Source organism: Pyrgilauda ruficollis, unplaced genomic scaffold, assembly GCF_017590135.1.
Source record: "Pyrgilauda ruficollis isolate IOZ18807 unplaced genomic scaffold, ASM1759013v1 scaffold127, whole genome shotgun sequence".
In the NCBI taxonomy this organism is placed as follows: Eukaryota; Metazoa; Chordata; class Aves; order Passeriformes; family Passeridae; genus Pyrgilauda; species Pyrgilauda ruficollis.
In genome coordinates this window covers 314318-454332 of record NW_024511099.1, presented here as the reverse complement: position 1 = coordinate 454332, position 140015 = coordinate 314318, and the positions used below count along the sequence as shown (strand labels likewise).

General features: G+C 47.5%; 5 protein-coding genes and 1 non-coding gene across 15 annotated transcripts in view; 4 read left to right on the top strand and 2 right to left on the bottom strand.

Annotated features, from left to right (window-relative positions):
* SLC2A4RG (SLC2A4 regulator) overlaps positions 1-5070 on the top strand; it is a 5374-nt gene extending 304 nt beyond the window's left edge. Inside the window, exons 2-9 of the mRNA XM_041458289.1 lie at positions 106-159; positions 1372-1517; positions 2222-2331; positions 2415-2659; positions 3037-3137; positions 3245-3491; positions 3727-3806; positions 3889-5070. Of these exons, the coding sequence (XP_041314223.1) occupies positions 106-159; positions 1372-1517; positions 2222-2331; positions 2415-2659; positions 3037-3137; positions 3245-3491; positions 3727-3806; positions 3889-4000 (1095 nt within the window). The 3' untranslated portion in view covers positions 4001-5070. The remainder of the gene's footprint in view (positions 1-105; positions 160-1371; positions 1518-2221; positions 2332-2414; positions 2660-3036; positions 3138-3244; positions 3492-3726; positions 3807-3888) is intronic.
* Positions 5071-5474: 404 nt separating this feature from the next.
* Positions 5475-57545, bottom strand: ZBTB46 (zinc finger and BTB domain containing 46). Of its 7 annotated transcripts, none has more exons than XM_041458228.1 (11): positions 57471-57545; positions 56875-57084; positions 50495-50622; positions 48635-48773; positions 41114-42083; positions 26064-26345; positions 20047-20219; positions 18824-18875; positions 18442-18732; positions 13609-13784; positions 5475-10347 (listed from the first exon to the last, which is right to left on the bottom strand). In XM_041458228.1, exons 4-11 carry the CDS (start codon positions 48686-48688, stop codon positions 9961-9963), a joined length of 2385 nt encoding a protein of 794 aa, XP_041314162.1. In that variant the 5' UTR covers positions 48689-48773; positions 50495-50622; positions 56875-57084; positions 57471-57545; the 3' UTR covers positions 5475-9960. The 7 variants fall into 7 exon arrangements, with proteins under 7 accessions (XP_041314162.1, XP_041314161.1, XP_041314160.1 ...); XM_041458227.1 differs by having other exon boundaries at positions 56875-57055; XM_041458226.1 differs by lacking the exon at positions 57471-57545 and adding an exon at positions 57166-57463.
* A 23083-nt stretch (positions 57546-80628) lies between these two features.
* On the top strand, positions 80629-96533 carry TPD52L2 (TPD52 like 2). Of its 4 annotated transcripts, none has more exons than XM_041458284.1 (8): positions 80629-80783; positions 81218-81330; positions 82409-82557; positions 83375-83434; positions 84879-84938; positions 88935-89036; positions 94544-94592; positions 94806-96533. In XM_041458284.1, the coding sequence occupies exons 1-8, from the start codon at positions 80765-80767 to the stop codon at positions 94899-94901; spliced, it is 648 nt and encodes a 215-aa protein (XP_041314218.1). In that variant the 5' UTR covers positions 80629-80764; the 3' UTR covers positions 94902-96533. The 4 variants fall into 4 exon arrangements, with proteins under 4 accessions (XP_041314218.1, XP_041314220.1, XP_041314217.1 ...); XM_041458286.1 differs by lacking the exon at positions 94806-96533 and adding an exon at positions 94674-94774 and having other exon boundaries at positions 80648-80783; positions 81191-81330; XM_041458283.1 differs by having other exon boundaries at positions 80655-80783; positions 81191-81330.
* A 2143-nt stretch (positions 96534-98676) lies between these two features.
* TRNAE-CUC lies at positions 98677-98748 on the top strand. The gene has a single exon. It is a non-coding gene; the product is annotated as a tRNA-Glu (tRNA).
* Positions 98749-106673: 7925 nt separating this feature from the next.
* On the top strand, positions 106674-130100 carry DNAJC5 (DnaJ heat shock protein family (Hsp40) member C5). Its single transcript, XM_041458318.1, has 7 exons — positions 106674-106708; positions 107766-107875; positions 113940-114007; positions 118800-118939; positions 121132-121345; positions 122392-122563; positions 123271-130100. Exons 4-7 carry the CDS (start codon positions 118833-118835, stop codon positions 123372-123374), a joined length of 597 nt encoding a protein of 198 aa, XP_041314252.1. The 5' UTR covers positions 106674-106708; positions 107766-107875; positions 113940-114007; positions 118800-118832; the 3' UTR covers positions 123375-130100.
* A 1642-nt stretch (positions 130101-131742) lies between these two features.
* LOC121348625 (corticoliberin-like) lies at positions 131743-132818 on the bottom strand. Its single transcript, XM_041458361.1, has 2 exons — positions 132795-132818; positions 131743-132319 (listed from the first exon to the last, which is right to left on the bottom strand). Exon 2 carries the CDS (start codon positions 132293-132295, stop codon positions 131903-131905), a length of 393 nt encoding a protein of 130 aa, XP_041314295.1. The 5' UTR covers positions 132296-132319; positions 132795-132818; the 3' UTR covers positions 131743-131902.
* Between the last annotated feature and the right edge of the window lie 7197 nt (positions 132819-140015).

Here is a 140015-nt window from a genome sequence, read left to right as displayed (position 1 = left end):
ACTTTGGGGGGGAGCCTACAAGTTTTGGGGAGTCTAACTTTGTGAGGAGCTCTGCAACTTTTGAAGAACCCCTGTAACTTATCGGCAGCCCTATAATTTGGCGAGGGACCTCACTTTTGCGCGAATCCCCCAAATTTTAACGCTGCGTGTTTCACCCCGGTAAGTCCTCAGGAGCCGTCGGGACTTTTGCGGGATGCTCCGCGGTGACGGCATCCCCGCGTTTATTTGGTGGGCGCCCAGAATCCCGCGCCGTAACAACAAAAACCGGAACTTTCGGGGCTCCTCCGCAACTTTTGGGGAGCCCCGCGAGTTTGGCGGGAAAAGGGGGGGGTGACTTCACGCTGGCCCCAGGGGTGCGGCGTGGACGCGGCGGTGAGCGGGGGTGACGCGGGCGGCCCGGTGGGGGTGCGGTGGGGTTTTTTTTTGGGGGGGTGTCGGGGGGGGGCGGCGGCGGAGACCGGGGTGGGATCCGGGGGAGGCGGCGGGGGGGCGGTGACAGCTGACAGCGGCCCGCCCGAAACTTTCCCCGCCGGTAAAATGGCGCCGCGATGGGATAAACTTTGTGGGGCGGGAAGGGGGGGGTTGTGGCGGCGGGGCGCGGCGGGCGGTGGTGGGTCACAGCAGCCGCGCCCGCGCGGGGATCGCCTCTCCGGGATCGCTGCCCTTCGGGATCTTGCAGGGATCCCCCGCCGCCGGGATCCGCCCAGCCCCGCCCCACGGCGATCAGCCGGGATCCGCTTGCAGCGGGATCCGCTCGGTGCGGATCCCGTGGGGTCTCCCCGGAGCGGGATCCGCTCGGTGCCGGAGCTCGGGCGGTGGGTGCCGGTGTCCGGGCTTGGCCTGGCAGGCACGAGGGCGCTCCCAGCTCTGGGATACCCGCTGGATCCCCGGTGATCCGCTCGGAGCGGGATAAACTTGGGATGTGGATTCATAAGGTGTGGATCTACACCGCGGTGTGGGGTGGGGGTGCTGCCGCCTTCGAGCTGCGTTGCCAGGAGGGTGTCAGGTCGTCTCCTGGCTCTGGATCCCAGCTGGATCCCTGCTGGATCCCTGCTGATGCTCAGCCAGTGAGTGGTGGTGCTGGCAGCAGCATCACAGGGAGACCTGGAGAGTGCTAAGGAACTCCTGGCTGGATCCCACTGCGACCTGGCGGGATCCACTTGGAATTTACCTCACGGAGTGGCTGGCAGGGTCCCCCCACAGCCCACCCTGGCGGCGCTGATTGATCCAGCTCTCCAAACCCAGCTCCCTGATCCAGCTCTCCAAAGCCAGCTCCCTGATCCAGCTCCCCGAACCCACTCCCCGAACCCATCTCCCCATCCCACCGAGGCCGTGGGGATCCCTGCTGCCCGCTGCCTCTCTCTCCCGCAGGCTCCGCTGGGACCCGAGGGCTGGCCGGGGGAGCGGCGCCGGGAGCCGGGCAGCCAGGAGGCCGTGCTGCGGGCGCTGGACGCGGGGCTGGAGCGCTGCCTGGCGCTGCACTCGGCCGTGCAGTGCATCCCCGTGCCCCGGCACAGGTAGGGACACCGGCACGGCCGCCACCCTCCCGGCGGCACCGGCCGCGCTGCGGGAGCCGGGTTCTTCTGCAGGAGGACTTTGGCCGCTGTTGGCCACGCCGGGGTCCCTGGCGGTGAGCGGCTGTCCCGCTGTGGCAGCTCCGGGGAATCCCAGCTGGGAGCATCACCAGGTTGTCCTTTTGCAAAATGCTTTTGGGTGCTCTTGACCTCTTGCTTTTTTTTTAGCCTAAAATTTTTATAGTTTTTTTCTACCCCAGGGAACTGTTTGGCCTTAGGCAAGCCATCCCTGTGTCCGTGGGCAGGATGCAGGTGCCAGTATCCTCCAGCACGGTGCTGCCCACGGTCATGGAGGGTTGCCCCTGGCATGGCACAGGCAGTGGCATTCTGGCAGCCTGCCTGCACCTCTGCCTGCTCTGCTGCCTGTGCCATGCCCAGGGGAGTTCCAGCCAGGTGCTGGGATGATCCCTGGAGGGATCAGCAGCATCTCGGGATGCTGCAGGGTGTGGGACACCTGTGGGTGCCTTTCCATCTGGTGATGCCACCAGCACGGTGGGACCACTGAGACCTTGTGCCACCCCTGTACCCCCACACAAACCACCCTGGGGTGGGTGCAGGCCACTATATCCCAGTGGGGGAGGGAAAGTGATAGAGGGTCCCAGGGGGCCTGTCCATGCTGACATGGCCCCCTCTGCTCTCGCTGGCAGGAAGCTCTCGGGCAAGGCGGGCATTGATGAGGTGATGGCAGCTGCGGTGCTCACCAGCCTCTCTGCCAGCCCGCTGGTGCTCGGGCACCCACCGGCCACTCATGCCCCAGGTAAGAGCATCTCCCTGGCCCCCCCATCCCTGGACATGTGTCCCACGGCAGGACCTGACCTTCCTCTTCCTCCTTCTCACCAGAGCCTGGCAGCGAGGTCTGGAAGGAGGCTCCTGCCATGTCCTCCAGCTGCAGCAGCAGCAGCAACACCAGCGGGGACTGGAGCTGGGACCCCTCCAGCGACCGATCCACCCCCTCCACCCCCTCACCCCCCCTCTCCAGCCATGTCCCCAGCACCTTCCTGCCTGGCCCGCTGCCGGATGAGGGCCCTGATGAGCCCGATGGCACCCACTTTGTCTTTGGAGAGCCCACCCCAAGGAAGAGGAAGGTGGGATGAAGCTGGGGATGATGATGGGGGTGAAGTTGGGTTTTGGGAATAGTAAGGATGGGGATGAAGAGGAGGATGAGGTTAAGGATGGGGATGAGAGTTGGGATGATGTTAGGTACGTGAGTGAGTTTGGGAATGGGGGTAGTGAGGATGGAGATGAGGAGGAGGATGACATTTGGGGTGGGAATGATGAGGATGAGGTTGGACATAGGGATGAGAGCTGAGATGGGTTTGGGAATGTGGGTGATGATGGGGGTAAGTTTGGGATGACAATGAGGATGATATTTGGGCTGGGATGACAGTGGGGCTGGAGATGAGGCTGGGCATGAGGATGAGGATGGGGATGGGGCTGCCAGCCTGACACCTCTGTCCTGCAGAACTCCACCAAGGTGATGTTCAAGTGCTTGTGGAAGAGCTGCGGCAAAGTCCTCAGCAGCTCCTCAGGGATGCAGAAGCACATCCGAACCATGCACCTTGGGTAAGCACAGGGGCTACCCCTGGACACCCCCAGACCTCCTGGTACCCCCTGCAGGGTCCTGCAGTGCTGGGGGAGAGTGTCCCAGCCAGCCTCTGCTCTCTCTGCAGCCGGAAAGCCGACCTGGAGCAGAGCGATGGCGAGGAGGATTTCTACTACACGGAGCTGGACGTGGACATGGAGGCGCTGACCGACGGGCTCTCCAGCCTCACCCCGGTCTCTCCCACCTCCTCGGTGCCTCCCGCCTTCCCTGGCCCCGAGGCTCCTCTGCCCCTCCTCGACCTGGCCCTGGCCTCCCCCTGCAGCCCCCCGGGCCCCCCCGGCCGCTGCCACGTCCACACTGACCACGCATACCAGGTGGGGGGACGGGGATGGAGGGTGACAGGGATGGAGGGGAGAGGGATGGAGTGGGAGAGGGATGGAGGGGACAGGGATGGGGTGGGACAGGGATGGGGTGGGGTACAGGGATGGAATGGGACAGGGATGGAGTGGGAGAGGGATGGAGTGGGACAGGGATGGAGGGTGACAGGAGGTGGAGCTGCTGCACTCCCTCATCACCCTGTCTGATGAGGGTTGTGTCCTCTCTCTCCAGGGCTGCCGGACCCCCCCACGGCCACCGGTGTCCCCCACTGTCCCCACCCCGCCACCACCCAAGCCACCGGCCGTGCCCAGGTGAGCCATTGCTATCGTGCTCCACCCTGTCCCCTGTCACCGGCGTGTGTCCCCCGGTTGTGACTTGTTCCTGTGCCCGCAGGCGGCCGCGGGGGGAGGCCAAGAAGTGCCGCAAGGTGTACGGCATGGAGCACCGGGAGATGTGGTGCACGGCGTGCCGCTGGAAGAAGGCCTGCCAGCGCTTCCTCGACTGACTGACGGAGCCCCGCCGCTCCCTCCTTCTTGCACATTTTGCACTCGAGGTGCCTTCGCGCCCCCCCGGCCGCCCCCCGGACTCAGGGAACGGCCCCCCGAAAGCTTTATGCACACACACAGCCCCCCTGCCACGGAGCTTGTCCCCCCCGCCTTGTTTTCCCTTTGAAAATAAGCTAAATCCATCAATCCAACCCCGCTCCTTGCCGGGGGGGGGGCTGGCAGGGGGTGTCTGGCTGCTCCCGGCCCCCTCCCCGCTCCGGTTTGGGGACCCCCATGGCTGAAATAAGCTGTGCCTGTGGCCGGCAGGGGCTCGCAAAAGGGGGTGTCTGTTCCTGCCCCCCGCCTGCTCCCGGGGGGCAGCCCCAGTGCCCAGGGCAGAGGTGGGCGCCTGCCCCCCCCTCGCCCCCCCCAGGGGGGTTTTTACTCTTTGTAATGTCATTTCTCTCTCTCGTTTTGGGGAGCCCCTGCCGGGGCGATGCCCCGGGAAGTGCCTGCAGGAATGCGCCCATTTGCACTAAGCCAAACTGCACAAAGAGGGGTCTTTTTGTTTTCCTTTACTTTTTTTTTTTTTTCCCTTCGTGTGGTTTTTATTTTTTAAATAAAATATATGAAAATTGGTATTTTTACCTACTCCCTCCCACAGCACGAGAGCGCGCGGGCCGCGGCGCTGCGGCAGCGGGGTGCCTCCAGCCCTGGGCGGCTTTCAAGGGGTTTCATTCACTTTAAACCCCCTTTTTACCCAAAAAAAACCCCCAATTTTCCCCTCAAAACCCTTTCTCCCCTGTTGTCCTGTCATTCTCCAGCCCAGGCAGCAGCTCGGGTTTGGCCAGGCCGTGGCAGCCTGCTCCTCTCCCCACGCAGGGAGGGGACAGGGGGTGGTGGCCCTGCCACCCTCCTGCCCTGTGGGAAGGTTCCCTTTGCATCAGGGACCCCCCATTGCAGGGTCCCCCCTTGCAGGGTGGGACACTGCTTCGGCCCCGTGGGTCAGGCTGGTGCTGTGCCCCCACTTGTCCCCTCCAGGGATGTGATGTATCAGATCCAAAAGAAAAAAAAAAAATAAATACTTGGATTTTTTTAAATGAATCCTGTTCTTTAGTTACTGTTAAAACAGGCAGGGTGGGCACTTCGGGCCTCTTGGCACCCCCAGACCCACTGTTGTCACCCCCCTCCTGCATCCCACATCCCCCAGGGGTGGCATCAGCCTGTGCATCCTCCTGGGAGTTACTTTAATTTCAGATAATGCCCAAAAAAGAAGGAAACTGCCACCAACAGGCAGCAGGGAGGAAGGGAATGAGCTACAGGTGCCTGTTTGGGATGGGGAAGGGAAGGTGGAGGGAGCAGCACCCCCAGACTGGGGGTGAGCAGGGCTCCCTGCTGGTCCCCATGTTGCCCCATCCTTCCACACAGGGCAAGAAGGAAAATAATAATATTTACGTAATTAAAAAAAAAAAAAAAAGAAAAAGCAGACAAAACTGTAGCAGCAATTTCCCAATTTATTGAACTGATTGATTTTTGCAGGTATGTCTAAGCTAAATCCCATCACAAAGGTTCTATCCGAGGGGCAGCCCCCGGCAGGTGAGGAACTGGGCAGCAACTAGAAAATAAAATCAGATTTACCTGAACTACATTGACAGAAAATCAGTACAACACAGCATGTTCTCCCACTGACTTCTGGTTACGAAATCTCCTCAACCTCCCCAAAATATTAAACACATCTTCAATACAAACACAGGTTTATAATAATTAATATAAAGTCAGTATAATATAGAATATTCCCAGCAAAAAAAAAAAATCAACAATCTTCAAACACCATCCTTTTTGTGTTTGTTCAGCTTTATTTTTGTAGACAGGTTTAAAGCACGTTGAAAAATAAATATATATGAAAGCATACACACAGCACTCTGACTAGGGGGACTAAAAAAAAAGGTTGAAATTCAAAACACGACTCAGGATCTACAAAATCAAAGGAACCATTAATTATGGCTTTTGTAGGAGTCACAGGTGTCACAGAATGAGCGAAAATTAGATTATCATTTAGAATATTGCAAAAAATTCCAGTTTTTGCATTGTTTTCATGGAGTGTCTTTCTTCAAGGGTGATGTGCAAAAGGGGGAGCTTTGAGGGGAGGTGCTCAGGGACAGCCCCAAAACGCAGCCACCCACCCCAAAGCCACGGCTTTGCTTGGGGGAAATGGAGTGTTTAAAGGCAGGAGTGGGGAGAGGAAACAAAAGGGGAAGTAATGCTGGAGTGGGTTTCCTTCCGGACAAAAATTACTCATTTTTTTGTCCAAAAAACTGATTTTTGATTAAAGGGGAAAAAAAAATAAAGAAAAGGGAAAGGACAAACACTTTGCAAACCTTCATTAGAGAAGTCCCCCCTCTGCTCCCCCACAAAGCTGCTCTGCAGCTGTGAGGCTTTGGGGTGACCTCAAAAACCACAAAACTGGGGAATTCATGATTTCAAGAATATTTCTGGAAATCCCAAATCAACACAAGGACCTTGTTTGTCTCCGTCCTTTAAGATGTTCTCCAAGTCCATGGATCCCTGGGATGTTTTCCAGAGGGCTCAGACAGGACGATGCCCTCTGCCCCATTCTCTCTACTCCTGGCACTCAGATTTAAAATAAAAAATGAGGGTAATCAAGGAATTCAAGGAGGAACATTTACATGTACAAATGCTTTAAAAAATGAATTGCAACTTCTCAAGAAGGAGTATATCCATGTTTTACCTCTAAGGGAGTTATTGTTGTGGAACTAAGTCTGTATATATATACACACACATATATATATATTTAGAAAAAAATTAAAAAAAGGGAACCTCAGTGAAGTATACAAAGCCCTGAAGGGAATACAAAGACGAGATGCAGAACAGGCAGAATTAGTGGGGTTTTGTTTAAATCTCCAAGAGCAGAAGTTTGCATAGGCAGTATATCCGAGAGACCCCGGAGAGAAGCTGGAGGGATGCGACCACCTGGAGTGACTGATGAAGTTTATAAAGTTTCAGCATAAAAAACATGCCCAAAATTCCTGTTTTTCAAACCCAAGTCGGAGCGTGGAAGGTTAAAGATGAATCCCTGTGTTTCCAACTCTGCACACCTCCCTCAGAACAAAGCACTTCAGTAGACATCAGGTGTTAGAAGGGTTTTATTTGGTACATGGTGTGTGTTAGTGGGACAGAAGCACGTGCGAGGTTATGACATGGGGAAAGTTAGATTTTATGTGGATTTTCCATTTTTCCCTCCCTTTTTTTTTTTTTTTTTTTTTTGCTATTTTATTTTTGCATCCTCAGTTCAAAAAGCCTCAAAGTGACACAATTTGGAAACACTCCTGAGCGCTACCTGGCTCTCTGCCCACCTTCAATAAAAGCAAGGAAAGAAAAGAATAAAATATTTCCAAGGGGATTGTGAAGAAAGCTCAGCACTCCATAATTCTGATAATAAAACTGAGTCACCCAAGGGCAGGGAGGAAGAGGAGGGCTTGGCCCACACCTGCTCCTCCTCCTCAGGTGGATGCACACACCAGCATTAGAGGGGATGGGCCAAGGGAATGTGACACAAATCCAGGGGTTTGAACTGTTTGGGCTTTAAAATTCTCTTTAAAATAGATTTTTACATATAAAAAGCAAAGCTAAAGATAAATCTTTAAGTACTGTATGTATTTGTCTACATGCAACAGGTGAGGCTGCACATTCAGGACTTCAGGCACCCCCTAACCCCTCTGTATTTACAGGGTAAGTGACAATAAATAGCCCACACCCTGGGGGGGGCCAAAATCAGGATAAGGGAACAGCCTCCTCACTCTCTGGGACCCCCCCAAAACCATTGGAAAAGGGTATATAGAGGTCCAATTGTGACATACTGGGTGGGTTTTTACAGCTTCTTAAATAGGGGAGGAGAAGGAAAAGAAGCTAAAATGCAAAATGAGATTTTTACAAGTTAAGAAAAATGTTCTTACATGACCTGCTCTGCTCTTCCCGTATTTAAGGAAGAGGGTTATCCATGCTCACTGCCCAAAGCAACAAGTGCCACTAACTCCTCCAGCCCAAGGGGCAGCAGCAGCAGTGCTGGTGGGGCCCCGCTGAGCCACCCGAGGATTTTAGGAAAGACCCGTATTCCTACAGCACTGAACACCCCCAAATCCACGGGGCAGGAGCCTGGAGGCTCCCAATGGAAGCAATGGTGAACTGGGGTGATGGATGCAGAGAGAAGGTAGTGACTGTGTGCAAGGAACTGAGGACAGAGAAAGGGAGTGAATGCCATAAACCCAGGATGCGACTGGAAGAGGGAAGGGAGAGAGCCCAGCTCCTGCAGGTGCCAGGATCCAGGCTTCCACCACGCTCCACAAAATCCTGGCACCAAGTGGCTTAAATCCTTTCAGTTTATTTGCTTTACGGGGGTTTATTGTACAATGTACTTTTAATTCCTTTGCTGGGTGGAACCACGCTTTTCCTCACCAGGCCTGCAGGAAGGAAAATAGCACCTTGAGTCATTTGGCTTCTGGCAATGGGTTGTCTTTCATGGCAGGTTTCAAGGTACCACAGTCACAGACATTGTAAAAAATTGCTCGATGGCAAGGATGGAGTGAGGTCTTCAGCTTTTTTTAAAAATTTATTTTAAAAAGCACCAGAAGCAAAGAGGTGAAGGTAGAACAAGCTGTTTCTCAGGTATAAGACAATTCCAACACATGCTGTTGCTGTTGTTATTTAGGTGTAGCTGAAAGAAGGCAACAGTGGCCGATATGAACAGGGAGAATCCAACTATCTGGAACAGCCCCACAGAGTCTGAGGAGATGCTGGGAGAGAAACCTGGTTCTTATTTAAAGAAAAATGGTTTATCGGAAATTTTACATGGAACCAGTGCAACTAAAGCTGAAGGTTTTTGTCATGAATTAAGTAGGTGTTACACCTACCCATGATCAATGAGAATGTTGAGATTGGCAAGGAAGAACAAGGTACCCAGGTGAAATCCTGGCCCCACAAAAGTCCATGGGATGGGAGCAGGAAGATTCCACCCTGCTGGGATCTCCTCACCTGGGCTTCTCGCCATTCCCAGCTCATCCTGCACTTGGCTGAACGCCTTGGTTTTGCTACAGTTTGCATATATTTGTGAAAAAGGCAGCTGAGCAAAGGGAGAAAAGTGAAGATATTTGTGGAGAAGGATGACAGGTACAGAATTGTGTCCTCTAGAGCAAAAGGTGCTTCCAGAAGCACAAATGTGTTTCAGTGCCTGAGGATGACCAAGGCTGGAAGACAGGATGTGGGTAAGATGCCAGTAGGTCCAAGAAAAGTCACAATTCTTTTTTGATGGTGATTCTTCTGGAAGCTAAGAATCCAAGAGAAGTATTTGTAAGGCTGTAGTCTGACTTGCCTTTTGATCTATTTGGCTCCATAAAAAATAATTAAAACTCTTTAAACAACTTTGCAAAAGGCCTGTATCATCAGGGGAAGCCCTCCAACACATCCATCCATCTGCTTTCACAACCTTAGCTTGAAATTCCACTGCTGCTGGGATTTTAGCACAGACAAGGTGTTCAAAAAAACCCAACCAACCAACAAACCTGCTTTGGACACAAAGACCCGCCCGGTGCTCAGTTTGGAGTGGGAAGGGGAGGAGGATTCATGCTTCACCAGCCTCCCCACACCTGCAGAGACTCCACCTCCCTCTTGGGCAGCCTGGCTGACTTGGCTGAAGGGGTGGCCATGGGCAGGGGGTCACAGGGGGAAAAGGGAAAGGGAAAAGGGGGAAGGCGAAGTCAGTCGTGCCGCTGGAAGCGACCCTGCTAAGACAGTGTCTGAGTGGAACAGAGAAGGACTTGTTTAGAAAACACAAGAGTTATTTCGCACACATGGACGACAACAAGGCTACTTAGTTTTTCCAACATACTCCTTCCTCCCCACCCTCCCTCCCCCTACAAACAACAGAGCGAAACAAAAAAAAAAAACCCCAAACAAAAAATAATCCCTAAGAAATCCAGGTAAAATCCTTGTCGTTCTCCCCAGAGTTGTCCTGCTCCTGCGGGGAGTCGACGTCTTTGTCATCATCTAAAATCACATCATCCTGTGACATCCCCACATCATCCTTCCACTTGATGTCGTCGTCGTCTCCCATCTCCTCGTCTCCTTCCACTTTGATGTCATCTGGATCTTCCATGTACTGCCCTTCCCCAGGGTAACACTCCTCTGGGGAGCCCTCTCCCCCGTTGTGGTCCAGGTGCCCGGCCATGCCGCGGCCGGAGCAGTCGGCGCAGACGCCGTGGCGGCGCGAGCCGTGCTTGATCCCCACGCTGGCTGCTGACATGAACACCCGGTTGCAAACCTTGCAGACGTATTTTTTATCTTTGCTGTGGACCTGGAGAAGAAGAAAGACCACAGAGGTGAGTGCCAACGGAGATGGAATGAGTGCTGCTCCCATGTCCTTGCAAAGGCAAATCCACAATGGCTACCTGAGATCACAACTGGCTTCCACCACGAACTCAAACCCACCACCATTAATTCAACCCTGCAATGATGACACACAATGAAAAGTCCTTTGGGACTGCCTGCTCATCGTCACACTCATAAGTAAGAGACAAACTTCTACCATAATTTTTTTTTCTTCCTTTTTCCTTCTGTTTTTCTGGGGTGCAATAATTGTGTCACAACCACCATCAAGAGGAAAACGTTAAAAAGAAATAAAGAAACAATCCACAAGCACCAGTTCTGTTCAGAGAAGAACAACCCTGATCAAACCAGTGTTAATGTCATGGTGATTTAGTGGTCTCCCTCCTGATCCCACTGCTGCCCAGAGCCAAAGAACAGGAGCACATGGAATATCTCCTGTATCTCCCAAAAAATGCATCTGAATGCTCTTCTCACCTTATTTCTGACTACTTTGGTTTGACAAAAATGTTTCTCTTCCATAACTCATGCTGCAAGAATCCTGGGCATATGAAGCTATCACAGAATATGTGGCCAGTAAAGGAAGCAAGGAAAATGCTCTACAGGATAAAAGAATTCATTTCCAGAGCCAAACTGCACTATTTAATGAGCAAAATTGCATACTTTGAGAAGCACAAAACACCTGTTTAAAGGTGAAATCTGTCCCTGGCCAATTTTGCCCTGCATGGAAGGCAAGGAGCTTGCCAAACCATCCACCTGCTCCTCTGCCAAAGGAAAGCAGAGCAGAGAGAACTCCCAAACTTCACCACAAAGAGCCTCATCAGGTACTTTCACTTACACATACATATCTACATGTAAAATACACATTGGTTTTATTTATATATAGAAAATTTTTGTTGGAAGGGACCCATCACAATCTTCTAGTCCAACTGCCTGACTGCTTCAGGGCTGTCCAGTAGGTATTACAAATATGTATTTTTGTTTTATATATTTTTTTCTTTATTCTTTTATAGATTAACACCACATGGGGACAGCACAGGCACTCGATGCACTGATCCTCAGGAGAGACTTTAGGAAGTGGTGTAGAAGCACACAAGGATCCAGTGCCAGTTCTGAGCAGCCCAGCAGCCACCAGAGCCTCAGGTACATATCACCAGCCCCTAATCCTTTTAAACTCATTTCTTCCTTTCATGCTCACAAAAGCCTGTGGGAAAGCTTTTGCTGATTAAAGTCCTTCCTTTTCTTTTAAAGCAGCTGCCTGGATGCCTGCTCCCTGCTCCTGCCTCAGCATGGGATCACCAGCTCCCACCACCTGACTCCACAGCCCTGCACTCTGGAATACCCAGCTGAGCTAAAGCTCTTTGGGAAGAGGACAAATTGACCCACTGCAGCCCCTCAGCCCTCACTACTGCAGGACACTGGCTCAGGCTCTGTGCTGCACCAGTCCCAGCCGTGTTCAAAGCCTGTGAGTGCCTCTGATGTGCTCTGGCTGCAGGTTCCCCTGCCCCAAACCAGTCCCCATGACATTCTTCTACTGCATCAAGCAAAGGCATTAAATTTGATTACTTTTTTAAAAGCAGTTGGACAGGGCTGCTCACAGTCATCCAGCAGGATCTATAGGTATCACTCACTTTCAACTCTTACAAGAATGATTTTCAGGCATCAAAAGCTGAATAGGAGAACAGAAGGTGGTCAGAGGTGCAGAATAAGGGCTAAAAGAGCCATATAAAAAAGAAATTATAGAACAGGTACTAAACCAATTTGTAATTATCACAGAATGGTTTGGGTTGGAAAGGACCTAAAAGCTGATCTAGTTCTGACCCTCTGCCATGGGCAGGGATATCTTCCACTAGAGCAGGCTGCATTTCTCTAAAAACTCTAAAAAACTAAAATCACCTCTCTCCCTCTTTTTCACTGCTGACAGTTCAGTCAGCAGATTCAAAGTGAGCCATATTCCTGGATGTAACTGAATAGAAATTAATTTTATTCCCTTTACAGCCAAATTAGTATTAAACACAGAAACAGCATTTGGCCCCCAGAACTGGAGAGTGCCATTAGAAAGATGATCATCTGACTGATTAAATGCCAATATTTCAAGGAAGAAAAGGGGAAATATGCTGACAACATCCTAAACTTATGAAAAAAAAAATTAAAAAGAGAAAATTCTCAGAAATAAAATTCTGGAGGCAACCAGCTGGCAGGACAAGGTGTTCCCTGCTGCAAAACTAGTACCAGATCTCCAAACCTGCGTGCTTGCAGCAGGACTGAGCTCACGCTGGGATCTGCCTCCTGACCTCCAGCACCCCAAGGGAAGAAGGAAGGAACATCTCAGGGAGCAGGCAGTGCCCAAGCAGATGGCTGGGCACTCATCCAAACACACATGGGAGCAGTGAAGGAAGGGAAGGAGATGAGGGGGCACTGTGGAAAATTGCTCCAGGATCCTGGGCATCGTCAGTGGTGAGCCAGGCCTGCTGCTGGCACTGCTGCTGGAATTACTGCCTAGAAACTACCTGCTCTGCCATAACACCACCTCTACACCAAGCTTTGAGAACCTCTTCAGGATGCCCATCATTTCTACTCTGAAAAGAAAAATAATCAAAGTTCAGCTTAAAATGCTGTTTCTGAAGAAGCTGTGAAGAGCCAGACACCAGCCCCAGCCTTGCAGTCAGAGCTGAGGAACCTCTTAACAAGGGGTAACAGCATTTTGGACAACAAAGCATGGCCAGACAGAGTAGCTTTGCCTCTTTTTTTTTTTTTGCCTCAGTTCTTGCTGAGCAATGTGTTTTAAAGCTTTCTGCACCAAGTCATAGAATTGCAGAATTGTTAAGATTGGGAAAGGCCTCTAAGATCAAGTCCAATTATTCCTTCAGCACTGCCAAGTCCACCACTAAATCATGTCCCCAAAAGCCACATTTACAGGTTTGTTAAATCCTTCCAAGGATGGCGTCTCCCCTATTGTCCTGGGCAGCCTGTGCCAGGGTTGAACAACCCTTTCAGTGAAGAATTTTTTGCTAACATCCACCCAAAACCTTGGAAAGCTTCTAGCTGAGCTTGGAGAACGAGAGGAGGATGAACAGGCAGCCAGCCACGAGGCCTTGGAAAGGCAGGGGAAAAAGATAGAGGAGAAGCCTTCAGATGAGCCCTGAGTGGCAAACAAAATCCAGACTTTAAGAGGTGAGCTCCTGCTCTCTTTACCCTGAGCAGCAGGGCTGCTGCCCAGCACTGCCCTTACCAAGGTGTGGCGCTTCATGTGCTCCCGGCGGGTGAACTTCTTCCCACAGATCTCGCAGGGATAGGGCCTCTCTCCCGTGTGGGACCGCATGTGTCTCTTCAGGATGCACTGGTGCATGGCAGAAAAGCTGCAGTAGGGGCACTTGAACTTCTTCCTGATGACTGTGAACTCGTTGACTGCAAGAGAGAAAGCACAACACGCAGATTAATCTCAGAACACCTCAGAACAGTCTTCTCGTAGACTATTTCACTATTAAATTAGTTCACTGTGAAATCACTCTTACCCCTTAACCATCTATATATTTTTAATACTTATATTGTATTACTGCCCATTTATTATTAAAGCTAAGAGATTGAGTACCTCCATCAGAGCAGCTTTTGAACAAGCTGACACACAAACATTTAGCAACAGCCTGTTACAGACATTGCTTGCTAAAGGGAAAATGAAGAGGGCTGTCAACCTGCTAGAGTTCTGATTTATTATAAAGGGTTAACCTAAATATCAAGATCTAAAATGCTAACAGTATTACTTCTGGAAGAAGCAGGGAGCCAGGAACAGAAGTCCACAAAGGTGGCACCAAACAGTGCCAGTGTTATTTATGGGGTGATGCAAGAACAGCATGACACACCCCAGGAGCAATTTGGTGAAGGAGAAGAGAGTGAGGATGGCCCAGAGGAAACAGGACAATTCCAACCACCATGCTCTACATTGTCCAGTGACACAGTGACAGTGCCACACACAAAATACAGCAGGTGAAAATGGAGTATTTGCTGCTCCCCGAGGACACCACACACCCACTACAAGTTTGGACGTGATTGACCACTAGGATGCTTTCTCCTGTTTCTCCTTCATGATATTGCTTCCTGTTAATGTGTTAATTTTCACATACTTTTCTCCTAATTATTGTTATTTCTCAAAGAAATATATTTACATAACAAGGAGGGGGGAAAAAAGAAAGAAAGTTCTGGTTAATCACTGTAACTTAGGTATTTGTAAATGGCTCCTGGTAAAGGAAACAGTCTATGGAGGAGACTTTGCTACTTTTTTTTTTTAACAACCAGAATATGAAAATTCTTTGTCTTTTATTACAGGAAGATAATTTTTTAAATTTTCTCCTAGGGTTTAACACTCCCTCATCTATACATTCAGAGGCAAGGAGCCCACGTTTTCCTACAGCAGTAGCAATTTTATCACGCAAAGCTATTTATTATAAATTCATTTCCAGTCTGATTTTGTAACCACTTGATTTTGGTGACAGGCCACACACACACACTTGTAACAACCCTGTCACTATGTGTAGAAAAGGTGAGCAAGCTGTAAACTGAGCATGAGGAGTCAAGAGGGGACACAAACCCTCCTTCTCCAGTCCTGCTCTGCACCACACACACTGCAGAGACACAGGGAAATGCTGACTGGAGATCCTGACAGCAACCAGATCCTGGGAGCATGAAGAAAAAGTGCTTTAAGGAGAGAAACCCACAAAATCCCCTATTCCTGCATCACTGGGTTGTAGCTGATCCTGCTGTTCCCTCAGTGACCAGTGCCTGCTCCCCTTTCCTGCTCACCTCTCCCTTCCCTTCAGGGCTGAGCTGCTGCAAAGCTGAAAAGGCAACAGGAGCATCAGCTGCACCCCAGCAGGCTCCTCCCCAGCCACCTGCTTCCAACACATCCATGGATTCTCAACAGCCTATTCCTCACTCTGTCCAAAATCCCTCATGCCTGCATTCAGCTTAAATCACTCAAAACCAATATTTTCAGCCTCTGTACTTAAAAATACTCACAGAACACTGTTTGCAGCTATAGTTTTATTGAAAACTATTTTTGCACCAAATAGCCACATATTTAGTTCTGGTATCTACAAAAGGAAACACCTCAAAACCAGCAGCATGGTCAGAAAAAGAACTGCACATTGCAGCGTTAACATTTTCACAGTCCTGTAAAATATATGCACCCACAGTACATCTATTTAATGCACAAATACCAGCTTTGGTATGAGAATCATCTTTGTCTAAATGACAATATTTTATAGCAGCATTAAGGTCCTAAGAAATCATCTTTAACATGATCATCAAGGTGATAAACAGCAGCACCACGGGTAAAGAGTCCTGGATACAGCACCAAGAAATGGAGAAAGAAATAAAAACAGTGACACAGTAAAAATCTGTGTACTTAATGCCACTAAAATATTTATGGAAATGTGTGTTTTTAAAACCAACACAATAATGATTGGGAAAAAATCTTTGGTATTGTCATTTCAAGTAACTTATTTCACTGAGGCTGTTAAAGGACACAGGCTCCTACATCCCTGAGAGTAAAGGAAAAGCACTAGTGATGCCTGATGGAGCTGCTCTGGAGTAACTCTGTAAACTGTCATCTACTTAATAATCACTGAAATACTACATTCTTTGGGCTATTGGAAAGACTTCACAAACTTCAGGAGAATTCTTTTCTGCTAAATCCTCTTTATATTTAAGGTTATAAATAGGAAGGTGCAATTTCACTGTCAGACTCACACCTCCCATCAGCTTCCCATCCCATTTCCCAACAGTAAAATCCTACTCCTAACACCTGTCATACAAAAACCCAATAAAGGTCTGCCCTATTATACCCTTCAGTTCTAACAATTTAAAAAACCTAGTCCTGATCCTGAAGGGAAGCACTGGAAATTCCCAGTGCTGAAGTCAGGAAGCACTCTGATGCAGACCAGGGAAAATACTAAAACCTCTATTGGAGACAGCAGAAAAAGAATTCCTTGTTGAATTAAATTTTAAAATACAAGAAAAATCAGCAAACATGAAACCTCATTAACTATTATTATGTAATGAAACCTTTTAAAGTCTGCTGAAATTGCTTTTGCTGGCATCTTACTTTCCCAAGTCAGACAAATACTTCCCTGCTGCTCCCAAATTTCCAGATAAGATTCATTGGGCTACAACTTTGTTTTCTGGTTCAGCTTTCCCCTTTCTCACTAGCTGATTATTTAAGAGCAAAATAAATCATGAGGCAATTACTCTGACACCTGTCACAAGGGAAACTGACACTAAAAGCTGCACACATTCACAGGCAGCCGAGATCTCCCATGCCAAAAATGTCAACGGGAACGAGGGAGGAAAAAATGAACCTGACTTGGCAAAAAGCACAACATCTAAACCCAAATGGTTAAAGTGTACTACAGTGATTACATAGGAACTTATCCTCAGTTCTGACTGCAGCCTGCTCAAATGGAGGGTAAGAGCTAAGCCAAGCAGGGAAACTCCAGCTTCCCAGCACGGACCTTGTCCCTGAAGCTCTGACTCCCAGCAGGACCAGGTGGAGCAGAGCTCCTGCTCCTTCTCCACAAGCCCAAGGGCAGCAGGACCTGGTGGGCTCTCATTCACCTTTCCACAGGAAAGCGCTGAGGAAGAAGGTCCTCACTAAGTCCACATTGTGAACAACTAAGTATTGCTCATTTTTTGTCTCCCTGAGATGCAACAGTATAATGAGAAAGAACTTCCCTGAAGAACTCCAGAGAACATTTGTAGAAGTTGGTTTTTTTTCCTCCTCAGCTGTCTCTCACACTGAGGAAAGAAACCCCACATGCTGACAAGCTGTGCTGCACACAGAGCAGCTGGGAAGCACTGCTCTTAATTATGCTACTTTCATTTCACAGTTACCATAATCTGGTTTTGTATGTAAATATATAGCAATAGACACAGAAGTATTTAATTTTTTAAAAAAATAAGTGAATTTCATAGAACAAAACAGGAGTTACAGATTTCTACCCACCAGGAGCAGCCATTACTGATTCTGTATGCACACCCCAAGTTACAATTAAATTTATGTAAAGCCTCCTTCCTCTGTTTCAACACCACCACACTCAGCCTGGCTAACTTAATTACAGTGTATAAATCAAAAGAGTCACAAAAATGTACAGAATCCCTGAAAACCACAGCCAAACTCCAGCATGTTATTTAAAAAAAGCCCTGATAGTACTGAAATAAAGTATCAGTAAAAGATGCAAGTGTTGCAACAACTGTCAAGCCCAAGTAACACACCCTACTGGACATATGAACAAGCAGTATATTTTGCTCCTTTGAAAGATACAGAAAACCACTTTACAAACAGCAACCCTGTGCTTCCACGACTCCTAAGTTCCCAGTGAAAACCCCTGGAATGCCCAAATGGCCTAATGGACAGAGCACTAGAGCAGAACTCAGAATTGAATTCTATTATTAATTCTATTGCTAACACTTTCAACAACCTGAGGGATGGTATTTTCCAGGGGAATTGGAGGAAAACATCCCCATTTCTTTTATAAAGCACTTTGAGATCAACTGATAAAGCAGTTCAAGGTAGTGTCAGAACACAGAACGAGCACTCCAATCAAACAGCCGAAGTGCCTGTTTTATGGACCCAAAAAAGTTATCTTTGCACAAAAATTGCCACAAGACTGCAGTGACACAGCATCTGGAACCAGCACAGCACCAACTGATCAGCTTTGGGGAGTCACTCTATGAAATTACACCTGTGGAACATTTATTTGCAGCATGAGAACCACGGCACAATTTGCTTTTCCTAGTTCAAGGAAGCGTCTCGCATACAACAACAGCAGCTACACATCCTCAGGATCCTCGCTTGGCCCTACACTGTCCAAAAGCTGCAGCCCAGCCAGGTGGGCAGAGCCCAGGTAACACATTTTCACGTGGCTACTGAGGTTCTTCTGCGTGCCGAAGCCCTTCCCACAGCAGAGACACACAAAGGCGCGCTCGCTCGAGTGCACGGACAGAAGGTGCCGCTTTAAGTCTGTCTTGTCACGAAACAGCTTGGCACAGTTAGGACACTGCATCTTCTTACAGTGGAAGTGGATGGTCTTCTCGTGCCGATCCATGTTGGATTTCAGAGTGAAGCTGGCGGGGCACTTGGAGCACTGGAAGCGGCCGAGCTGGCCGGCAGCGAGGCCGGGCCGGGAGCAGTCGAGCGGGAGCAGCATGGAGAAGGCGTGCTCGTGGATGTGCTCCTTCAGCTCCTCAGCACGCTGGAACACCCTCCTGCAGAAGCCACAGGTCAGCCTCTTGGCCAGGGCTGAATCCAGGAAAGTCCCACTGGAGGTGATGTCCATGTCCTCAGATCTCAGGAAACTGGAATCTGAAACAGGACCACGGGTACACATGCACGGATCAGCCTCTTCTGGTATAAAATAATGACAGTTTAAAGATGGATTTTTCTCTCTGCTTACCTGAGTCAGAGTTATCAAACTGCCAAAGTGCCAGCAATCCATCAAAGGCGGCCTGGAAAGGAAAAGCACAGGGAAGTTAGGGCAGGCATTTACAAGAAGCTGTCCTGCAGGCAGAGCTCTGACTCCCATCGCTGCCACTGCCTTCATCCCTGCTCTAAGGGAGGCTCAATCGTTTGACCTGACACTCAAAGTGCCTTTACAAAGCTTTCACTGCCAGAGCAGTGAACTAGTGAACTGGGCCTTTATCTTGCCTCAAAACACCTTATCATTTGGTGTTTTGAAGACAGTAATCAACATCCCTGTTTAAGTCTTGGATAACTACTCAATTTCCAGTCTCACGAAGCATCCGTAGCTCCCACTCAGGCCAGTGGGAAATGCTGGAATGGATATTTTTAATTGATACAACAGAACTGGAAAATTCTCCCTTAGCCCTCTACAGGTACTTTTCCTTTCCACACAGAAGAGCCTGTAGAACACAAACACCTTCTGCATAGCTCCCCTTCTGCAATGCCCTCTGGCACTGCTGATCCAAATTCTAAATAAAAGCTGATTTTATCTTTTTTTCCTTATAAATCCTTTGCAGTATGCCAGCCTGTGGCAGATGGCAGCCCTGTATGAGGCAGAGGCGTGCTGCAGCCCCGGCAGGTCTGTGCAGACCAGCTCACTTTGCCCTATGGGGACGGCAAAGCAAAATCTGTTTTCCACCCATTTGTTTAATAGAGTATCATTCAAAAATATTAAGAACAAGAAATGCTGCAGAAAGCTATGGCTTTTAGGTCAAACTTCTGACTTCTGTAATGAGAGAGCCAGCCCACTTCTATCTGAACTTAGACAGTTACAAGAAACCCAAATGCCCAACACCAGAAGTGAGCAATGGGTAGCTGAGGTCTCATGCCATTACTACATGCTAGTGTGCAATGTTGTGCAAATGAAGGGATTCACAATAAAAAGGGCATTCATATTTTAAAAACCCCAGAGGTTTTTGAACAGAAATTCTGTTGAGGTAACACAGAAAGACTAAAACTGGGACAGCACCAGTCCTAACCCTCAACAGACTTCTAGTTTTAAAACAACCTGTATTTTTTTAAAAAAAAAAGCTCACAGATTAAAGTGTAAGGTATTAGATCTTTCAAAATACTCCTAACTGGGGAGGATTTGATCTAACAGACACCTTTGCATTTCAAATTCTTTGTATTTCCCCCTTTCCCCCCCCTCAATCTTACCTGGGTTGAGGAAGGCACCTCTCCTTTTATCCCAGTTTCTGGTGACATTTCACCAGAAGAGCAGATCCTGGTGGGGCTCTGAGTGGCAAGGTGTGCTGAAGGCAGCAGGGGAGATGGTGCTTCCACTTTGCCATCACTTTCACCCCTTGAAGGATTCGAGCTGGTGCCAGGCCCTGGGGAACACAGGAAACGAATCTCACCCACGTGAACGAGCACCAGCTGGTGGCTTTAAAAACGGCCTCGCAAAGGCAGCGCCCCAGCACTCGCAGCTCATCTTCTGTCAGTGGGAGGGAATGCAGCAGCACAGGGATGCCAGGCTTTTGGTCTTTCTGGTTGATGGGTTGGTGTTTTGTTTTTAAAACCAGCCTCCCCACCCAAATGTCTGTGTGTACTGGAGTGACGTCGCAGGGCTCGGTCACTAGAGTCCGTCGGGAGAAAGAAGCACAGTGCAGCACAAATATCCACATTTCTCTTGGAGAAGCACCATTCTGAACACATACACTTCCACCTTTAAGGAAACTTCAAACTTCATTCCACTAATTTTCTTGAAAGTTTATGTCACAGGTTCAGATCTCGAGATCTGTCCGTGGTGGTTTATTTAATATTGGACTGTCAGTACTTGATCTCAAAGTGCTTTACAAAAGATGGAAAAAAGGATTCCTGTCACTCTCTATTTAGCAAGAATGGAGGTTCAAATATTTGTACAAATCTGTTCAATTACACCTGACAGTCATTACAGTCTAAAAATCTCCCATAATTCAAAAGGAAAACATGCTGTGTCCAGCCCTCGCCTACACTGCAGCAACAGCCAAATGGAAAACAATATTCCAGACACTGCCCTGAGGATCAATGACAAAGCTAAATACAAATAAAGACTGTCATCAATATCACTGTACATTATAAATTATTGTACAAACTTTAGCACGTGCCTTGACTGAATATTGGAACGACAAACTGAGCAGGTTGTTCTTTTTGAAATGCAAGGCGGCAAAACCAGAAGCAAATATGGCATAAAATAAACAAATTCATATTCAAAGCACTCTATGCCCTAAAGGCTTTTTCATTTCCAGCAGAAAAGAGTCTGATGGAAACCTCCAGGGATATTAAAAAACCCCACTTTTTTAATGCAGCTACAAATAACAAGTCACAGTTTACACTGTGTCCGAATACAATGCGCTGTGATCCGGGTGACAACAACAAAGCACTCAAGTAAAACCACACCAAGGTTTCAAAATGTGAACAATCCCAAGCCTTACTTTTTTATCAGCTATCAAAGGAAATTCTGCTCTTGTGCCACAAGCTGGATCTTTGATTTGCTTTCCTCTGCTTTGATGGCAGACTGATATCTTTCCCAAGTGAGTTAACGCTGTTCAGCTGGGATAACAATGCTCCCAGGTTTCCTTCAGGTGCTGCTCATCTGTTGCTGTTGTCATTTTAATGCAGGACAACAAAATGCCAGAAATTCAAGATAGGAAAAATTCAGAGGAAAAAATGCATTTATCAGTATTTCCTGTTAGAAACTGTTACCAGGAATCCAGCCCTACAGGTCCATAGCAGAATTCCTGCCTACACAGACACAGGTTCTTTTTTTTTTTACCCCTGAACATCCCAAACCGATTCAGACTGCCCCAAAGGCATCCCTGGGTTACAATTCTTTGAACTAATGGTATTTTAGCACACAGTAAAAATAAACCAGTGGGGCCTGGCTTGATGAATTCTTTATTAGCACCTTCCCAGAGTTTCACAGGCTCAAAAAAACCCTCTGCATTTAAAGCAAAAACTAAGGCTAATGAACAAGTAACGAAATAAAGCACAGAGAAGCAATAAACTATCATCCAAGGTATACAAACACACAAAGATGTACAACACAACAAAGGTGAGTTTTCAAACAACAATCAGTATTTATTTGGTTTCAACAACTGCAAGTAACACAAGAAGAGAGAAACCCACATCAATGAGCCACACTTGGTACACAAGAACACAGATTTATGTCCATTCTGACTTGTACTGTGAGAAACATTTTTCCCTCCTAAACTTGTACTAAAATGAATTTTAAGCAAAAGTATTTTAACTTCTAAATCAGAAATCAAAAACACTTTCCTTCAGTCAGCTCTGCACACAGAAAATGAAGCAGGGATTTAGCAATATTTGTGTGAATACAGAAGTCTTGTGACAGCTGGACAGTAAGCGATTGTGGAAAAGAGAAAGGCAAAGTTATTATATCTCATTTAACATTGCATCCATTCTCCCCTATATCTTCTTTTACCATGTATGAAAATTCCACACCAAACTGAATACCTTTAACTTCTTCCTGGGAAAGTTGACCACTGGGTAAAATGTATTTCTTAACATTCAGTGCAAGGATAAATTATTGGCTCCAATGAACCACTAACTAAAAATAACCTATTAGCTGGTTTGCCCGAAAGAAAAGGGCTCTGTGTACCACGTAATCACTTGGACTGGAAGCTTCATAGGAATTGCTTCTATAAACAGTTTCAGATGCCACAGGGTAAACAGGAAAAGCCAAACTTAGACATATAAAAAAGCCTTCAAATGTGCTATTCTGAAATGTGGAAGTCACCCTTTAAGGGAGTCAATCTGAAAGTTTTCCTTTTTTTTTTTTTAATGAGAAAACAAGGATGCAAACTAACTGCCTCATTTTCTGATGAAAATTAAAATTCTCTTTCTCTTGATTATACTTGGCAAAACCATCTCAAAACATTCAACTGAAGCCTTTGAGACTTCTGGCCCTGTGATGTAACCATGTGGAACAATGCTACCAAAGTTCAGGCTCATAAATGAAATAAGACAAGTTATTAAACCAAGGAGCTCTGCAGAGCAGCTCTGCTGGATTGGAGTGGAAATCACAGAGCAACCACCTGCTTTTGGAGACAAACCAGGAAAACATGGCAAAATCAGGAAAACTCTCATGATGTCTTATCTGCAAGGCACCTCCAGCAACAACCCAGGCAGGTTCAGTAACCAACAGTTCCCCAGACAGCCTCGGCGTTACCCATGAGTAACTCACACATTTTTTCTGCATGTTCCAGGTTTCTGAGCAGCATATGAACAACGTCAATCTTGATCACACATCATGAACATCAAACTCTCAGAGCCCTTCAGCTGCAGGTTATCTGGCAACTGTGCTACCCAAATGGCAAGATATTTAAGTTTTCCCTTCTGATTTTAAATGAGTTTGAACTGGTTAACTTCAGAAATTCACCATAGTGATACAACACCCCCACACACATTCCAGGCTTCATTTTCCACCAGCAGAATGTCAGGTTCATACCTCATATGATCATATAATGAATTAGTTAAAAAGAACACATGGTAAAATGAAAACCTTGGGACATCCTCTAATTTCTAAAACAGGAAGAATTATGTGGAAGAGCAAGTAAAAACTTTTAATGTGTGCAGCAACTTGGAGAGTAATATCCCCTTTAGAAATAGCTCATCCAAATTTTAAACACATTTAACATCCTCTCTGCATCTGTCCACCTCCATTAAGTCTTTTTTCCTCCAGAAAAAAAAATCAAAACAAAACCAGAGTACTGCTCCTTGAGGCAGTTATGTATTCCAGTGCTTTGTAAGAGAAGATAATCCAGTGATAGCAGCCAAGATTAAAAAACACTTCACTTCTTTACAGTCAGAGAGACTGATCACTTATAATCCCTGAAATTAGTGCATTTCTTTACAAACCAGGACAGATGAAAACTGCTGGGTTTGGTTGTCTTGTTAAAATTCATTCTTTTTCACTGTGCTCCTGCCTACTCCCTCCTCCTTTTTTTTTTTTTTTTTTTTTTTTAATATAACCCAGGACTTAAAATGACTCAACATCCTCAAATTGTTTTTGAAGAAAAACGTCAAAAACACCTACAAAGCCAGCACCAACCTAGACTGTGCTTTTACATCTCCCCAATCTTCCTACCACTTGCTTCACTGTCATTTTATACACTGAAAATTCTCATCAAACTTGATGTCCTGTTGTATTCAGTAATGACCACTTAAAAGAGAATCTTATATCACAAGATCTTTTTCAAGTGATTAAAATAAATTGATACCTGTGAATCTGAATAAGATGAAAGAAAAATATGCCTCTTAACTCCTGGTTTCTATAAAAATCCTCTTACCAGGCCACAGCCACATCCCCAACTGCTGTGAGAGCTACAGACCAAGCAGGAAATGTTCTTTTTGACTTGGGCATTTCACTTTGCTTCCATAAAGATGAGATAATTGAAGCTCAGCGGAATAAAATCCAAGTAATAGTGAGAAGACTGGAAAATAAGGACCTCAAATACAGACTGGACAGGATCTCCAGGCCATGGCACCCCTCAGTGAGATACCAACTACCCCCTTTTCTAAATGTATCAAGCTTTATTTTAAACCCAGCTGTCTCCTGCCTGCACCATGCCCATCCTCAAGCTCCGCTTCTCAGGTTGGACAATCTCTAATTTTTAACTTGGATTTATGACTGCTTCATACACATTTATCTTTACGTCAAGTGGCACTTCAGTTCTTAAGTATAACCTAAAATCCTCCAACAAGGAGAAGGATGATGGATAGAGGGCAGCCCCATCATTATTCCAGTGTATCAAGACAGAAGATGAAATTGCTGATTTCACCTGTCAGGAGCCACAGGCCTGAAGCCGTGGTGCATCCGTCACCCGCGGTCACGCACCGAGCCAGGCTCCCACCCTCCCTGTGCCAGCTCAGGGCACCCTGCCACTGAACTGAGCCACAGCTGTGCTGCTCCACTGCAACTGAGGGATTTTCAACCCTGGAGCTCAATCTGAACCGTCTAAATCTGATTTAACTGGAATCCTTCGGGAAGTGAGTTACTGCGAAAGAAACCAGAACACTGCACCAGTCATTCCCCACAAATATTTAAGCTACAGAATAAGGTACAGAAACTTCAAGGTTTTTGGATTTTTAAAAAAAAGAATCCCATTGTTCAGACACAAGAAGTGAAAAGAGACACTAAGTCTGACATTGCATTGTGCAATTATTTCCCTTTGTCACACAGCTCCAGGGATCAGTTGGCCACTTGGATGGGGCTTGGAGCACCCTGGTCTAGTGGAAAGTGGCCCTGCCCATGGCAAGGGGATGGAAAAAGCCTTCCAACCCAAAGCATTCTGGGATTCTGTGATTAATTCTCTAATTCTATGACCATTAAAGTTATCTATCTTTTCCCACTGAGGAAACCAAAAGAAAATAGAATAATAGATATCCTAAGTGACCTTTCGTTCTATTTACTTGGTCAGTTTTCTCAGCATAGATAAACCTTTTCTTCTGGAAATTAACGTGTAGTACTCAGAAAACTGTTGCTTGCTCTATTCTATTTCACAAATGGTGTATCTTCTCAGATCATTATTAAAATATAGTATTAATAATTTCTTTCTTTATGTACTAGAGAATCAGGCTGCAATGAAGAAAACACAAAAATATACTGAAAAATCAGCTGTCCACACCTAATGGTTCACATCAGCTGTCTCCAACAGATCACCAGCAAAAAAACATTCATTTCCAGGTGCAAGTATAACAAAATCAATAGCTGCTCACTACTTACAGGTCTAAAATTAAACTGCAAGAAGTAAAGATCAGGCAATCTACAACACCTCAATTGTTCCCACAGACACAGGAGCAACCTTCAAGCTGTTCAACATCAATCAAGTTTGGATTCAAAACCTTTCCCATAATGACTCAAATACTTTGCATTTTGTTTGTAAGTACCATTGTGTGAGATGACAGAAACAGAATTTTGAGGGCAAGCACTACAGGTTGAATATTTTCTTTTATGACTTCAGCAGTTAACAACAAAGGTGGATCAATATCAGACAAAAGTTTCCATATTTTATGGAAAGTGGGATTAAGCAGGACTTAAACCTGGATATAAACACACCAGCAGCAACAAACCAGGCGGTGACCTGCATTTTCTTCTCACTAAAGATCTCCCCTAAAGCATCACTAAAAAAAAATTTAAAAATATAGAAAAAAACAGAAGAAGGCCAACTTACGGGAGAGCGAGTGCGTGCCTTTGGGGAGGTACTCGAAGAGCAGCGAGCTGTCCTCGCTCAGCATGTCGGCTTTCAGCGACAGCAAACTGTTCTTACTCATCAGAGCGGCGCGCAGGTTGGCGACCGTGGCAGCCTGGAGCGCGTCCTCCTTGTCCGGGGTCAGGGGCTGGTGGATGTAGCTGGACTCCCCTCCCAGCAGAGCTTCCTCCACGTTGCTGAAGGGCTCCGGCCGCTCCACCCGGCTGTCCGAGCTGCTGGGCTCCGTCCCGGCCGCATCGGCGCCTGCAGCGGGGAGAGGCTGTCAGAGACACGGGGGAACCGCTGCGAGCAGCGAGCGGAGCCAGGAGCGCAGCAAGGCTTCTCTGGGCTTTGCTTTCCACGTGGGAGTGATGCTGTCACCCCCTTTTCCTGCTCTCACCCCCTTTCCCTGCCCTCACCCCCCTTTTCCTGATCTCACCCCCCTTTTCCTGATCTCATCCCCTTTTTCCTGCCCTCAACCTCATTTTCCTGCTCTCATCACTCTTTTCCTGCCCTCACCCCTCTTTCCCTGCCCTCACCCCCCATTTCCTGCCCTCATCTCCCCTTTTCACTGCCCTCACCCCCTTTTCCTGCCCCACAGCTGGGGGTTCTGTTTTTCCAGCCCCTTCCCTCCTGCCCCACCACCTGGGCTTCAGGTCGGTACCACACTCTAAGAAGGCAGGGCAGAGGATGTGTATTTTACCCACAACCTGGATAAGACTATTTATTTATTTTAAACTAAGATTTCAGGACAGTTTGCTAGTACTGAAATTACATTCAAAGGTTTAAGTTGTGTTTTCTCCCTAATTTTGCACTCCAGTTAGCCCAAATTTTCACTCTTTGTTTCTTCTTCATGATGAAGGTTTTGAGAAACAGAGTAATAAGCAGCCTCTAATAGTGGGGTGCTGCGTATAAACCCCTTGGGGTCACTTCTCTGAAAAATACACAGCAACCATTGGTTCCCAGCATATATCACAGGGTGGGTTTTATACAGAAGTGTTACAGTTAAAAAAAAATACAGATCAGCCACTTTACAACATGTAACTACAAAGAAACTGTATAAAAATACAACATATAAGTAACAAATATATCAATTACTGAACCCAAACAAAACCAAAAAAGCTATGATAAAGTAAACTCCTTCCTGCAAAAACACTGTTTATTTTTGTATTTTTGGGGAGCTCTAATTGAAGAGCCTCCTTTGTTTGAACTTTGACTCTCTTATCAGCTTAAATAATTTATGTATTTTTGTGTAAAGGAAAATGACTCTGAGACTCCTCTCTATTCTTCACATGAAACAACAAAAATTACAGACAAAAAGGACTGTTAGCCCATTTAAAAGTGCATAAAACAAATTGCAATTACCTACTCCACAATCTGCAGCAGCAAACACAGCTGACACACTCAAAGCCCAGCTGAGCACCTGGCAAACGGAGCTGAAGCTTCCCAACAAACTTATGCCTTTGTGGCATTTCTCCTATCAGGGAGAGGGAAAAAAAATCTATATCCAAAGAGAAGGCACAGATAATGAGCTATCAGATGGAGAAAGAAGCTGTTCTGCAGATTCTGAATATTTTATTGCCTCCTAGTTTAAAAGAGATTTAAATCTACTTAATGCAAGAAGGAACTATTAGAGCTCAAACCAGTGGTAGGACACTACAAAATTAATACCTGCTGCTTCCATAAATTCACTTTGCACTCTTCAGGGCAAGGAATTCTGGTGTTGTCCACACACAGCTCTGCAATAAACTCACTCCTGTACAGAAGCTCAGAAGGGAGGAGGCAGCGGGACAAACCAGCCCTTGGTTTCCACCACTTCAAACCAGGGCAAGGCATTAATCTGCAGAGCCTTATTAAAAAATGCTAATGAGGACACTGGTACCGTGCCCACCTCCTGTAACCTGGAAAACAGCTGAAGGAAGATCATTATTTTTATCTCCATTTCACAGGTGGTGGCTGCCAGACAAAGACATGGGGACTCGCTCAAGGTGCCCAGCCTGTGGAGCCAGGAGCAGCCAGCAAATTTCCCAGTCCCAGCTCAGGGCATATCAGATTCCAGAACATGTTCAGATTGGTTTTACTAAGCTGCACTGTTCTGCCAGTACATCCTACTGCTAAAGTTGTTCCTTTAAAAAACAAACAGCCTCAAAGCAAACAATAAGGAAAAAGCAATCCTAGGCAGAGTGCTCCCACACCCCGGAGATGTAGAGAATGCCCAAGGCTGGGGGCTACAAACACAGTAGGAAGTTCATAAATGTGAACAACCAGAGATGCTCTCTGTTTAAAACATACCATTTTCCCTCCTCCATCTGTGTTTTGCTTGTATAATTTCATATTATCAGATTTATTAAATCTTAGCCAAGCAGAAGAATTCGAATGCTTTGAATTTTTATGTATTTTGTCATCCCTCTGTTAGTGGCTCACAGGATATCCACTTTTCTAGATGATAATGAAGGTTTTTAAAAAACAAGCCAGCATGCCTACATAAAGGAAAACTACAACACAGTAAAAACCAGCAGCTGTTACAAAAGGTGGTGAAGGAAGCAAATGAAACTTTAGCCCATTAAACTGGTAAGGTAACAGAGCTTCATCACACCAAAGGCACAATAATACCACTGTCCACATGGGGAATCACAGCACATAACTCAGGCCAGAAAGAGTGTTTGCCCACAAAACTGCATTCCCAAATAACCAGGCAGGCAGGGAATCACCTTGTGCTTTCTGCACTCCTTTTCAGAGCCTGTTACAGCTGCTGATTGACAGTTGCCAGAATTGGCTGCTGCCCGCTGCACATAAACACTAATTGCTAAAACACACGCAGATTAATTGTAACCACAACAAGACATTAAATGTTCCTCAAAAGCCAAGATTAGAGACAGACAGCGAAATAGATGCTTCAGAGCTTCCAGTATTTATAGCTGATGTAATCTAATCAAACACACATTATGGCAAAATAAATATCCACTTAGTCACATAAGTACTAAAATACTCTCAGCACACCAAAACCCAAAAAATGCACCAAGTTCCTCTCCACAGTGCCTCCAAAACCACTTCTCTTTTCTCTAGAATGCAGCTCCTTTTAACAAGATTTAGCCAAAGAATTGTATGAATCGAAAGCATCCGTCACTTCCCAGTAATCCAAACTGTTTACTACAGCGCCTCAGCCCCAGTAAACCAGGCTTTAGTCAATGAGCTTCTATTCTGCAATTATTCACTGCCACGGGCCCAGAGCTCCATCCCAGCCCTCCAGAGCTCGTTTTTCACCCTGCTGGGACAGCCCCTGCGACTGCAGGGCTCCGCACGCAGGAAATCCCGAGCTAAACACGGGATTAATGCTGCTCGGAAACTGAGCTCATTAGTCTCTTTAGCAAATCATTATTTTGCAGTTATTCTATTACACCAGCCTACTTTCCAAAACACAGAAGCTTTAGAAAAGCTTTCTTGAATTTGTTGACTTGGGTGAATATTTTATTGTTAGCTTTTATTGTCAAATAAAACACAGAGCTTATTTTTTGACGGTTTTGGCAACAGTATTTCCATGCAATTCTGAAAACTACAGTAAAGGTCTTACCTACACATGAAGTATCACCTAACAGGGATACAAGGACTGCAAGCACCTCCTCACAGAGGTCGCTCATCCCAGCTGAGCTCAAAACACACTTAATTCCCAGCCACACAGACCAGGCAGGCTTTAACAGATCCATAAAGAGGAATAAACCTCACACCAGGACAACAGGAGCAGTAAAATATTCCCAAAACAACCAGGGTGGCTACTGTGTGAGCTCTGGAAGTCCTATAAACCGAGCTCCTCTCACAAACCCAGGAATGGGAAAAGCAAGTTGCACTAGTCACTAAAAATCAAGCACTACTGACATCTGGCAGCCCCTTGGAAAGGGCTATGGCACAAATCAAAGTAATGCAATGTACTAAAAGTATCCAAATGTTAATGTGATAATTTATTTTCAAAGATCTAGGAAGAAGCTGACAGTAAAAAGCATTAAACCTAGTCCAACAACTGAACAAAACACACACGCCTTCCCAGAAAGAGCAAGGAAAGGCTCCATTTTAAAGACTCCATTTAGTACCTTAATTAATTACTTTAATACACAAACCAATTTTTTCTCTTGTATTTCTTCTCCCTGCTTTTGTCATTTTTTCTCATTACAGCTTAAACTCAGCTGTTACCAAAGTACCTCCTCAGCGTCTGTTTCTCTCACACCACTTATTTCTTGTTTGTACTGTGTTTTAACCTTCTCAGTAAACCCCCAGTGGGGTTTCCCAGACTCCCAATGCTATTATTCTCTTTCATAGTTCTTTTTTTTTAATTATTTTTTCCCCTTTTCATCTTTTATTCCTGCTCTCTCATGTAGACAGTTGAACACCTAGAAATCAGTAGCTGAAGAACTAAACCCACGAGAAGGGAGAAAGGAGTGAATAAAAGCCATACAAGGCTGCATCTGCTGCTGGAAAACTCAAAGCAGAAACGAGCTTTATCCCCAAGAACTAAAGGCAACGTTTTGCAAGGTCGCTCTCTCTCAGTATTGCTCTTTTCATTACAGTCTTGAGGTAAGAGGGGATCAGAAATCTGTCATCCTCTCCTCCCAGCCCCGTTGAAACTCAGAGTGGCAGGAGCACAAAGCAGGGATGTGGTGGCCCCAGTCCCCGGGGTTGTGTGACACAGGTGACCCCCAGCAGTGAGGGGGGGGCCAGCCACAGGAGTCCTTCAAAGGAGGGCAACAGTGCCTCACCTACCATTTACAGAGCTTTAAAGCAGCTCCTGTGTGTTTCTCCACCTGCCTGGCAAATTTCAGGAATCTTTGAGGAGCTCTCCCAAGCCTCACTGGAATGCTGGGGTGTTTCATGAGCCATCCCTCCAGCACACCTTCCTCAGCTGGAGGTCTCACCCCTCTGCACCTGGAGTAAACTCTCTGCAAGTCCCACAGCAGTTAAAGACAATTCAATTCAATTCAATTCAAAGGCAATTCAAACCACCTGCCACAAAAAGCTCCTGAGCCTTTTCTGTAGCTCAGCCCACCTGCAGGAGCTAATTTGGCAGAATCAGGGTGGAAAGGTGAACTGAAGGGAAGACACCTCTGGGTAGAGGAGTCCTGCTGCCAGCAAGGCAAGAACCCAGGAAAGTCCAGCCTGGAGAGAGGAGCAGCTGGACCTAATCTGAAGCAGCATCACCATCAGACAGGGGAGTGAGAAGTCATCCTGACCTAGGGCAGCATTACTGCCCTGTCATCTGGAGTCATCTTTAAGAACTATAGAATAAATTAGGTTGAAAGTGACTTCAGAGCTATTTTAGAGTAAGATTCCAGTGGTTTGTACAGCCCAGTTGTGAGCAGGGAAGACAGAGAACAACTTCCCCAGGTCCTTCCTCCACCTTTTGACCACTTTGTGAAGAATCTCCTTCTTTCACCCTGTGAGAATCTCCCTCCCTGTAACTCCCATCCATTACCTGTCATCCTTTCTCAACCCACATTTGAGAAGGGTCTGGCCTTGGATAATCCACCTACTCCCTTCTCTTCTCCAAGATTTTAAACCAAGCTGTCTCAGCCTCTCCTCACACACATCATCTTGATGGTCTCAGCTGATCTTGCTCAAGCTTGTCAAAATCTTTCTTGGCCTGGAGATGCCCAGAGTGGATCCTGAACTCCAAATGCTGTTCCTAAGGCAGGCAGCCAGCCTTCCCTGGCTGCAAGGGCACACAGGCTCCTCTTCAGCTCCTTACTCACCAGAAGACATTTTCTGCAAAGCTGCTTTCTCTCCCCTTGGCTGCCAACCCAGACTGCTGCACGGGGTTATCCTGTGCTCCACGCAGACCTTCACACTTGTCTTGGAATTCCTGCTGTGCCTGGCACCGCTGCCTTCCAGCCAATCATCCCTCCCAGTCTGTGCCATCCAACACCCCACCACACAAGTTGTTAATGAACAAAATCAACAGCATCAGGCCTGGAAGCAGCCTGGGATGGATGTGGGCATCACACTTCCTGGGGCAGATGTTTTGGATCTCCTGCACACAGCTGGATAATTTTTAGTGTGATGTAAAACATATTTTTTTTTCCTGTTTATAAGCAAAAAGGGAAGAGGTCCCAGCATCAGCAACTTCTCCCATCCCAAATTCCTGCACCCTCCCCTGCTACTCCCTCAGTGGCACCAAAACCACATGTATAGTTGTGATTGAACTTGAGATAGGAACTAATGTTAAAAATAAATTTTTTTATTTATTTTAAAAAAACTTATATTTAAATGCAGATCACTTCCCCTATCTGGTTCTCTACATGATCACACAGAGATTTTCACCGGAACAACTGCAGGAGAGCGTGGGGGTGCAATTCAGTACCAAAGGAAAGTGGGAGCCACTTAAACTCAGCTTTTGTTTCAGGTACACTGACAAAATGTGACCCAAAAAAACTCAGGTGAAATAAAAGACTTAATTTTCTGAGGTTCTTCAACCTATCTGGGTCAAGTATCTGCCTGACAGTTGATTTTATCTAGAATTCCAGGGATGGTGTTTCTTGTGTAAGTTTAGGAAGGTTTGGCTTGATCTCCTTATGTACAAAAGGCAATTAATTTTTAAACTCTCAGGGAAAATAAAAAAGAAAAAATAGCTTTCATTTCATAGTGTGGTTTTTGATTGGGAATTAAAAAAAAAAAAAAAAAGCACACAAGCTGGCAGAAAAATGACAATCTTTTACCAGCTGCTAAAAATATCCTTGAAGTTTGTATTTCAGTTCCCTCCTCCTTTCTAACAGAAATCTTCCAAAAGATGTTTCACAACTCACTATTTGTTAAGCAAACCCCAGCATTCTCACCCACTGCAATATTTACATGGGGAAGTGATGCCATGAGCTATATTGGGTTTGATTTGCACTATTTTACAACCATAACAGCAGACATGTGGATACAATAAATGTGCACAGCATTCAGAATCAGCTCCAATTTCCTCAAGCAGGAAACAATCAAGCAAACATAGATATTTAACCACAACACATATGATCATTAAAAACTGCCTTTATGTTGAAGGCTGTAAGATATCTTAAGTGAATCCTTATGGAATAAAAAACTTGGTCTCCTTCAGGCTTTCCCAATCCTGTTCTTTCAGGTTTGAGTCCTACTACAGCTTCTCCACCACGATTCAAAGCAGGGACTGCCAGGATTTGAGTTCTGAAAAACACTGTCCTGCAGGAAAAGTGCCAATTTCCAATGCTGCTCCTGTTTCTGGAGGGCTCAGGATGAGCCCATGCCAGCTGAGGAAAATATAATTTTCCAGCCAACAGCCATAGGATGTTCATTCTCTGTGTTTCACCAACAGAAACATTCTCCTCACCAGCTCTAGAACACTACTGCTAAAATAAACCAGCCTTGCTCTACACAAATGACTTGGTTTTATGTTGCTATTCTTGCAGCATATTCCAAGCACAAGTGTATCCCCCCATCTTTGTTTTCCTCAAAACAGTAATCAGTGTACAAATAACTGGAAAATTCCCTCCACTCCTCCAGGTACCTGGAAAAAAATAATCAATTTTCATCTCTTTCCCGTAATATTTATTTTTCTACCACTGAATCAAGTTCTGCAGACACTTTCCTGTGGTCAGCAGAAGGAGCTCCTGGCCCAAACCCTGCTGCTTGTTGCTGCTCCCCCACCTCCTGTCAGTGACCTCAACTCAACTGTTCCTTGGGCTACAGAGCAAACCTGGCCAATGCTGATCTTCCTAAAAAACACAGAACAAATCCAAACAAGAGAGAAATGGTTAAACTGGGTGAATTAATTGTTTTAAAAACCATTCTAAAGTGGGATAATACAGTATCCTTGCAGGAGCAGGAATGACTGGGCAGTGCAGAAATACCTTAAGCCACTCTTGTTTCTCCAAAATATGCAGAGAATTGTAGAGTAACTTGAGACTATCACTTTAACAGTACTGCAAGCTTAACCTCTTTTTCCAAGTCTCTTAATACAGACAATAAAAGGAGTGACTCTATTCCCTGCTGCTCCTCAAGACAGAGGCAGACACAAACACGAAGGGACAGAAATAAAACATTCAAGTACCACATTAAATATGAATATTAGCACTCGTGATATGACAGAATGCTGAGTTATAAACTCTGAAAATCCTCAGAACAAATATTTACCTTTTGAAACAAGTGCCTTGAAAAAAAAGAAATTAATCAGAGAGCAGTACAGAAAAGCTTGGGTTTGATTCTCAGGCACTGCATCTTAAGAATTAATTCCTACTACATTTTAATGCAAAAGCAGCACTGCAAATAAGGAAATTAAAGACTTGAACAGGACTGATTGCAAAGTAGGAATAGAATTTATGTTAAAATACTAAAAGCTTCTTGATTTCTCACTTGTAATTTCAAAATAAAGAACCAAAAAAAGGGTAAAACGTTGTTGAAAAGTTGAGATCTCCCAAAAGAAGAGCACAAGGAACAAATAAAATAGCGAGAAGGGCACTCGAAAGAGGGGAAATGCCTCTGATCTCTGGAGTTCAAGCAGATTAACAGAATCAGAACTGCTAGCACGGGCAGGAGGAAGAGGAGGAGGAGGGCTTGGGAGCCTGGGGAAAATGGAATGCAGGGTGGGGAAAGGAAACAGACACCGAGCATTGAGCTAAAGCTGGTTTAGGGTGGAACCATTTTAAAGCCAGGGTGTAGCCAGGGAGTAAGTGTGTCTGGGTTTAAAGCAATGATTTTAGTTTCCAAACTTGAAAATAACCTGACCTAACCCTTCAATAACAGAAACTCCAAAGTTACTCCTGCAAAGATTGTATCCTAATAGCTCCATTAGCCTGTAGCCGTGGTGATACAGAGAGCCTGAATTATTCACGGAGCACCCTCTGCAAAATTCTCAATATGGACACAGATCAGTGGGGTTGGGGGTCAGGGATTTTTTTTTCCCTTTGGTTTTGCATTTTGAGCAACTCTCAGCCAGCTCCACGCCGCTTCAGGCACACCAAGAGTTCCAGAGAGGGTCCAGAAACCTGGGCAGCTCCTAAGCCCAAGGAATGCAGGCTAAGCCGATTTTGGGCTAAGAAAGAATTCAGGGGGTGGCATAAGAGCACAGAGCTGTAACCCCTCCATGCCTGGCTGCATCACTGGTCACCAGGCTGTCAAAACATCTCCCCTGCAAAACCCCCTCAATTGTAGCAAAGATGTTAACACCTTGCACCGTAACTGCAATGTCATGGCTGTAAAAGAAGGTGGGGAAAATGCAGTAATTAACTTAATTTTCCAAGTGGCAGGTAATTTGTAGCTTCCTATTACCTACCCTCAAAAATACTCCAACACCTTTCCAATAAGCTGTTTTAATACAAAACATCTATCCTGCTTAAAAAGTGATCTTTCCAAAATGAGGCATAAAAAAGGTCTAAGTAACAAACTAAAAGTAGGATATTATTAAAATTTGAGCCTGTGTCGGTTTTTAGGACATCAGACACTCATCTGACAACTGAAATTTTAGCCAGCCCACCTTTCAGTCATGGCTGTAACAAACCATTAAACACCTAAAGTTTTCCCATTGCAACCAGGACTCAGACCATGGCAGGGGGACTGGAGACTCTCTCTTTAGAGCAAAATCCATTTAAAGGAAGAGTAATTGACTGTATTCCGGTCCCAGTGACTCTTCTGGTTGGATTATTTCAACACTGCCTGCTTCCAAAACTTTTCTTAGCACCTCCTTCAATACATTCATTTTTGTCTTGTAGAACAAAGCAAAAATCTTCAGGAGTTCCTTAAACACCTGAAACTTGAGTACCAACACCACACTCATCTTTCCCCTCCCCGTTCTCATTTTGCAAAATCTGGATTCCTCTAGCTGGACCAATATGCTTGCCAAATACCACAACGGGAACAGGGGAATTTTCAGGGGAATTACTTATTTAATAATGACTTGCAAATATGAATCAAGGGAAGATCTGAAAATTTGCATTGACAAAGGGACAGAGTTACAAGAAGCCCAGTAGCTTGCTAAGAAAAAACAACTTTGTTTCAAGAATAAAACCATCCTGTACTAAGGCAATCCACACATTCACCTGCCTGTACTCAGGTCCAGAGACCTCACTTGCAGAAACTTCATTGAGTTCATCTGGAATGGGCTCTTCCTTGCCTGCCTCTGAAGCCTTTTGCAATGGAAGCTCCCTATGTGATCCAACTGTTCAGCATCTGTGCTCCCCAACAGTTCCTGTAATCATAATTTGCTCTCTGGAAACCAAGACAGAAAAAGGGATGGGGAATGTTGACGACACCAGCTGTCCCCTGATTCCTGGGGAGCAGAGCTCCTGCAGCAGCCACACGTGTGGCATTGGAAAACGAGCAGCTTCAACAGCTCCTCACCAGGAGGGAGGAAACTGGTGCATAATTAAAGATTTTGATGGGGAAAACGTTAAAGGAACTGTGAGCTCTGCAAAGTCAGAAGGACACAGTGAAGTCTTGCCTGCCCTTCCCATGGAGGTCACTAGTCTGGGCTTACTCAAGTCCTGAAGCTCTTCTTAACAGAACAGAGCAATTCCAATACATGTATTAAAGGAAAGAAAAGAGTTCCCAAACTGTGGCGCCTTTAGAAAGGGCTGCTCTGTTTTTAAAATAATTAGCTTCATTTCACAGTCAATTGGCACACAGAAATTCACTTGCAGCTTTTGGGTGCAAACACTCAGAAGATGTGTGGGAGTATTTCCTTGGAAATAAATTCCTGAATCATAACTACCATGCTTGAACTAACACATTAATAAAGCTGTCAATAAATTCTTCAGAAGACACACTTCAAGTGTCAGTTTTCCATTACGTGAAGAGGCAAAACCAGCAACACTTTGCTGGCTTAACAGTGAAGATATCCATTCTCTTTTCCAAACACCACCTGATCCTGTAGTCCACGCACTCAGGATGTGTAATCCTGATAAAATTTTATCCAGCACGGTTAAAGGAACAGGAACCTAAGGCAAATAAAGATGTTCAAGGCTCAAGACTACTTCTGAATTTCATAAGCATTTTTGATACAAAAACTAACAAAGACTAAAAACCATGTTTCTTTAGAAAACCTATAAAACTTAAGAAAAAGGCAAAAAATAAAATGCAGACCTGTTCTTTTGGCAAGTCCATGGAGGAAATTCTTCTTGGCTCAATTATGAAGAAAGTTATTATTTATAAAAGCCCATCCTTCAGTTTACTTTGGAGAACTGCTGCTTCAAGTTAATGTGTCTTGATGAGGAAAACATATATATGAATGTTTCCTACAAGGAATGACAGGATGACATCCTGAACAAACCAAACAGGATGAGAAAGACAAAATCTAATGTGTTTGATGCCAAACAGACAGTCCAAATTAATAAATAGAGACTAGCATGAAAAGATGGTGCTCATCAAGCTTTGTGCTTGACTGACACCACCCTGAGAAACTGAGAGCTGAATCACAGCCCCAGTCCTGCACCTCAGTTTTTCATTTGCATTCTTCTGCAAATCCCATTTGATCATTCTTTCTTGGATGAAAAAGACAATCTTCATGGCAGACATCAACAATCTCTTGCTATTTCTATTATGTTAGATTACCATTAATAAGATTACCTCAGACACTCCTTTCTATTTTAATCTCCAATGTTGTCAGATTCCAAAACTCTCAACAGCACCCCACCAGCATATGGGAAATCAACGGATTTGCAAAGAATTTTCTTACTCTTTCAATTTAAATAAAATCTGTGTCTTTTTTTGAGATGCCAATGATTTGTATTTAAATAGTCTACTTAAATATTTGGGACACTTTAATACACCTGCCTGTACTGATAAGAATGTTTTTCCCACTGATAGCAGCCCCACTGCTGAGTGTGAATGAGCTGTTTCAAAAGCAAAGTTTCAGTGATTGCAATGTGCTTCTTTGTAATATAAAAGGAATTAAATAATCCTATATATAATAAAGGAGTAGGAAGCATATTTTTCATCTGTCAAAATCTTGCCCCAAATAATCACTGAATTTAAAGGATGATGCAATGGTAACTTACAAGTTTCCCCTTCCAAAACGCTGCTGAAATGCATTGCTGCTTGCATCCAAAACCAAAAGAGTACCTCACACAATTTCAGGAGGAAGACTGAGCTTTGAAGAAGTATTCTCCTAAATCAGCTTTTACATTTCCAGAATGAAATGTCTGTGTTAGCCCAGCAGGAGAGAGGCATTTGTAAAGCACCCCAGTGAACTCAGCAAGAGCTTTCAGCCTTAGCAAGCAGCATCTTAAAATAACTGATAGGATCAGAAAAGGGAACGAGCCTTAAAGAACAGAGAGTTCTAGGTAACTTTCTTTCCTCTCAGTTACTTCTGAAAGAACATTCAACACCCATTTCCTCAGTGAGTGAGTAGCTTTCCATCTTAGCTGTGTACATTGCTGATAGGAACACTTCTACATAAATGAGGTAAAAGAGAGCCCCAGACTATGAAGCCTGTTTTAAAAAATGAAACCTGACATGATTAAATCAAAGACAACTTCAAGCTGAAATTTAAGCACAGCGCAAATACTTGCTACAAGTGTCTGCACTGTGTCATTACCCATTTGCACACAAGAAAATCAATTATTCTTCACACTTAGGAGTCAAGTCTGCAACACCCCTACAGCACTGCTGAATTCTAACAGGAGAGGGAAGAATCTGGGGTACCAGAATCCAGCCTAAGCACTACCCTGTAGCTCAGGATATGAAGTTTGCTGGAAAAATCTCCCATCTGCTGGATATGGGAAATACCCATGCAAGAGCAGAAGACCCTGTTGTTTGCAGGGCCCCAGACAGGGATGTTTTTGGGGTAGCAGGTTGCTTTTTACTCCACAGTGAAAGAGCAGCAGCCTCAGCTGAGTGCCCACTTGATTTCCCCCAAACCACAGGTTTACCACACGAGAGGCTGCCTGTGGACAAGGTGAACAAGGTTAACCAAAACGGAACATGTATGCATGTCAAGGCCTTTGAAATCATACTGAAAAAGTCCCCACAGACACCAAACCTGACCTACAACACAGGAGGGCTTGCAGAGACAATCCCTGCTGCTAAGCCCACATGCACCCATCCCACTATTTCAGGCCCCACAATGCAGAGGAACCTCTCTGTCCAGCAGAGCAGAAAGGAGAATTTCACCTGCATTCACCTCTCCAGATGGCCAGTCTGGGGAGCCCAGGAACAGCTCAGTCTCCACTCCCACCTTGTTCCTCATGGACACACTGCTCTCTGCCAGTTGCCACTGCCAGCACAGGCAGCCCCCAAACCTGTTCATTTTGGACAGCAAGAAGTCTTGCCATTTTTTCCTTTTTTGCCATTTTTTCCTTTTTTGCCATTTTTTCCTTTTCCTTTACCAGCACTACTGGAATATATGAAACTCTTCCCCCAACCACCACCATCCAGTTGCCCTTTTCCCAACTCTGAAACCACCTCCTTTATTGGAAACTGCATTTAAAGCAAGATTTGGAACAAATAATTTGATGTGCCTGCTGACCTGCTGTCTCAGCACTGTGCTGAGTCAAACCCCCGAGCCATCTTCCTCTCATCTGTGAGCAGCCACTGCAATTTAATTCCCTAACAATTAGGAATTAAATAATCTAAGTTTCATTCAGCTTCCAGTAATACAATCTCTTCTGTTGTGCCCTATTCTCCATAAAGACACTCAGTCTACCCCAGCTTTCCAAGAGGATCAGAGCTGCAGCTCTGTTTGTGCAGCCACTCCAACATGCCTGGCTCACTCCAGGTACCTGTCCAAACCCACATCCCTCAGAGAGCACAAGTGATCCAGCTGTTTTTATGGAATCCCGTGGAAAAAGAAAAATAGTTGCATGAGAACAGAGACCAAGCAATCCATGCTGAGTCTTCACTCAAAACAAGGATAAAATACATGCATTGCAAAAATTGAGATTCTTCATAAATCACTGTTGCCTTAAATTATCTCGCATTTTTCTTCTAACTGACGTTGTTTAGATTTTATCATCAGCTAATTAGAATAATTACATGCAATTATCTTGCTGCAGCAGATAACCATAAAACATAATAAATCTCAAGACATTTGCAGAGTTACTGTTCAATGAAAACCACATTTAAACTCCAGTATGTGAGCAACTTCAACCTTTTTCAGCCCATAAAGACTTTTAAGAGTTTCAGTACTCCTTGTATTGATTTTTTTTAATCCAAATTTGGCAACATAAAAGTCTATAATCTCACACACCCTTCTCCTGGCTGACTTGGGTCTGCTATGCAATGAAACACAGGCTAACTCCCAGAACAGACTAAGTTCTTGAAGTCAGCTTGAGAGAGTTTACTAACACACTCCCATAAGTCCTTAGAAAAAAACACCAAACTCCTATTCCTGAATCTATTTATTGCCACAGATTAATGAATCAAATGGGCCAGTTATCTTGAGACAAAAAAATAACTACTGAAGATTCAAAGGAAGTCAAGAAAACAATTTTCTTGCTGGCTACACACTTTAAACACAGCCACTTGTCTCAGACCACAAGCAGTCACACATCAAAATACACTTGAAGCCACAGTGATGCCTCAGAAAAACATGTTGTTCTTGAGAGTTACTAAACACTTATTCTGCCATTACTAGCAAGAAGCTATGGTGGTTTTCTTACCCAAGAGAAAGTGACACCTGAATATCAGGAAATTCTGAAGATGCTATCGGTAAGACTAAATTACACCTGCGTGTGTGGTGTAATTACCTCATCAATATACAGTGAAAGGAAAATTCTTCAACCTTGACATCAATGTCCACACCTGCTAAAATAAATTCTTTTAACCTTTCCTCTCATTAATTCCAACACTTAATGGTGGTTTTGGTGTGATTTATGTCATTCAAAGCCAAAACAAAACCACCACTTTTACAAGAGAACCAGCCTCCACTGGGGCTCCTGACTGTACCACACTGTGCTTGGTGCTTCTGAGTTGCTGGCAACACAAATTTCTACATTTTTGTATTTCTGGCAAGCTCCTATTTCAGAGGCTGATAAGATCATCCCATAAACAGATCAACATTTTCAGTTTCATCCCCAAAAACTGGAAGAATGACTTACCTGGGTCTCGACTGCTGTACGGCCATCCTGAGGCAGGTAAAAGGGGCAGCACAGGAGAATTTGCCCTGCTGTCATCCTCCACTTGCTGCGTAATATGTCTCACAGTTTCTTTGTTTTTCCTGTTCTTCCTGCGGCCCGTGGGCTGCCAGCCATCCCCCACTCCTTGCTCTGAGAACCCACTCTGTATTGCACCATCCTTGGCAGAGTGCAGCTCACCCCCTCCGTAGTGGGACGGTGACACCTGCTCCTCTTTGATACGCAAAGACCCATAGCCCATGTCACTAGCCCAGAGAGACTGGGACGAAATGTCTTCGTGGCTGTCTGCTTTTGGTTCTTGATCCTCTTTCCCATAACTACTCCCTCCCTCGTGGCAGCTGGCAATGGCTGAGTCCCCAGAGGAGTTTGCTGGGCTCGTTCTCCGAGCCAGCCAGGGGGATATACTCCTGCCAGCCACAACTGCCGAAATCAGAGCGTCCGTGCTGCTGCTGGAAGGGGCTCCCAGCTCGTAATCAACAAGGTCCTCCGAGGCATCAGACTTGATGCTTATGTCCAGAGCTGCTTTGATGAAATTGTGACAGGCCTGCACAATGTCTGTCATCTGCAGGTAGCTGGCAGCAGACATCACCTCGATGACGTTCCTGCTGGTCAGCGCCAGGTGTGCGGAATACATGAAGTCAATGATTGCCTTAAAGCCCTGGGCGGTGACGATGTCCAGGTGGGTGACTGTGGCCTGGTCAGAGGTTTTCTGCACCTGGCAGTAGAGGGTTTTGAAGTAGCGGCTGCTCCCCAGGAGGACGTTTTTGTGAGCCTTGAAGATCTTGCCCTCCACGATGATGCAGACGTCGCAGAGGATGCCGTGCTGCCTCTGCTCGTTCAGCTCCCGCAGCAGGTGACGGTAGTGGGAAGCAATTTCCATATCTTCCTTTCGGTTATTCATTTGGAGATCTTTATGTTTCCTCTTCCACAAGTCCTGCAGGGGGAAGGAAATGATAGGATTACACAATCCAAGACAAGGCTGAGACAAACCCAAACCCTTGTTTTGGTTGTACCAAAAGAAGCAACAGGTTCATCTGGGAAGAGCGCCACAAATACAGCTACTGCCTGCAATGCCTCCACATTCATTGCAAAACGCACCTTACTTTGGCCAGACTTCAAATAATTTACACTAAAAAGGACTAGATTTGAAGCCAATCCTCCAGTAGCTCATAACATCCCAGAGCAAATGTTTCTTTAAATTACTACAAACTTGTTAAAAAAACCCATCTGAAGTAACCAGAGAACAACAGCTGTCAGTTTTTACTGTGAATTTGTTGAAGTCTGGTTTTGAAAGAGATACTGCACTTGAAACCATGCTCAGATGCCCACAGCCTACTGAGGGGCACAGTGTAACACATTTTCCTCGAGGGAAAGCATTGCGTGTAGCACACAGAGGAGCTGAAATCCTCAAACAGCAAGAGTCAATTGAACCCAGCATTTCCCTTAATATACTCCCATGGAGGGGCTATAAAAATAGTTTAGAAGTCACAAGAGCAACAAGCAAATCCAAGAAAAGTTTTAAGTCCCCATCCAAACTAAACTGGCAATAGATCACAACTACAAAATTAATGGTATTTGAAGCTGAACTGCTTACAAGCAATACTTTGCAATAAACATGTTATTTCCTTGCTTTACATCTCCAAGTTTCCCCAGCAGCCACCCTCAGATATTGTGTAGAGAACTTCCCATTATCACCCAAAGAAAGGATCCTTATGACTAACATAAAGCTGAGAAAAATTCACAGGGCATTTGATCACTTTTCATAAAATTTGGCAGTATTATCCAAAATAAAAGGCTAGCTGGTGCCAGCAGCAAGGTATCTTTGAAGTTATGCTCTGGATTATCCTCCTCTTACACCCCCAAACAGAAAAAAGGTCCTAAATGTTGACAGTAACCAGTGTTGTGAGGATTTTCAGATTGAATCTTTTCCAGTTACTATCTTTGCAACTCCATATTTGCCTTTGATGCCACAGCTTTAGAAATCCTCTGGCATTCAATTCTGTCATTTTCTCTAGCTTATAGCACTTTTTTTGGAACTTACTACCCAGATTTATCTACCACGGAACAGTGGATTAATGGTCCAACTATTTAAGAGCACCAAGGTAAAGGATATCTTACTCCTTTCTCTCAGAAGCTTAAAATTTGTTCCAATAGAAAAAGTCCCAACTGTAGAGTTGATATGAGGATCCACATGTCAACACACAGCTGTAAAACTGGACCCAGTTCCAAATGTTATTATGAGCAGGCACACTCATCAGAAGCCTGGGTTTAGGCTACTTATAAAAACAAAACCTCTGAGGTCGTACAGCCTTAAAGCACACATGGTTCAGGGCTAGCACTGGCATGGCGGAGGATGTTTCCAGCCTGGAGCACCTTTCTAACATCCACAGAGCTCACACACAAGCTCAGGCCCATCTGCCCAAACTGGCTTGCAGCAGTGGGCAGCACAGCCCTGATTCAGGAAGTCTCCTTGGCACATTCAAGTTTGTTTCCTGGGCTGTGGAACACACATCCACAAGTACCCTGCCCCCTTCCCCTACCCTGTGCTATTATTATCATTGGCAGGAGCAAAATAGCTGCAGTTTAGTCACTGTGGGCTAGAAAAGCATCTCCCAGCCCACAGAACATCCGTGAGGTGGGACCTTCTCCTAGAGAGCCACCTGATGATTCAAAAGTTCAAGCTATGCAAGACTGCTCCAAGCTCCTCCAGTTCTGCAAGGATGGAGCTGCCTCTCTGCAGCCCCAAAAATCCTAATCTGCAAGGCCAGCTGGTCCCTGATCATTGAGAAATGTTTGCTTCCCTCGAGAGAGGAGGGACCTTCTTCCTGCAACACAGGCAGGCTGAACTGTGTTCATCCACTTCAAACCATGCAGCTTTTCTGCAGAATTAAGCACAGAATGCACAGAGAAGCCAATCTCTTTTTTTATTTATTTTTTATTGAACTGGAAGAGGTCAATACCAGTGCAGCTGCACACACCTATTTACCACAGAAATCTGCCCAGAGACCTCAAACCAAATCCTCACCCAGACACCATCTCTGTCTCAAATAAACAAAATAAATCTATGAAAATCAAACCAACAATCAGGGTTGGGGAGTATGGAAAGAAAAATAAATTAATTTTCAGGTGTTTGGCCTGAAAAGGTTGTGGTGGCACCAGCCAGCACAGCAATCCCTCTAATCCAGGCTCTGGAGGTGGCTGCCAGCACTTCCCAACATCTCCATGTTGGAAAGAACCACCTCTTAAGGCAGAGTGCCAGTTCAGTTTTGTCTTTATTCCAGAAACCACTACAGCATCTACTTTTAGGAGTTGAGGAGTCAGCTTAGTCCCCTTAGGAAATATGAATTGCCACAAAGGATCAAGTGAGTTGTCCATCACCAGTCGTGTCTCCAACAGCTGCCATATCCACACAATTCAGGGCAAGATGTGAGAAAACCTCAGAGCCCACAGTGAGGAAAGGGCCAGAATGTTCTAGATATGGCATTTCCTTCCACTGTTCCTTCCTGGATGTTAAAATCCATATTCCAAGATATGAACTCCCTGGAACTGTGTGGAGGAGGGGCAGGAAATCTCCTGCAAGGATAATTTTCTCTTCCTCAATTTCACACAGATTAGCATCCAGTATTTGTCAATGTCTCCACTTGCTCTTGTGAATTTATGGCACAACATTTTTTCTTCTTCAACTGGAAAAATTCTTCAACTGGAAATTGTATAAATTCCTTGAGATTTTATTTCTTTGCTATCTCATACATTTATTCAGTTTAGTTCATTGGGTCAGGTCCACTCCCCACTGATAACAGTCCACTTCAGACACATCTTGTCCTTTTTTAAGCTGCTTGTGGCAGAAATACAGAATTTCAAACATGTCTCTTGCTACTTTTGGTTTAGATTGGAGCAGTTTGAGGTTCAGGCATTGAGAGGGATGGAGGGATGCAGCTCTTACTCATCTCTTTAAGAAATAGAAGATAAGGTCAGAGAAAAGATATCTGGGAATTTTTACTAAACACAAGGACACAAAAATCTCTGCAGACTCCTTTCTGACCACTGAGGTGGGCACGTTACAGCACCTTCAAGCAAGCAGAGAGGTGGATACTCCTGTGTTCAGCGTAATCAATAAAATGTAGCAGTTTCCAAATCAGGAATTATTACTGTAGATGTCTTGATCTTCCTCTGTCACAAGGTCTGCTCCCTCACACCCATCACTCTACATCCAACATCTGTCAAAGCATTGTACCTTTTAAACAAGAGGTCTTCAGGGGAGAGAATTAAATATGCCTCAAATTCAGAGGAATTAATTAGTTTTCTGTCTACCCATGTCAAACCAGAACATCCGTTTAATGTCAAGGATCACTAGGGAATTAATCCAAGTTAAATTTAAGGCAATTTGCTAGTAGTTAAAAATTCAGGAAGCTTTAAAACCCTGTTCTCTTGTGTTCCAATTTCACATGCTGTTTTTGTGGCTTGTTGATGGTTTGTTTCTTTTTTTTTTTTTTTTCCCCTTTCCCTGGTAAGGATATTTATTTCCACTTAAAAAATGTAGTGGAAAGATTTCTTCAGAAAAGCTGTACCCTTCAAAACTCTGTAGAAGCACAGTGAAAATGGAATAAACTGGAGATTTCTTAGAAACAGACCTCAAAGATTAATGATGTATTTTTTGGTTTATCTCAGGTCTTCTCAGTACATGAAGGCTTTAAAAGCTGAGCATCTACCAGAATTCTTTAGGCCACATGGCCATAACACAACTTTCCAGGAAGCCACTGAACCAGGAAAGCTCATCTGAAGATTTTCCACAAAATAAAATTGTAGCAGATCAGGCTTTCTTCATAAGCCAGTTCACAGGCAGTACAGTAATTCAAGTCTATTACTCCTCCAAAAAGAACTTTAAAAATATGTCCCAAACCAAACCATTGCACCTAACAGCAAGAAGAACACAAAGTGAGCAGATTTAAGTCACTTTCATGCAAACTTCTGTCAAGATACAGGCTTGCTTTTATTTCTCATATCAGAAAACCCTGGTCTTGAGGTAAGCATTAATAATTTATACCATCTTTAACCCTAGCTAGAATGAACCTATGAAAGTGGTTTATTTTGCACTGTCAGTACAGTTATTTAAACATGAAAATAGCACCTGATGGCACACTAGGATTCTAAATCACACTTCACTTCCCACTGGAAAGGTTTCAAGAAGAATAAATATTTATTTATTGGCAAATTTCTCAGCCCAGGAACGAGTGTCTTAACCAAAATCTTAACATCACTAAAATTAGGGGGCACAAATTTGTTGCATCAAAATCTCAGTGCATTACTTGCATTTTGACAAAAAGTCACAGATGACAAATGAATTGCACACAAAATCCTCTACAGAGCAGTCCCCTGGGAAATAGTGGGGACAAAAATAAACTTCCTTCCCTCAGAAAGAAAACAGGGGAAAAAAAGGCCTGGAGGTTTGTGTGAGGCGGGGGAGGTTGCTGTTGTTAGGATTTGTTTGGTTGGTTACTTTTTCTTTTCTGAGAATGTAAGTGAACTGAAGATTTAAACTACATGGCCCTTCATCTGTACCAATTTTCTCAGCATATTTCTACACTTAAAACCAAGGACCAAAGGTAAAGAGCACCAAAATGCTCACTAGTGCACTCCTCCACCACTCTGCTCCCTAGAGAAAACATGCCAACTGGAATTTAACCAAAAATGTGTTGTTTCCTCCCCCCTCTCCCTTCAGAGAAAAGTAAAAACAGATTAAGGAAGAACTCCAATTCACTCCAATGCTTTATTACACAAAAACCCAACAAACACACCCCACTTCTCTGCTTCCCCTGTGTCCTGTCCATGTTTCCACTCCCAAGACATTCCAACATTTTTAAAATTCCTCTGCAAAGGAGCTCTGAAAGGTGAGATTGGGCTTGAAATGCTTCCTTGCACAACAAGACACAGTGTGCATGCAAGTTTCACTTTTATCCAGTTAAAGACAACAGAAATGCACAGGATTCCTACTCTGCATCTGCCCTGTGCTGAAAAGAAGGGAGAAAAAAAAACCCCTTAGGAACTGAAAAGGACAGTAAAGGAGAGAAAAAGAAGATTCAGAATATTCATGGATGGTAACTCTCTGCAAAGACACTGCTCAGGAGCTTCACAAGCACAAATCTCCACGAGAGCAGCGTTTTCTCACACGTGTTTGAGGAACAGCAGCACACAATTCTGAAAGAGTTTTAATTTCTTGATACTATATAACACCAAATTACATTCAGATGATCAGCTTTGTCCAAAATAGATACAAGTAACAGCTTACAAAAATGAACAGTTGCCAAAAAAGAAACTCCTTTACCCTTTTCTGATTCCCAAAACCAATCATGCCTTGTTTTAAGTTGGTCATTCCAACCACAACTCTGAACTGGAGCAGGAAGAGACAGATGTTTGTAAATAGACCAAAGCAGACCCTTGAGCCAGAGAGGTCACTCAGGCTCAGGGTTTCATGCAAACAACAAGCATCACTTCTCCCTGAAGAGCAGGGATGGGAAGGTTTAATCGCAGCCCAACAGTGCATGGGCTCATGGGCTGGGACTCACAGGAAGAAAATAAAAGTTTCACCATTCACCTTGAGAAGAACTATAGAAGTAGAGAAAGGGCAGGGATTTGGGAGGCACATGATTTTCAGTAAATGTAAAGAAAAATACTAATTCCATTTTCATTACTAAATTTGATAGCCTCACTGAATTGTCAGTGATTGCAGAGCAAAAAGAGCCCCAAGTCCCTACACAAATTTATTAACATTGGTCTGATCAAGATTCAGTAAAATTTTTCCAACTTCAAGCCAACGTTGCCCCATCATAGAGAGCATTAAAACAACATCTCTGCTTAGGATGTGCAGCAGATACAATCCAGAAAGTCCATGAGTAAAGTTCAAACAGCAGAGTAGAACACTGCACACTTCAGCATTTCACCATACCATTAAAGCTTTGTTTCCACAGTCCAAACAAGAACCACAAGGAAAATCTAACTCCAACAGCACAACCTAAAATAGCAGGGACTCATTATTAAACATTTCACTCTACTCCAAAACTTTAAACCAGAGACTTGGCTGTGGCCTTTCACTTGTCAAACTATCCACCTGAAGTTATGGGTCAGGCAATGTGCAGGAGCTGGACAGCATAAAAGGTCAATCAAAACACAGGATTCCATAGAAAAATCCATTTATTAATCGTCATTAGCTCTGACAGCACATGAAGAATTTAAAGAGAAAACCAGGACTGAAAATGAGAGGTAAGTGAAAACTGCTGTCCTCCACATTTCAGGAGGAGGGTAATTAGAATTCAAAATTTAGAAACTATAAAGTTAAAAATTTCAGGGGGAAAAAAGAAAAGACCAGAAATGCATATTTTGCTATATTGTTATTAAAAGTAACAAGTGATTTTTTCAGATTTAGTTAATGAAAACATGTAAATTGCAATATTGAATAAATAAATAAAATCCAAGACAATTACTTCTTACCAGTAACAAACTGGGTTCCAGGTCTAGTGTTTCTCCTACAACAGCTGAGGACATCAACAGCCCCAGGGCAGCACAGGTAGTGCCCTGCTCGTGACCTTCTGACAGCACTGGGGTGAACTCTTGTAGGAGAAAGACAGAACTATGACAAAAAAACAAAACCAGAACAAATTATTAGCAATAAACTAACAGTGAAATGTTTTGAAGTGCTTTCCCTCCAAATTCACAGTTATGACATCCTTACTTGTGACTTAATGAATTCCAAAAAAGTCAACTCTGAGCATATCAATACATTGAAATGAATTTCAAGCCTGGCTACGACTTTGTAACAATGTAAACAAGAGTTACTTCTTAAAGGTATGGGAACAAAAAGGTCTAACTTTAGCTACTAAAACTTCAATCAGACCCTTGAACAACAGGGTTTCCTGTTTGGGAGCTTTTCAAAACATTCTCACTTTAATGACTCCTTAAAGAGACTCACCTTATCTGACCTATAAAATACTGAGCTTTAAAAGCTACCAGTACAGCTCCTGACAGAAATTTGCAGTGGAACACTCAGGAGAATTTGCTCTTGAAATGTTTAGCTGCCAGTTTCTAGTGGCTGACATCATTCTGGGTTAAGAGACCAAACAATCTCAAGATTTGCAAAGTTTTGTGTAAAATACAGATATTTAGGTATAGCAAGACACATTTGCAGACAGGTTTCTCAGTGAAAACCTGAATGTTTATGGTTACAAGGCACAAGGAGTAGGAATAGTTCCACTACACCAAGGCTTTTGTCTGTGGGGACACATCCACTAAAGCTATTATCTTATTCACCTATTTTTCTTATATAAAAACAGACTTTCTATTCTTCAGAAAAGCATACACACCACACTGGCAACATTTAACTTAAAATCTAACACTTCTGAGTCTACTTTATTCAAAACTTCATATTGTCAGCCATAATAAAGTCCTTTTTGATCTCTGCATTTCAAACATCTTCAATACACAGATTAGCTCTCTTAATGAAAATAAGCTATAAATCAATACTGGTGATTTCAAGACTGACCTTCTGTAGTAACAGATTGTGAAAGGAAAATCAGAAGATAAAAGTTAAGAAAGCTTTTCCAACACAAATTAATGTCATTATAGAAGGTGAAATAAAATACCTAATAAACAAACAAAGTAATAAGGAAAATCCAAGCATTCTTATGGCAAACAGCAGAACTGAAAATCTTGAAAACAAATATGACCCAATTGAAGCAAACACCAGTGACTTTGTTCTCTGTTTCTATTCTGGACTGCCAAGTCTTGCCTTTCTCTATTTCTGATTGCTTCTCCATAGCAATTGTTTTGGCCAGCTCCTTTTAGTGCTGTTATTTGGACAGTTAAGAAAAAATAAAGTGGTGAATGAGGGAGCCAGACCAACCCAGACACATGGGAAATTACTTTGTTAGCAAAGTGTAACAAGGTGTATGTATTTCTACTTAGACATGGGGCTATTACTGTTAAAACTCTCACTTACACCTGTCCCAGAGCACAAACAGAGCAAGAACAGACTGGTAAAAATGGCAAAGCTGAGCCCTGCACTTTCTCTTCTTTGCTTGGAGCTGTGCACTTGTTTCCCTCTTGTGATCAAACAGATGAGAACAGAGTGGCCGTGATGGATGGAGGCACCTCTGCCACGAGGAAGGAGCAGAACAGCCAGAGGTATTTCTCCAACTTTTGCAGATGACCAAGACTTCTAAATGAGCCCTTGTTATAATTGTTAAGTCAAGTTTTATGAAGCAATGTCAGCGCTCATAACAACATTTTCTCCAAGTCCCCTTTCTCTTTCCTATGCCACATGACAAAAATATCTTTGAAATGCCGAGAGCTTACCGATACTTGAAAGTGTTTCCTGTCAGCAAAAATAAACCTTGCAATGTTTCACAGCTGGACAGTGCATGTTTCAATGAAGAGAGGAGAATGGTCTCTGGTGAGAAGCCCCAGAAGGTTCATCAGATGTCCTGTGTTTGGGAATGGGAAGAATAGAAGGCAAATTAAAATCCAAATTTTAACTCTATACAAAGCCCTTCAGTGTCACATAATTACAAGCAATGTTTAAAATAACTGGACGTTTACAACACTGTGTGCCATTTTAACAAGAAACATTCTGATCTATTTCTGTAATTAATCACGCAGGAAAAATTATTTAGTCCTTGTGTTAATGTAAAGGAGGAGTTTAACATACCAGTATTAGGACTGTTAACAGCTCCTGACTACGCTTCCAGAAGTGCTTTGAAAATGTCACTCTAAAACACCAGCAGTTTATAAAAGGATTTTTAAAAAAATTAACAACATTGTTTCAGTTGACATGTAAGTTTCAGTTAATGTTTCTGTGACCTCTGCTACCCACACGCTTTAAATGGGGTTGGAATTAATCTACCCTCATGGTTATAGTGACTCCCCTCCAAACCAAAATATTTGCCTAAGGTTACAGAAAAATCATGTGTCCATGTTGTGTGAAAGGAACAGATTTGAATTTTATTCCCATCCAGCTCGACTGAATCACAGCCTTCAAAAGCCAGCATGACCCCCAGATTTTAACCACCAAGCAGCATCCACAAAGGTACTGAGGAAAGCACTTTGCTTCTCTTGCAAACGTTAAAAAAACTTAAAAAACCCAAACAGACAACACAAAAATGAAGATGTAAATAACTAACAGAAGCTTTCCTTTCCATGCCTGTGAAAGCCATGCACCTGAAATACAATATTCCAGTGGGTAACAAGTTGCTAATCCCACAGGATGCACCTTTGCATCAGGGCACAGGTGTCCGCGCCCAGTTCCAGCTGCTCGCTTGCAGAAATATTTCCACTGCACTTGGATTTCCTCTGCATTTCCCTTATTCATTTCCCCAGAATTTCTAACTCTGTCCATCTGCCCGTCTCCCATCCTCTCCCCATGCTGGTACAGTAACAGCTGCTCAGATCATTCCCCAATTTTTGTTCTCTGTTCTCTCTCTCCTGTGGTTGCACCAGGACAAGAACAGACCCAACACTACTCATGTCATGGACCCTGCAGAACACAGCAAGAACTTGGCAGAACTGGTACAGGGTACCAGGCTTGAGAAGTCTGGTGACATCAAAAAAATATAAGAATTTAGCTGCAGATATATCTGTCACTCTAGCAGCAAAGATAAAAAAAAAAAAAAAACTGAAAAATTCAAATGCCTGTGGCTCATATGACACTTACCTGTCCAAGTGCCATTAGATCTCCTACAAGATCTTAAGCTTTTACTTTAAAAAGTCACAGAAGAAATCTAAGCAAAAAAACTCTGCCCCTGTGCATCTATTAGTAAAAAAAAAACAACATAAAAAGTACCTTAAAAAAAAAAAGAGGATTAGAGAACTGTAAACTTGTCACACTGGGAATTGCCCTGAAGAATGGTTTCCCCCAGACTTTCTCATTGGCTTTTGGCTTTTTAATTAGGGGATCTTTGACAAAGTTCCCAAACTCAATACATAAAAAGGGAGGGAGCCAAAGGAGGAAGAATCATGAGGTGATTTTTAAAAAGAAGAAAAGCAGGGGTAAAAACCAAGAGAAAGATCACCAAAAAGACACACAAGGAGTCATGAATAATCTAAGAGTAAAAGAATCAACCAGTGCAAAACTGAAGATAACACATGAAGGGCTCTGAGAACAACCTAATTCTGTCTGTGTAATTCAAGGTACAAGCCCTCCATGCCTTGGGTAAGGATCCTGGTTTACTTTTTAGCACAAATCTCATAATCCAGATTTGATCAACTACTACTAAAAAAAAAGGTGTGGGGGAGTGAAGCCAAGAAGGACACATTGGTAACAAGAAGGAAGTCAAAAAGCTCATTTTATATTTAGCCACCACCTCATTCTCCAACCTTATAGTAGCAGGACTGTTAAGAGCAACTGGGCCCTGACTACTTCATTTATTGGCACTTAAATTAGTTGGGTTTGGATATTTTAAGCACCTAATGTCCAATACAGACCATTGATTCTTCTGTTTCATGGCATGATCTGAGCACTAGCCAGGAAGGCATTTCCTCTGATGCTGTATCAGTGCAAAAGGTGCAAATTTTAACTCTTTCCTCTAAGAGAGCAAGTCAAAGTCCTGAAATATCAGCTTTCTGCAGAGCCCTTCTCCATGGGGTGAGAAATACCAGTAAGCAAACTCACTTGGATGGAATAAGCAGTTTGTTCAACATATGGCAAGGAAATAATTAGGAAAGATAACTAAATATTTCAACATACAGAGGTATAAGCATATTATTTAATATACAAAACCCTGCTCATTTTCTAAGTAGGGTTCTTGGGCAGGTAAGGTCCTGGTATACACTGACATTCTCGTTAATAAGTGTATTTTAGTCCACACACAAGCTCACAGATGTGTTTGTAGAGTTTTTTTGACACCTTGGTGCCTCTTTCCAGTACAGGAGATGCCAACTCAGAGTCACTATAAAGCAAACACAGGGCAACTTCCAGCATTTGCAGGGTGTTTTTCTTCCCAAGGGCACATGTGAGCCAAGTGAGCAGCAGGACAAGATCACCACTGTCTGGGCTGGAATAAAAGCCAGCCACATCCCCAAAAATCCAGGTGAAAAGGTGAGTTTCAGCTCTAATTCAGCATCTACCTGTCACATTTCAGCAAAGCCACCTTTCCCCTCCTGTGCCAGGGACATCCTTACCTATGCACAACTGAACACTGCCAAGTGGGAACACATTTCCATCCCATTAGAATGGCTGTCAAGGATCTCACCCTGTGCTCAGAAGCTATTCCAAACCAGCATCTCAGCAGCAGCCTGATGTTTCTTAAATACATGGGTATGAAAGAAAGTTAAAGCAACTGTTCAGAAAATAACTGCACCACAGCTTGACTTGGTAAGGGACAGCAAACCCCACCCTCGAGCCTCTGGACTCCACCACATCCCAGAGGGAATTCATCCAGGACTTCGCACTGCTTTGCCTTTCTGAAGAATAAGCATTTCTAGTACAATTTTTCATCAGTGTAATTGAAAATGTTTGGGAGAGCTGAGTAAATCCCTGTTTCACAGAAGAGGAGATGGGTAACAAGAAGTTACACACCAGCACATTCAATCAACAGCTGGAGGATGGGAACTGAGTCCCAAAGATCAGCTTTCCCTCTGGATTGGACAGCCTTGTGAATCCAAACACACCAAGGCAGCACAAACCAGAAACCCATTGATCTGTTTAGGGAAGTTGAGAGTCTTCCCTCTTGCATCTCAAGGAAAGAAGCCCCACATGAAGTGATACAGGCTTTTATTTCTCATCCTGCCTAAAGGACTGCAGATCCACAGGGAACTGAGAAACCCAACTACTGAAGGACGTGTTAAAGGGGGCTGCAAACATCAACATACAAAAAGTCCTCGGGAAGGGAATAAAGTGAAGTTTTAAAGGAACAAATTTTAACACTGGAGCCCTGACTGTTATTGTGCTTGCCCAAATATCATCAAAACTCCTACGGAGATGCTTTAGGATGGCAGAACTTCTGCAGACCAAACTCCTGCCTCTGCCTCACAGGCAGGTCCTAACGTGACCCCTGCTCTGTGCACACAACCTGCTCGCTTTCACTATGAACACACTCCCAGTTTAAAATATCACATAGAGAAAACACAGGTGAGCTCCACACTTCCAAATATTCCAGCCAAACGCAAGACAGGAGTGAAATATAAAAAGGGAATTAATCTCTCTGTGTAAAGTGTCCGAATTTTCCAGGGTAGTGCTCACACAGATTGCTGTCTCCTGGGAATTATAAGGGCCGTGTGGGATAACCATTACAACTGCAGGTAGCTCTTCAAAGACTCCAACTAAGCCCTCTCTCCCTGCCCTTCTGTCTGCCCATTAAACTAAGCACATAGGAGCATGGAAAACCCCTGTGAACGCTTTTTACCAATTTAGGGGGAGTCTGGAAATCGTTACAGAGTGCTCTGGAGCAGCCAGTAAAACCGGCAACACGAAGGGAAAAATGTCCTGGGAAAGGTTGAGCTGTTTATGAAATAATTCTGCCCTGAAAGCAGGCAGTGGCAGTTTGGATTGGGTGTCAGCCTGCTCTGCACTGCTGCTCCTGGGAGGAGAGGAAACTTTGCTTAGAAACTTCAAAAACACGGATCTAAAAAAAAAAAAAAAAAAAAAAATCCACCCAAGTGGATAGCAAAGACAAAAAGAATATGCTGAACCTCACAGAAACACAGCACATCACCAGAGGAAAAGCAGGCAATTAATAGATCTTCCAAACATGAGGCACTTTTCCTTTTGACAGAGGGCTGCTGGGGAGAGGGGAGCTGCTAAACTGGTTTTCCTCTAAGCACTTCCAGATATTAAAAAAAAAAAAATCCTCTTGCAAAGAACATATCCACTGTTGTACAACTGTCCCAGAAAACAAAGACCACGGGGAGAAAGTGGCCCATTTTCTCCAGTCTCCAAGAACCCCAAGTACAGGTCATGTTTTCAAAGGCTCAGTCCTACACACTCCAGATCGGAGCAGCATTGAAAGCACAGGAATAAACACCTAAGGTGAGAGTTACTAGAATGCCCCATTTTTGGTACCAGCCTGAAACTGACTCAATTGCACCCGGGCGAACACACGGTCTATGAAAACAACCGCGAGAGAAGTTTCACTGTGAGTGAGTTTCCCCCTCCTGGACACGCTGCATCAAAACCAAAAGATTCGTTTTCTATTTCAGTTATCCCATGAACGCACCAAAGCTGGTGGGATACTTCTCAGCAATTTGGGAGCCCCCTGAATCCTGTCCTGTAGCTCATTCTCCTCTGCCTGCTCCCCGTCAGCTCCCAAAAAACACCTCAAAGCTGTAATTCCTCACCGCATGTTGAAAATATTGTGACTAATAATACACTCCACCCATTTTTTTCCATCACTAAGGATTTCAAAATATAAAACTTGACAAACAGTGAGAGAGTTTAGAAGGGGAAAGTCAAATTTTATTTCCAATTAAAAGAGGCTATAAAAGCATAAAAGTGAGGTATTGATTAAAGTGGAAGAGCTATCCAGTCACAGAAAGCTTCTCCTTCAAAAATTATGTTTTTCTCACTCTTCTTGGGTATCACTGCCTTTTCTTATAATCCCCACAGGAAAATAAAAAGAGAAAAAATACTCCCTGTCTTTTTTGAGAAAACACATTTAATGCATTAGTAGCAGGGCTGATCTGTGCATATAGAGAACCCACACTCAATAAATACTTGATTGAATCCACAAACTGAGACCTACATCTCAATGACAGCAACTAAATGCTAAAAATGTTACCAGTGATGCAATTAAAATGCATGCACGAACTTTGGTACAGGTGTCTACAATGCCACTGTTTGCTAAACACATCTCCTAATTAGCATGGCTTTAAACAATGCTGATAATAATCCCGTTCTGTAAGGCTTGCCAAATGAATCATTGGGATTGCAAAATAAAAAGCATGAGGAATTCATTAAAGAGCTGTTAAACTCTCCTTTGTTTATCTTTCCCCGGTCAGGTGTAAAAATAAATAAATATGGGTTTATGTCTCCGGATTCCATCCCAACGCTCCGCTCCACAATAACGTGCCGGGGAAGAACCTCCTCAGGAGGTACCAACATTTTTTTTCCCCCCCTCTCCGTTTCAAAAGAGAAATCCTCCCACTATTACAGTCCTGAAAATCTGCTCCATTCTCTATTTGTCATCTGGGATTGAGTTATCAGACACTACTTGTATTACTTTGGGAACTGACATGTCTATTTACAGAGACACAAAGGCAATCCAGCAGCACAACCCCTGCTTTTCCCAGCACCTCTCCTTCTCCCCTCCGCCAAATTCTACCAGCACTTTTTTCTGGGGAGGGGGGAGGACACCTCACTAGTTTCCCAGCATGACAGAGAACATTTTCAACCACTTTTGCACTTGTTACAGCCTTATGAAAAATCACCTATATCCCCCCAAAGGAACAGCATTATTCTTTCAAGGCTTTTTTTGTTTGTTTGCTTGTTGGGGTTTTTTGTATTTCTTTTTTGAAAAGAGGGTCACTTCCCCCATTTCAGCCTGCAATTAAAATGGAGGCAAGGCCAGGCGATCTATGTCTGGCTTTAGGGGGAGACAATAACCCAAAACAGGCCTGGCTTTAAAAAAAAAAAAAAAAAAAAAAAAAAAAAAAAAAAAAAAAAAAAAAAAGGAGAGGAGAGGGAGAAAGAGAAAGAGAGACACGCAGAAAGAGAGAAATACAACATGCTTCACCAGTATTATTACCTCATCCCTTTTTCCAAGCAGTTTTGAACCACACTCCTGACAAACTCTTGGTCCAACTTGCACGGATGCTGGTTTTTAGGGGGCGGAAAGGGTTTTAATGCTGGAGCCGGGATTGAGGCTGGCTATCCGCAAGTGGAGCTGCTGTTAAAATGCCCCCTTGTCTCTTCTCCTCTCCCTTGAGCTGGGTGTTGACGCAGCAGAAATTACCAGCTGGAAAATTCCCCTTTTGGAGGTTACGGGGAGGAGGGGGGGGCGGGTGGAGGGGGGAGGGGGGTTAAACCCGGCACTTACCAAGTTAAGCCATCCACCCACACCAAATAGGACATCGCGTCCCAAAGAAGGCTCCGTGCCCCCCTCAGCGGGCAGGGCGCGACCGGCCGCGCTCCCCCCGCCGCGGGCGGCCAGCGGGGGGAATAACGGGGATAAAAACGGGGATCAGGATAAAAACGGGGATAACGAGGGGGATAATAACGGGGATAACACCGGGGCGGCGGTGCGGGAGCAGCGGAGGGGGGCTCCCCGCCGCCTCTCGAGGGGCGGGGGGGCGGCCATGGCGACCCCCGCTCGCCCCGGGGGGCGGGGGGCGGCGCGCTTACCTGTGCCCCATGGAGGAGAGCGGGGTGTCGGAGCGGCCGGAGCGGTGGCTCCGTCGGTCACTCCGTGCCTCTCCTGCTGTCCCCGCCCACTCTCCCCCAGCGGCGGGCGGTGATTGGGCCGTGGCCCGTCCGTCGGCCACGCCCCCCTCGCCACGCCCCCCTCCCCTTGCGCCGGGGGAGCGGGGGCGCCGCCGGCGGCGCTGCCACTGCCGGACACCGGAAGTGAGGGAGGGCGGGGGCGCGCGGCGCGCGGGGCACGCCGGGACAGCGCGGGGGCTGCGCTGAGGCGGGGGCGGCGGCGGGAGCTGGGGGTCGCTCCCGGTGCTGGTCCCTGTCCCCGTTCTGATCCCGATCCCAACCCCGCTCCTGCTCCGGACCGCGCTGGGTCTCCCCGGCTGTCTCCTGCCCCCGGCAGGTGCGCCTGGCCGCGGGAGGGGCGGCTGTGCGCCCTCAGCGGGGCGCGTCCCCTGAGCCCCGCCGCGGGATGGAGGGCGGCGGGTGCTGGAGCGGGGCAGCGCCGCAGCCTCCTCCGGACCTTGCGGGGAGAAACAAAGATCACTTTCCCCCTCTCGCACGCGCTGAGATGTATTTCACACAATGCCCTGAAACGATAATGTAAAATAAGCGCAGTTCGGAGCCCCCTGACCCGTAATGGCCAGAGAGCGAGGCCGGTGGTCGGGGAAGGATGGAGATCAGAGCGGACGGAGATCACAGGCAGCTCCGCAATGGAAAACCTCCCGCTGCAACAAAGGGCAGGGCTTTGCCCTTTTGACTGCCGCGCTGAAGGATCTGACAGAAACTGCCCTATATTTCAAAGGACGGAGCTTAACAGGGCAGGATAGGTCTGGAGCTGGGGGAAGCCGGCGCGGTCGCACGATGGCTGCGGCGAGCGGGGAAGCGCTCTCGGTGCTGTGTGCGGTCGCTGGGTTGTGAAAGCAGGAGCTGGTCCAGCAGATAAAACGCTTGCAAACTGTTTTATCAACATCTGCGTGCTGTGATTGCGCCCGAAATTGGGGAAATTTGGTGTGTGACCGACGGGGTTGGCCGTTTGCACAGTTAACTGACTTAGGTGTGTAATCACAGTAATTGCCTGGATAATCGCGTGCCGAAGGTTTTAAAATTTCCTCCGTGGTTTCCTTTCCCTCATCCTATATATTTCCTTCATCTCTGGCTTTCAAGTAGGCAGACCTTCTGTCCAAATCTTAGATATGACTTTTATGCCTGCTCTTCATTCAAATCCATTTCTATAAGGTGCTTTTAATCCCTAGGACGTCCCCTCACAAAAAGTGTATTTTCACTTTTTAATCTGTAATTTAAATAAGCGGATGTTCCATCGTGTTTTCCTCCTCCCGTTTCCTCCCACATACCCTAAATACCTTTAATTTTGAAAAGACTGAATAAACCTGATTAATGAAAACAAAATGCCTTTTCACTCCAGCATGTTTTTAATTACCTCTTCATTTTATATTGCAACAGAGTCCAAGCACCACCTTCCTAGAAAGAGTTCCATTAAAATGCAAATGAAGACTTTGCAGAAGTTGTTAATGCGACCAAGGACACAATTTCTCAGACTTGAGCAACACAGAATCGGTGCTGGGCGGGGGTTCCTGCTGCCACCTGCTCTTTCTGCACACACAATCCTGTGCAGAACATGTTTTCCAGCCTCTGTCACCTGTGGGTGAGGAGCACCAGAGCTGAATAAGCAAAATCCCTTTTCCACCCTAAATGCTCACGCTGGTTTTCACATGTATCCGTCCCCCCAACACCTGCAGGCATTAAATCCTTCTGTGCTTTGAGTCAGTGCTTTTTTTTAGGCTGAAATACGAAGGTTCAAGGGGCTGTTGAAAGTGGAGCTTTATGCCATTATGTCTTGTTTTGCATGACGTCTGCATCATACCTGGTTGGGGCTGTAACCATTCCTGCCTTTCCTCACTCCTCTGTTTGAGGCCAAGCTTGCCCTGCTACCCCAGAGCTCCTCAGGTGCAGGATGCACGCTCCCCTCCTCTCCTCCTGCCCAGGGTTTCTTCCCCAGGTCTTTGTTAGAAGAAAGCATTTCTTCCTGTGCTGTTTGTTTGTGTGTCAGGCTGGGCTGACTCCCCCGGAGCAGCAGCAGCTGCTGCCCGGGCACTGCCCTGGGGAATGTTCCCAAGAGGGGGAGGGTGGCAGCAGGCCCCATTTCCCAAAGCTGCTCCACACAAAGGATTTCAGGAGGCTTGAAAAGCTTTCATATTCTTTTGCCAAGCCCCCTCTCCTTTAATTAGAAGTTTGTGTTGTATTTTAGGTAAATACTGCAATAGCTCAGCGTGCCCTGAGAGGTGCTTTCTCCTCATGAAGAAGGAAAGGATGTGCATGGAAAAAATAAGAGCTTGGAGGAAAAATCAGGGTAATTGGGACATTTCCTGTGACTTTTGGTGTGCAAAGGAGTGATTAGGAGTATAATATCATATCAGGGGTTACAGACCACGTGTTTCTAGCCCGAGTCCACATCCCTTGCTACCCACTATACCACAGGTTCTACCCTGGCAGAGACTGGTGGTGTCACACTACTGATGGGTTTTAGCCACTGGGACAACAGGTAAAGACCATATTCCTGTAGCACAAGAGTGCTTGGGGTTGCCCTGGTGTGTTCCTTTTGTTCTACCAAAGCACTTGGACCCCCAGCACAGCCACGCTGCCACCACACGCCAGTGCTCCATCCTCACTGAGTGGGCAAGTTAAGCACCATGGACTAGCATGTGTGCTGTTGAATTTCACTGCCTTTTCAGTGTCCCTGCACCTCTGTGATTGCTCCCTGCACAATCTCCAAGACGTCTCCAGTGCAAATAAGTCAGCACCATCCTCCCACTGTCTCCTGCGCTGGGATGTGGTGGGATCAGAGCAGGAGACAGCAGCAGAGGATGGGTGCTGTATTTATACCATGTCCCATTTGCAAAAACATGGGATTGCTGAGGTTGGAAAAGACCTCCAAGATCATCAAGTCCAAATGTTAACACAGCACTACCAAATCCAGCAGTAAACTGTGTCCCCAAGTGCCACATCTGCATGTTTTTTGAACACTTCTAGGGATGGTGATTTCACCACTTCCCTTGGCAGAAATTTCCAAAATTTGCCAATATGGGCAAAGAAATTCCTGGCCAGAAATGCCAAATCATCAGAAGCACTGAACATTCTCATTTCGGCTCCTCTTTCCAGCTCTCTTCTAGTTTATGATCATTGCAGTTGTAGGAGATTCTACATTTGATAAACTGAAATTATTTCCTGTGTGTCCTTGTCATGCAGGTAGTTTGGGAACACATTGACAAAATTTAAATGGCCTAACTACTGTTTTTTCCTCTACCAAAGTGTTGTAGAAATAGAAGTTCTAAAGCAATCCTGGTAAATCTGTGATCTGTGATCTCTGCTCTCAGTGATCCCCATTTTGTTTCCATGTTCTGTACAAGGTAGACTTGGCTCTCCATCACCAAACCCTGCTTTTCTCTAGGTACAGCAGGAATAAAACCATTTTGCCGAGCTCTGCTTCTGCCCTTCACAGCATCTCTGAATCCCTGGAAATCCCGGGACCATCAGCTTTGTGCACCGCATGGAGAGCAGCTGGCAGATGTCAGAGGAAAGGGTTAAAGGACCCACATTCCTGTCCCCACTGCCCTGACCAAAGGTCAGGGGTTCCTTAGGAGAAGGAAAGGAGGGAGGTGCTGCAGCCCTGACCAGGTCATTTGAGGAGTAAACCACATCTGAGGGGAGCTAATGAAGCAGCATTTGTCTCTCTCACAGGCTCATACTCCCGGTCTGAGCCGGGCAAGTCGGAATTCCTTCTCTAGTGGGAGTGAAGATGTTGATTGTATTTTTTCCATGATGTGTATTGAGGCATTTGCTAGGTTGTGGGAGTAAACACTTGGGGGAATTCTCCATGAGCTAGCAAGGGCAAGTCACAAGCCTACTAAATATGGTGAGTGAAGATTACAAAAAAAACCCTGGAGAATAAACCTCCCTCTTTCCACCCCATCTCTCCACCACCACCACCCCCACAGATTTGTTCTCATTATCGTGTGCTGTGTCTCACTGCTGGCTGGCTAAACCTGCTGCCATTTGTGGGACTAAACACATTGTGCTGATTTAGTTTTGTTTTCTGCACCCAAGGGCAGCGCTGGGGTGGTCCTTCATGGCTTCACCACGCACTGAGACACACAGGACCGTCCTGCTGGAGCAGAGACACCAGATACTCAATGGGGGGGAACAGCAGGAAATGCTCTCAGGTCTGTAAATACTTGAGGGGGTGAGAGATGATGGTCATGTACAAAATATTTGACCAAACATATCCCACTGACCTCCTTTGGTGCTGCTCTTGAAAAGGATTGGCCAGAGTCAAACAGTTGATCTTTAATGCTCCAAAAATACATTCCCTTTCAAAGCTTCTCAAGTGGAGAAGCATCCAGGCTGTCAAATTCAGTCCCCCACTCCCAACTTCTTGTGGCCTGGGTGAGCTCAGCTCTGGGGTGTCCATTTAGGTTCCCCCAAGGCTGCAGGTGATGATAAGGATGAAGGATGCTGGGGCCATGGCAGGGGGAGGGCAGGAGGGTGCTACAAGCTCTGTCCCCACCTTCTCCTGCCTGCTCCATCTCACTGTCCTTGACTTGCTGGTCTGGCTCTGGCTCATCCTTCTCTGTTCCCCTCCCTGGACTGGCCCAGCAGCCAAACACTGATTCTTGTGGTCCTCACTGGGAGCCTGGAGCCAGCCTGGGCCCCTCAAAGTCCCACCCAGAAGCCACAGGCCATTTGTGTGTTGGTTGGAGCTCAAGAGATCCCTGTGCCCTGCTGACACCTCCCTCCTCTTGCAATAAAGGATCTCCACTTTCCTTTCTGTCAGCTTGGGTTCTCCTCAGAGTTGTTTCCTGCTGTATTTTGCATCACAGTGCTCACCACATCCCTTCCCAGGTTTCCTCCTGTCCCAGGTATGGATCAGGAGCAGCTCCCAGCTGGGCACTTTGGACAATGCTCTTTAACCAGATCTTCTCCTTCTGCAGCTTTTTGCACACTGTCACCTCTGCACATCTGGGAAATGTCGATGCTTGGGCCAGGCTTTGTCCTGATGTCAACAGCAAAATGTCAGCACATTCAGAATACATTTTGATTCTTCCTTCTCCACTATCACCCTCCCTTACTCCTGCAACCTTTCCTGGTCATTATCAGGGGCTCACAGCATTCCTTTAGAAACAGAAAAACCCATTTTCAGGGGACAGAAGCAGGGACATCCCCATGGTCCTGCATCCTTAAAGGTCTGATTTGTCTCTCAGTCAAGCCCAACCCTCTTTACCACAGCATCTACAAACCCAGTGTATAAGAGAGATTTCACTGAAATAGATCCCTCTGTTTGCAAAGATTTCATTTTACTCAGAACCCAAGGAAATTGCAGGGCTGCATGCAAGTCCTTGGCTCAGTGTGATCCACGAAAGCCGTGCGTGTCATGAAGCTGTGCTGGCAACAGGCAGAGGCAACAGTTAAAAAATACATATATATAAAAATATACATAACTCCTGGAGTTTGGGAAGTGTGGTTTGGGGTTTCAGCAGGCAATTGCTGGTTCTCCTAACGACTCAGGCCACAGCCAGGGCTTAGCTGGGTTAAACACTGAGTCAAGTTTTGCTCTAGTTAATGCGGAGCTTGGGATGACACTCTACTCTGGGAGAATTTACCCACCTCCATTCCCAACCTCCTCAGCTCAGAGGGTGTGGAGAGCTTGTTTTCCTTTTGCTCCTGCCCTGATGCTTCCTTTTGGTTTTACCTCCAGCGTCCTGAATTTGCTCAGACAGCTCCAGTTTCAGGGTTCCCTGCAGGGCTGTGCTGGAGCTGAGCTGCAGGGTGTGCGGAGCAGCACATCTCTGGTTGCTTCCCATTCTAAAATAATAACAAGAAAAATCAAGAGGACTCTGGCAAAACATTCACAAAATGCTCTTAAGTAAATAAGAAGGGTTTTGCAAGATATTTGAATTTATATTAAATTGCTTGTCAGGAGGAGTAATGAGGCTGTCAATAATTAGTTTATATTTGGAGCTGTTCAAAGGCTGTTAATGGCATTTTGCACCCTTCTGTGAACACCCAGCTGGTTCCTGCACACCTGAGTCGTGCCAATGGCTGTGCATCACACTGGTCAGCATCTTCCTGCTGTGATGCCCTCTCCTCCCACCGTTCCCAATGGGAAAGTGGCTCATTTAAGTGCCTAAACTCTCTTGTTGCAAATAGCACATTTCCATGATGGGTGTCCACCACCACGGGCACTTCATGATTTTCTCCATGCCCTTCCCTGGGTTTCTCCTGCCTCATCCCAGCTTTTCCCAGAGAAGCCTGTCTGGCTGTTGTGACCCGTAGGCGAAATCCCAGCTCTGCCAAGCCCTGGGGAGAGCTCGGCCGCTGTTCCCAGGCTTCAGTTCCCGCAGGATTTCCTATCTGGGCAGAGCCGGGGTCAGCAGGGAGGGGTCCGGCCAAGCACCCCGCAGCCCCCAGCCCTGGCCCTGCTGCAGGAAACTCTGCCGGGAGCACGGGGTGGAGTGGGGGAAAGGAGGGGAGAGGAGGAAAATGGGGAGTCACAGGGGGAGCCGCCAGATAAGGCTGGGCTGGAAACGCCGGGCGGATGCAGCTCCGGGCTGGGGCTCGGACCTGCGCCCCGGTCACTTCCCTCGTGCCGCCCAGCCAGAGCTGTTACAGGAGCCCAGGGATGAAATTACAGCCAGGGAGATCCAGCACCTGAGCTGGCTCCAGCAGCACGTGGCCAACAGGCAGCGGAAAATCCCTCCCGGAGCCAGCTGCCGTCGGGAAGATGTTTCCTCTGCTCCGGTCAGGCAGGGCAGAGCTCAGCATCGCCCGGGGCCGTGGCCGGGGGTATCGGCCCGGAGGGTCTGGGGCTCCGGGGCAGGCAGGGCCCCTTGTCATCCAGAGTCTGGTGAGCCCTGGAGCCCGTCCCAGCTGGAGCCAGCACCCGCACGAAGGCTCAGGGATGCCCCCAAGCAGAGGCAGAGCCACCGCTGGCCCCACGGCCCAGGAGAGTCCCTGATCTCTGGGAAGTAGCACACGGATGTAGGCAAGGAAAAAGAAGACAGATGCTTTCTTTATTTTCTTTCCCCCTGGATGTAGTAGTTCCAACCCCCTCCAAAAATGCCTGTGCTCTCTTCTCAGCTCTTTTCTAAACCCAACCCACTCATTTTTATTATCCCTCCAGGAGTTTGTTCCCTGTAATACATTATCTGCTCCCTCATTGTCACACCAGCCCTGAGCTCCACATCCTGCTGGACCCAGCATCGGTTTGAGCAGCCCCGTTGTGCTTCCCCTCTGCCTTGCTCACATCCCATTCCATCCTTGCTTTTCCCAGAGAAGGCAGTGCTGGAGCTGCCTGTGTAAACTCCCCTAGCACCTTTAGCCACATCCTAGTACCACACTCCTTCATTTCCAACCTCCAAGGGGTGAGGGGAGCAGAATGGCCCCCAGAGATGGGTTGTTGGCCCCATCAGTGTCACACAAACACCCAAGCAGTGTGGGAACAGTGTGATCCTGAATACCCCTGACACCTCACAGATTGGGCTGAGGGCTGTGGGGAGTTGGAGGACCCTGAGTGGTCCTGTCTGTGTCAGAGTGGAACCCCAAACCCCAACCCTGCCATTTTCCTCCAGGCTTGGCTCAGTGAGCACCAGAGCAGTGTGGGTTTGGTTTAATCTGCAGGGAGATCTTCACACCTTCCTTTGCTCTTTTCCTCGCCAGCCCCTCCGCCTGCCAGTGCAGCACCTTGGCGGGGGCAGTGCCCATCTGCTGGCAATTGCGGGTTTTTTGAAATGTTTTCCCCCCCTCCCTCTCTCTAGCTCCTCCATCCTCTGCTCCTCCTCTTCTCACCCTTTGCTTTCTCCATGTGTTTCTTGCTGGTGCAGCACGGATAGAGCTCAGTGGGATGAGGGAGGATGGGGTGATGCTGTGCCCGGTGCCAGTTGGGAATTGACCCCCCCAACATGCAGTGAGTGCAGGTCACAGCGAGAGCAGGTCCCAGCCTTGCACACGTGTGTGCAATCCCTGCTGTGCTGCCTGGGGCTGAGGTGTCCCTCCAAAGGACGGGGTTATGGCAGCGGAGGCTGCCGGGGCTCTGCGGGGTTAGCGGGGGTACAGCCTGCATCCGTGCAGATGCAGCGTGTTTATTCTCACCAGATAGTTTGATGGCTTTATCTGATCACAGGTTTTCCTGAGGAAGGAAGGGTGAGTCTGAGTCACTTGAAAATGGGGGCCCTTCATCTCTGGGTATGACTGGTGGGGCCGTGGATCTCAGCAGAGCCCCAGGATCTCTCAGTGCTCCCAGCGCTGGCGTCGCTCCAGGTTTGCTCCGTGGCTCTGCTGGGTGGGCAGTGCCATGGTCAGTAATGGGCGTAAATCCAGTGTGAGCAGCCATGGGTGTCAGAGAAAGCATCCAGGACTCAGTGCCACAGAGGAAAGAGCGAGATCATTTACTGTGTCTGTGGTGAGAGAGGAGGGAGCTGCTGACATGGTGCCCCTGGTGCAGAAAACACCATCACAAGCAAATTGAAAGCAAGAGATAAAATCTGGCAGCAATTGATAAATTCAAGGGAGAGACAGGTTCATGCCCTCCTGGAAGAAAACCCAGATAATTAAACTCCCTTGTTCTGTTAATGCCTTCTGTGAGGGGCTGGAGGAACCAGCCATGGGAGAGCCATGGCTGCTGCTGGAGAGCTGGGAGGCAAAGGTGTGCTGGGGGTGTGCTGGGAGACGGGGGAGCAGAGTGGGTGAAAACAGCTCCAGCTCCTTAAAACCGGGGAGCTGGCCTGGGGGCTGCAGCAAGCTGGAGCTGTCCTCCGCTCCCCCGACCCACCCACACACCAGCATCCTTCCCAGCTGCCTCTGTGCCTGAGAAAACAAATGGATTTTCCATGAAGTGCCCTCAGAGCCGTCACACTCGGCATTTTGTGGAAACCGGGGGTTTCAAGCCTTCCTGAGCGCAGCCAGGCTCCGGAGAGGGGAGCGGAGCAGGCAATGCTGAGCTGCTGAATGCACACAGAGCCAGGCCCCTGGGGTCCAGAATTAATAGGACAGAGCAGGGGCTGTTCCCTGCATGTTTTATTTATGGGAATCAGGCCAGTGAAGTTCCCTCAGCTCACCGAAATAGTCACATCGCCTCTGCTTTGCGCTGCCCACAGCCGTGACCTTGATAAATAGGTCAGTGCCCGGCCCCCTCTGCGTGCCCAGGGCGGTGTTTGCTGCATGGGGGGAGGTTGGGCTCCCTTTTCAGACCCCAAAACTCAGCCTTGATGTATCCAAAGGTGCTCCTGCTATGGGCAGGATGCCTGTGCTGCCTGCAGTGCTGGCTCTGCCCGCAGCAGGAGCAACCCGTGAGAAAGCACCCACGGGAACTCCACCGAAAATCCCCCAAACACAAAGTGAGCTCTGGGCTCCCCCCTTCTGAGAAGAGTGCATGCCCAGAGCTGTGTCCCCAGCACTGAGTTTACACAGCCTCTTGCTGACTGGAACCCCAGGGCAGTGCCTGGTGGCAGAAATGGAGACCCCAAAACAGGAAGCAAAAGTGGGGCTCTGCCTGGTTTCTGTATTTTTTCTTAACCTGAGTTTTTTTGACGTTTCCTGATGTCAGATCACAGTTGTCACCTCACCACGCTCACCACCACAATGACATCTCTGCCAGTCCCATTTGGCAGCCCCGAGGCCACCAGAGCATCCCTGAAGTGGTACCCAGGAGGGAGGGATGCTGATCCCGGGACCAGATTGCTCGGGTGTGATGGTCAAAGGGCGTTATCAATGTCTGTGTTTGGTAACCATGGAGCGAGGTGGCTTTCCCAGGGCTGCCGGTGAGTCAGTGGCGGAGCCGGGAGCAGCCCGGTTCCTCTCCCCACCCTCGGCCCCAGCACAGCATCTCCCTCCCCACTTCCTTCCCTTGCTGATAATTAGCCCTCAGCTTTGCGGTTCCCGGTGATTTCTCCCAGCGTGGCATTTCCCCATTTGGGTGCTGGGAGGGAGACGTGAGCCCCACACCCACTCTGGTTCCCACCACGGGAAATGACCATGGGTGGCCCCAGGAGTGGGGAACTTGGGAGGCGTTTCCCGAAAATCCCATGGCCAGGAACAGTGCAGGCCAAGGGGCAGCAGTGCCCTTTGCTGGCAGGAAATCCTCCCCAGTGTTTAAAGCCCAAGGGGTCCGTGGAGCATCTCAGCAGCTCCAGGCTCAGCCCAGGGCAGCAGTGGTGGGTGCAGGCAGGGAATCCTATGCCGCATCCTGCTCCAGTGGGATCAGCGCTCGGGGGAGGCTGCACACCCAGCCCATGTTTGCTCTGAAAGAAGGGCAGCTGCCAGCACAGCCGGTCCCTGGGGAGGGCATGTGGGGACAGGGCCGTGTAGAGCTTGTCAAGGACCTTTGTGTGGCTGCCATCATCCAAGGCTGATAAAAGGCTCTGGACGCTCTTCCTGCTGCCTCCAAAGCCACAGCCCCACCCTGACCCTGACCTCTGCTGCTCCAGGTCCTTCAGGACTCAGGGTTCCTTGTGGTGCCAGGACCCCGGGGCTCGGCTGAGGCTGGAGCAGGGTGGCAGGATGACATTTTGTTAGTGGCTGACTCAGATCACTTGCCCTGGCACCGATGTGGGGGTTTGCCATACAACCCCTTCTCCATCCCAAGGAGAGGTTTGCTGTCCTGCTGTGTGTGGGGGGTTTGCTCTTGGAAGGGCACAAACCTGGAAGCATTGTGGAGATGTTTGTCCACAGGGGAGGGATTTCTCCTTCTCTGCATATTCTTCCTCACTACCTCCCCAAGGATTCAAGAGGCTTCACCCAGAGGTCTGTGTCCTTCAGCAGCATCTCAGGGGCTGGCAGTGAAATCAATAATAAAAATGATGCTCAGCTCCTGTACAGAGCACTACGTCTTCAAAGCCCTTTGCTGGCATAAACTCATTAACGGCGAAGAATCGAATTCCTCATCACACAGGTCCCAGGGATGCAGATCTGGGGAGCGATGGACCGGAACAGATTTGTAATAAGAAATCGCTGCTGTCGGTGGCCCCGTGCAGGAGGGCCCTGAGGAGCCGGCAGGAGCAGATGGAGAAGGGAGGACTGCAATGGAAACTGTGCCCAGGGCAGGCTGGCAGCATCCTGGCAGAGGAGCTGCTTCCCCTCCTCACGGCAGCCGGTGGGCCAGGGTCAGGGAGCCGGTCTCCTGTGCTCCCCACAGCCCCCCTGGGCCCCCCAGTGCAAGGGGAAATGAGTCCAGCATCATCCCTGCAGCTCTGCTTCCCTTTGGGAGCATCCCACCCCTGCTGAGCCCCTTTGTGCCATTCCCAGTGGAGCATCCCAGTCTTCTTCAGCCCCGGCTGCCTACCCTGAAAGACTTGTTTAACACAAGCCAGGATTAATGGAAAATTGGGGATGTTCATTCTGGCTGGACTGCAGGGGTGGGGTGGGCAGGGGAAGGTGGGGAGGTCAGTGGGGAGCTGCAGTGCCTGTCTGTGCCGAAAGGCTCAGAGCTGCTGTACCAGCCTGGGGCACAGCAGGGCTTGGAGGAACAGGGTGACTCCCTGGAATACATCCAAAGTGGCTTCTTTTGAGGCACTTGCAGCCCAGGCAGGCTCCCAGCCTGGCCAGCATGTCCCAACTGGGACAGTACCCACGTGTCTTTCACCCCACCCCCACCTCCTTGGGTTGGGACCCCCAGGGACCCCTGCACCCACTGCACTGCCCGCTCAGCCCATCCCATCCCACCAGGACAGGAGATGTCTGGGGAGAGACTTCATCCAGGGTATCCCGTGGGACTCGGGGCGCGCTCCCACCCGTGGCCATGGCCTCTTGCCCAGGGCAGGGTGGGGAACCACAGATTCTATTTCTGGTTTTCTCCCTGGGAGGTGCTGCAGGAGGGAGGACGGGAACACCCTGACCTGGTCCCCGAGGTCCTTGAGGTCCTGGCTTTGGAACAGGTCATACACACCCATGCCCAGGGGATGGCTGTGCTGGGAACGGGGAGGGGAGGGATGTCCTGTACCTCTCCACTTCCCTATCCCTCCTCCCTGCGGTCGGTTCCCTCCCCATCCCCCGTCCCTGGAGGCACCAAGCCCCCACCGCACTGAGTGGGAGACTCCTCGGTGCGGGGGATTGCGGGATGCAGGGGCACAGAAGGATGCGGGGACATGGAGAGATGCGGAGGCCGAGCTCATCCAGGGTTACCTTGGAAACGGCGCCCGAGCCACACATCCCTGTCACCACTGAGGGACTGAGCCACTGCGGTGGCGAGGCCAAACCCCACTCGCCGGCTCAGGGTGACAGCAGGAGTGTTGGGAAGCCTGTCCCCCAATCCCGCTCGATGGCTGGTGCCAGGCAGGGGGAGAGGTGGCTGCAAAGGGGGCTGTGTCCTCCCCCGTGGCAGGGGGGCATCGCCTGGCCCTGGGCAGGGAGAAAAGCCCCTGTAAGTGTGGCTGTTGGCCAGCGTTCCTCCTGGCAGCTGGATCCCTCCCCGGCAGCCGGATCCCTCCCTGGCAGCCGAATCCGTCCCTGGCAGCCGGATCCCTCCTGCAGGACAGGCACTCCCCGCAAAGATGGAGCTTTAAATAAATAACGAGTTGCCGACATCTCCCGGCTCCGCTGGCAGCGCCACGCTGGGAGCCTTCCCTGGCAGCCCCCGCACTCCGGAACACGACGGGAATGGGGACAGTGCTGCTGGGAGCTCGGCCCGGGGGGTGGTAATGATCGAGGGAAAAGGGCTGGCCGGGCCTGGGATGTCCCTGGCGGGGTCAGCGCTGGCTGATGGCTCTGCCAACCCTCCCCTTAAAGCTTTCTGATGGAACATCACAGCATTGCGCTGGGAATGGGATTTAATCATTGAGGGTCGTCTGTGAGAGAAGCGCTTGGTGCTTCCTGGGAAGCTGTGGTGGATGTGGCGGTGCAGGAAGGGTGCAGGAATGCGGGCAGGGTGCGGGCATGAGGGAGCGATGCGGGAATGCAGGCAGGGCGCAGGCGGGGCAGCGGCGATGTGACCCATCGGTTTTTCCCTGCTGGAAGATGCTTCCTTGCAAACCGGTTTGCAGGGTGGAGCGTTCCAGAAGGCGCTGCCGGCCGGGGGAGGCAGGCCGGGCGCGGGCAGAGCCCGCAGGCAGGGTTCAGGCAGAGGCCAGGCAGCGCAGGCAGCGCGGGGAGGGACCGGCCGGCGAGCCAGGGAGCCTGGCAGGGCAGCGCAGGCTGCAATTAGCCGAGGAGAGACGGCAGGATCCTGCCTCAATTAGAGCCTCCATCCTCGGCCGGCGGGCAGGGAACTGTGCCCGTGGGCAGCACGTCCTGGCACCCCGCGCTGCCGGCACCGGGCATCGCCCGCCGGGCCCCGCTCGGGCTGTGCAGGGGACGCTGCGGGTGCGGCGGGCTGGGGGTGGTGTGGCCGGGCTGGGGGCTGCCAGAGGGGAGCGGGGACGGACTCTGCTCCAAAAGCAGCTGAGAGGAAGGAAGAAGCAGCTAAAATAAGCAGGTGGGTGGACAGGGAGGAAATGATAGTGAGGCTGATAAGGACTGGGCTGGGGAAAGGGGACGAGAACCAAAAGGTCCCCAGGAAACGGGAGCTGGTCCCTCTGGGAAGCAGAGGGAGGTCACGGCACAGCAGGGGGTTCTGAGCTCCCGGAGAGTGGGTGTGCTGGGGAGGGATGGACAGAATGCTTCAGCAACGTGGGAAGTGCCAGCCAGGAGTGGGGGCAACCCCGTCCCCACATCCTGCTTTAGGCAGGGGGACAATGGGAGGCAGACGCCGACAGAGGCATTCTGAGCATCCTCGGAGGGTGGGTGGGAACCCCTGGAGTGAAACGTCGGGAGGAGGAGAGCAGCACAGAGCTCTGTGTGGTTTGTGTGCAGACAGCTGCCACCTCCACTCCAGGCACGGCCATGAAGGGTCATGGAGGGGGACAGACACCAAACCAAGCGCCCAGCACTCCAGGAGTGGTTTGGGATGGATCCAAGGGGAACCGGGCAGGGAGTGGTGGCAAGAGGAGTGCTCCCTCAGCGTGGCACTTCCCTGCCCTCCCTGCTTGCTGGCTGCCAGGATCCTAGGGCTCCCACAGCATCCTGGGGACTTCCACAGCATCCCACCTCCTCTCTGTATGTCACAGGTGGGAAGGATGGTGTCAGGAAAGGTGTTGGGACATGGAGCTGGGGTTAGGACAAACCCAGGGATTTGGGCAGGGGAACTGGGGTGCTGGGGACAGCCCAAAAGGGCTGTAGCCCTGCTGTATAATCATGGAATGGCTTGGGTTGGAAGGGACCATAAAGCTCATCTCGTTCCAACCCCCTGCCATGGGCAGGGACACCTTCCACTGGCCAGGTTGTTCCCAGCCCTGTCCGACCTTGGCCGTGGGGAGCAGGCGGAGGCAGCTGGCCGGAGCGCAGGATGCTCAGGGCCAGAGCTGTGGCTGCTGTCCTGGGAGTTTCCACATGAACCACACACTGTTCGCATCTGAGCCTTCTCCCCGTCCAGGGCAGCGGCTGCCGGGGGTTATTTCCTGCCCTCCGCGCTCTCCCCCCGCCGCCCCTGCCTGCCCCAGCCCGGCTGCTTCCTCTCGGCCGCCCCGGGGGCTTTCCATGCTGCCAGAAAATAAATCTCAGGCTATTTTTAACAGAGGGGAAAACGCCAAGGTCTCCTCCAGCCTGGGCTGCTGCGGAGCCGAGCACGGACGGGCACCCCCGGAGAGATGAAGGAGGGAGAGGAATGTGCGGGAAGGATGTGGGCAGGCAGGGCAGCGTGACCCCGCTTTCATCTCCCTGCCTTCGGGAGGGATTTTGGGGAAAGCAGGGAGAAGGGCTCCGGGAAGAGGGCATCAACTGGGTGCTGTGGCACCCCCTTGCCCCCCTTTGCAGCAGGCAAACAGCCACAGTACCCCCAGCACCCATTAATATCACCCATCGTGACAGGCAAGGACAGAGTGATGGGGGGGTCACCCCACGTATGCTCCCAGCACCCCAGCTGGCATGGGGTGACCAGGAGGTGTCCTGGAATGGGGAGGGCCGCACGCACACACGGTGCGTGCACACTGACCCCGCGCTGGGTCAGTGCCAGCACCAAGGGAGCTGGGGACTCGGAGGGTCCCCTGGGGTCAGGGCTGGGCCAGTTGCTGTTTTTAACCCCTGTAAGTGCCTTAGGGAGGCTGCGAGTGGGATCAGCTGGATAATGCTGGCGGGGGCAGAGGGGGGCTGCGCAACGGATGGAGCTGATGATAACGGGGGGGGCACGGACAGGCCACCCCACCCCATTGCTCCCCGAGGGTGGCTGTCCCCGCTCCAGACTGGGACACTGCCATTCCCTGCCAGCTGTCCCCACTGTCACTCCGCACGCATCTTTCTGGCTGCGGCGACACGATCCAAGGACTCGCCCTTTCCCGGGACTCCAGGGACTGAGGATTTATTCCTTACAAGGCTCCCGCTAAAATCTCTCCACCTGAGAGACTCCCACCAGCCCCAGAACACCCAGCGCTCCCATCGGGGTGGGAGGAGGTCTCTGCTCTCCTTCTCCAAGCGGGAGATGTTGTGTAAAGCCCACAGCCAGCGGAAATGCGGGAAGAAAAGCAGGGAGAGAAAAAGGAGCCGTTTCCAAGCGCTGGGTGGGAGGAGAGCAGAAAACAGGAGGTGGAGGTGAAAATGTCAAACCTCCCAGGACTGGCTGAGCGGGGACAGAGTGCTCGCGGGTGGCTTTTGGTCCTTGTCCCTCAAGGAATCACTGAGACCACCTTTGCCTCTGGTCCCCAACGTGGTGGTGATACTGCAGCCACCTCCCTGCCAGTGATGTGGCACCCAGGGCTCAGCCTGTGCTGGAATTTTCGGGGAAAATCTGAGCTCCACATTCCCAGCCCAGGAACGGCTGGCCACCTTTGATACTTTCCTGTGACACAGAGGAAAAACTCCTGGAGCTGGCTGGGATTTGGGGTGTCTGGCCATGTCCCAGCATCTCCCCAGGATGGGGGTTTCCAGTGCCAGGGGTGTGGGGCAGTCCCCATGTCGTGGGACACCCACAGAACTCTAAGCTGGACTTCACCTGCCCCAGCCCCATTCAAGCCACAAGGAAACCCCTGCTCTGTGCCCTGGGACAGCCTAAAACATCCCCGGGGACTTCACAGAACAGGCTGGATTCAAAGGGACATGGAAGCTCATCTTGTACCAACCCTTTGCCACAGGCAGGGACACCTTCCACTATCCCAGGTTGCTCCAAGCCCCATCCAACCTGGTCTTGGACACTCACAGGAATGGGCAGCCACAACATCACTGGTCAGCCAAGGCCAATGCCTCACCACCCTCACAGGGAAAAATTTCTTCCCAATATCCCATCTATCCCTGCCCTCTGTCAGGTTGAAGCCATTGCCTCTTGTCCTGTGACTCCAGGCATCTGTCCAAAGTCCCCAGCTCTCTTGGAACCCCTTTAGGTACTGCAAGTGGCTCTAAAGTCTCCCCAGAGCCTCCTCTTTTTCAAGCTGAATGCCCACAGCTCTCTCAACCTGTCTCCAGATCAAGGTGCTCCAGCTTTTGGAGTATCTCTATAGACGTCTCTGGGCAGCACAAGCTCACTTCTCCAGCCTGTCCAGGTTCCCTTCCCTCCAGCATGTCAGCTGCACCACATGGCTTGCCTGGAAAGGGGAATAACCAGGGTTTGGGGACAATCCCCACCATAGGGCTCACGGGATCACCTGGAGGGGCCTGACCCAGCTGCAGGATCGGTGCCGAGGGGCTCTGCCTGTGACCAGATGGCTCCGAGCAGCCCTAAGCTCTCCATAATGCCCCTAATTGTCCCCCGGCGCGGGAGCGGGTGGCCCGGCCCAGCTGGTGCCTGTGTCCCCCCGCAGCCACGGCTCCGGGACCTCTGGCTATTTTTAATCCCAGGAAGCTATTTTTGAAAGGAGAGGCTATTTTCCCTGCCCGCGGCTAATCCTGTCTTGCTGTTCAACCTTACCCAGCTATTTGCCGGGGCTGCGTAATGGGCAGCTCCCTGCCCCGGACAGCCTGCGCCCAGAGGGATTCGGGGCAGCAGGGATGGGGTGGGAAGTGCCGGCTGGAATAGGGTGGTCCTGCACCCCCTGCCCTGCTCTGCCGGGCCCGGGGCTGCTGAACGCCCGGGCTTGATCTGGGCAAGGGCACCTCAGTGCCACGGAGGGGAACGCGCCCCATTTGCTGCCAAGCACTGCTCGCTCCCCCAGCCCGCCCCGCGGGAGCCAGGAAAGCCATCAGAGGATGGGGATGCCAAAGGTGACGGGGCCGCGTGTCCCCTGGGCGTAGCGGGGACCGCGGGGTCCTGGGAGCGCCGGCGAACTGGGACTGAACTGGAAGCAGGTGTTGGGCACGTCCCGGCGGGGAGGAAGGATGGGGGTGCAGGGCCGGGGGGAGCGGGGTGCACATCTGGCAGCGGAGGGGTGGCAGGAAGCGTCGCGCTGGCCCGGCCCCCCCTGCTCGGCTGCCTCGGGGTCCCGGGGGCCGCGCCGCTGCCAGATGTTGTGCAGCTGTCTCCGGCGCTTCCTCTCCCTCCATGCTCCGCATCCTTCGGGAAGCTCTTCCCTGCGCTTCCTCGGCGGTGGGAGCGAGGGAGAATTCCCCAGCCCCCCGCTCCTCCGGCCCCGGCTTCCTGAGCCGCCGGGTCTGTCCGCTCCAGCGTTCAGCTCTTTCACCCTCGGGCTCACCGCCCCCCACCCTCCTCCCACCTCTCCGCGGCCCCTCGCTCCTTTTCTTCTCCTGCCAGCTCCCGATCCCGGGGGATCTCTCCCCTCTCTCGCCTCCTGCGCTCCTGGCTCAGAGCTCGCCCCGCTCCCAGGGCAAGGGAAGGCAGGAGGCAGCAGCGTGGAGCATCACTTATTACTTTTCTTCTCTTGCCTCTCCCAGCATTTCCTATTTTCCCGCAGCACAGGGACTGCTCAGAGCTCGACCAGCCCGTGATGGGCAGGGAAAAGCCGGGAGAGCCGCAGGGAGCGTGGCCGTGGGCTGCGGGAGCGTGGGCTGCGGAAGCCGGGGAGATGCTCGCTGCCGGCAGCTCACACCGACTGCGGGGCGCAGATAGGATTCAGGGATTAGAGCAGCTTAGGGAACAGGGCTCTTCCAAGCGGCAGATGGTGCTGGATGGATCCCAGGGCAGGGTTAGAGGGGTGGGAAACAGGTCCCAGAGCAACCCTGGGCAGGGCAGGGGAAATCAGGCAGAAGCGGGGAGGAGGAGGGTTTTTGCCCAGCCCGTTTCCGGAGCGCGAGGGAGGGCTGGAGGGACGGATCCTTGCCCCAGCTCCCAGGAATGGCAGCTGACACCCAGAGCCGGTCACAGCTGCAGTGACAGCAGCGTGGCATTTGCACGCCATGTCCCCGGGAAGTTTCCCTTGTACCCCAGCCCGGCTGCGGGGTTCAAAGTCCCGTTTTCGGGACGTGGCTCCGTCACCCAGCGGGTCCTTGCACATGTCCCTTGTCCCCCCGTGTCTGTGTGTGTCCCCACAGGAGTGCACACCCCTGGGTGTGCTCATCATTCTGGGGGTGAGTGGGAAGCCCTGAGACCTTCATCCCATGTCCCTCCATGTCCCCTGCATCCCTCTGAGGTGGTCTTGGCCATAGAGATGCCTTTTTGGGCTACCTAAAAGCAGAGGCCAGACAAAATTAAGAGAATAAAAAGTGGTTATATTTATTGAAGGGCCTTCAGGTACATTTTGGGCAGACAAAGCCCCTCAGGGGCTACACCCAAAATGGACGACAGTTCATGGGTTTTCACACTTTTGTAAGTTTGGTCCTTTTGCACATTGGAGGTTGATCTTTCAATTATAGCTTCAAGTAATGAAGTAATTTACTCCAAGTTTGCCCCCCCAACTCACTTTTGTTTACATTTCTCAGGCCTGAGACAGTGAGGTGTCCTTGATTCCCAGGACTAAAGAGGAATTGTTTTGACCAAAATGGGAAAGCAGTAGCTAACACTTTATGGAATTTAGAGTTATACACAAAATAATTGAAGGATTACAAATATATGAAAAATATAAAAGCCAAAATCCTAAGGCATCAACAGCAGTGCATGCTCCTGGGAGTGGATATCCTTCTGGGGGTACATGGGAAGCCCCGTGACCAGAGGCTTCACCCCACATCCCTCCTTGTCCCCAGCATGCCCCTGAGATGTTCTTGGGCACAGGGATGGGTTTGTGGGCAGCAGGGTGCTGCTGTGGGGCTGGAACGGGACAGCCCCTCCTGCCCCACAGCGCTGGTGGCTCCCTGGACTCTGCTGCCACTGCAGAGATGAGCAACTTCACTCCAAATGCTGCTGGGGGAATTCCCAGTGACGAGGGTGGAAAGAAGAGATGACGAGGTGGGGCCCAGAGAGAAACCCCAGTCAGGGCAGCACTGGTGGCTGACACGGAGCACTTGGTGCCCCAGGAGCCGTTTCAGAGCTGAGAGCAGCCAAACGAGCTGGGATAACAAAGCAGAAATTAAGGGACCCATTTCCAGCAGAGGGGTGTGGTCTTCAAAAGTGGCCTCAGAGGAGGAGTCTGACTTGCTCCAGCTGAGATTGTCCCCATGGCTCCTGAGGGCGTTTGTGGTGGGAACAGGGGGACTCCAGCTGACAGTGGGAAAGTCCAGGCACCACTCAGGGAGTCACTGACATTTTCTGGGAAAGAGCAGGACGTGAATGGGAGCCCTTCAGGCAGCCCATGGGTGCAGCTTTCTGTTTGGGGTGGAGTGGTGGGCATGGGGAACCCCTGGGGATGGTGGGACCCCAGCCCACCCCAGACTGCTCCATGGGGTGCAGGAGCATGGTCCAGGTGCTCCCACCAATCCCTGAATCTGGCAGGGAGGTGGCAAAGTGGGGGATGTGGGGGTGCTCCAGGCAAGGAGCTGAGCATCCAGAGGATGCTCCGGATCCATGCCTGATGTCAGCCCCAGGAGCTGCGCCCACGTTCCTCGGCTCATTCCCACTTGAGAGTCCCTGTACCTTCCCCAGCAGCCATGGTGGTGTCTCAGAAAGAGGAAGCATCAGCCCCGGCATCCCCCACCGTCGCCCGGGGGCTATTTTGGGTCTGGAGAAAGCGGAAGGCAGCACCGGGCGGGCGATGCCCTGCAGCACGCAGGGGCCAGCGGTGGACGGGGAAAGAGGAACCCCAACATCGCCCCCCACCCCCCTTCCCACCTGTGGGATGAGGAAAGAGGATCTGTCTCACCTGAAGCATTAAAGGTTTTTGGGAGCTTGGCCAGTTCCTGGGGTGATTGCAGGGGATCCTCCAATGTGTCCAGCTCCCGATTCCTGCCTTTGTGAACCAGGGGCAGGGTGCTGGTGCACATGCCATTTTTAAATGCTGGTTTTTGCTCTTAAATGTTTGCTTTGCCACCAGTGCCCAGGTAAATGTTAGCCTGTGTGGCTGCGTGTGTGGGTGACCCAAGGAAAGGTCAGGGATATAACCATGAGTGCGGGTTGATTGTGATGGGGTGGATATGGATGGAGAAAGGAAGGAAGGAAGGAAGGAAGGAAGGAAGGAAGGAAGGAAGGAAGGAAGGAAGGATGGATAAAGGGATGGATGGACGGATGGATGGATGGATGGATGGATGGATGGATGGATGGATGGACGGATGGATGGACGGACAGACAAATGGATGGGCAGATGGACACAGGGATGGACAGACAGGCTCCTGTTGCACCCACACTCTGCAGGAGGCCATCCAGCTGTGCTCCCTCCCTGTTGCACCCCAGCTTATGCTGTCCCCGGTGTCAGCCCGAGGGGTGGGCCATGCCTGAGGCCCGGTGGGAACGGGGGCACTGCCATGGGGGGAGGACAAGAGGAGCCAAGGCTGGCCGTGGGCCATCCCCGCCGCCTCTGGGCCGTGATATCTCTGCCGAGCAGACTTAGCCCCACCGGCCGCCCCTCCTGCTCCGGGGATGCTCCATGAGCACCTGGGAATCGCGCCGGGCCAGGGCGATAGGGGCAGTATCAGCCGGCGCAGGCTGGCTCCCTGCTCCCCGCTCCGCCGGGGCGGATGCCACTGGCAGAAGGAGCAGGAGCCGGCCCGCTCCGCTGGGCCCCTTCCAGCCGCGGGGAGGAGCGGCGGGAGAGCAGAGCCCGGCGGCTGTGCACGGGCAGGGAGGGAATCTAGGTCAGGGCTTGCTTTAAAAGGGGGCACGGAGCCCAGAACGCCGCGGCTTCCAGCGAAGCCACGGAGCAGCGGCGCCTGCCCGAGCCCGGCGCAGACACCGGGAGCCGGCAGCTGAGGAATGTCGGTGCTCACCCGGAGCATCCCCATCCCGGGAGCTGCCGAGGACAACCACGGGTGCCGCTCCTCGTGTGCGTGGCCGTTCACGCAATTCCTTGTTTTGTAGCTCAGGTTTGTAGCTCAGGGATGGAAAACAAGTGATGCCCGGGGATATGGGCTTTCCAGAGACACGCGTGCCTGGGCACAGGGAGATGCCACTCACCTCCCAAACGAGAGGGTCAAATGGCCCCCTCCTTCCCCTCCGCCTCCACACGGCTGGAAGGGCGTCAGCGAAGGGAACTCGCCCTATGTCTGACATTTCTGCATTCGCCAGCAAACGGCCAAAAAAAAAAAAAAAAAAGCCCCAACCGAGCAAAAATCCCGGTAGCAGCAAAAAGGGAACCGGGGAGAGGTGGAGGGTGCAGAGCTGTGGCTGCCAGGGTGAACAAACGCCTCCACATTTTGCCCCCCAAGTAACTGCCCAGCCCTGGCAGAGCCCCAGCAGACCCGAAAAAACAAAAGGGAATTTATTTTTCCCCTCTCCCCAAATTTAGGATTGCTCTGCACTTCCCAACACCTTTCAAGGTCTTGGGATTGGGAGATGATTAAGTTGGCACCATGATGCCTTTAATTAAAAGCCAGCGCCTGAGGTTGGAGGGAAATCAGCTGCTAGAGCAGGGGATTTTTGGAGGGCAATCCCGTGAGGCACAGCCCGATCCCTGGCTGTGCAGGGAGGCTGGACTTGGCAGTGGGCTTTGTGCCTGGCAGAGCTGGCAGAGGCCACGGCAGTCCCTGTGAGCCGCAGCCCCTCCTGCCGCAGCCACCTCTCAGGGCCAGATTTTCAGGAACTCGGGCTCCGGTGAGCTTGGAAAAATCCAGATTTTTCTCATGGGCTCAGCATTTGGCCACTCCCTGGGTTTCCACTGAGCTCAGCTTCGAAATGAGGTGTGCACCAAGGCTCCACACTTCACAATAACCCCTCAAAAACTCCCACAATAAAAAGTTAAGCTACTCAAGTGCTCCCTGCCCTTCCGAGGCCAAGCAGGCTGGTGGGTGTCATGTGCTGTGCTCCAGGAAGGGCATTTCCAGGAGCTCTGGTGGGTGCTAACCCTCCGCTCGGGTGGCCAAGGTGCTGATGGAAAGGGCTCTGACAAATTCCATTTCCCCATCTATATTCACTTCCCTTTTCATGCCTCATCCTGGGGAACCCGAAGAGACAGGGGAAAAAGCTCTGAAAATGAAACGAGGCCCCAACCCAGTGGGATTTTCAAGGAAGGGATTGCAAAATAGTTGGGAGCGGAGCAGCCCAGGGTTTCCCTGAGCCCTGAGGCAGGTCTCGGACCCAGGGCGGACTGCAGGCTGTGCTGCCGGCGGGTTTGGGTCCCATCCCTCCAAAGGGAACAGCAGATTGTCACCAGAGCCGGCTCTGCCGCGGCAGGCACGGGCCAGACCCCCCCTCCTGCCACTGCTTCCCCTTTGATGCCACTGCAGGTGGCACCGCAGAATCCGGTTTTTGAGGCACATTTGGAGCGGGCAGCGGCCTGATCCCTGCAGCTGCACACCGGGACCGGGCAGCCGGGGCGGGCTGGGGGTACCGGGGCGGGCTGGGGGTACCGCAGCCACCGCCGGACCTACCGGGAGCCCCAAGCCCCGAAGGAGCGGCGAGGGGACAGCAGGGCAGCTCGTCACCGTGCTGAATGATCGGCGCCAATTAACGAGCGCGGTGGGAGGCGGGGCACCGGAGCTCGGGGACCGTACAGAGCAGGGCAGGGAATTCTCCGCTGCCCCATGGCTGCGGTGCCCGTGCCGGTGCCGCCCGGTGTGTCGGGCCGTGCCCGCTGTCCCGGTACCCCGTGCCGGTGCTGCCCCCTGCCCTCCGGCCGCGCTCACGGCACCGCCCGGCCCCGCCCGGCCGCGCTGCCCCCTCCATGACGTCACCCCGGTGTCCGGTGCAGGGGGGCAGTGACACGCGTGTCACCGTCACCGTGGCGACGCGGCGGTGACGCGCTGTGCCCGCGACCCTCCCCGGAACGGGCGGGCGGCGCGCGCTGAGCGCGTCACCGGGGGAGGCGGCGGCGGCGGCTGGACGGGCCCGGGGCGCCGCCATGGAGAGCGCGAGCCAGGGTACGGCCCGGGGGCTGCTCCGGGCCTGGGGCGCCTGGTGGCGGGCACGGGGGGAGCCCGGGGACGGCGGTGCGGGAGCTGCCGCTGCCGCGATGGGGGACGCGGCCCCGGGGATGGGGAGCGACCCCGGGGATGGGGAGCGGCCCCGGGGATGGGGAGCGGCCGGGGGTCTCTCCTTGGCTCCGCTTCCCTCGCCGCGCCCGTCCCCACGCTCGGAGCCGGGCACAGCGGCTGTGAGGCCGCGGAATGCCCGGCGCTGCTGCCCGTTCCGATGGACGCCGGTGGAGGAAGCTCCGGCGGAGGTTTCTGTTCCCGTCCCCTCGCCGCAGCTCCGCCGCCCCGCGCCCCGCTTTGCATAACGCCTGCCGCTTGCTTATTCCGTGCCCTCTGCTCCTTGTCTGCGACAGATATCAACCTTAACTCTCCCAACAAAGGTCTGCTGGCGGATGCCATGACAGATGTTCCCGTGGATAACGCGGCCCGGGGCGCTGCGCCCGAGGGATTGACTCTGGCCGAGGAGGAGGAGCTGAGAGCCGAGCTCGCCAAGGTACGGGGGGCTCGCTTGTGCCCGGCTGTGTGCTGCTGGGAAGGAGCAAACAGCAGACACAGCGGCAGGGCTGGGTGTTTTGTTGTTGGGGTTTGCTTTTTGTTTTTGGTCTTTAATTTTGCAGTGTTACCTTCGGGTCTCTGAGGTAATTGTTAAAATGCACAAAGCTGGCAGGTACTTCAAACGCTGCGGTGTGTTGTTTGCTCTTTCCCAGAACAGCCTAATTTAGAGCTCTAAGGAAATAAGTGGCTTTTGATGCCGTGAGCTCAATGTAGGATTTTATCAGGCAAATACTAGGCAAAAGAAATAAATTTTTTCTTAGGAAACTGGAACATTGGAGCACTTAATGAGGTTTTCTTCCTACTTTTTTCTCTTAAATATTTATTACAGTTTACAGGCAATTATTTTTGGTACCTATACACTCTCAAAGAGCTGAGGGTTTGCAATGTAACGTCCTAAAGTTTGAGCACCTTTTGGTGTTTAAAGGTCAGGTTATAACTTCTGTCTGAAACGTGGCTGAAGATAATTGCAGCTGTTTTTCTGTGGTCCTTTCCTTCATGTGAGAATCCTGTGGTGATTCTTTGACTTGCAGGTTGTGGCAGGGGAGGACTTTGCTGCTCTGGGTGCTCATGCAGGGCTTGCTGAGCTGCAGCTAAGGTGGAAATGAACCCACTCTGCCTGGAAACAGCTCCAGAGTGCTTTGAAAGTGTTGTCAGAAAGATTTCTGAGGAAAAGCTCTTTGCTTTAAAGACATCAGAGGAAAAGAAGCATGAGATAAAATCTTAGTTAATAAGGTTTGGTGACTGAATGGTGTTTACTGTTGAAATTACAATACAAGGAATGGGTTCTGTGCATCTCAGTGTCACTAAGTCACAGTGACTTGTATGGAGGTGAAGTCTGAGTGGTCTCCCATTCCACCTCAGTCCATGTTGAGTTGAATAATTCATCTGATGTTCTTCCCAACTTTTAAAATTATTGTTAATGAGGTGTCGCTAGTTTTGAGGGAGGTAAAAATCTGTTTTAATTTACAGTTTTTAACTAAACTGTGATTTGAGACAAACCTCTGCCTTTCTCTAAGGTTGAAGAAGAAATTGGTACTCTCAGACAAGTTCTGGCTGCCAAAGAGAGGCACTGTGGAGAGCTGAAGAGGAAGCTGGGTCTGACTCCCTTGGATGGGCTGAAGCAAAACCTGTCCAAAAGCTGGCACGATGTCCAGGTCTCCAACGCGTAAGTGCTGCTTGTGACACCCGTGTTTAACCAGGGCTCTGTGTGACTTTCCCAGCAGGGTATTCCAGAGCTCTCTTCAGTGGCTGGAGGGTTCTCTTCTGATGGAGTAAAAGACACCTTAAAAAATCCTTTCTGTTTCTGCATAAGCTGGATTTGCATATCTGGGATCGGGATAAATTGTTGCTGGCTGCTCTTTGCCATGGTCTTAAAAGTCTGGATCACATTTACTGGTTCAGTTTGCCCGTTTCTACCCCTTCTTTGAAGCTGCTGCCTTGTTCTGAGCTCAGGCTCAAAGAGAAGTGCAAGCAGTTTCACAGCTTGTGCCAGTTCAGAAGCATTCCCTAGGTTGTATAGCCTGGATTAAAAGCCTACACTTCCTAGGAAAAAAAATCTGTGATATTGGTGTGCTTCACCAGAGTCATCTTGTCCTAAATATATGAAGTGAGACTGTTCCTGAGCAGGCATGAAGGGTATGGTCCCTGCTGTGCTTGACAGTGCCAAAAGGAGGGTTTCTGAGGTAAGTTTGTCCTTGCACTGGGTGTCAGGAACTCTGGGTGCCCATGGACATCATTCAGGCTAAAAAGTCTCCTGTAACTTAACTGGGGTTTGGAGTTAATGACAGTGATACTGCAGAGCAGATTGTTGAGCTGTTCATTGTTGATTGTTGAGCCCTTGTTGTTTATTCTTTCCCTTTTTCCTCGCCTTCCCTCCTCTATCCCTGCCCTGTTTCTGTTATTCCTTTGTCACTGGAATCTGTGTCATTGTCTTCTAAAAAATGAATATTAAAGTTATATTCATTAACACTTTCTGTTTCTAGTTATGTGAAAACATCTGAGAAACTTGGAGAGTGGAATGACAAAGTGACACAGTCTGACTTGTGAGTGCCTCGGGCTCCTCAGCATCACCTCCCTGTTCCTTGCTGCCTTCCCTGATTTGTGCTGCTCCTTGCTCTCCCAGGCATCAGGGCTTGCTTGGGGGCTGGAGGCAGGGTGAAGCAGCATTGTTACTTCCAGCATGCCTGGCTTCCAGCTAGAAACATCCCTCAGTTGCAGAGGAGATGAGTAAATGTTACTGCCATCATCTCTGTCATGGTCTTGCTATTGCAGAAGAAAAATTCCAATCAGTTACCAGACCACATTTTGTATGGGAAAAAAAAGGAGGGGACAAAAAAATTAACCCCAAGTTCCCTTCAGCTGGTAATTAGTAGGTTAGTCTGTTGTTTCAGGTGTCTTATTAGTGAACTCTGCCTTTATTGTGAAACTGTTTCTCTTCTCATCATGAATGTGGTAGGAATATGACTGCTGCCTTTCTGTATGGCCACCTGGGAGAGAAGTGGCTGGAGGTGCTTCCCCATAGCTGGAATTAGGGGCTGTGCAACTGCCAGTGTGTTCATGAGCTTCTCAATCTGCTGCATTTTCCCAGTGTCAGCACTAGAAATCCATTAATTTTAATCTTTGCTGTGTATTCAAGCAGGTGACAAATGCAGACAAAGAGCATCTGGCTACTTTTGCTTCTGGAATAAATTCTTTAATTATATTAGAGCTCCACTGGTATTAGACACGAATCATTGATTCCTGCTGCATAACTGGACCTAAGGAGCCCTTGAGTGCTTTCTGTGCTGAAGTTTCTCTCCCTTTGTCTTGTGTTGAAGGAGATTATTTAGCTAAGAGGAAAACGTGACTTGGGAGCATCACATCATTAGGCACTGATCTAACTGGGGCAAGTGAATTCTGGTTGATAAGTCCCCTCCTTTGAGCACCTCTGTGTTCTGTCTGGGGTGGGAGCAGCCACCTCCTGTAGTGTGTGTGTTCTGTACCTCCAGAGTTAGTTGTAGCAACCCTTAAGGTACTGTTCTTGTACAGAGAAACATGATTTTTAAACATCAGAAAAACAAAAGTTTAAGTTTGTCTGGTTCCTGCTGTATTGGTAAAATACATCTTTGGGTGTGGCAGTTTGATTTTTTTTGTCCTTAAGATCAGTTCACTGCTCTGTGCTTTTAATACAGACCAGCAACAGAACACGTAGGAAGAGAGCAGAAGATGCAAAGTTTTTCATTTCCTGACACCTTTTAATCTGCAGGCTTTGTTTCTTTGTGCTCAGTGTTTGAACATGCTTAAACAAAAGAAACTGGGGCTTAGGTGTCTCCCTGCCTCTCAAACAGTTCTTTTCCTTCTGGCTGTACCAGAGAGGCTGAAGCTGTTGTCAGAGAAATAAAGCCTCTGATACTGTACATGTAAAGAGTCACTAATAATGTGGAAAGTGTCAGAAGAAGAATCTGTAGTGAATCTTGGAGCTGTCTCTAACCTCAGTTGTGTTTGTAGATATCTTTCAGCCAGCAGCACACTGGAGGACTGGAATGAAAAATTAACTCAATCAGAAGCGTGAGTGTCTTAACCTTCAGCCTTAACAAACGCTTTCCTCTGCCAGTCTGCTGCCACTAACTGTGCTGTGCCTCTGCTCCCAGTCCTCTGCTTTCACCAAATCTACCTGGACATTTATCTTTCCTAGCTTCTAACTTTTTTAACCCAATAAATGCCTCTGCTGGGAGAGGGAGCTTTTCCTCAGGTGAGTATCCAAGTGATACTCTAGAAATGCCTGCCAGGTCTCAGGAACTGGCTGAAACCCCTGGGTAGCTGAAACCTGTGTGCCACACGTTACACCTTCAGCTGAGAAGCTGTGGAATAGCCAGACTGACTTTCTTGTTACCCCAACATGCTCTGCAGGGAGCAGGAGCATCTGGTACCTGATGAGAATAGAGCTGTAGTGTCCAGGACAGCTTCCTGTCATGCTGGGGCCACAGATAGGCTCAAACAGCTTAAACCTCACAGCTGTTCTACTCCAGTTGTTGAATGCAAATCTCTCTTAGATGTGCTCTTACTAAATGCCTGAAATTAAATTCTCATCTGGACTGAATTATGGAGGGATATTGTGGAAGTTGGCCTTTGTCCTTCTCTCTGTGCATTTCCCACAGTATGTAGGGCAATCCCGTACAGTGCTGGAGTGGGGGCAGGTAGGTTTTGTCATTATTTTCTGAGCTGATTTAGACTGGGGAGGTAGGTCTTAGATGTGAGCCAGCTTTTCTTGTTCTCTGCAGTGGGTATAGAATGCAGTCCTTGGAGCTGGCTGGTTATCAGCAGCATGTGTGAATGCATGGTTTTCTTCCTAACACGGGTGAAAGAGGAGCAGAGATAAAGTGTAGGAGTAGCAGAAAGAACTTTGAAGTATGCAGGTCTACTTTCAACTGTGTTTTCTAGATTAAGAAGCTGTAAACTGTCACCATTTCACTTGCCAAGTAGAATGACCTTGGTTTTTGTGCTTGCTGACAGTGGTTGACTCCAGCAGAGTTCAGAGTCCCTCCCTGGGTGTGCCTGCAAGAGCAGAAAACTCCTGGTTGTATCTGTTTCCTTGTACTTCATAAGCACCAGAAATGTGGCGGAAATGTGCTTTTGTGGAGCACTTGGGGCCTGAAGAGCTGTGGCACCTTAGCTTTCCTGCTTGCTTTGGCACTGGACAGTGACAATTGGTGCTGGCAAGGTAGAGACTGAAACAGGGACGTGAGGGGGATTGAAAGATTCCAGCAACATTTCAGAAATTAGTCAGAGTTTCTACTTCTTCAGAGTTTAGTGAGTGCAAAAAGGCGAGTTCAAGTAGTCCAAGGGTGAGGTTTTATTCAGATGTTTTGGGGTTTTTTATGCAAATAAATCATTTTTCCTGTTTCAATGCTGGTCTGCTCTGTGACTAACAAGGCTCTTGAGTGAACTGAGAATGGACCTGACTCCTGACCTTATGGTGCTTTTGCATGCTGTGGAATTTCCTGGTGTTTGCCATTCCTGGCCACAGACTTTCCCTCTGCAAGCAGTACATAAACAGGGAAAAACCCACCCCAGTCTGTTCCTAGATCCAGTTTCACTGTAAGCAGAATGTGAGGTGACTTGCACAGTTTGTGTCTTTAGCCAGACAGCTCCAATGCTGATTGCTGGATGAAAGCAAGTGAGAGGAAGCTGGTGTTAATGGATAAAGGAGGATTTGAGGGTGCAGATTTCACTCCTTCCTGTCAGGGTTTATAGGAGAGGCGTTCAGTGAAATGTTTGAATACCACAGGATGAAGAGCACAGGGTAGAGATCATCTCTGCAGCTTCTGCTGCAGCCAATTGCCTGTGAGTAAAGCGGGGTATTAGCCAGAGCTTATATTTATTACTCCCAGATTTGGATTATTCCTTTGTGCTTTGTGCTGGGGCTAAGGGAAGAAAGTGAGTGCTTGTGAATTTACACCCATGGAAAACCAGGCTGTGGCACTTGCAGGAGAAGAGTTGCAACTTCTAGGTCAGGGCTGGGTGTAGTTAAGTTGCATTAAAGCCTTGTGTAAGCTGATCCCTTGCTGTCACAGCTGCAGCTGCACGTGTGTGTCTGGTGGCAGTTCTGGGTTACAGAGCTGCTCATCTCCCTGTGCTTCCCTGGCTCTGCCTGGCAGCAGTGAGGTGTGTACGTGTGTGTGGGAGCTGTGGATGCAGGACTAGGCTGCCCATCTGATCCAGCTGCTGCTTTTTTGTGCTTCCAAGTTTATATTTAATCCAGATCGTTGCCTTGATCTAGATTGCTTTGCCAGCACAGGCAGTTGTGCTGGAGGAAGGAGAACACTCAGGCAGAAGCAGCAGCACCCAAGCACTTGTTCTTTGGTTATAGTAAAAATTCTGTTGTCAGGTGTGGAAAACACGAGTGAAAAATCTCTGGCCTGCTGAAGCTGGGCATAATTTTGCAATTGGAAGAGTATGAATGGCATGATGGTGTCTTTTGGGGCTGTAAACCCTTCCTCAGTGCTGAGCTCTGAGTGCCAAGCAGACCTGGAGTCAGCAGTGCATATTTTGGTGAGCACGAGGTCTTCGATACTTGTTAGGCAGCTGTAAATCAAATCCCATGACAGGGCTCAGCCAGGGAGGAGCCTGCCTGCTGAAGGCAGGGCTTGAGATCCTCCTCAAACACAGTGGTTGCAATAGAAAGGCAATCCTTGTATGAGATCTAGCAGCCTTGGTGCTGATCAGTCCACTCCTAAATTGTGCTGAGGTGCAGAAAATTGTGCTGTGCAGAGGCAATGTTGAGGCCTTGCTGTTGGGGTATGCTCAGGTTCTTCTGGAGCTCTTGACTTCAAGAAGAATTGGTCTGAAAAATGGAATTATGGGAGGTTATAGGAATTATAGGAGTTACAGGAATTCTCTCTGAGAAGCAGGAAGAAGGAAGGAAAAGCTGATGCAGTTTTGCCCTGTTCTGCCTAAGTCTCGTGTGTATTCGTGATTCAGAAATACTTGGCTGTGGTATTTAAAAAAAAACAAAAAAAAACCAACAAAAAACCCCAACATGTTGTAACTGGAATTGCTCAAATCCAGTTCTGGTGCTGTGGTGCTGTCCATGCACTTCTGCCTGGAGAGAAGGAGATGTGAGTAAGTCATCTGTCACCGTGGTGTTTGTAGCCAGGGGAGCTCAGGCATGAGAGAACATTAGGCTGTTTATAATGCCCTCCTCCTAAATGTCCTCACCAGGCAAAAAAATAATATCAAGCTGAAATATTTGGAATAAGAAAAGTTTAAAATGTTGAACTTGTTTTCCAGCCTGAGTCTTTTCTTTGTAGTTTGAAGAATGACATAAATCTAGATGTTAATCATCAACTGTAGAATAGTTTAGAGAGAATGAATTAATGAAAGTGACACAAAGAATCTTTGTTCCTGAGATTAGTCTCATCTGGAGGAAACAAAGGTTCTCAAGTGTCTCCAGCTCAGGTATAAACTCAAATAATCAGCTGACAAATAAAAGCTTCTTACCTATTGTGGTTAATGGTAACTGATAGGAAACTTCTCTACTAATTTATTTCTAAACTGCTGCTGTAGAGCTAATGCTCATTCCTGCATTTCTTTTCTGTATGCTGATGATGATCTTGCTTCTTGCCTCTTTTCTCCAAAACATAACCCCACAACAAGTGCCATGGCTTCCTCAAGGCTGAAAGGATAGTGTGGAATAGTTCCTAGATTTATTTTCTCCAGAACATGAAAAGATGGTTGCAGAGCAATTAGGGTACAGTGCTGAGGTGTTAGAGCTTCCATGTGGAAAATTGGATTTGCTTTGGTTTTTAGCAAATATTTGTTAGATTTAAGAATATATGATCAATAGTATAAGGTGAGTGTATGGAAAATTAATCCTATACTTACTGCTTTTGTAAAACTTCAAGTATTTAAATATATGCAAATCTGGAAGTGGCTCTTTCAGTGAAGTCAGTGCAGCTCACTAACCCAGCTTCCTTCCTTTAATATGGGGTCCTTTTTCAAAATGGGGGGGGACAATTTTGGATCCAACTTGTTAGTTCAATTTATGATTTTTTTTCCATGTAGTTATAAGAAGACCCAGGAAACCCTTTCCCAGGCAGGACAGAAGACTTCAGCAGCCCTTTCCAATGTAGGTTCTGTTATCAGCAGGAAGCTTGGTGACATGAGGTAAGATTTCTGCTTTGCACTCCAGGGCTTTGATCTTGGTTTCAAACAGGAATGGGACTTTAGACAATAACTAGGCTTTCTTCCATTTTTCTATTTAGTTGGCAGCACGTTGCTGTTGATGGACTGCCACCTTCTGTGTGGCCTGTGCATTGTAGTTTAGGACAGACTGAACTCTTATTAAGCCTGTTCTAAGGCATTTAAGTTTGGTTTGATTTAGGAGAGCTGACCAAACATTTTTAGCAGCTTTTTCCCTTTTACCCTCATGTGGATTCACTGCAGCTTTTATATCATATGTAAAAAGTTAGAATTAAAATTTCCCTTTTCCATTTCTTACTGGATTATGGTGGTGTGTTTTCTCAGTGTAACTGCTTTGGATTAGAGAGGGGTCATCCCTCCTGTGCTCTGTTATGATTAAAAACAAAAAGGGAAAATTCTGCTGCATTCCATGTGGTTTCAAGCCCTGGGTGTTGGCATTCCATGGAGAAGGGCAGCATGTCTTCCAGGCACAGTTATGTCATGTTGGTAGGAAAATATCAATTGATTCAGAAGATTATGACAACATCAAAATTTTTTTCTGTGGTTGGAGTTATCTCCATTCCTTAGTTGGATGACCACTGAAATAATTGCAATTTCAACCTCTTCAAACTGGCTAGAGGGACAGTTCTCCTGGCTGAGGTTCTTGCTCTGTGAGATTCTCAGCTGTACAAAGCCCAAGGTTAGAATTGGTGATTTACCTGCTCCTCAGGTAAACCTAAAGCTAAAGATTAAAGATTCAAGCTAAAGATTTCTACAGAGCTTTAAGCTAAAGATTTCTTCCCCACTGATGATAACATCCATATTTTTCCATGCAGAATCCCTTGACCATGTTTTTCTTGGATTTGAGAGCTAATTCTAGATGTGCAGCCAGTCTAGGTTACTAAGGAAGGATTTTTAGAGCTTGTGTTTACCATGCTATATCAGACCTTAGATTGAATGGGTAGCTATCATTCTTTGTAGGGAATTTCCTCTTCCACTGTGGCTGGGAGTATCCGAGTGGTAAGAACTTGTTGGCCTCTGATCACATAGAACTGATTTATTCTGGTTCTGTCCTCAGTGAGTTAGTTACTGTGTTCCTGGAGGGTGTTTTTTGGTGTTTTCAGAAGCTCACACCTCTGAATTTGGCAGAGGACTAGCTGGCTTCCTGCCCTTTCCAGCATTCAAGTTGTAACTTTTCTTTCCTGGAAACTCCCTAGTCTGATGGAAAAAGAGACTTTCATGTAATCACAGCAGATTACAGATACTGGCACAAGATGTGGTGGGAGCACACATTTTGCCAAACTGATAAATGAACTTGGGGCCTGGTTTCTGCAGTCTGGCTGGGCTATTGCAGCAAAGGAATGGGAACTGTGCTTTTTTTGGGACCACACGGGGAACTCCTGAACTGGGGTTGCCACAGGCAGAAGCTGTTTGGACAGGCTTGGTCCTGCCTGTTGTTTGTGAGCTGGGAGAATGCAGGTCATGCAGCTGCTGAAGTGCTTGTGCCATCCCAGGAGCAGGTGATGGAGGGAGGGATACTGGGGTGCTTTCCTGATGGCAGAGCTGGCCTGGCACAGTCACTGTCACAGCTGGCCCAGGCACGAGCCAGGCCTTTGCAGCAGTGGTTTTTCTCAGCTTCAACATCTGCATTCCTTTTTATAGCTAATACCTTGGGTGAGGTGTTATGAAATACAGGCAGCTTCTGTTTTATCATTTGGGAATCCCTGCCAAAGTTATTTCAGCAGGATTTGTATATGTGGCCCTGCGGGGGAACACAGTAATGATTTTTTTTAAGACTTTTAGTTTTTCTCTGCACATATAAACAGACTTCTATCTCCTGTGCTGCATCCAAGTCTTCCTATTTCTGATACTGAAGAAGGTTTAACTCTGAGCATGAGGTTTTGCAGGAGCTGTCCCACTTTTCACCCTTGCCAGGTGAACTCTGTTGTTCTGACATGTGATCAGAGCTGACGAGGAGTGAAGTCTGTTGTATTGCTGTGATCACTGCTCTGAACCAGTGGGATGATCTCTGTTCCCAGAGAATCTCTCTTACAGGCCTTGTAGCCTACACTGACCTCCTTTACTGTACTCTGTTTTTTATCTTCTTACACTACAAATTCACTTGTAAAGCGAGTTTATTTTCCAGCACTGGAAGTGTTGAGATAACAGAGGGGATTTCCTTGTTTAGTCAGCCTTCACTGGTTGATAAATGCAAGGAAGGCCTGATGAATGGGACAGAGCCTCCAGTACAGCGAGGGTGTGGGTCTAATTCCATTAAAAATGCTTGGACCAAATTGTTTTTAAATACAAGTAACATGTTAAATCTTTAGACTTGCTGTATTCTGGTCAAAATAATTTTGATGTGTGGATTGTAACCTTGGGAAGTTAATGCTGTAACTGTGTGCTTGCTGCATTAATACTCTACTGGATTGCTCTGAGGGGAGGAAATGTACTTAGTGGGTGGGATTTTTTCAAATCTTGGCCTGTTCAGATGTCTCTGTTATCTCCACCTACAGTTAAAAAGTAAATTGGCTTTTAGACATTCTGTTCCTGCATTTTACTGATGCCAGTAAACTGCAAAATTGGAAGTGTTTTCTTTTTGTTGCTTTGTGGGTTTGTGTCCACCTGTCCACTTCATGGTGTCTGATGAAGTCTGCTGCTGCACATAATGCTACAAGCAAATTCATTATGAAATGTTAGCCTGAGCCCAAATGCCTGCAGATCCTGGAATTTAGGTAAACCTTCAATCCTTATGGAAGGAGGAAAAGGGTTACTGCTAGGTTCAGGCCAAGACACGGAACAAGGAACCAGTGCTTGTGGTATTCCATATGGAGCAGCATGGTGCATGGATGTGTTATCTGTGTTGTTCTCCTTTAAGCAAGAGTAAGTAGAAAGTCAATTTATTTCACATGCAAAGACAGCATTTCAAGGCATCTGCCCTGCCAAAAAGAGCTGACATGGATATATGGGGAAATGAAACCACAGAGCCCAACATCTTCACTCTGGCTGTCAGGAAAAGCCCTTGTACTCATTGCCAAGCACTTCACATCCAGCTTGCCATGACTGCTTCCTACTGCAGAAGAATTATATTTAAGTGGAATAAAACACTGCTCTGGCAGGAGAAGCTCCTTTAGAGCATCCTGGTAATTTTCCTAATAGAAGTAGGAAACCTCAGTCTGTTGTTTTAGACTGCTGAGATGCTACTGCATTGCAAAATCCCATCCTAAAAATGGGCAACCAAGTTTCAGGGTAAATGTGATACCTTTAATCTTTTCTTTAATAACCTGAAGTGTGTTTGTTCTCTGAACTGTAACTTTGAGATTTGCAGGCTTGGCAAGATAAAGTGCAGGTATCCATTGCAGGTTGCCCTTACTCAAGTCCTCACCAGAAGTCTGAGCAATGCTGTCTTTGTATGAGGGATCACAGGGGGAAATGGGGGAAGGAGGTATCTCTGCCAATATAGCTGGTGCTTGGTAAAACCTTCAGTTTAGAAAAAAATGCTTAAAAAAATATGTGAAAGCAATAGATGGGGGTAGGTAAAATGTTTTGGTTTTCTGTTGCACATCTACTCCTTCCCCTCCCCAGCTGGGTTCTAAGTCGATGTAGATGTTGTTGTTGCTCTTTGAGAAACAGCTTATCTGGAGTTAATTAAAAGCTTTTTTTTTGGCTTGTTCCTGTGATTTATTTTGAGAGGCTTCCTCCTGGGTAGTTGACTTTGCTGTCCCATGATTCTGTGACCATGTCCCTGTGTTTGGTGTTAGCTCTGTCCAAGTTTCTGACCATGCCTTCCTTTTTCTCTCTGCTGCCCGTGGCCTCTCCCAGGGCTCACTCCATCTCACATTCCCTTAGGTAAGATACCCTTCAAGGCTCTAAAAGAGCATTTGTTTCTGTGCCAGACCCTTGCAGACCTTAAAGGGGAAGCTGGTTATTTAAGCCTTGCCTAAACTTTTGACACAGATTGAGAAATCTACCACAAACCAATGCCCTGGGATTGACTTCTGTATCACAGTTGCAGTTAAATACTGGCTATCCTGTGTCTAGGAAACTAAATTCGGGGCTGCAGCTGTTAAATAAGGGGAGAGAGGGCTGGCTCCTACCACTTGGGCTGCCCACAGCAACCTGTATGTGGACAGTGAGTGTTTCAGACTGGGTTAGGCTGCTTTTGCACAGTGTGGAATTGTTGTTAACTTTTTCCTCCTTGTCCCAAACGCTTCCGAGCAGCGGCTACTCCATCCGCCACTCGATAAGTATGCCAGCCATGAGGTAATGTAGCACATGCTGTGTCTCCTGAGTGGGGCTGGGGGGAGGACAGCTGCCTCCATCACTGCTGGGGGGTTTGTTCTGACTTGGACAACCAGCTCCTTTCTCAAGCAGGTCCCTCTCTGAGCATGGATTAACCACGGCCTGCAGTTTGACTATTTAAAGGGTTTTTTAATATCTCTTAAGGTCATTAGCACCTGTCTTTTCTTGGACTAAGTGCAGTGTTGCACCTGTACCAAAGTCTGGTTGAACTTTCAGCTTTCAGAGGTGCCTGAAGGGCAGGATTACAGTTCTGCCACAATGTAAGGCACAGCCATTTCTACACTGAGGTGAATCCCAAGGGGAACCCTCTGAGCCTTCCCTCACTGTGCCTTAGCTGGTGATCTCCTTGCAGGAGAAATAATTGCCAGGGCTGGACAAACCCACAGAACTCTCTGTGTTCATCCTCTTTCCAGATCAGCAGAAATTGTTTAGTGGCTGCAAACCTAAAGCAATTCCTTGGAACAAAAATAACTGAGATGAGGCGAGTCATCTCCCAGCGCTCCCGCAGCCTGGCCCGGGGGAGCAGCTCTATGAGTAATTGCCTGGTCTGGATGCTCAGTACAGAGCACTCCCTGAAATCCTTTGCCAGCCAAGCAGCTTGTTGGGTTGTCAAACAACTGACCTGGTTTTCTTTGCTAGAAATATGAAATGCTCTGATTAATTTATTAAGCTGTGATTTTGGTGAGCATTTCCTGATGTAAATGATCACCCCTGTAGAAATAAAACTGCTGATAGGTGCAGGTATGTGGCCCTTCCTCTGCCTCCCCATGGGATGTAATACAGGAAAATGAAGCCTTTGTTTTAAACCTTTCTCAGCTTTCCCTTTCCACTATTTAAAACAAAGTGTTTTTAGCTGGAAGCTTTTTAAAGCTAAGAGCTGTTTTCTTCTCTACTTAAATATGCCTTGATTCCCCAGTAAACTAGGACTTGTTTCCCTCAACATTTTAGCTTGAGTAATTGAGTGGACTGTATGTGGTATAAATGTTTTCCTTTAGAGTTTGGATGTGGTGTTCATGCCTAGTGTGCCTGAGAGATTTGTGCCAAAGGCTGTGAGGAGCTGGAAGTGTTCTGGGTGATGGTGTCACTGCAGGAGAATGGCCACAGAGCCCAGTCACACTGTGCCATTTGATATGGTTAAGAGCCAGCTTGTCTTGATTTGTTGTTTTTTTCTCCCCTCTTCTTTCTTCAAGGAATTCTGCAACCTTCAAGTCCTTTGAAGATAGAGTTGGGACCATAAAGGTAACAGTCTGTTTTGTGTTGTAAACACAGAGTGTGAAGCCTTGTGCAGAAACTTTAATTTCTGCAATGTTTTTCTTGTAGACTAGTATTCGGGCAAATGGCCTCTCAGATATGTGAAGTCTTGGCTACAGTAGGTGACCTCGACAAGGGGGAATTGACTTGGTATTCCCAGTGCTGCCTTCTTGGTGTCCTCACTCTCTTCTCTCCTTCCAGTCCCGAGTGGTGGGCAGCAGGGAAAACAGCACTGACGGCCTCCACTCCCCCTCTGGAGCTGGGGACAAGCCTCCACATGACAACGCTCCCTTCTAGGCCTGGATGTGGCTTTGCACAGCTGTGCACAACTGGAAGAGCCCCCTCCCTCCCAAACCTTCACCACAGCAACAACTTGCGAATCCAAGAAGGGGCTGAGAGCCAGTCTGGAGAGATCCATCCTTCATTCATAGACACTGCTGCTGGATCCAAGTCAAATAAAGAGAATGCAAAGTTTTGTACACAAATAATATTTTACACTAAAGTTTGTAGATTAAATGTATCACTGCTGTCCTTTTGGGAGAGCGTGTAAGCTGGAGTTTCCTTAAAGTAGCTCAGAAATGCCACTGCTGTAGATGCAAACAGTTTTCCCTTGTCTTACATGGCTTGGAGCAGACGCATGGCCCTGAGCAGCATGAGGAGGGCAGTAACTGGAGAAGCCAAGTTGCATGGGCACCTTAGCTTCAGCTTCTGGCTCCGTTCTCTGTGTGGGCTACTCTGGGAGCTCCCAGGCTTCTCCTGTTACTGTTTTCTCTGGCTCTCATCGGAGCTGTTGGGTAGTGGGGTAAACAGTTGAGGTTTTTTCTGGGCTCCTAAAAGGTAAACTTCACTTAGCAGCTGCCTCGTTGTTACACTAATGCTCTAGCTTTAACGAAACTAAGAATCTTTATTTTTAAATGCAATGAACTTTAAAGAAATAAAGCATAAAAACAAACAAAAAAAAAAAGCTTTTGCATATTAGGGCAATGCTCCCTTGGACTCTGAAGCTGAACTGCAAGCCTTACATCACTTATGCTTTACTTGTTTATGATTTATTTTCTGTAGAGGAGACTGCAAGGGTTCTAAAGCTGGTTGTTGAGCACTGGAGTTTTGCATCATGCAGTCATAGCAGCATGTTTATAAAGCCAGTCCTTGTGTTAAATTCAGTGGTGCACTCTGTTTCCCGAGTGTATGAAACTTGCTTCTCCCTTCTCAGCTTATCCCTTCATTCTTGGAGGAGGAATTTCTGAAGGCTGGAATATGGATACCATTGGAGGGACTCTGCTCTGCTCTCTGAGGGCTCCTCCAGCTGGTACATCTGGCTGTGACTGGATGGGTTTCTCAGTTGAAAGCCCCAGCTCTAATTTTAGTTTACAAAACTGGCAGAGAGTCATGGAGCTCACCCAGTCCCTCCAGGGGCTGGATGTTTTGCTCTTTTGATGTCCAACTTCATTGCTCAGGAGCTGACAAATTCCAAGTTTTCTCCTAGAGGCCTGAACTTATTCTAGGCAAGGTGCCTCCACGTAGAAATACCTAGAGTGAGCAATTCTGTGCCTTAGAGGCGAAGTGGGACTTACTCAGGTCTTTAAACTTATGTACATATCTGGGTAGTTTTAGTGGTTAATCACCCCGGAGGGACTGAACTGCCTCTGACCCTTTAGAGAAGCAAGTTTTGACACTGATTTGATAAATTTCCATTTCCCCACCCCTGCTCCCCTCCCTCTGCAGACCTGGGGATGTGGGATGAGATGTTAGTGGGCAGATGTACTAGGCCATAGTGGAGTGTAGAGTGTCGTTCACGAGCACTCCTCGTTTGACTGGAACTGTGAGGAACAGAGCCAGTGAAATGAGGACTGCAGGAGCTTGGGTATGGAACTGTTTCTCTTTAAGATAAAGACTGAGGAAATGTGTCAATAAAGAATTCCTTTGGGAGAAAATGGGGTGAATGTCTTTGTCTTGTTCTAACAGCACTGAAATCCTCTCTTGAGTGGTTGTTACGAACTTGTCAGGTAAATACCAACTGCCTGCAGCAGCCTGAGGCAAGAAGCAAGTGAAATATTCCATCCTGTCCCTCGGGCTTATCTGCTGGCTCTGTGGATGCTCTCTCATGAAGGAATGTAGTAAATAATATTTACAGTCTGATGTTTCCTTTCCAAGATGCTGGACACTGTTCCCAAGCTGTTTCCCACCATGGCTGGTGCTGCAGGTGAATTCCAGACTTCCTCATGCCCTTTTCCTGAGCTGAGAGCATTGGGGCTGCAGTCCCAGCAGTAACCTTGGCAGTGGGAGCTGAGGCTGGAGAAATTTCTAATGTGGAAAAGCTGCAGCTGGGGTGCTGGCGTGGCTTGACAGCGTGATACCTCAGGGAATCAGTCACCGCCATGGGAGCTCTGGCAGTCAAACAGCACAGCACAGGGAAGTTGAAGATGGATGGCTGGAGCTGCTGTCTCCAAGTTTAAAAGGGCAGTGCAGAGCAGGCAAATAGCTTGTGGAGAGGCCAGCAGAGATCCTCAGTGTGCTGTTTTCAGAGGAAGGATGCCCAGCTAGGTTTGGGACATCTGCTTGGTGATGAGGGTTTGGTTTTGGTTTTGTGGGGTTTGGGTGTTTGTTTTGAAGGTTGGGGGTATTTTTCCTACATCACTTCATTAGGTAAAACTACATCTCTCCAAGTGGGGCTAAGGACAGACAGGTTGGTGTGAGACTTGATCCTGGAGGAGAGATGCTGCTGGGAGCACCCAGGCTGAGGTGAGGGCAGAGGGCTCCATTCCACAAAGCAGATAAACAGCCGAATCAAAAAGTAACTACAAAAAACAGGAAGGAGCCACTTTTCCCTGCTGTCCCAACCCTCAGCCAAAACCACAGCAAGTGTTTTTTAAGGAATTTGAGATTTATGGTCTGAGAGGGGTTGCACAACCACTCCAGCAGCCTGTGCTCATCCTGGCCGAGCGGGCAGTGTCCAGAGCCAAGCTGCCAGCCTGGGCCCACTTGATGCACCCCCGTGGGTGCTGGGGTGGGCTCAGCATCTCTGCTTGAGTGCAGACTCTGTGCAAGTTCCAAGGTCAGTGCTGGGGAGCCCTGCAAGTGGCTGGTGTTTTGGACAGGGAAAGGTGCAGGAGCTGAGCTGGGGATGGAGCTGGAGCAAGGAGATGGTGTGGGTGTGTGATTCATGGTGATGACTCTGTTGGCAAATAGGATCCATCATCCATTTCTTTAAAACGTGAGTCAGAGGCAGCAGACGGGAAAGGCCATTAGAGCCTCACGGAGAAGCCACACACCAGCAGGACCGTGTTGGAGTGATGGGAGGGAAAACTGGAACCAGTGTTCCTGAGGTCACCACCCCAGCGTCACCTGCTCCAGGATGCACTGGATGGGTGGTAATTGTGTTTTTACCTAACACTGGGAAATAGCCGCGTTTCCCAGGGAACAGCCAGGAATGCCAGGAAACATGAGCAACTGGGAAAAGCAGACTCATGAGCTTAAAAACCTCATTTGTCCTAATTGTAAGCAATCGTTTTTGTTAAAGGGAACCAGCTCTGCACTGGGGACTCCAAGGGCCGGTGTGAGGCTGGGAGGGTGGGGTGGCAGGATGGGATTCTCGGAACAGGCCGGGGGTGAAGGTGCTGCCCGGGCACGCTGGGGTCGGTGTGCGGGCAGTGGCTGAGTGACAGCGCCCTAAAGGCAGCGAACCCTCAGGCCCGCAGCACACGGGTGATGATGTCCTGAGCGTGTTCCGTGCGCTGCTGCAGCCCAAGCCTCCGGCTGCTCCACTGCCCCTGCAGCCGCCGTACCTGTGCCCCCAGCCCCGCAGATCCCGGTGTCACAGCCCCGGATCCAGCGCTCCCGGTGCTACGGTCACCAGCTGCTGTGGCGAGCTGCAGGCCCCGGCCTCACTGAGCCTTGTGCCGCAGCCGCCAACCCCACTGCAGATCCCGGTCTCCGTGCCACAGCCAGCGGCTCCCGTGATGGATGGCAGCCCCCGCCCCCCGTACCGCAGTCCCGGTCCCACGGTGTCACCGTCCCCGGCTGGCCGCAGAGCAGTACGTGAAATATCACGAGCGAAAACCCCGAGTATCGCTCCCTGGTGGTCTAGTGGTTAGGATTCGGCGCTCTCACCGCCGCGGCCCGGGTTCGATTCCCGGTCAGGGAAGCTTCACTTTTTGCCGCGCTCTGTCCCGCTTTTCCCCCCCTCCTTCCTTTCCCGCCTCCTCCGTTCCCATCGGGATCTCCCCCGCGCGCTCCCGGCGCTGCGGCCGCGTGCCCGCCCGCGCGCACGCGGCGGGGGCGATGCGTGTCGGCGACGCGCATGCGCAGTGCTCCGGCGCCGCCCCCTCCCGTGGCCGGGTCCCGGTCGGTGTCTGGCGGCGGCGGCACCGGCGCTGAGGACGGAGCGCGCGCGCCGCCGCGACCGGGCCCCGCGCGAGCCCCACCCCCCCCCGGAGCAGGGGGGAAGAACCCCGAACAAAAGGCCTGGGAAGGTGAATTCCAAATGAAAGTCATCCCTGTGTGTGGGAGCCGTGAATCACTCCGGCTCGCTCCAGAAGCCGGGGTGATTTCCCCTTCCCTTTCCTTACGTTATCCTGCTTAATTTTTATCGAAATAATTAGTAGCCTCTCGGCTGATGAGGTGCTTAATGAATGACGTACCAGCGGCGGGAAGCAAATCCAGCCTTTCTAACGTGAAACTTGCAAAGGCAGCATATTTCTGTTTATTCGTGCAGTGTCTTCTGGCTCTCAAATTAAGAATTCCAGTCAGGTAATTGTGAGATACGGAACGCAACTGGACCGAACGGAGACAGCGGATTCCCTGCTAGCGCCTCGCTCCTGCTTTTGTGCTGTATCAATACCTGCCTGTTCCACACCAGTGACACAAAGCCTTGAGTTTATTAGTGGAATGTGGGCACTGATGGAGCTGATGCTCCCTGGAGAGCAAGGTGAAGGCCATCCTGTCTGACATAAGAGGGAAAGCCAAAGGGTTTTATCTTTTCTAGGTTTGTTTTTATTGGGGTGTTAATTTTTGTGCATTGTGAGACGTTGCTCTTGAGCTGTCTGTGCTGCTGTAAGGCTTAAAAAAAAAAAAAAAAAAAAGAAAAGGGCATAAATTTGGTACATCATCTCAGACCGGTGTGAAATAATCTAATTCTCCTTGCTGATGTTTGCCTAGTGCCAGCTTATCATCAGGAAAGGGAAATGCTGTGTGTGTGCTTAAATACTGTGTTAGTTTGCTGCTTTTGAAGCAAAAACTTGCAGGCCGCAGTCGCCCAGTGGCTGAGCAGTGGTGGTTCACCCATTTCTCTGGGTAAATTAAGCTCTCCAAAGTATGCAGAGCTGCAAGGATTTCCTTTGGAAATGCGTCAGGATTGGACCTATTTAAATTCTTGAATTGTAGCAGCCTCCTTGAAGTGGAATTTATTCTTTTGACTGCAGTTTCATTAGAGGCGTTTTCAGCTTCTCAGGCATCTGTTGGTTTCAGGTTGCCTAGGATCAGTGTTTGCATTTTTGTGTGCTTTTGGTAGAATATGATAGAATCCTAATCTGACTAAGGGATCCTGAGAAATAGATGCCAAATTAATTTGCTTTAATGAATTAGCTCTAATAAATCAAGTATGCTATGCCCTGGGAGGGAGACAAGAAGGGAAACAGAAGCTGGAGTGGAAGAGAAATTGACATTAATATATAGAGTGTAAGATGAAAAGAAGTTTATTTTTATTGAGCAGCTTCCTGTGGTTTTCTCGCCATGCTCTAAGGGCTTTGGAGAAATTCGTCATGTTGCTGGCAGTGCAGAGTCTGCTTTGTGGAGAACTGAGCTTTGGAGATGGGATTTTCAGCCAAACAGCTTTTTGTAAGCATAAATAAATACTTCTCTCTCTCCCTCATTTATTTTGTCTTGGGGATTGTCCGCAGCGTTTAGGTGAAAGGGGAGATGCTGCAGCATGGTTATGTTCCTCCTGAATTTTGGATGTGTTGCATTGATGAATTGCAGGCTGGAGGCTCAAGTGGAAGATTCCCCTCCTTCCCAGAGTAGCTTTGTGCTATATTTAAGCATCTTTTTTCAGTGAGTGCCTGAAAAAAGTAAAGTTTCGTAGCATGTTTTTTCTCCTGGTGTAGACCATAGTTCGTGTTGATTATTCCCAGGAAGTATAAACACTGTTTCAGTCTTTCCCAGTGCCCAGGGACCCAGCTCCTGCTCTGTTGGTAGCCTGTCCCAGTTTGCAGTGGGTTGTAGGCAGTTGATTTGGTTTGTGGCTGAGGTGGCACCATCACTGACCTGGCTGCAGCAGGGAAGTTGCCCAGGGTGATTGGAGCCTGCCAGAGGCTTGTTTTGCAAATGATGGGAAGAGGGCTTGGAATGCAGCTGGGATATGGACAAGCTTCTCACGCCGTGTGAAGGCATCCATGGAGTCAGTGGGGGACGTTGGATCCTCATACTTTGGAAAACATGGAGCAGTACCAGAGTATGACTTAAGAACTTTCGTGCTGGAGGGAGTCCAGAGGAGGGCATGAAGATGCTCCCAGGGCTGGAGCAGCTCTGCTATGGAGAGAATTGAGGTTGTACAGCCTGGGGAAGAGAAGGCTCCAGGGACACCTTAGACCCCTTCCAGCACCAAAGTGACTCCAGCCCCTGGAGTGACAGCACAAGGGGGAATGGCTTCACTGGTGGAGGACAGGGTTAGATTGGATACTTGGGGAGAATTCTTCCCTGTGAGGATGGTGAGGCCCTGGCACAGGTTGCCCAGAGAAGCTGTGGCTGCTCCATCCCTGAAGTGTTCAAGGCCAGACTGGATTGGAGCAGCCTGCTCTTGTGGAAGGTGTCCTGGCCCATGGCAGGAGAGTGGAACTAAATGATCTGCAAGGTCCCTTCCAAACCAAAGCAGTCTGGAGTTCCATGAGCCCAACAGCGCAAGCATTGATGTTGAGATCCCTTGGCCTCACAGGTTCTGTGTTTGGCAGGTGGTGGTTGTCAGCACTGATGCTGTTATTCAGTGTAGTTCCTGTCATGGTGAGCTTCAAGAAGGATTTTTGTCTGTGTTGAACAGTGTGACAGGGAGTATGAATGGGAACCTAACTGGATTACTTAAGAAATCGTGTTTTAGGTTAAATATAAAAGCTGCTGTTCTGACTCTGTTTTTTGAATTTATGAACTCAGTTGCCAGAATATCCTCCCTGGAAAAGCAGGCACAACTGAAGGCTGGAAGGGCCTTCAGCAAATCCTGTCTATCCACTGAACAACTTCACTTAGAACAACAGTGCTGTAACTACCTCTGATATTTGCCATTTTTCCCTCTTTTATCAGTTTGCCAGTTTGTAGTATTTTTGTCAGTATTGTTAATGTTAATAACCAGATCAAATATTTTTCAGTATGTCTGGAAATGGGTTGCCAGAACTTTTCTGCAGAGCTTATACCCAGACTGAGCACTCCAGTACCTCCCGGAGCATGCAAACTGGCATCTGCTGGCAACTTCACTGCTCTCCTCTCAAACCACAAACAGGGATTAATTTAAGGTAGTTTTACTACATTAACTGATTTCCCTCACAGTTTGCACTCTAGCTGTGTTAGTCTCTTTGGCTTTGCCTCTGCCTGGTAAGATGAGGCTCTTCTGTTGCTCTCCACTGGCCTGAGGAGAAGGATGTTTTCCAGGAGAAGGAGTGTGCGGCTTGGCGGTCGCTGGGGTTCTCTGAGGTGACCCCACCTTCTCAGCAGATGGCACAGAGTCCTGCAGAGCCTGTCCCCTGTCTCAGGTGTGCCCACCTGGGCCTTGGGGCACCTGGCTCATGGCAGAATCCAGAGGGAGGGATGAAGAACATCACCAGTGCCCAGGACCAACGTGAAGGATTGCACTGTTTCTTTCCACCTGAAGAAGTTGTTTTCCAGGTGCTCTGATAATTGAAGTAGTTTGAATTAAGCTGTTCTGGTGCTCTGTGGTGATGGTGGTTGGTTAACCAATGGCTGCTTTCAGTCTTGAAAGAAAGGAGTTTGGATGTTGTGATATCTTAGGATTTCCTTAGAGGCTCAGTTGAAATATTGTCTTAATCAATAAAAACATACAAAGCACAGTGCTTGGAAAGTGCATGTTTTACCTTCAGAGGCACTTTGCTTCCTATTTCAGGCCATGCAAACTGATACAAAGACCTGTGTTCCAGAAGGTGCACCTAGATTGCTTAAATGTTTTTAATAAAGTGATGGTAGCCAATAAAAAGGCTTGCCATTTTTTTCTGCATAGAATAGTTAATTCTAATTAGTGGCATTGTGGGGTTTTAATGCATTGTTGATACATTGTTTTTTTAATTGGGAGAACACAATTAATATTGTTTTATCATATGTTAAAATTTCTTATGTTGTGGCAACTGCTTCTAAGTCCTCTTACCTTGTATCTGCATTGCACTGAAATGTGCCTTTTTAAAGCCTTTTTCTGCCTCTTTCATTAATGGTGAAGTGTTTTCAGTGCCTGTGTGTTGTAGGGCCAAATTCAGTAAAATTTAAGTGCCTTTTTCCTCTGGGTGCAAGTTTCTCATCTTCTTGTGCAAGTATTGAAAGGAGAAAATTGAAGGTTTGTGGTGCACAGGGGTGCAAACAGAATGAGTCCTCTGGGCCTGAGTTAAATTAGCAGCTGCCATCTCCTCTTTCATAATCTGCTCAAGGGTTTTGTAAATGAGAATAGAGTTTCTCAATGAAAGATTGGGGCTCTTTATTTGTTTGGGTTTTTATTTTTTAATATACTTCAATGCAATCATCTAAACTTTGTTGGGCAAATGGTTGAAGAAACAAAAAACCCTGCAGCATTTGGTTACCTGTTACCAAAGCATCACTAAGGAACCTTTCTTTCTGTTTTGTGACATAAGTCTGCATTCATTAATTGGTATTTTTGTGGTGATGGCTTCTGACCAGTGAATGATGCAAGTAAACAGTTCAGTGGATCTGGTTGCAGTGACAGCCAGTATCTAAGACCAGTGGCAGAAAAGCACAAACCAGGGATTCAGCAGCACCCCTCATTTCCCCCTCCTGCCTTTGGGGCTTCCGCTTCCCTCTGAGAATATTTATTTATATAACTGAGCACTTAAACACCAACCTGCTTCTGCTTTGGTCACAGGGAACTTCACAATCCTTCCTTGCTTTCATCTGGGTCTTACTAAAGTTGTGTTCGGTGTCAGGAATTCTGGAACCTTTGCGACTTTTAAGGAACAATCGGTAGGAAAAGTGAATGTACAGATTGCTCACGTTTTGCAGTGGGGACAGGAGAAACCCAGAGTTCTCTGATGTCATTACATTGGCCTATTATGCACTTTCAAAAAGCAGAAACTCAGAGGTCTTTTTTTTTTTTGCATTTCCCCTTTTATGTCTTTAATTTTTTGGCTGTACTTCAAATGAAAATATTCTTTTCCATTCCATCTGCCATTACTTATTTTATATCTTGGCAGGTTTTTCTGTTGCTGTGCAGTTTTATTTATGTAGGCCTTTGCCTGGGTCAGTTTTCAGAGAATTTTCTTTACGTATTTGCTTCTCATGTCTCGAGGATTTAGGGACATTTACTGGAACGTAATTAAATGGACATTTACATAATTAGGTTTAAAGCTGCTTGTGGAAAGGAGGGGAATTTGGGGTCCAAACTCCAGATGTTGTGGGCAGTTTCTAGTGGTAATATCTGCCATAATCTTGAATGTGCCAGGTGCAGGAAATTCCTTCCACCAAGGCTAGGCCCCACCAAATGAGATATTTGTAATTTCAGGTTGCTTCCAGAGTTTCCTGAGGGTAAGCAATTAAGAGATTGTTGTTGAAAATATTTTGAGCAATGTCTTAATTTTTCTTCTCTGTAGTTCGAAGGTCATCATGGGAACTGATGTTCTTGCTTCTGATAGTTAGAAGTACAGGAAGGGGAATGAGCAGACAAAATGGGATGTGTAAGATCCTGTTCAGAGCCTGGACTGCAGTCTGCCTTTGGGAGACATGTGACATTGTGATAAAAGCAGGTGGAAGTGGAATAAAATTAATAAGTGTTCATGTGCTTTCACAAAGGCCATATGGGATCCCTGTGAAATCATCTGGACAGGGAATTGAAGCAGTGCTGGGTTTGGTTTTTTTTAAGATCTGCTCTAGTGCACATCCATCAGGGGCTGGAGTTATCCCAGTGCAGTTCCAGGTCAGACTGACAGCTTTGATCTGACACATTGCACCCATCTGACACACCTCACCTGACTTGATCTGTGTGGCATTTTGGGCAGGGGCCCTTGGTGGGTATGGTGAGCTGGGGAAGAGGTTTGGAGTGGTTGGTGGGACCTTGGTTGGAGGTCCTGGATCCTGCACTCTTCCCAGCACTCCCTGGCATCTCCTTACCTGCTGTTCTTGAGGAGGAGGGAAGGGACCATGAAATCCACTGAAATCCGAGGTGACCTGTTTCTGGGAAGCTATAACCAGAAATATTCCTGTTTTAAATTGAATTTAAAAGCCGGATTCAGTTACTGTTCAGAGCAGTGAATAGATTTAAGTTCCAGGTCCATTCTGGATTGTTGTTCTTTGAGAACTTGAGGAATATTTTCTGTGTGGTTTCTAACAAGCTCCATTGCACAGGGGCCCTGCTTTCACCACATGTACAATTCTGAGGTGTTCTTGAAGTCTTCTGGTCTGAGTGATGATGGAAAAATAGGGTCTGAAGCATGTATTTTCTTTAGAAAACTTATTTTATCATTTTGTTCTTTGGTTTGACAAATCACTGGTCAGTCAGTCCTTCTGAAAGCTCTCATGGTGTTGCTGGGAAATAACATTCTTGCTTGGAGTAGACCATTTTTATCACAGAGCAAAATAAATGCATGTTCCATAGAAGTACTTTTGTCTGGACAGTAACTAGTGAAAATATTTATTATCCTTAATGAAGTCTCACTTTTTCTTTTCCTACAAAGTTCCTGATTTCCACACTCGCTCACTTCATTCTTGTTGCACTTTTAGATTGGCACAGCATTGGCTCTTGACAGTTGACTTGGGAGAAGCAGGCAGTCAGAATTAATCAGGTGTTTGGAAGGTGCACAGGGTAATTTTCCAAGCCTACCTTACGATTTCCCTGAGTGCTTTGGACAACAGGGCCAGCAGCCAACATGACTTTGTTATTGGGCCTGGCATGGAATATATGTTGTGTGCAACATCCTGGATGATGAAAACCCAGCATCTCCTGTGCTTGTCCTGTAATGCACAACTCCTTACCCTGGTTTCCTGCAGCTTATCTAAAAACCACATTTCTTCCTGTGACTTGTTTTTTTGATCTTTTCCATATAAAGGCCAGGGAGTCCCTCTTGCTGTTAAAAAGAATCTGTGATGACTTTCACTCTTCTTGCTGTTTTAAGGCTGGTTAAATGTGTAGATGTATGAAATATTTTTAAATAATCCTAAATGAGGAAAGGTGCTGTTTTACAATTAATTTTGTTCCTGTTAAGGATCTCCAGGAGGACATACCCTTGGTTTGGGGCATACATGTAGGAATGACCCTGGTTTAACATTGTACTGATGGCATCACATCAGGGGTACAGGCAGAGTGAAGAGACATCTGTCACGCTCCAGTGTTAGTGAAAATCAGAGAGAGGAATAAAAACATCAGTCAAAAACTATGCATAGGGTTTTCTGACTTTATTACCAGTTATTTAGGTGGAAAAAAGACTAAATGTGATCATTCCATACTTTGTGCTGAAACTGAAAGGCTTTGGGAATGGCCTTTGATTAAGTGATTAAATTATGCCCCAATATAATATTGGCCTTTTGGTTCTAAGCCCTCTGAAATGTGACTCCTGTCTGAAAACCTAGTGTATAAAATCTACATGTGTTCTAATTCTTGCCCAATTACAGTGTTAGAAAACTCAATTACAAATAAAGTCTGAGCATGGTTTTTCCTGACGTGTCAGGATTTTAACCTAAGTCTGTGGTCTGAAATTCAAGCTGTCTTTACTTATTAAATCACCAGTGAGTTAGTGGGAAAATCAGTAGGACAAACACATTCTTTGTTGCCCTATTATTTCTAAATTATGGACTGGCTTTTTTTTTTTTTTCTTTTTAAGCAGCCATGAAATACTGTTGCTAGACTGAGTGGTGGAGCTGAGGACATCCTTCATCAGGCAGTCTGCAGATTAAATGTATGCAGAGTGAGAGAACAGGGGAAATAAATATCATTATGGTTTGTGGGGGAGTAGTATAAAATAAATCTTTTTGTTGGTGAAACCACACTGTATGGTTAGAAAATACCAAAGAGTTTGTCTCCTGTAAGAGAATGCCAATTTAAATTAAAGCTGGTTTTAATCCAGCCCTGTGATTTGTTTGGGTATTTGTAGCTGAAAGAGGTGACTCCAACATGCAGGGGGTGTACTGGGTATTATTCTGGGGATATTATAAGGATATTGTGACATTAGCATTGTATTCATAGGGATGAATTTGGGATCACTAGGGAGTAAATGTGTTCTGTACCTCAAGGTGCTTTCTTCTGTGATTTACTGTGTGTTTGCCCCTTCATGCTCTGGTTTAATTCACCTGAGAATAAACAGAAATATTTGTAGTGAAGGCATCACCTCTGACATCACCCAGCCTTCAAAAGGAACTTGGTTGAATTTTGCTTCCAAAACAACAAGTAGAAGTTCTGGGTAATAAAAGCTGTGCTGGTCAGTTCAGATTTTATTGTGGAATTCTGTGGTTTTAAGCCCTTTCATGCTTCATGTCCATGTGCTGGGGATTTGAATGGGGCAGGTATGAAACTCATCTCATCGTGGCTTTTAGACCATTTTCTGTAACACCTGACCCCACCCAGAGGGGAGAAATCTGTGGCATGAAGTGAAGAATGCCTTCCACTACATATATATCTATATATGTCTCTTTCCTGGAGATAGTCTCTGGGGGTTTGTTCGGGTTTTGCTCGCCCCTCCCAGTGCTCAGAGGGGTTTTACCTACAGTCTGTGCCCCACTTCTAATCAGAGTACCCCTTGCTCTTGGTGATGTTTTATTGGTTTTGTTTTTATTTGGGTTTTTGGATTGTTTTTTCAAGCCTAAAATATCTTTTACAACACCAATTGCTCAGTTTCTGTGAGGAAGTGAAATAATCAAATAGTCTCTTCCCCACCCTCCACAAAAACTGGGGAAATCCAGTTGAGCAATTAGGAGAAGTGAGCATCTTTAGATATGCTTAATTTTTTAACTTTGCAGAAGAAATAATCTCTGGAACTAAAGCCTTTGGACCTTAACTGAATGGATACATGTGCTGCTTGAATAATTATGCTTCACCTTAGGCTGGAGGACCTGATTGGATACAAGAGGTAAAAGTAAATGGGGAAGAGGGAAATTCACTTTCTGCCTGTATTATTAAATAAATAAGCTTAATTTTTAGAATAAAACCTAATATCCTGTGAAATAGGCTCTGACAGAGGCAGTGACGTTGGGTTCCTGGTAATCACGTAAAAGCATTTTGGCTTCTCTGGTTGTGAGCTGGCTGGGTGGTTGTGTCTGGAAAATACAAAATCCTTGTAAGTTCTGCTGCTCGATTCTGCTTATTTTGCCTTTTTATTCATAACTTTTTAAGTGAAAGGTTTGTGTGCTTGGTGGGAGACAGCCATTAAAGAGCAGAGATTAATGATCTGCAAATAGGTGAAGTTTCTCAAAAGGGAAGCACCAGAGTGGATCATTTTAGATCAGGGTGAAGATACGAGTATTGCCTTCAGTTGTTGCCATAAACTGGTCTTCATTTTTGCTTTTTCACTCATTAAAATAAAGTCTTCATTTCAAAATCTTTAACAAAAACTGCTTATGATTAAAACTGCTGAGAGTGTTTATAGTGTTTATTTGATGACAAAGCAATTCTAACACCAAATTAGGTGTAAAATAATTTTTTGTATATGTTGTGCAGTTTGTAAGGCCATACTTTTACATTGTTTAAATTGTGTGTATGGGGAAACCCTCATTTACCTTTTCATCTGCCTCACAATTGATAGGAAAAGAAAGTAGGAATGACCTTTTTCCCCCTCCATCTCTTACTGCTGCCCATGAGCACAGAGAGGAACCACCTTCCCCTGCCCTTCCAAGTTAATTTCAGATAAATCTTTTTCTTGCCCTTTGCCAACCAAGTTGTAATTTGAAAGATGTGTTCCTTTCTGTTCCTTTTGTGTCTCAAACTGCTTATTTGGCTTTTGTACTGTTCTTTATAACCTCACTTTGTTCCTTCTTTTTGACCAGGCAAAAGCCTCCTGTGCTCTAAAAAGGGGCTGCTTGGATCAACATTGTCTCCTTAAATTCTCTTTTTGTAACAGTCTGTCAAGGGATTCATGTTTTGACAACTAATGTGATTTTCTCAACCTTTTCTTACACAAGACAATAGACTTCTTTTTTTCTTCCTATTTAAAAGCCTTTAGTTGTCTTACCTACAGGTATGACATAATAGTGTAAATCTCATTTTTATGTGAGTAGACCCATCTGTTCCAAGAGTTCTTTTATATTTTAAAGGTGAGGCTATATTGATATAGTCATTAACAGTATGAGGGCTTTTTAGTGATGTAGTTTATACAACCCACTTAGCAGAAATGGGGCTTTATGTCTTTGAAGAAGTTGAAGATACTTCTTCAGAAAGGTGGCATCAGCGTCACTCATCACAGCAGGGAGTGTTGTGGGTTGTCTCATTTGTTCTAGTGAACTTGCAGTGAGTAGTCACAGTGATTCAAGAACTATTTATAGAGAGGAAAAATTAAGAGTAATAATGAACAAAGCAAACACAGCTGCTGATTTTTCAGAGATTTTTAACTGAGTAAGCAGATGTGGGTTTTTTTATAGCCATGTGCAGTTTGTGATGCTTGCACTCTGCACATAAACTCCTGTGATGTCATAAACAATGATTCAATATTGCTGAAAGATTAAATAGCAGCAATGAAATCCTAAGTAGGGAATCCACTAACCCCATCCCCACAGGTTTTTAGAGTAATTATTTTAATTGAGGAGAGAGGATAGAAAATACAAATCCATTACTTCATATTTTCTCCCCTAATATGGAAAGCCTTCTTTAGTAGGTTTGAATCTTACTCTTGTGTAGGGTAAAAGGTCACAAGTCTTTATAACAGGTTGGTCAATCAGACTTAAATGGTTACATTTTAATCTGCTAAGCTCATTATGGAAACAACTCTGTGTCGCTGTAGTTAAGTTTGTCACAAGTTTCAGTGGAACCTCTCTTGCAGTCAGCAGTGGTGGATGTTATGTCAGTTCAAACATGAATTTAGCAGAAAAATTGTATTGTTCCATATTTCAATTATTTAAAAGCTGTGTGTTTCTATTTTTTTAACGAACTCAAGAGAATTTAAGGAAGGTTTTAGTGTCACAGTCTTTCAGTGTAGGAGATCTGTCCTCTGTTCCCAAGGCAGATGGATTTGGACACAGTAAAGTTCTTTTTTTTTTTTTTCAGGAGATGTATGCATTTACATTAATTCCCTGGATACTCAGCTTTCCATCAGGGCTTAGATGTTAAAACAGAATGTTTTTATGGATATGAGATCTCTCACATGATCTTTATCAAAAGGTCACAAACTGAATAGCAAAGTTCAGCTGAAAGACTTTTGTGCTGTGATATAAAAAAATATAAAGAACGCCAAAACACACTCTTGGATGCTTTAATGAAATATAAAATGTTGATCCTCTGATTAATAGGTCAAAAATCTTTATTTCAGCTTTATTAAGACAGTTACAGGGCGAAGAAAAGTGCTTTAAAATAGTAGTGGTCTTCTGCAGGCACTTGTTAGCCAGATTGCTTTCCCTTCAGCTGTTTTGCATTGTTCTTCCAGTAATGATTCATTTTACAAGTCATGTAAGCAAGAAGGGATGTGAAAATAAAGACTTTGGAGTTTCTAGTTTGTATATTGATTTACTTTGTTTTATTTAAGTGCAGCCTTATTTCTTTAAGTACTTGCTAACCATGATACAGCTCCTGTACATGGTGGAGATGGATTATGAAGCCATGTATGCTGAAGATAATTCCCCTTTCTGGTAACAACATATGGAGCAGGATGAGGACAATAGCTGAAAGACTTTTGTGCTGTGATATAAAAAAATATAAAGAACGCCAAAACACACTCTTGGATGCTTTAATGAAATATAAAATGTTGATCCTCTGATTAATAGGTCAAAAATCTTTATTTCAGCTTTATTAAGACAGTTACAGGGCGAAGAAAAGTGCTTTAAAATAGTAGTGGTCTTCTGCAGGCACTTGTTAGCCAGATTGCTTTCCCTTCAGCTGTTTTGCATTGTTCTTCCAGTAATGATTCATTTTACAAGTCATGTAAGCAAGAAGGGATGTGAAAATAAAGACTTTGGAGTTTCTAGTTTGTAGATTGATTTACTTTGTTTTATTTATCTTAATTGCAGCCTTATTTCTTTAAGTACTTGCTAACCATGATACAGCTCCTGTACATGGTGGAGATGGATTATGAAGCCATGTATGCTGAAGATAATTCCCCTTTCTGGTAACAACATATGGAGCAGGATGAGGACAATTCTGTCAGTAGAATTATTCAGTAAAAAGAGTTATCCTGCATCACTCAGAGGAGGTTTGAGTTCTCAAAAAACACATATGTTTCTCTTCTTGTCCAGTAGAGCTGAGAACATGTCTGATTTCTGCAAGGAGAAGGTAGTATCTGTCTCTTGGTTAGGGCAGGAAAGGGTGCTGAGCAGATTTATGGTTCCAGTTATGGGGAAGATACGACAGTACATAAATTGGATTCAAATTTGCAGCAGAAATAAGGCTGGAAGAGCTGGTTTTGCTAAGAGCAAAATGGTTGCAAGAGCATGGAACCTCCCGAAGCAAATTTCTTCCTCTGTGTTACAAAATTTACCTCAGTTTTAATGTGTTGCTGAATTCAGTTGGCCTTTGTGTAGCTTTGCTTGTTTTTATCTTCATCGTTCTTTAATCTTTTTTCTTCTAATTTTCATACTCATTTCTGTATTTTCTGATTCTTCAACAGTTATGTATTCCTGTCCCCAGACTTCCTCCTTTCTTGTGTGTGTTGTTGAACCTGGTGTCATGCACTGATGTGGATTTTGAACGCTCCTGTTCCTTTTCCAGCATCTGTCCTTTCATCTTTGCTTTTGTTTGGATTGTGAATATCATGTAATAAGGAGGGGAGATATTTACAAGTAATTACAAGCAGGGTATTATGTAGAGCTCTGGGTCAGTGGATCTGGCCTGCTGAATAATGAGATTGGATGGGGAGATCAAAACATTCCTGAGTCACTAAATTGGAATTGCCAGTTGCAACAGAAACTGAGGGAGTGAACCCCTGGGAGGTGCTGGGCTGGCTCAGTGCTGGCAGGGAGGATGCGAAGTACCTGGCATGGGTTTCTCATGTACTTTGATTTTTACAAGAAGCAGTTTCCTTGGGAATTTATTTTTGTCTTGTTTGGTTATTTTCAGCTGTAAATCAGGCTGCCTGCTCTTAATGGAACTTGGTGTTGGCATAGCTTTGAGACTGAAGGAAATATTGCTGCTTGCATCCAGATTAAGACAACATTTGACTGTATTTTGAGTCTCTGCATGGCTGGTTATTATATATATATAAGTGCTGTAAAAAATACCAACTTTTTTGCTGATGGAGTTTTGATGAGGCCTGGACCAGGATCTTATATTTGAGCCTTCTATCCACACATCATAGCATGATATTTACATCATTACATGCCCAGTTCTGACCTTAGCAGGATAGCTCATTTTTTCAAAGTACATTTTTCTCTAAATTACATTTGGACCTTGCTTTTTTTCCCTGTTCTACTCATATTATTTCCATAAATTGAACATACTTTGACTGTCAACATTTTTGGATCTGGGCTTGCTGTCTGAAACAGAATGAGCGGCACAGTTAGAGGTGGTCTTCATCTGGGTAGGGAGCCATAATTCTGGTTGCCAACATCATTAACAATCTGCAGCTTTCCAGAAATGCTTAAATAATGTTCTTGTGGATTATTTTTAATGAAGAAAGCTGTGGGCAGAGAACCTGGGAGCTTCTATAGCTTCACAAAGTAGGAGATTTTTCCTTGGGGAGTGAGCCCACCCCCTAGGATTGCACCGGCTCTGAGTGGGAAAGTTTAACTCCCTGCCTTTCATTATTCAGGAAAAGTCCTTTGCTGGTTCCTATCAAAGGAACTAAACAGATCCATTAACAATAAGCTGATTATTGAGTTGTTGCTTGGTTCATTCATACCCACTTAGGGATGTGTTGCTGGATCAAGCAGCTTCTTACAGATGGCACCAAGCAACTGCTGTGGGCAGCAATGCCAGCAGCTCCCTCGGTGTATTCCCAACATCTCTGTTTGCCATGCTGGAACCTTCCAGCCCATGAAAGGCATAATTATTACTTCAATGGGGAGTTTATTTCTCAAGTGATTTCAGAGCTTGTTCTCTGAAAGCATTTGAAAGGGTTTGTGTGACAATTAAGTGATGACTTGCCAGGTAAAAGCTGCTCTGAAGTTCCGCTCACGAGGTTTATTCTTCAGTCATCTAATGCATAAGTGACTTTGTGATGGGTAATGTGGGTTAGATGTGTCCTGCACCTGCTTAATCAGAAAAGTATTTTAATCTGTTGCAGTGAGTTTCCCTGATTTTTTCTGTAGCACCATGTAGCATTTCCTGGGCTGCTCTTGCCCCTTTGCTCTGTTATTTCCATGGGATGGCTGATCTGGAGCTTGTCTGCTGGAAGGCTGAGTGTGTGCTGCTGGGTCATCCCAGGTTCTCTCCCTCCTTGTACACCAAAATGAGACTGCTTTTCATCTGCATCAGGATGAGGGAATCCAAATTGGGTGACACCATGGTTTTCTTGATGGAAATCTGTCGTGGCAGGAGGAGCTGGTGCTGCTCCCCAGAGCAGGCTGTGCCTGCTGCTCCAGTGCTGGATCTTGGGGTCTGCTGTGTTGGCTAAGCTGCTTTACAGTCTCTCTGACAGCACAACAGATTACCAAGACTTGAAAAACATGCTTCTCGTGTTCTCAGTACATATATTCACAAAGGCCTAAGTTGAAAAAGTCCAAAGTCTTAAACAGATAATGGTTATTAGAGTTTCCATGCAGCTGGGTAGGTGTGCGTCTTTCCCATGGTAAAAGTTGGGGAAAAAAGACTGAAGCTCTGGTTCAAACCATAGAGGCCTTGATTCTATGTTTTTAAATATTTGTCATTTATTTTGACAGTTTATCCATTCTAAAGACAAATATTTACATTGTGGGGACTTATTTAGTACTTGTGGTACAAATATTTGTAAAACACTTCTGTGTTTTTACTGTCCAGTAATGTGATGATAATTTATCAATGAATCCTCAACTTCAGAATTGGTGAACAACTAATTTGCTTTTTTTTTTTGTCTTTAGGAGAATCAGTTTTAGAAGTGTGTGAAGGTTGCTATCACTTACCTTAGAATATTCAAAATAGACACCAGGTGAGTTCTGGATTTTTTTATTTCTTGTATCTCATTTAAATGCAAAATGTTGCTGAGGAAACAAAGTTTCCTACAAAAATCTCTTACTACCTCAGGAAGCCAAGGCTAAAACACCTCATATTTTTTTGTGGTAACACAATCTTGTATATGCTTCTCTCATCTCCCCTTTAAAAATATTTTTCTTTTTTTTTTCTCCCTTGAAAAATAGCAGATTGTGAGGACAACTTTAAGTGACTCTGAGACAGATGGACAGGATGTGGAGGCCAGTGGTGCTTTTTCCTTTCTGTGACAAATCAATATTTACTGAAGTACTTTCAGGCTTGGTGTTTTTATTTAGAATTTTACTGATAAATACTGGTTGGGATAGAATAATTCAGTTTTAGATTAACACCTGTAGTTTATTTTCTGCACTGGAAATCTGTGCAAAGCTGGAATCTTAGCTTTAACTAACGTTATAGTTTACCACTTAGCAGCAGTGCTTTGTGGAATCCAAATCTTTCCTAAAATACTTGAGTGCTTCCTAAAGTTGTATAATAAAGTATCAACTAGACATTTTTGTAAGAGCTGGCAAAACATCCTTTCCAAGCTGGACTCTTAAATCATCTTTTAATATGCTCTTAAAACTGTAATTGTAGAGGGCTTGACAGCATTCCTGATAGTTTGTGTTACAGACGTGTGCAGGGCTGGGCTGAGCTGGGACAGCAGCAACCTCCTCCTGTCCAGCACTCCAGCACTTCTCTGAGTCTGTCAGTCATTCCTTCTGGTTCTTGTCCTCCCTTTTGGGGATTCCTCTGTTCTCTGTGTCACTGGTGATACTTTGGAAGACTGCGAGATTGTTGTGTGCTGGTTTTAACCAAACTCCTTTGCAAACAATATTAAGGTTAATAACCTCCCATTATCCTGTGTCCAGTGGGTATCATTCACTGTGTCAGCAGGAGGTGGATTTTCTCCTTCACAGTGGGATTTCACTTTCTGGAACAGCTGTTTCCAACCAGATTTCCCACACTGTATGTAGACAGCTCACTGTAATGCTGTGGACAGCACCTGTGTACAGGTCTGGGTGTTGGCACATCCATTCAGGGAGTGATTTCATTATTTTATTTAATTTTTTAGGAACTTAAACTGATGAGTATACAGGCATGGAGAAAATTAGAATTCCAGAGATTGTGCTCCAGCTGGAGGTCTTTAAAGCTAAGCTTGTTTGGTGTCCTGTGCCCCTTTTGATTTTGATCAGTGCAGCTGAACAGTCACAACTCCTTCCTGGAGCAGCCTTTCCTCCAGCAAGGAAATTCAAGGGACAGCAGTGCCTGTGTGACTTACACAGGGGAGATGGGGAAAGTGGTAGTTGAGAATTAGAGTTTCCAGAGGTTTGTTCTGGAATAAATACTCAGTGCTTCAGCCCTGGAGGGAGATGAGAAGAACTGCTGTTAGTCTGCTTCCAGAGGCTAAAGGCACTGGCATATTGTGGCTGTTGTCCATGGAATGAGCCTTCCATCCCTTTATTTCAAGGCAGCCCTTCCTGGATCCAACAGTGGTGGTTCAGTGTTGTCCCAAGCACCTGCTGTCTGTGTGAGCAGGGTCAGTACCTCCACCCTCCATTCTGCCACACAGCCCAGCATGTTTTCTAGGGAAAATGTCACTGCCAGCTTCCACTGAAATTCTTTGCAGCATCTTGCAGCAGATCAGATGGAGTTTAATTCCTCCTTCCCTGCTTCTGGCCACCAGATCTGCTGTCACCCTTTTCAGTGCAGACATCATTTGGGATGTTCTGTGAGTATTTAATTCCCTAAACTGGTAGAGGACTATTGATTATTTTTTCCTTGTCTGTAATAGCGCGTTGCCATTTTAATGAGTTAAATACAACTTCCAAAAGGGTCAGCAGACCTGGCAGAATCTAAGGTATCACCAGTTTAATGAAACTTGATGGGGTTCTTTTGGGAAGCTGAAAAGCAAATTAGTGTTTCTAAGGTTAAATTTTCCAGGGATGTATTTAGAACATTAAGGCTGACTTCCATAAATAACCTGCCAGGTTTAATCTGAGTCTTTTCAGCAAGGTGGTGCTGAAAGCAGTTGCCTGTCGTGGTGGAGCTGACTGAGGCAGGATATTGTGGTACTCAGATGGTTAAACACTCTACTGCTTAATCCAGGAGATTACCTTTCTCGAGAGCCTTCCCAGAGAAACCTCTTCAGGGCATCCTGCTTGGTTAGAAAAGGGAGCAGATGGTTTCTTGCTGCTGAACACAACAGTTTTTAAAAATATGGGGCGGCTTTCAGGATTGTGAATTAGAGCCACGTGTGAGAACAGCAGAAATGATACCTGAGTTTAGGGAAACTCAGAATTTAAACAACTTGCACCTTTACTGTCTGTTTCATATTTAAAAAGCCAAAAGTTGCATTCCTATTGATAATACTTCTCTGTTCTCTTAAGTAAAAAGCTTCCCAGATGAATTCCCATCCCTGCCTTCTCCTCCACTCTTCTGCCAAGGCCAATGTGTCCATTTCATACCAGTTTGGAGAAATAAATGTTAACATCCCATTAGACCAAGCTGTGGATCCCCAGCACTGTTCAGATGGAAGCAATTAAGGATGCAGCAGTGTGAAATTGTATCCCTGTGCCTGCAGACTGACTGCCTGGGTCAGGCTGAATTCATTTTTGTTAAACAAATTGGCCCTAATTGAGCAGTGCAGATTTTGTTAAGCAGAACAAGGCCACGTTGGATTGATGTTACAGGAAGCTTGTTATGCTTAAATAGAGCTGCAGCTTTTAGCAAAAATGTCCATAATGCCCTGGAAGCCCCTGTTTGAAGCAGTATCTTCAGAAGGGCTAAATCAACATGTAAAATTCCGATCAGGATGCTTTTTTTACCTCCTCCTGACTTCTCAGGTCCCTGTCCAAGAGCAGTAGTGACAGACACTGCTTGGCAGGGAGCTGCTGGCAGGCGCTGGTGTGCTGGAGCTGCTGGGAGGTTCCTGGGAGGGTGGGAGGAAGTGATGATGGGCACAGAGCAGGAGGAGCTGAGCAGGGAGCCTGGGAAGCAGCGGGAGCAGGCTGCTGTCATTAGGTAGATTATCAGAGACACGTCAGGATCATCAGTGTTTGACCTCAGCTCTGGGGCAGAGGGGGCTGGGAGGCTGCCTTTGGGAAACCTGGCCCAGAGGATTGCCTCTGCTGTGTGCCTGGGTGGAGGGTTGCTTTCCTGAAACATTTTCCTTTCCCTGAATCAGATTATGCCCAAGTAAGTGAGTTGTTTGTGTTGTGTCTTGCAGCACTCAGTAATTTTCCTCCCATACAGAAAGCTTTTGATACTGAGCAGTGTCCTTGCAAAGAAAATATTTTCTCTCCCTACCACACATTCACCTTCCAGATTTGCGTTGTAGTTTGAATTTTTAGCCAGAGAATTAGAGTTTAGACAAATTATTATTAATAGTAATAATTTATAGCCTCCTATAGGAAGCTTTAAATTAAACTGGGTAGAATTGCCAAAGGCTTCTTGAAGGAGATTACATGAGACTTTGGTTGAGCCACTGTATTCCAGTTAAAACAGCTGGACATGGTGACCAGTGTTAAATGGATGTAAAGTCAGAGAGGCCAAGTGAGGCAGAGAATCAACAGCAGGGTCTGAGCTGAACAAGACAGTGGTGATGTGTCTGTCCACATCCTTGTCACTTGGTCCCCTTTGTGGGTGTGACAATTCCCATGTGTTGGGAGAAGCAGAGGTGTGGTCACAGCTCCACCCAGGCAGCGCAGGGGGAGAGGGCTCAGGGCGTTGCTTTCAGCCAGCCTTGTGAAAGCTGAGGTTATTAATTTCTTATATAAGACATAGGGTTAAATTAGAAAAGTCTACTGCTTTAAATATCTTTTTCAGAGGCTGCATAATCTGGTGTGGGCTAATTGTAATGACATAATCCAAAAATAGCCAATAGTCTTTTCTTGGATGCTCATCCTGGCTGCAGTTCTGCAGCTAAAGAACAGCAAAGCTGATCTCCTCAGGGTGGGAGAGGGCAGAACCAGATCTGCTCCTGGCATGGCTCAGGGGACACCTCTGGGGTCTGTCACATTTGGATGTGGAGCAGGAGGTTAATCCATGTGCAAGTAGCATGATTTTAACTAGAATGCATGTTAAATGTTGGATCCACAACTTTAAATTATGAGAGAGGGGATCTCCTCTCTGGGCAGGCATTCCCTTTTTCCTTGTGGAATGCACAGGCTTGGTCACACTGGATTTGTCTAAGGATTCTGTTTGACCTGGTGCTGGTGATAAGATGGGAGACTGGGATTTGGGAGTTGTGGGGAAGTTTGGTTTTTTGGGGTTTTTTTAATGTAATTTCTGAAATAGAAAATAAAAATAAAGTCGGTTACTCCGATGCTAGTGTGGTGCAAAAAGGCAGCCTCAACAGCAACTTCTCTGTTGCCATGTGGTTTTTGTAGGTATTATCTCAAATACATTATCTTAATATTAAGACTAAGAAAGGAGATGAAGTGACTTGAGAGATGGGTTATGCAGTACATGGCTATAGCTGCACCACAGCTCTTGATTTGGGGTTTTTGGAAAGAAGAATTGATTCTATACAGTGGGGATTCAGGGTGGCTGCTGTTGTGCCAACAATGTAATAGTTGTTATAATTCACAGAATTTTATAACTTTTTACCTTCCACACGTGTAAAGAACCTTTCAGAGCACATTTTATAAAAGCTGAATCTTGGTGTGTAGACGATGTTTTTGAGGACAGTTTGCTTAAAGAGGTCTGTTTTTTTTCCTTGGCTTAAGCATTTCTTAATGTTTATTTTTTAGCAGGGGCCAGTTCTCTCCTCAGGTTAGCTCAAGATGGCAGACCAGAGGCAACGCTCGCTCTCTACCTCTGGGGAGTCCTTGTACCACGTGCTGGGGCTGGACAAAAATGCCACTTCAGATGATATCAAAAAGTCTTACAGGTAACTTTTACACCTGTCCCAGTAGCACAAATGGCTTTAATTCAGTGTTCAGCAAATGATCCATTTATGTAGGAGCCTCAGTTGGTTTATTTAGACCTTTTGCAAGAGAAATATACGGGAAAAACAGTTGAAAACATGGTTGCTTCTTGTAAAATAGGGTGTGAAAACATGCCTAGGTTTTTCATTTTTCCATCTTGTATCTAGTAAGTGAAATTCTCAAATGCACAGTGTCATTCTGAAAGGTCCTTGCCTAGGTTTGGGCAGAATTTTAAGAGTGTGATCAGAGTTAAACTCTTCCTGTTACGTAGCCTTGTATCGGTACCACAGATGTGCAGAACTGCCCTGCTGTCCATCATTTCCACTTCTAGCACAGGGAGATGGAGTTTAAAGATACAAATAAGGATGAAAACAGAGCCTGAATGATTACTTTTTCCTGGAATTCTGTTGAAAAGTTCTTATTTTTTGTGGAGTTATTAGTTTAAAAGATTTTTTTTTCTGTATCCCTTTCCTTAAGAGTTGGACACATGAAATGGCTTCATACTTACCAAATAAAAACTACAGAAAAAGAGTCTTGGAACATCTTCCTTTGCCATAAATCTGCTTAAAGGCAGCTTCTGCTGTGACCAGTGGCAATGTGTTTGGATTACACTAGGGGTCAGCATCATCTTTCCATGAGGATACTCATTGTCAAATTTGTTTTCCTTTAACTTGTACCAAAGCCTTTTCCCTTCCAAAGTTACATGATGGCAACTACATGGTGAAGTCTAGGAAAAAAACAGGTCCACAGATTCTCAAAAATAAGCTTTATCTTCCTAAAAGCTTTAAATGGGAGTTGGAATAGTTTATCTTCAAGCAACTGGAAAATAATTTTACTGTCCTGGGAAAAATACTGTGAGTTTTTCATTTGGAGGAACAACCCCACAAGATCCTGGGGTGAAATGTAGCTGCTTCACACTTCCCTGAACCTTCAGCTCATCTTGTTTCCTCTGCTGCTCCTTTATCGTGTTCAGTCTGAACGTCCTTTGCTGGCCTGGGGGCTGTGGGATTTGTGTACATGTAGGAAATGGGAAATAAAAATATTTAATTATCGCAGCCTGACTAAGCCCTTTCCAGGTTTATAAAACTTCCTGTGATTATTTCAGCCCTCACTGAGGCTGGGGCACAAGTGGCAGCTGTGGACATGATTTACTGGGGCAGCATCATGCACAGTGAAGTGTCCCAAGGGCACACTCAGGCTGGATTTAAATGCTGTGAGATACTCACAGGCACATCCAAGTGCTTGCACACATCTTTGTTTTATGTTTGTCTAAACATTTCCCCACTGCAAAGCTGACATGTAATTGTCTGCAGACTCCTCTTGTCTTTCTCACATACGTGACTTTGTGGTCATTTTCTGTAGGAGGACAAGTACCTTTTGTGGTGCAGGAGATCTGCCAGCATGTGGCTCCGTGTCATTTTTCTACTTGGGAGCACGTATTTTCTCTTCATAAGGAGGTGTTTAGCCAGTTATTTCTACTGATGTCTGCAAATAGCCCGGGCCTTGTGAGAGCTAGCACATTTATCAATGCTTTATCTGATTTTTTTGTTATTTGTAAGAGATCTGGCCTGATTAGGGGAGGTACGTTGTGATTTCCTGATGTCTCGAAACTCAGAAGTGTTTTCTATTCTAGCAAAGCTTGAACTGAAAAGTACTTTGTTCCTGCACAGGAATTGGTGAATTAACCACAAGTGATCATGTGTTCTATTTTTGTGTTCAGACACTGCAGAAGCAGCAGTTCAGACACTCTTCAAGCAGCTGTGGCAACTTGCTTTTATTTACTCTTTGGTGCTATACTTTAGACTTGTGGTGTGTCTCTGCTGTAGCAGGAGCAAAACTTACTGGTGGAAATTGCTGGAGCTGAGGATAAAAAACCCAAACCTATTTTTATTCAATGTCTCTTATTTTTTTCCACTGGATTTCCGAGGGTCAAATCCAACAGTCTGAAGTCAATCCTGTGAACTCAGCTAGACACTGCTGTAGCCTTTTATTATCATCTAAGGAAGAATCATCAGGGAAGTTGAATCACAGATGAAGGAAAACAGTTGCAACTTAAAAGTCTCCCTTGAGTGGCAGGCTACAGAATTAGAAAAAAAATAAATCAAAACAACAGGAACCCAAACCCCAGGTTTTATTTTCTTTTTTCTTTCTGCAGGAAACTGGCATTGAAATATCATCCTGATAAAAACCCTGATAATCCAGAGGCAGCAGAAAAATTTAAAGAGATCAATAATGCCCACGCAATATTGACCGATGCCACAAAGCGGAACATTTACGATAAGTATGGGTCTCTGGGGCTCTATGTAGCAGAGCAGTTTGGTGAAGAAAATGTGAACACATACTTCGTGCTGTCCAGCTGGTGGGCAAAGGTAAATACAAGGGCACAGGAGTTATTCTGGATTGGTATTGGAAACTCTTAGAGAGCTCCATTTGATAACTGTTCTTAGTTTTGCCTTTGAAAATTGCTGAATTTGTGACACCAGGTTAATTATCCTTCTCTTACTGCGTTGTGATTCTTGAGTTCAGGAGTATTTTTCTGGGAACTTCTAGTGATACAGGTCTAATAAGCAAGACCTGGGTTACTAACTGAAGCTTGGACTCTTCTAGTGGATTTCAAATAGATGAGAATTTGGGATGTATTCTCTGATAATATCTGGTCAATATTTTTGCAGAATGAGTCCTGACTGTGAACTTCAGCTCACAGAAAATCTTGCATTTCATTGCATGGGTCCAGTTTTCTACCCTTTGCCAGTGTTGCCTCCATCTCTTGATCCCCTAAGGAAGACAATAATTATATCACCATGCTGGTTTGCTATCTGTAAAATTATTTTTTTCAAACAATTGCACAGTGACCTATAGGAAGACTTCAATTTATCCCATTGTCACTGTGATAAGCACCTGGCAGACCTGGCTTGTATGGAGGTGCTGTGCTCACATGCTGGGAGCATCAATCCTCAGCCATGCCCGCAGCCTTGGGCTGCTCCAAGTCCCTGCTGTAGGTACATCATGGCCTGTGCATCAGCTGATACAGCTCAGTCGTTTCCAGGGTTATTTATGCAAGTTACAGCCTGTCCTGAACTGTTGTACCCCTGGATTTTAGTACAGATGTGCTTATTAGACCTGTACCTTCTTCCAGATGCAGCAAAATAGTCCACTTAACTTAAATTGTAGAAATTACTCAAGGAAACCAGGCTGGCAGTGTTCACCTCGGTGTAATATGTGGACAGCCATAGCCACTTTTGCACATAATTTGAAGTATTTCTCAGTGACAAAGTACAAAGCTGTAGCTACTAAGTTCTGTCTCTGGTCTGCTGTGGTTTTGCTCTCTGATTCTGTATCCACATCTCACAAACTCTGTGGTCATGGCACAGTAGACACAGGTTATGACTATTTCTGTGTTTTCTGTCCTCTGCAGGCCTTGTTTGTGTTCTGTGGGCTCATCACAGGCTGCTACTGCTGCTGCTGTCTGTGCTGCTGCTGTAATTGTTGCTGTGGGAAGTGTAAACCGAAACCTCCCGAAGGCGAAGAGCAGGAATTCTACGTCTCTCCAGAGGACTTGGAGGCACAGTTGCAGTCAGATGAAAGGGGTAGGTGAAAATGCTGTGAGCTCTCTAGGATGAACATCAGTCCCTGCTGGAGTGCTCAGTGAGCTGGTTGAGAAAAAATCAGGTTCTGGGGTGTGGATGATGAGCAGGAAATGTTTGTGCCACGAGTTACATGGGTGATGCTGATAGCAGAGATAACTAAAAACACCTGGAGGGTCTTCACTGAACCTAGCTGGGATCAGCTTCAGAGCAGTGCATGACCATCATTGTGTTCCTTCCACATCCTGGGGTAACATTTGGACCAGCCATGTGGGATTGCAGAAAGGGGCTCTTGTACCCAAGGGCTGGGGGTGTCAAGGCAGCTTTAATTGTGTCAGGTGTAGAGGAAATGGCACTGCTACCCTTGTAGCTCTAATACTGCTTGTGAAGCTATTTCTGCAGAATTAAACCAATAATTTAAAATACTGTAGAGCCTTGTGTATGTTCTGATGACATTTTTAATGGAGGCTGCTGAATGGTGGGTGAGGAGCAGCAGCTTTTACAAGAAAAAGGAAATGGTAATAAACGTTCCACATGTAGAGTTGAGGTGAATGCTGTTGTGTGCACACTGAAAATCAGGGAATTAATATCATGCTCTTAAAGGAGTGTTAAATGGTGTTATCAGAGGGTCGTAGGGAGATGTGCTTACCAAAACATTCAGTGCTGTGTTTGTTCCTTGGTGTGCTAAGCCTTTTGTCTTCACTTTTCAGAGGCCTCAGACGCACCTATTGTGATACAGCCAGCATCAGCCACAGAGACAACCCAGCTCACAGCTGACTCTCACCCCAGCTACCACACTGATGGATTTAATTAAGTTAAGGAAACACTATCATTAGAATGGATAAAAAAAAAAAAAATACATGGCCAACTCAACACTAGAATCATGAACATTAGAAGTAGAGAACGGGGAGGGGGAATAATTCTGCCACAGTAAGAGGGCAGCTTTCCAACCTGCCGAAAATATTTTGTAATCCCTTCAGCCTTTTGTCACCTTTCAGTGTCGTATCTCGACGATACGTGAAGTGCTGTAGCATGCAGTATTTAAAGCAGTTTAGCTACGGTCTTATTTGTTTCCTTTCTTTTGTTTTTTTTTTTTTCCTCCTGTTTTGTTTTGTTTTTTGTTTTTTTATAGCATGTATGGAGTTATGTTAAATGTCTGTGGTGTAACGTATTGAGTTGTCACAATATCAGTGCGATGGAGACATTCTGCATTTTAAGCAGTGGTACTGGCCTAAAAATGAGATTTAAAAAGTGTCATAGAAGCCACTGTTCTTCTGTACAGCTGAGCTGTTGAAGACCTTTAGAAGTTGAGGATTTTCATTTGAGTGCAACAAACCAATTCTTTCATTCCTCCTTCTATTCCTGCGTTATTATCTAAGCAAGTTTACAAAGCCAAGAACCAAAAAATGCCAGTCCTGCAGAGCTGGAGTCCTCTCTAATGCTGGTTTTCAGCTTAAATAAATCTACCTTGAAAAATAAAAAGGGAGAGTTGCCAATCTTTGAACAGTAAATTGAACAGCTCGTTGTGTATGAGGCGATCTCCAGTGACAGTGGAACCAAAACCAACTGGGAATGGGCTCCTGTGGTGGTGGCAGTGGGATTTTAACTCCAAGCACAATTCTGTTTTGATTTGAGTTCACTTGTTTTCCTGTAATGCTAAAGACCAAATAGTGCAGCTTTGTTTCTGAATGCATGAGAATCTTAAAGTGAAACTGGTTAACTGGCTCTCACTGAGCAAATGGTAAAATGCAGACAGTAGGCAACAGCAGAAATGTTTGAAAACAATTGATGTTTAAAATTTTGTTCTAATAATGTGAGACTTTAATAGGCAAATGGGGTATTACATGTCTTTTTTTAAAACTTTTATAATACACTAACCCTTTAATTTAATGAACATCTTTGTGGAGTACTTAAATGGGTTTTAAAGAACAAACCACCTTTCTTTGTGTTTATATTGTATAATTTGCACATTGTCTTGCATTTAGATTGTTTACACCAGTGTTTCTCTTTTCTTTGGAACAACTATGTGGAAACCACTGAAAGGTTTCCTGTACTATTTTGAAACCAAATCAAGTCTGAATTCTGTTCTAGAAACTGTGGTTTACTGAGGTTTAACTGTTAAAAAGGCATTTTAGGCAGCTGCTGAATTACTGGCGTATTTTGTTGTCAATAGTCCTGCTTTAGGTGATCCAGAGTCAGATCTAGAACAGCTCCAGAGAAGCCACCCTTGGCACTTAGAGAGGTTAATTACGGCCTCATCAATTTTAATCGTTACGGTTTTATATCACAATCCTCTGCTGTCCCTTGTACCCCCATCCCCCTGATCTGTTTTCCCCTCTTTCTGTGGAGGGGCTGTTGGCACCTTCCCCCCGTGCCTGCTGCTCCCTCAAAGCTCCAGGTGGTGCTTTGAAGCAAGATAAAGATCCATTGGTCTGCACAAAGGCTGCCAGGAAAGGGCAGGGACCCAGAGAACTATTCTGAATATATTTTCCTGCTGTCTTTGCATGAGCAACGTGAAATCTGCCATGAAACCATGTTAAACGTGCTGGGTAGGAGAACATGTTCTCCCCAAGGTCTCAGTGCTCAGTGAGGAGTGTTTGCACACCCAGACTTTGCTGTGGCTGTTGGTACAAGCACATATTTGCCTGCATGGGAGCTTGCTACAGATCAGCATGATTTTAGTACCATATCCAGCCCCCAAAATTCCCCAAAAAATCTGTTACTTTTAATTAATGGCTCAATTTCAGCAACACACTCCTTAAATAATTTCTTCTTTGCCCATAGTCCTTACAGACCTGAAATGTGGCGGTTTAGTGCAAGATCCTTTTAATTTCTCCTGACTTGGATGGCCTTGAGAACATTTGCATATGATTTGGCTTGAGGTCCTTATTTAGTTAATGTCTTTCTTTGACCCCTTGGAACAAAAAGCCATTTTTAGGCTTAAACCCAATATCATTTTGTCTGTCCCTGTAGATTTTGCCTGAAGCCTGTTCTTGGTGTAAAATTGCACTCTGGAATATGGTGGGGCATGTGCAGGCTTTGTCCTCTCATTCACTGGTTAAAATTGCCTGTATCTGCAAATTGTGTTCTTGGTAAAAAAGAAAAAAAAAAAAAAAGGTATTGAGGTTGTTTGGCTTTGTAAATGAGTGTGGCTGATAACAGCCGGTGAGTGAATGAGGGAGAGGCTCTTCCCTGGGAGCTGTTCCATTCCCTGTCCCTGTGTTCATCTCAGTGGATAACACAGAGATGGTTGCTGGGTGTTGCTCTGCTGCAGAGCACCTTTGCCCCCAGTGCTGGGGGCTGGTTGCCACTGTTAATTTGGAATAATGCTCTTATTTCTTAACCTCTTTGGGCTGTTTCCACAGAAGTAGAGAGGCTGGTGGGAAGTTGTGGCTCCAGGGAGGTGTGTGACACACCTGGAGTCACTCTGCAGGCTCCTGACAAGGGAACTGAAGTGTGGGCAGCACATGAGGACCAGAGGCAGAACAGTTATCTGTGGGGAAAGATGACATCCAGGATAAGTTTGCAGTTTTAGATCTTTGCTTAGCAAGGGATGAGTTTGGAGAGAGACTGCTTTCCTGTTGGTTCTGTCTGTGGGTGGTGTGTGAACAGGAAATTAGTCTGTTACATGCCAGAGTGGTGTTAGATGCTCCAAGGGAGACCATTCTGAGATCTCACTTACAGGGAATGATGGGAAAACATAATTCTAGAGGAATATTCATGTTTTTTGAAGCTTTTGCAAGTTTGCCCATGTTACTGCCTAATCTCTGAGTTTGGGATTTTTGTGTATTAGTGAAGTTTTTCTTGAACTATGTAAGGAAGTGATTTAAACATTCCTTCTTTGAAGCCAATACCGTGTCATGGCACATAAGTACATTAATGCCCACTTTTCCCCTCTTGGAGGGAAGGTGCAAGAGTACCCTGGGCTCTAACACGAGTTGCACTTCATTATGGCCAAGTAGAATCCTAGTAAATGCAAAGTTCTATTGGGAATAATGGTTTAAAATCTGGCAGAGAAGCTCAGACAGCAATTCTGAGCTTGGGCAAGGGGAGTTGCAGCATCCCAGTGCTGCAGCCTGACCTGGCTTAGTGCAGAATGTTTCCCTCCAAAATCAAACCTGACCACTGTCCATCTCAGTCCAGTGTTTTGCCAGAATTAAAACTTGAGCTTGGATTTTATTTATTTATTTGTTTCTTTAAAGTTGTATCATTTGTACAAGTTGCCTGAGTCCTCCATTCCAGTCGTTCGGACGCCTCCATCCAGCTCCTCCAACCTCTCCAGCACTGATCTCCTTAGCACTTGTAGCTCCATTGGGGTGAATCCCAACTGGAGAGTTTGGTGTTCAGGATACTGATTTATCCATGTGTTGCATGGAGAGCCATTCCTAGCTTGGGTGAGGAGGGAAAGCTGCTGCTGAGAGCGCTCAGGTGCCAGCTGTCCCTCCTGCACATGAAGCTGCTGGAAAAGGAGGTGCTGGATCTGTCCTGCCCATCCTCCCTAGGGATTGGAACATCCTAAACGCACTGTACTGAAGGGGCATTGCACCCCTTAAATGCCAGTCTCATTTTGTTAGTGATATTTGTAGGAAATTCTTAAATATTTATCTGTATATAAATTTATGTAAGACCTCAGTGGCATCCCATAGGGTGTCAGATTTTGCTGGTCCCATGCAGTGGTGTTTTAGAGCCATGTTCCCTTTTTAGTCTTCTTTTTAGATTTGTAGTCTTTTAAAACTGCTTTAGATATTAGCACTCCTAGTGTTCTTAAAGTGGGATCCTCTTGGAGGTTTGGAGGGGCAGAACTGAGGAGGAGGGCTTGGGCATGGCACAGAACACCCAGTCCTGCAGCAGGGCTGTGGTCGGGGGAGTGCTGCTCTCCAAACCCTTCCTGTCAGCCTGTAAACACCTCACACAGGTGTAACCAGGGCAGGAGCCTGACAGAAAAACTACTCCTGTCCCATCTGTGAGGCAGTTTAGTGCTGTGGGGGGGACACCTGTGCACTCTGAGGGGCTGTTCCAGAGCATTTGTACCATGCATGCTCCTTGAGAGACGCACCTGCTTCTCTCAACAGCTTTGTGCCCTTCCTCTGGTGCCCTTTGATATTTTGCCAAGTTCTGGATAATTTCGGAAATTTATGCTGCAGGTTTTTTGTACCCAGTGCACCTGTATCTTGGCATCATGTTTAACAGGTCACTCTGGCAGGGTGGTCAGGGCAGTTTGCAGCCCCCACCTCGTGTCAATAATTCCGAATGGTGTTTAAATGCATTAATCTTGGAGCACTGAACCGTAACCCCCCAGTAATAGTTTATAGTGTCAGGTCGATATAAACTTCACATGCTTCAGCATCTGGTGCTGCTTCTCTGCATTCTAGTGGAGATCATCTAGTTTGTAGTGTCTCATTGCACCAACAGCTGCTTAAAATCTCTCGAAAGAATTGTAGCCAGTAGCTCACCAGGTGGCAGGAAATTTGTCAGTGTTCAGCTCCCGCAAGATCCATGGTCGCCTCCACGAGCTGCCTTTGGAGGCTTTCTGGGACTGTCTGGGACTCAGCAAGACTGCAATTCCTGTGTTCTTCCAAGAAGACACTTCCTTTATGAGGAGAAGCCGCGGGAGGGAAGCTGGCTGTCTGATGTTTGCACAAGCCAAATGCCAGAAATCTGGAAGATGAACTTTCATTATGCCAATGTTACATGCACAGTTCATTTTGGTGTTAAAAGGATAGATGCTGGGAATTTCTGGTGGTTATATATATATATGTATGTATATGTATAGAGGAAGCTCTTATATAAACTGGCTGTTCATTCCCGAGTGCCGTTGTCTTCTCTGCTCCCTCTCCCAGCCCTGTGGGTGTTCTCTTGCAGTCTGTGAGCGGTTGCTTGTCAAACCATTCCAAAAATTTAACAATCTACTTGAATTCCATGAGCTGCCCCTTGTCCCAGCTCCTCTGGCTGGAACAGAGCTCTGCCTGCTCTAGCTGTCCTTAGGAGGAGAGAAGGGAGAGCTGGCAGAGGGCACAGAGGCAGCTCTGGAGTGACTGGAACTTGTGCGGCTGGCACGTGGGGTGTTTAGATGTGGTTAATGTGCTCATCACTGAAGCTGTGATAGAACACATGGATTTGGGTTTTTTCCCTAGTTTTCACCACATTTCCCCCCGGAGCGGGGCTGGGTGAGCTCACAGAGCAAGGTCCACCCTGTGCTGAGGGCGTGGGCTGCAGCATCACGTGTGTGTATGTATGTATATATGCACATATGTATATATTTATACAACAGGTGTGCACCTTGGGTTTTTCTTTGGTGGTAAAAACGTGAGATTTGGCTCCAAGTAGTGCTCTGAACTCAGCCAGACAGGGGGAAGGTATGAGTTTTGTGTGGCCACAAATTTGTGCTTCTTTGCTCTCAGCTGCAGGAAAACCCAAACCCGACCTGTGGGGTTGAGGGATTGGTGAGGACATGGTGAAGGAGCCTGTTGTATAAATAAATGGGTCCTAGGAACAGGAGAACCATCTCCTGCTCCCCACACCCTGCTCGGGGAGTTCCCACATGAGCAGCATGGGGTTTGCACGGCTGGATGCTGTCCCTCCTCTTGCACGTTGGTTCCATAAGGACTTGGGAGTTACTGAAACTCCTACACCTGAAGCTGGCAGTGATCCATGTGAAGGCACAGTGGTTGTGGCTGATGCACATGTGAGTCCCACCACATCCCCTCTAGCCATGCTGGATGGAGGCACCACCGCCCTCCTCCTCCTCAGGCTGTTCCGGCCACGCAGCACACCGGGGTTCCTGCTTCACAGCAGAAATGGGGCAATACTGGGGAGATTTTTACTGCTGGCACCGCTGAAGTTCTGTTTGTGACCATCACGGCTGATGAACTCTTAAGTTTGCCAATTCCAAACGTGCTGTTTCCGTGCTGGATGCTGAGCTGATCGCTGTCATTCCTTCCTCCCTCTCATCCCACTGTTGCCTGCCTTGCTGGGGTGGGGTGTGGATGGGTCGGTTGCTGTCACCGCTGACATCCCAGGCGGTTTATGTTCATTTTGCATGTGAGCAAGGCCCTGAACTGTGTAATTCCTCGTGGGGTTTGGTTTCCTGGCCCCTTTATGGAGCCAGAAGGAGCTGAGGATGCCGGGAGAGACGCGCCTGCATTTGCACTGCACTTCAACTCGGGTGGGGGTGGGGGATAGAGGGAGCCCATGTTTAAAAAAAGAAAAAAATAGTAAAAAAAACCCCAAACCAAACCCACCACAATCGAAGTATAAATGCATCTGAGAAGCAATTATAATATAGACATATATCTATTTTGTTATGTTACTAAAGGACCATACTTTGAGTTGTCTGTAAGTAGACGTGGCTGTCTGAACTTCGTGGATTGTAACACTCGATACTACTGAGCTCCTGTACATACCCGCAGCGACGGCAGAAGGAATTATTTTCTGTTTTAGCATGGTAATTTGTGTCTTGTATGTCCGAATATAAACTAAAATAAAGATTGCTAAGTTATCGGAAACCACTGTTGTAAAATAAATGTTTTCAATGCAGAAATGCCCATCGGATTTTTCTTTCTTTATTTGCGCGCTGGAACTCGGCACAAGAGGGAGGGGCTGTGGGACAGGGTGGGGCTGGCTGGGAAGTGGGAGTGGGAGAGGTCACCCATCCCTGGGATAGGCACTGGGTGCAGGGTCTCCAGGGCAGGAACTGTAGCCAGTCCCCTGTACCCCTCCTGCACCCACTGTGGGGTCTGGGCTGGTTTTGAGCCTTAAAGTCCAAAGATCATGTGATGCTGGACCCTGCAGGTATTTGGGGTGTAAATGCAGGTTAGAGTTTTTGGTGGGGTAGGAATTTTATACAGGGCTGAGGGAGGCAACAGGGGCTGTGTCTGCAGTAAAAATACCCTTTCCTGCAGAAACTCAGGTTATTGACACTGGGTTTGCTCCTGCTGTTGCTGGTGGAGAGAACAAAGATGAATGGAAGATGTGCTGAAAGAGCTCCGAGATTGATCCAAGCCAAGGTGGGGACCAAGGCAGCACAAATATGTCCTGCCCTCAAGCCTGTGGTGACTGTGGGGCTGTCCCTGCTGCAGGTGCCACCAGCAGCTGTTCTGACCCTGGGATTGTTCATTTTGGAAAGGTGAGTTCCGTTTTTGATGGAGGCGAGAACTAAATTATGTTTTAACTTAGGTTGGCAGGTTGGACAGGGCTTTAAGCAGCCTGATCTAGAGGGAAGTGTCCCTGCCCCTGCCCACGTTGCCCTGGCAACACCAAATGCTGCTGGGGCTGAGCAGCCCCTCCGGAGAGGGAGGAGTGGAGTGCAGGGTCAGGCCAGGTTGGGTTCAAAGCAGAGACCAAGCTGCTCAACTCAGGCACGTGCTCCTCACCACTTCCATGCACTCCTTAGCACAGTCTGATCTTTACTGTGATTTCTGTCCCAGCCCCACAAGTCTGCTCCCTCACTGTCCCCTCTCTGATGTCCCCAGGGTGCCAGAGGTCCTGTCCAGCCCTGTGCCCACCCCGGTCAATCACCCAAGGCTGGAATGGCTGAGCTGGCCTGGGAGAAGGATACTGACCCCTTCCCTGGTCTGCAGAGTGCAGGGCCCTGGGACAATTTTCCTCCTTCCACCACACCTGTCAGTGCCTGGGAGCCTTCCCAAACCCAGTTCAGCCCCGTCAAGCCTGGCAGTGCACTGTGCACAGCTTGGGGTGGGAATGGCTGCTCCGAGCTCGGGGCTGATTGCAGGAGGGAGGGCTCCATGCCCCAGAGAGAACACAGCTTGGGGAGGGAGGGGGCCCCTGGGGGCCTGCAATGCTCTTGCTGCCAATGTTTTACACAGATGCTCACCTTCCTCCAAGAACCGCCAAGCTCAGGTGTCACTAAACCTTGTCCCAAATCCCCAGCTGTGACACAAAAAGGTGCAGACTTGCTGTGAAGCTGGGGAGCAGCAGCTTTTGGAGCCATTCACAGGGATGCTGGAGAAGCTCTGGCTGGGTCTCAGGGTGCAGCTTCCAGCTGGGGTGGCACTATCTGCATCATTCAGAGCTCTTTATGGAGATGTTTTTTTCACCCGAGGAAGCACCTGGGATTGCTTCAGTGGTTTGGGGGAGACCTGGTTCGGGTCCACAGGTTTATGAGAGTGGCGAAGCATAAGAGCACAGCAGCAGGGCAGGTACGACTGTGACTTTAATGCACAAGAGTGACACGCGGGACGCAGTGACAGGAACACTGCCAGGCAAGGTGGGGACTCCCTGGGCACGGCTGCAGCCCACAGCATCCCCCCCGTTCTCCGCTCTGCCGTGGTGTCTTGTTACGGGGTCGGTCTCCTTCATTCCCCCACCTCCGACGACCCTCCCTCATTTCCCTATACTCTGCAGCAAGAGCTTATTGCTGAGCGCCTTCTGGGCCAGTCTTTCCTCCCGGGACATTTCCAGGAACTCGCGCAGGAGGTGGAAGGTGAGATCCAATGAGTTGGGTTTTCCCTCTCGCCTCTTGCCGGTTTGCAGCGCCCGGCGGGCTCGGGAGGCCGGGGCGAGCTCTGCCCCGTGGAACAGGCACAGTCTTTGGGGCAGGGGATGGGCGGCGGGGACCTGGGCTCTTGGGGCTCCCATCCAGGGCTCCCAGGTCAGTTGTGGGGCCAGGGTCAGCCTGCGGGACGGACCGCGGGGCCACTGCAGCGGGGAGCAGGTCTCCGAGGGCAGGAAGAGCAGGACGAGGACGGAGGCAGCTGAAATCATCCTGACCCGCATCGCAGCCACTCCGGGGCCAGAAGCCTGAAAGAACAGCCCCCCCCCACCCCGGATCCCCATATCCCCCCCGCTGAGGTCAGGGGTCACTCGAGGGGCTTCACCCTGTTGGGGACCCCCTCCCCAGGGATGAAATTCTCTGGGGATGAAGCCCCCCGGGACAGCGTCCCCACCCCCGCCGATGGGAATCCCACCCCCCGTCTCTGGGACAGGACCCTTGTGGAGATGGGACGCCCCGCGGGCTGGGATCCCCCACCCGGGGACGCGACACTCCTTCTCCCAGTATGGGACTCCCCAGGGCATGAGACATCCTTGGCACAGCACGGCACGGCACGGCACGGCACCCTCCAGGACGTGGGACACCCCGCGAGAGGACACCCCCCATCCCGGGACAGGACCCTCCTCTCCCCGGGACCAGGCACCCTCAGGCTCGGGATCCCCCTCCTTGTGCCGGGGCTCCCGGGGATGGCGGTGGCCGTCCCGGTCCCCGTGCGAGTCTCACCGCTCTCCGGCGCTCCGCTGGCTCCGCGCCTCCCGCAGGACGCGCCGCTCCGCGCCCCGCGCTATATAGGGGCGGGGGAGCCACGTGATTGGAGCGGGGCCGGGATCTGTCCGCGGTGCTGAACGGGGGGAGAGCGGGGGGACCCGCGGGGGGTGACAGTCTGGGGGAGCATGGGAGGGGGACAGTCCGGCGGGAGGACACAGGGGGTTCATGGGCATGCGAGTCCGGGGGATGCGGGAGGGGGAGTGTTTGGGGGGCTGTGGGGTGTGAGGGGCGTGCAGGGGTGGGTGTGCAAGCGGGCACGAATGTGTGCAGGGGCGTTTCTCGGTGTGTCGTGGGTTTGGGGGTTGGAGAGGTGAGGGGGAGCTGGGGGGTGTGAGGTGAGTGTGAGTTCATGAGTGCGCACTCATGACGGACCCTCTGTGTGTGATGGGGTGCCTGGGGGTGCGGCAGGACCCGCCGGCCAAGCCCCACTCTGCCCCATTGCCCCGGGCGGTGTTCCTGGCACCAGGGCACCCCCATGGAGCCCCCGATTCTCTCGGGGCCAGGTGAGCCCATGGCAGAGGGGCACGCCGGGCACACGCCCGTGTGCGGGCTCGGCTCTGGGCTCTGCAGCGTTTCACCTCGCAGGGAAAGTTTTCCCTATGGCTCCTTCGGCAGTTGTTTGGTGAAGGCAGCCCCGGCTGCTTCCCGGCTCCTCCCAGTGATCCCTCTGCTGCTATCACACAGATGAAAACTTCACTGCAGAAGCAAAATGCTCTTCTGGAGCACAAATTGGCACAGCACAAGGATGTGTTCTTCTCCCGGCCTGATCCCAGCACAGACACCTGGGGGTTCATCCCGGGATTCACGGGAGCCATGGGAGGGATTCATTTGCCTTTCCCTGCCTCCCTGCTGGAGCCTCCATTGCCTGCTCCTCAGAGCTCAGCAATTGCTTCCTTCACCTTGTGGAAGCACTGCTGTCTCTAAAATTATAATTCCCTCCTGAGGAACAAACTTAAGAGAAGAGGGAAAAGCAAACCGGCCCACATTAGGTAGAACTTGGATGAATGGCAAGAACCCCTCCCATCCTCCTCCATGGCAAGAACCACATGAAAAACAGAGTTCTGAGGGTCACAGGAAAGCGCTCAAGAGGTTTGTGGGGGTGGCAGTCCGGGGGGGCCCTCACCCCCCCAGCTGCAGAATAACTCCCAGCAGCAGCAGAGCAAGCGCTGGGCGGGCAGGAAGGGGGAGCAGCTGCCTCCTGCTGGCTTTGTGAGCTTTTAAACTCCTTTTCTTCACTGAATCATCGAGATCCTCTCTCATTTCCAGTGCTTCACCTGAGGCTGCTTTTCTCCCTATCCCCCATGGCTGACCCCGTGCTGTCCCCTACCCTGGTACCAGTGCTGAGCCTGGCCCTGCTGCACGGCCAGGAGCGCTGCCTGCAGCTCCCAGGGTATCCCCACACCTGCTGGAGGCTCAAATGAGAGCCCAAAATCCCATCAGGAGATGAAACCAGCCCCAGGAGTGACTGGATCCCAGCACGGGGAATGGAGCTGCCTTGCCTGTGCTGCCTGGCTGCTCATGGGGGCTCCCACCATGGTTATAAAGCTCCTTGAAGTTGTGCTAGGACTTGGCGGGTCCAGGGGGTCCCGCTCAGCAATATGGGCTGCTCCCCTGCATGTAGGGCTGGGCTGTCTCCAAAAAACTCTTTCTATGCCATCTCCTGGGGCTGCAGAAGCAACACTTGGAGGGGCCAGGGGCTGCAGTAGGGAGAGATGCAGCAGGAGGGGCTGGTACCCAGAGCATCACTCAGGGGCCTTTGGGGCCACCTTGTCTCAGAAGAGTGAGCCCGTGGCTCTGGGCAGAGATTTCTCCTGCACCACCACTGCCATGGCCAGGAGCAGGCACAGAGAGAGGCAGCTCCATTCACCCCTTGCCCCCATGGCCTGCACAGTGGCTGATGATGTTTTAGACCGTTTATCTTTAGGGTTAGTCATTTAATTGTAGGAAAGACAGTGATTCTGACAAGTGTATCTTGGATTTGTGTTTTATTTAGGAAGCTCAGCTTGAAAAATTAAAAATACCTTTTTTTTTGCTGCTCCCTTCAAAAATTATTGACAAATCCAGCGCTGATGGGCCCTGTGCACCGCCTGGGGATTCATTATCGTCACTTTTAGGGCTGTCACTCTCTCCTCCTCTAGTCAGAAATGTGAGGAGCGAAGTGTTAATGATGCTTTCAGGGATGCCAAACTCACCCCTGGGCTGCGCTCGCTGCACACAGAGGCACACATCCGAGGGGGAGTCGGACAGGTTCCTAATTAGGCGCTTTTGATACTCGGAGCCTCTGTCACATGAGCAGCAGCTCACACGCGGCAGCTGCTGCGTCTCTGGCCTTGGCAACTTCAGCACTAAGGTGTGGCCGAGCTTCCAGCAGCATCTCCTGAGGAACAGGCGGGATTTGCCGGCCACTTTCCTCCCTTTGCTCCCTGGGGGCTGATACCCACTTTGTTCCTCGCCCATCCTCACAAACAGCCGTGCCAGGGCGCAGACGAAGCTCTGGTATACCCCTGCTCCCTGCTGTGCTTCTCCATGTGCTGGGTGGAGGTGGCAGCCGTGGGGCTGCTGGGGGCTGGTCTGCCCGTCCCGCTCTGGAGAAGGCACCTCATGGGCTGACGAACCTGAGATTGACCCTGATGTTTCACCATTCTCAGGTTAGACAGTCCTCGAGGTGCCCCTCGCTGGGGCAGCTGCCAAACACCCTGCCTTGTGCCTTGTGCATCACAGTGTGTGCTTGCCCAGGAAGAATTTGGAGGAGATAACAAAGAAGAAGATCCTTGGCTCTGTTTTTATGGTGGGGTTGTCTGTGGGACCCACCCAAACCTCCTCACATTGCCCTGGGTGCTCCCAGGGAATCAAGGAATCACAGAACCTTTTGTGTTGGAAAAGCCCTGTAAGATCACCAAGCCCAACCATTCCCTCAGCATGGCCAAAAACATCACTAAACCATGTCCCCAAGTGCCACACCCACACTTTTTCTACATCCCTTCAGGGATGGTGACCCCCCACACTGCCCTGTGCAGGCTGTTCCAGTGCTGGACAACTCTTCTGGTGAATACCCCAATATCCAACGTAAACCCTTCCCAGGTGCAATTTGAGGTTGTTTCCTCTCATCCTGTCACTTGTTACCTGGGTGAAGAGACCACCCCAGCTGGCTACACCCTCCTTTCAGGGAGTTGAAGGAAAAAATGCATGTTAGAAGCTTATCAGTCAAAATGAATGAACTTAGTACGAAACTGAAAGGAAGTGTTTTCCCACTGACAAGCTCCATGCCAGAAGTGAGCGAGCCTGGAAAGCTGTCACAAAAATCACAGTGAAAGGAATCTGTAACCTGTTTTCAGCTCCTTTCTGGATTTCTTACTTTGGGTCCAAACACCCTCCTACTTCTGTGGTGGGGACTGAGCCAGATGCAGTACTCTGAGTACTCCACACAGAGCCAAGACTATTCAGTAGAGGGACTCTGGATTCCCTTCAGAGAAAAGGAAGAAAAATCTTTCTGACAGGAGCAAGGGAATTGCGGAACCACTGACCAGCTGTATCTTCTCTGCTACCTCCATTGGAAACCTGAGCAGCTTTGGGGGATTTTAACTTTTGTACCGTGGGCTTACAAAGATGAAAAAGAAGTGGTAAAAGCCAATTAGAATTAGTTTTTTCCAAGCAAGGTGAAGTTTTAGTAAGTTTGGTACAGAGAGTAATGTATGGCAGAATCCTCTCAATTGGCCCCAAGAAGAACAGTGGAAAATGCTTCCAAAAATAGTCAGGAATCATTTGCAGAAAGAAGAAAAAGAAGGTGCAGGACAGTGCCTGCCTTACCTGTGAAGCCAGGACCAGGTCCCCTGCCAGCCACTGCCAGCCCTGGCCCCTCTGGCCTGCTCTCCTCCCGCTGCCACCCCCCTGCTGTCTTTTATAGCCTTTCTTGTCCCCCGGCTGAGCTGAGCTGGGCCGCAGCGAGCTGCCACGCTCTCTGCTGGCTTCCTGTTTGCTCATCGAGCGGCTGCGGTAAAATTTCCATTACACGCTGGACAGGCAGGGTGGCAGAGAGAAGTGAGGCAAGAAATGGAACCCCGACACGTATCTGAGTCTTGGTGGTTCTCTCAACTCTTTTGAAAATGAGAAAGTGCTTTTAGATGGAGACAGAGGTGAGAAGGGGTGTCCTGGCAGTGTGGGAACTGAAGGCCATCCTGCAGTCTCGGTCCAACTGCTCTGGGTTCCCCCTCCCTGTCCCCAAGGGGGTACAGAAGTCCTGCTCCTCAGTTCAGCAAGAAGATCCTCCTTCCCAACCCCCACCCCAAAAAAGTGCTTCCCAAATGCTGCCTTACTGAATGGAGCCACAAAGCTCTGTCCTGCTCTGACCAGAGGTTATGGGGTTGTCTGCATCCCCCTTCACTCCTTCTCAGCCAGCAGATCCTCCAGCAATGCATAACCCAGAGAGGAAAGATCTGGATGAGAGGAATACATTTTAATCTTTCATTTATCCTCGGTGTATGCAGAAGAACCATTTTGGCTGTAAAACAGAGGAGGGTAAAGGGAAAGGAGGAAAACTGCTTGCTATGAAAATATGGAACCTGTCAAAGTATCCAGGCCCACCTGGAGCTGTGTCTCTTGATCTGGAGGGGAAAGACCCCGTGGCTGGAACGAGATGAACTTTAAATCCTTCCAGCTCCTTGTGGGGGTCTGTGATTCAACAAACGTAAACTGAAAATTCCCTGCAATGAGCAGGGACACCTTCCACTACCCCAGATTACTCCAAGCCATGCCCAACCTGGCTGTGAACACTTCCAGGGATGGGGCAGCCACAGATTCTCTGGGCAACCTGTGCCAGGGCCTTGCCACTGAGACAAGGAAGAATTTCTTCCCAATGTCCAATCTAACCCAGCCCTCTGTCAGTTTGGATCCATTCTCACTTGGTACTGTCATCTCATGCCCTTGTTCAAAGGCACTGAGGTTAAATAAAGCCTTTTAAATATCTTTGATGTTTCTGAATGCCTCTGTGAATTTGGCCAAGGATCACTCTAAGCAGCAGATGGCTTAGATGAGTTTGATTTAAGGTGCTGCTGAACAAGTTTCCAGTGGCACCAGATAAACACTTTCATGTCTGGCCTGTAGGATATATCGGCTGATCGCTGTGCACAGCACTGCTCATTCAACAGCTTCAAAATACCCCATTTTTTACCACTGTTTCGATATCGACTTCTGAAAACCGCCTCTGCTAACGGAGCAGGTTGTTTGATGCCAGCCCTGACAAATCTCCTTGTTTATAATACATGGAAATTCAGCATTTTTTTAAAACAATTGGTCAAGATTGTGCCCTGCAGAACCATGGGCTGGACATGCCAGGTCTTGAAGGTCTGGAGAGCTGTGACACACTGCTCACCCAGACCCAGGTGCAGGAGGTGACCTTCACGGCACAGCCCACTCCTGCAATGAATTGCCAAGTTCTCAGATGAGTGCTGGGGCCAGCACACAGGTTTCAGCCCACAAGATCTGTGCCTTTCTGTACAAATAGGAATCAAGCATGTAACAAGCTCAAAAGGAAATTGAATTTGTCTTCTGACCCATTGTTCCCCTGGCTCCTTTCCAGCCCTGAGAAGCCCACAAGAGGGGCAGCCCCCAGCACTGGAGCTCTGTGTGCTATTACCTCAGGCAAGGAGAGATTTCGTCTATTTCAGAGAAAACCGAGCCCATCTGCTGCAGAAAGAGAAAACACAACCCGAAAGTCCTTGTCTCAGGTGTTCCTGCCTCGAAATGACTGTGGTTGCTCTTTGATGGTCAAGCAGACATTGTTCTCCTTTTTTCTGTTGGCTTTTTTTTCCTGTTGGCTTTTTTTTTTCTGCTGCCTTTTTTTTTTTTTAAACCGCTCGGATCTATTTTTAGTGACGAGGGGATGATGCTCAAGAGGCTCTGCCGTGGGTCACCTCATTGTGGGTTTGGGTCACTCGGGATGCCAGGCAGGAAGTGAAGCACAGCTGCTCCTAGTGGTCCTGCCATGGGCAGTGGGACCCCGAAGATGGCGGGGGGCTGCAGATGCTGCTGAGAGCAGGGGTCCCACATAGGGGCTTTGGGATTGTGATGATGGCAGGCGGATGAAGACACTGCCAGAAGCGGGGCTCCTGCCATGGCAGGTGGAACCCAGCGATAGCAGGGTTCTGCAGCTGAGCCCACAGGCACCTCGTGATAGCAATAAACCAAATACTCTTTTTTTTTTTTTTGTCTGATTTAATGAGACACCTGGAAGTGTGGTTTGCAATGAGAAAAAAGGGGTTTTTTCCTTTTTCAGTCCTTTTCTCCAGTGTCTCCGTGTTGTGGAGGAGGCATTAGGGAATATCGATCGCCATGTGCCACACGCTCCTGGCTGGGCTGTCCAACAGCAGGTGGGAGATGGAGCAGTGCCTGTCCTAGTCAGGGTCTGCGCAGCACTGGGCTCAGCCATGCTCAAAACCCACCACTTTTTCAACTTTTTCAGCTTGAAAACGTGGCGTGACCCTGGCGGGGCGGTTTGCGCTGGTGCAGAGACCTTCTGCATCCGCCACGCTGCTGTGATGAAGCCTCATGGCCGAAACTGCCCAGAAAGCCTTAGACTGATATTTTGGCAAGAAAAGAGCGGTTTTTGCTGTGTTCCACCACCCCAGCCCGTGGCCAGCATGGCCTCAGAACCTGCGGCTGGGGGGGCAGTGAGGCACAGGCAGAGGGGAGGGAGGGAGGGAGGGAGCCGCCTGCCGCCCACGCAGTGTTTCCGACGTGGCATTTGCTACCAGCAGTTTGTTACAAACAAAACAAATTCTGTCTTGCAACCCTGAAACTAAATTAGGTCTGATAGTGCTGATAATGGCGGCGTGAGGGAGAGGAACGTGGCGGGCTGACAGGGAGCGCGAGGGATCCAAGATGGCGCCGGGGCGTGAGGGCAATGGCGGCAGCGGGGGCGGAAGTCACCAGAAACGGCGTTTGAGGATGAATCAGCCATGGCTGCCTCAAGCAGGCGCAGTGCGGGAGGACAGAGGATGGCTCCATGTATTCCAGTTACAGGAGCAGCCCACGGGGTGGGAAGGGAAGTGATGGCTCCATGCTTGCCAGAGGCAGGAGCAGTTGCCCAGTGGGAGCTGCTGGCACGGGCACAGGGCTGGTTTACTGAAGCAAAATAATCACAGAAGCATAGAAAATGCTGAATTGATCCATGGAATATGC

Excerpts from the sequence above, each read along its gene's own strand:
- ZBTB46 (XM_041458228.1), bottom strand. The coding sequence starts at position 48,688 with ATGTCCTCAGCTGTTGTAGGAGAAACACTAGACCTGGAACCCAGTTTG. Across the intron at positions 20,220-26,063 it reads AGGCACGCACTCGCTCTCCC|GGCCTGGCACCAGCTCGAAT; the intron begins GTAAGTTGGCCT and ends TGTGTTCCCCAG. Across the intron at positions 18,733-18,823 it reads GTTTGATAACTCTGACTCAG|ATTCCAGTTTCCTGAGATCT; the intron begins GTAAGCAGAGAG and ends GTCCTGTTTCAG.
- TPD52L2 (XM_041458283.1), top strand. Across the intron at positions 81,331-82,408 it reads TGAGAGCCGAGCTCGCCAAG|GTTGAAGAAGAAATTGGTAC; the intron begins GTACGGGGGGCT and ends CCTTTCTCTAAG. Across the intron at positions 84,939-88,934 it reads AAATTAACTCAATCAGAAGC|TTATAAGAAGACCCAGGAAA; the intron begins GTGAGTGTCTTA and ends TTTTCCATGTAG.
- DNAJC5 (XM_041458318.1), top strand. The coding sequence starts at position 118,833 with ATGGCAGACCAGAGGCAACGCTCGCTCTCTACCTCTGGGGAGTCCTTG. Across the intron at positions 121,346-122,391 it reads TGTCCAGCTGGTGGGCAAAG|GCCTTGTTTGTGTTCTGTGG; the intron begins GTAAATACAAGG and ends TGTCCTCTGCAG. Across the intron at positions 122,564-123,270 it reads GTTGCAGTCAGATGAAAGGG|AGGCCTCAGACGCACCTATT; the intron begins GTAGGTGAAAAT and ends TTCACTTTTCAG.
- LOC121348625 (XM_041458361.1), bottom strand. The coding sequence starts at position 132,295 with ATGCGGGTCAGGATGATTTCAGCTGCCTCCGTCCTCGTCCTGCTCTTC.